This window comes from Lygodium microphyllum, chromosome 11 (genome assembly GCF_053477565.2).
Source record: "Lygodium microphyllum isolate KBCC chromosome 11, Lygodium_microphyllum_v1.1.10, whole genome shotgun sequence".
Taxonomy (NCBI): domain Eukaryota; kingdom Viridiplantae; phylum Streptophyta; class Polypodiopsida; order Schizaeales; family Lygodiaceae; genus Lygodium; species Lygodium microphyllum.
Window position 1 is genome coordinate 122883564 of NC_141145.1, and position 144179 is coordinate 123027742.

A 144179-nucleotide genomic window follows, 5' to 3' on the forward strand; every position below is an offset into this window, starting at 1 on the left:
AAATGAGGAGAAGACAAATATGGCAAGCAAAACTCACTGCAAAAACACATAGCCTCATGAGCCCTACGATGCAATTTTGATGAGCTGGTGGCGCTAAACAAGGATATGCAAAAAGAAAATGAAAAAAACTGAGCTACCACAGAGCAACTAGTAGCACTAGAAGAAGGGAGAAGCTGATGACAGCTAAAGCACATAGCAATTCTGGAACAAAGGCTAAACTTGGAGCTTGAAGGACAGCGACACTAGAAATGAGAGATCGAAGAACAAGAGAAACGGTTAAGGGCATTAGCCTATAGGCACAACAAAATCTTGCAAGACATGAGGAAAAAAGCAAATGACTGGGTAAACAAAAGTGAAAAAGTAGTGAGTGCTTAGCACACCAACTATCCCTTGTAGAAGGCGACAAAGTGCTAGCAAAATATAGGGCAAAGGCTACATAGGTGACCTTGGATGCCCAACAATGCACCTTCCTCCACACTCTCTTGGACGCCACACAATCTGAGGAAGAGCGGGCCATTGAGTCCTTAAAGAAGAAGCTAACAACCACCCGCAGGGCTCTAAGGCATGGGCTATACATCCAAACACAAATTGCAGAGCCCACAAAAGCAGAACCACCACAACGTAGGATAGAAAAAGGCAAGGGCCAACTGCCACAGATGCAAAACTAAGTTTTGAAAGGGGAGACCAAGTAGCGACTCCTTAGAGGGAGGTTTTTATGATAAGGATGCCCCCACCACTCTTGTTGACCTCCAATGCCGGCCAAGATATCTATTCTATGGCTAAATCAATGTGGGGAAAAAGAAAAGCATGAAGGTCATAGTGGTTCTCAAGTTAGCAACGTCTGGGGGCTTCGATCGGCCGATTTCGTCTCTAACCCCCTAGCCCATTTTAATTCCCCATATCATGCTTAGGGCACATCAAGGTGGGCAAGACATACCTAAGGAGGTAACACTTTCCTATGGTTAGACCTGTCACCCTAAGCTACACACACCACACCTCCCTTATGCACAAATTAGGTCCTCAAGTGTGTGGAACAACACCTAGGTTTGTAGACCCAGCTCCCAATTTCATTAGCATGAGCACAATGCACCACATAGTAAGATAGACACTCCCCCTAGGTGTAGCACACTTCTTCTCTTTTTAGGTAATGCCAAATGCTGCAAGCCACCAACATCGAAGGCTTCCACAATCCACTCAACATACCCTCAGCCTCCAAGAATGCAATCATTGCCAACCCTCTCAACCAGCAACAATCCACGCAAGGCCCCATCACCAACTAGACAACCACCATTCCAAGAACCGAGCCCTCATCACCGAAGACCCGCAAGTCCCATGGGACTGGCACTCGTCTAGGAGGGTGGTAATGTTAACCCTAGCTTGAGACAAAGGAAAAGGAAGTAAAACACAAATGCAATGGAAGAACAACCAGGACAGAGAACAAGCAAGGCGCAAGGGTGGCCTCAAAAATCAAGTCAATGACAAAAAGTGCATTTTTAAATGCAAGGCACCCTAAAAACTATTATATAAGAGTGCCAAGCTCCCTCTTGTGCAAAATGTAAAAGGTAGGTGAGCATAGGCTAAACAATAGGGAAAGTAGAATGCAAATGAAAAAGAGGACCTTGCCACAATGGCTGGTCATGTAAAAAAGAGATGGGTGCCCAAGGGATTTTAGAGCATGTACATAAACTCCACAATGGCTGGTCATGTAAAAAAGGGATGGGTGCCCAAGGGATTTTAGAGCATGTACATAAACTCCAAAAAGTGAATGAGAGCTCATTCTTTGGGTGTGTTGCAAAGTGGACTCTTCTTCTTCTCTTCTTTTTCTTGCTTGCTTGTGAGTGCTTGAGGGAGGGAGTGTGAGTGAGTGAGGGAGTGAGTGTGGGAGGGTGAGGGATCTTGGAGGTGAAGCCCTTCACCATCTCCTCTCTTCTTCTTCTCTTCTCTTCTCTTCTCTCGTCTCGTGCGTGGATATGGAGGATGGATCTTGGAGGAAGAGGCTTAAGGATATTTGAGCTTGTATCATGAATCGTGGAGCTATCGGAGTGCTTGAGAGAGGAAGCAACTCAATTGGACATCAAAGTAAGCTCACTACACTTGTAGAGAGGGATAGCACCTCGACTATGTGAGAGGTAGTCATTAGTGCTCATTGGATCAAATGCTTGAAGGAATAAGCGATTCGTGGGTCTTGGCAGTTGAGCGAGAGCTTCCTTTACAAAGAGATAAAGGTAGCCCAACTCAATCATAATCTCATCAACAACAACTACAACTGTCAATGACACTGGCTAGAACTACACTTGCCCATCAATGCATTTTACACTCTTTGGTACTTACCTCTCTCAAAGAGAGGATTGGAGAGAGAGAAATAGGAGAGAAAAGTTTGTAGAAGAGAGAGGAGTGCACAAGAGAGAAAGAGAATGATGAGCAGAGAGAATGACTAGAAAAGGAGAGAGAATGATAGAAAAAGAAGAGAAGGCATAGAAGCTATGAACAAGGAGGTGAGTAAGAGATAGTAATGTATTAATGTTCCAAAAGATGTGAAAATTTACATGTCTCTCCCTTTTATACCTATGTTAGTGTGACAAGGTACTATTATTATTTCTACACTAAACATCTATTCTTCCCAACTTCTAACAATACATATTGTCCCAAAGGTTTTTTGCCCATAAAGACAAACTTACAAAAGTTGGAAAGGATAGATTAAACAGAGTACTACTCTGTTTTCAATTATACAAAGTAGAGAAAAGAATGAAAAATTGAAGAAATATGGACTAACATTAAGAAATGAAAGTAAGCCTCATCTATATACATGATCTTGAGTTCTTCAAAATAATTTGGAGCCTTAAAGTCTTCAAGAAATAGACTCAAAATGAAGAAGATAGCTTGATGTAAGAACAAACCCTACTGAACCAAATCTAGCATAACTTCTAGTAGAAGTATTTAAACAAAGCGTGCCACATGTCAAAACATAACTCTTAAAGAGTACTTTGACCCTATGTAGGTGGTATAATTCTGAAAATTTGACACAATAAGAATTTTTCTAAAATATACTATTGTCCCAACCCTATCTACACCATAACTTGCTCCATAGTAATTATGATTCAGCCCAGCAATGTGTCTTGTAGGTAAGGAAACTCATCTAATATAGATTCAAAGCCTCAAAGAAGCTTCTTCAAATGGTAAACCTCTCCATCTAATCAAATATTCAATGATAGAGCAAGAGCAAAGCTTATTTTCATATTAGCCTATGATAGCCTCAAGAATGTATTGAATAAGACCTTCTTTATCTATAGGTGGCAGCTTATCAACTGTATCAATAGGAGCACCATAGAAAGGCTTGAACTGACTAACATGGAATATATTATGAATCTTAATGGAAGAGGGTAGTTCCAATATATATGCCAAGTCTCTAATGCACTTCAGAATCCTGTAGGGTCCATAAAACCTATGAGAAATCTTGTTACTAGATCCATCCTTCAAGGTAGAGTAATGAGACCTGGGCACTTTCAACAAAACTAATTCTCATTCTTGGAACTCTAAGGGTCACCTCTTCTTATCTGCATACATCTTCATCTGATCTTGGGCCTTCTTAAGATTCATCTTACGCTGCTAAAGAAGGGTCTACATTCTTTCCAATTTCTCTTTCCCATGATGATTGATTTTCTCATTGAAAATGACTGTGGGTAAGGGCACATTATAACCATACATAGCCTCAAAGGGTGAAACTCCAATACTAGCATGAGTGGAGTTATTGTAGGCAAACTCAACCAAGTGCAACCAAGAATCCCATGAATGCTCTTCATCATGACATAAATGGCGAAGGTAAGTCTCCAACCACTTGTATACCCTTTCTATCTATCCATCAGTTTATGGATGATAGGCTATAGAAGAAGCCAAATTAATACCCATGGATGTGAATAGCGTTTGCCAAAAGTTACTCATGAACTTTGACTCTCTATTATGAACAATCACATGTGTAATCTACGTAATCCAAAAATCTACTCCATAAACTGACTACCCGCCTATGAATCAATAAACTAGGTCTTAGTTGGAATGAAATGGGTTGCCTTGGTGAGTCTATCCACCACCACATATATACTATTCCATCCCTTTTTGGTAATAGGGAAGCCAATAATGAAGTCCATTGTAATGTGCATCCATTTTCCCATAGGAATAGGAAATGGCTGCAACAAACCACCTAGCTTATGGGTATTGTCCTTATTCTGCAAACAAGGCATAACACAATATCTCCCAATTCTCATTTTTTGAATACTAAAAAGGTGGCACCTAGATAACATGCCCATAAGTTTCTCAAAACCATATGATCTGACCTATCATTGGAAAGTGCTTGAAAAATGGAATCTATTGAGCTACAGAGCGCTTGATTTGGAGTTATAGTATTCAAGTTATGACAAATCCAAATATTTGACCACATGTCCCAAACTTATGAAAAATTCCCATTTTTTCCAATATGGTATTGTATGCAATTCATGACAAAATCGTTAACATCTTTCTACAGTCCTTTCCAATAAAAGATTTTGTTGATCTTATCATAGGTTTTAAAAACTCCAAGGTGTCCAGCTAAAGCTGAAAAATGCAACTCCTCCATAATTTTTTGTGTAAAAGAAGAAGTAAAGGGAATAACAGTCTTGTCATTTAACTGGATTAGACCATTTTTAAGTTGATAATGTGAGTTTTCGTCTTGGGTCAAAAGGAACAATACCACTTGGATCAAAAGTAAAGGTGTTGATAGGATCATAAAAGTGTTCTTGCCCAAATTCTTCCTCAACATCCTCATTTTCAGTGGTAATTACAAATGCAGTGACCTCATTAGTGTCATCCTCTAAATCTTCAAAGACTAATATACTATGAACCTTAGCTTTTGTGTTTTTTTATATACACTTTTTTGCATGATCAACCGTATACTTTTCTCCACATTTAAAGCATATTTCTTTTTATTTTCTTTCTTTGTGGAGGTCCATAGAAATAGATTTTGGATTCACATTGGCTGAAGTAGATCTAAACTTGTTTAATATCCACTCTTGGACTATTTGTTGTCCTGAAATTTCCTTGACATTTTGAAGCATTGAACGATGAAAAAGTTGGCACTCTTAAACTCCCACTTGGTGCATGATTGCTGCCATAAACATAACCCACTTGTCCCTAATCTTAAACAGTCCTTGGCTATCCATAACTAGGTTGAAATGAAGACTCCATTCTAGACTTTCTTCCATAATGTTCTGCAAGCTCAATAGCTTTAAAAGATTGGTAGGGTTTTTTGCTATAACATCAGCTAATAAAGAAGGTTCTAAACCATACATATACTTGTGAATTTTTGCTTCATATCACTAATGCTCTCTACATAGATGGAAATTGGTTTATATAATCCCATACACTTAGGCCTCTTGCTCTAATCTATACCATCTCCATGCCAATTTTTCCTTTTCAAGAGGAGAAACAAAGAATTTAGCCATAAGTATATTGAATGTATCCCAATTCTCTACAAGTATGTTCATTTTCTTGATGTATCTCCACCAAGTATGCATAAATCCTTCCAAATGTAGAAATGCAAAATGAATCTTCATATCATCAGTTCTAGAAAATATATCTAAATAGGATTCTAATTTTGAAATCCATTCCTCTATATCAGATGGTGAAGATGACTGCCTATTGTACTTTGCTAAAATGATTTTATCATTTAACTCCCTTTCATGAAATATTTGCTATCCCAGAATGGACTGCTCATGGGGTTAGTAGGCATTGAACCTCCAAAATAAGATGTTACTCTTCCGATAGATGGCTAAGAACTAGTGTGAAACCTTCTCGATGGTAAAGGACCTCTAGGGGATTGGGGATTCAACCCATAAGCTTGGGAATTAGCATTATTCATACTATCCAAATAGTCGTCATACCTTTGTGAAGTCTCACCCACTTCATATTGACTATTGGGAATGCCCCTTCATCCGATGATACCATGACCTTGGCCATTTTGGTTAGGTGGTTGAAGTGGGACTGAGAGATCACTATTTGAATGAGCTTTCTCCTTAGCTTCCTTGGTTTTCATATACATTTGCATCCATTGGGAGAATTTAGCCATTATTTGAGCATTGGATTCTAGTAATTTGTCAATTGAAGCCTTCATTTGAGTAGTGGAATCCACCAACTTCTCAATGGAAGACTTCATTTGATCAGTAGACAATACCATCTGTTCAACTCTAGATAATAGCTCCATATGCCTTTAAGCATGCCTACTCTCATGTTCACACATGGTACTATTAAGTGCACTAATTTCTCCTTGCATTTGAGATGTATTTTTTAGCATATAATTTCTAATTTTTTGAGCATATTCCTCTTGGGCCTTACTCTTTCCCTTATGACCTACCATAGTAGGGTAGTGCTGCAATAGCCTCCCTTGTCAAAAAATTGGCTATAACTTGAGCTACAAAGCTTCAATTTCTAAATTTTTTGATTCAAAATGGAGCCAATGATGTATAGCACATTATAAAAGATTTAGGATGACATATAATTTTGCAATTCAATTCCCTTATATAACTTAAATGAACCTACAATATTCAAGCATACAGCTCAAAATAAGATTAGTGTCAAAATCTTGAATGAGTGTCAAAGTTTGGAACTTGGTTTTTTGTCCTTAAGAGGTCCCTTGGGTGAAAATTTTAGGGTAAATTCAGTTACCGTTGTTGTTATCTTCCATTCATCTCATTGTCCTTGTCCTCAAGAGGTGCCTTGGACAAAAAATGTAAGACAAATATTGACAATGCAATTGAGTTTGTAGCTCCATCAAATGGAAATTTTTCCTAGACTTATGTAGGCACAAGGGAAAAATTAAAGAGATGGTAAGAAATTTGACCACAAACAATTTAATTAAAAATTTTAATGGACTTAGATTAGATGATGTTTATTGCATCACTTAGATTTAATGATGATTATTGCATCACTCTTTTGTGCACATTTTTGTATTATTGTCATGGAGAATATAAATGTCTTCAACTCAGTGTGCTTGTATTGATCATAGAGTAACTAAACATATGAATGCAGCTCAACTACTTGTTGGCTAAATTTTCAATGTTTTTCTCAATATCTTTTGTCTCTAACAACAATGTATATGTGAATGCAAGCCACTATGAATCTCCTTATGGTTTATTTCACCTTAAATCGAAAAAGGATATGCTTTATTTGATCTATCATATAAAGTATATGTTAATTTCAAATATAAAAATAAATCCAATAATACTTGGTGAGACAACATTGATTATGATTACATGGATGTGCGTCCAACAATAGCAAATGCTAGAAGATATGATGGCACAACCTTAGATACAGTAAGTGCCATCATAAGAACACATGAGCAAATTACCTCAACTGAAGAAGATTACCTTGTGTTGGATACTAAGTTTGAAGCACTATGGCATGATTTACTTGGATCAAAGCTCCAGCTTCCTACCTAGGATTTTATGTATCCCTCTATCCAAAAAAGTGCCTCATTGACATATGAGAAAACCAAGGTGCAAGATGATCTAGAAAATGTGAGATTTCTAACTATCATACATTTTTATGTGACGAAACTTGACCATAGAGTACATCAAGTCCTAGGGAGTCCATCTATGAAATCTCAACAAAAAATTATGCATGTGAAGTGGCCCCATATACCAAACTTCTAACACGGTATCTATATGCATCATTTTTTTCTAGGATTTCACAAATGGACTCCTAGAGATCCTATGCACCCTTTGGTTGAGTTTTGTTGCATGTTGATAACTTTAGATCAGTTAGTAATCATATTGTTTGATTTGATCATCTCATTCAAGATATACTATATATAGATGAACTTTGCCTTGAGGCAAGGACGGTCTTGGCATGTGGATTGATGGAAGTATTCAGCTCTAAAGAAGTACATTGATAAACTTGTAGCCAACTTGGTGGTCTTCCACAAGCAGTGCTCACCACAAGGAGAGGAAGCAACAACATGTAGTATATATACTTGCATCATGCGCACATGATAACATAACTCATATCTATACATATTACTACTTTTGATGCACATGTACATTAAACAAAAAATAAGCATCGTGTGTTTCAAGAAACAAAATTAAAAAACTTAACTTAAACTAATTGAATTGACTACACATCACATGAGATAAAAATATATCTATATTCCAATGTTACATAGTATACAAAATATTTTGGATTTTTAAATATGATGGTGATGTAGCACTCCTAGAAAAATGTATGGATTCCCCTTGCTATGTCGAAGCTAAACAATAAAATTCATGTCTTTATATGTGATTGTGACACGCTTTGCATGGATGGCTACTAGCTATGAATCATCAAATAGGTCAATGAGAAATCCTTTTGCAACAACTGTTTGCAAGGCCTCCATGGCTACAACAATCCACTTGCATGGCAATGGGCTATCAACCACTCATCCCCAAAATATAACCAATCCTTTTAGTCACATGTCCTGCAATAGTTCTTGAGCAACCTTCTAGAGGGATTTTTTTGGGATGAAAAGCTTATACTCGCACTAGATTTTCCATATCTATTGAAGGGAAATAGTCCCTAGTCTCCATCTCCTCTTCTTTTATGGTGGTCTTTGTGGTCGAGGAGGAGCACCTGTTGTTGCACCAGATGAAGATCCACCTTGTGCTCCAAGTGGGCTATGGCGTCTAGGCCAAAATGGCAAGTGGCATGCTTAGTGGGTGCCATGCAATCTTCACAAGGGTGGGATGGAGGAGAGACAGAAGTTAGAGATGTGAGAATGGAGGAAGTAATGAAAGCAAGATGTGAAAATAAGAAGAAAAATAAACTTTTAACCCATTTAAACCTAAAAATCGGATTAATGTAGCTGCATATGCATGGTCCATTGTGTGATTATAAATCCATAACCTTTTATCGGAATGTGACAACACTTCACATGTGCACCCATTAGATGTCCAAGAGCCCAATATATTTGTTTTGGCCAAACATAATATGTGGAGACCCCTTGTCTGAAGTTTGGTATCTGGATCCACTTTTCTTGCAGAAAAGTGGCTCCATACGCTAGACTTTGGACAAGGGGTCTCCTAGCTTTTTTTGCCAAAAATTAATCTTGGGCTCTTAGCTACATAACGAATGTGTGTATAAAGTTTAGTTGCATTGCGATATAATTTGGTATTTTTCAAAGTAACTTTGCACCAAAATTATGGATGGATCGACAAATCAACAAATGAATGTTGCGATTACTTGCCCTTAGAAACTTCACACAACATACAATATACATAGCTATTGAGAGAAAAATGTATGTATTGAGAAATGAACTTTTTTACATATTTTTCCTATTGAAATTGATATTGCTAGCAAAAAAAACAACAAAGATGTACATTGAAGTTGAGAGTGAAGGATGAGAGAAAAAACATAATTCATATTTTTTAGTATAATGGTTTTGTACTAGAGCATAATCACATGTCCAATGTTGTACAAGGAGAACACTATTCCCAAAAAGATAACATTACAAACTATATTCATTCCATTGGAATGAACACATCCCTCACTACATAAAGACTTCTTACACGTTGGAAGTCCTTGGGAGTTATAGTGATGCACTTCACATGTATTGCACAATGCTAAGCATCAATCATCAAGTCTACCAAAAACACCTCTCTGTAGCATATTGCATAGCATGAAGACATTCTTTTGTGAAGTGATCCGATCTATCTAACCATGTGCCAAAAGCCACCTCCAACTTTCTATGCAGTAGAGGTCTTGCACAATCTTGCAAAGACGTCTTGAGAAACTTGCCTTCAAAATGATGAGATCAAAATATCACTAATACTTCCTAATTTCTCTTAGGGCCACTATACCTTGCTTCCACTTGCACTTCTTGTAAGGATGCTAAGGAGGACTCCTCTCAATCAGGGCAGCTTAAGGAAGTTGGGTTAGGTTGAGAAGTGAGTGATCCATTCATAGGCTAAGTGTCGTTGTCCAAGACTTTATCTGACCTAATAGATACTCCATGTTAAAGTTGAATATGATATGGGGCTCTAAGGGGAAGATTCTTCACGGTACCTTACACCTAGCCATCTTTCCTACATAGCAAGAGATTTGAAATCTCAATGAATAAGATAGAAAGTGAAACCCTCTTTAGTGCTTAAACTTTAATATTGATTCACGTAGACACACTCTCTTTCTCTCTTAAATGATGAATTACCTTCACACTGAATACATTCTTCATCTTACTATCTTAGCTCTTTTTGAACCCATTTGCTACTTTCTCAAAGCCTTGTTTCTAGCCACTTTGCATGGTTTTCTTTGGCATGAGGCATCATAATTCACTCTTTTAGTGACACAAAATGATTCTTTCATCTATAGCCGATTCATCAGCACTTTTATTTACTCTCTTCTACGAGAGTTGAGCTTCATCCGCTAGTATGATCATGTACTGCCAAGATAGCAATTGGATCACTGAATTGTTGCCATTCACCCCTCCACCATGATTGATTTTTCTTTGGTATACACCACACACTATCCAATAATATTTTTTCATTCCTCCTTGCATGGAGAACCAAACTCTAAAGCTTCCCTTTTTTTTTGCAAAGTATGGCCCATGCATCTCAAGGATATGCTACAAAGGCACATATCACACATGAGTAAAAATATACTCAATAAGTTACACAATTCGTATACTTTTAAAATATTGACTTAATATGCACCACGTAATGTGTGATAAAACTTTTACCCCACACTTCCCACATGTTTTTGTAGAAGTTATGTACGGCATCGATAAACTTGTTCTTATCTCCATTGTCAAACACCATCTTTTGAAGAAAGGGAGCCAATTTATTGAGACTAATCCAAACCTTGGCATTGGCCAACCTTGTTTTATTACTTCAATCAAGAACTGCATAATGCAACTTTTTTCATGATAATTTTGTGGCCTATGAGTTGTAATATTTCCTTTCTCATTGATGGGTGTTGAAAGAAATTTCCTAGTCTTCACTCCTCCATAGCAATGATTTTTTGGTAAGTTACCATTTTTTCCTAATCTCTTCTTATATTTTGCAATAGATACTTTGATGCTTATATAGCCTAATTTCTTATAGTGCTTGCTCCACATTCCTACACATTACAATGTCTTCATCTTTTGATTGCCTCATATAAGCAAAGAAAATATACTCATATCCAATTTTCTCTATGATTCGTACAAAAGCATGCAATGAACAAATATAAATACAATCCAATGGAATATGGAAGAAGGCCTTCCAAGTGGGATCTTCTTTATCATGCACCAGTGCAACACTTATTGACATCTTCTTTTTGTCCATTCCTTCCACCCTCTCTCTCAAGTAATATATAGGCATGGATACTTTGTATTTGAATCACTGGATATTCCACATATGTATTTTAAAATTTTCAAGTCTCCTGCAATATGACATTTCACCAAGTATTGACCATACCCTTCAACTAAGAGAATGGATGATGTTTGTAATGCTTGTGTGCACAAAGAACAACTATAGCACCTCAACTATTCCCTTAGGAACCTCAAATGCAATGAGCCACCACACATGGTACTCTAATTGAGCACTAAAGTTCCCTAGGTTGTTGTTTTTGAATTGTAAAGCTCTGCTCATCAAAGCTACACTAACTCTTTCAAGTATTTACTCCCTTGACAACCTCACTTTCATCTAATTTTATGAAAAACTACATTTTACCATTACATTCCTCAGCAGATATATTGTAGTCCATTACCATTGCTATCTACACCTTGTATAGATCTAGACAATAATTGTTGAGTTCAATAAACTTCACCTCATATGCATTTTTGGTGCCAAACTTTAGTGTTTTCATGCCTTGAACATACACCTATCAAATCCAAAACCTTTAATTTAAGTTATCGTTGTATCTCTATTAACTTTGAAGGTCTAGGAAGAGGCATGATTCTATTTCTCTTCAGTACTACATGACCAAACCCAACTTTTACACCCTTGAATATTTTTGAGTAAGGCGTCATACTAACACTAGCCCTATCACAAATGGATTGTGTATCCATAGCTAAGTACTTGTTTGACATATCTTTCAATGTGAACCTAATCATCTTCACAAATGGATTGTGTATCCATAGCTAACAACTTGTTTGACACATCTTTCAATGTGGACTCAATCACCTTCTCCTTCATAACCTTGAACTTTGGATTGCTCAAAGTGTTTTTTAATGTATTCACCTTTAACAATCTTCTAATAGATGATCCAAGCTCACCCTCACCTAGATTTTCATTCTAAGCTTCTGTGCATGCTTTAATACATCACTTCCACTAGCTACTATTCATAATTAACTCATTGATTGGCTTTTTCTTTTGTTTTCACTCCTAATTTAGCTTGCTATTGATCTTTCTAGGTTCATCTAATTGTGCCTTTACCTCCTTGTATGAGATACAAATGTCATGGATAGTATCATGCTTTGTGACAATCTCATTACTTTATTGAATTATAGTCTCATTGAGTTGCACCACTTTTCCTATGAGCTATTCTATATGAACTTGATGTACAATGATCACATCATGATAATTTTCTAGGATTTCTTAGTAGCTTGTAAACACTTGAATGCCTGATCATTGAGTTACTTAGTGCAATTGAGCAACCCACCATTATCCTCACACACATACTTCAAAAATCTTGTAACTTTTGAGAAAGTTAAGGGTTTATTAGTTAGGGGATCAATTGGGTAGATTCCCCCATCAACCCACAAGTCCACGTACTTCAATCCCATTTGCCTATAACTCTATAGAACCTGAGGATTATCACTAGTATGCTAGGTCATTTTAAACAATGGGACATATTCAACCTCTATCTCAATATGTAGTTGTTTCTTTCATCTATTCATTTTACTTATTACTTATGCCCCAATTGTTGCGAATATATGAATTGATTACATAGAGATATTAATGAGAATACGAGGTTTAGTATCTAGAGAGTTAGAGTGGGGAGAAGCCAAACAACATACTTATATGTTAACATGAATAGGGCTATTAACTTTACAATGATAAAATATAGAGGCACAATAGAGACATTGAGATAGACACATAAAGTCATAAATAGAAATAGTTAGTTTGGTGTCTATATGGAGATAGGTTCGAGGGGATGCATAGAGATACTAATAGAAATGGACATCCAGACTTGATTGTCTCAAGAGATAGAGTAGAGATGTACACAAAGGTATCAAGGGGGAGGAGATAGCTTTGTGTAGTGGGAGAGGATAGATAGAAAGGCATAGATAGATTACATACAATGGCTATGGATGAGTGATTATGAGTAGGAGAGGTGTAAGTAGTTCTATGTGTTAATGGTTACAGAATCAAAGAGAAAAGGCCACAATAGAGCCATGAGAGAGTAAAGAAATGTGAAAATTTTGCTTAAAGAGTAGGGGTATCCAAGAGTTCTCATATTTTAGAAAATTCAAATTTATATCTAAAAGCATCTCCCAAAAATGAAAAAATTGAACGACATGTTTGTTTTTAAACCAAAATGTAGAATATAAAAAATCTCCAAAATATCTTCAAAGGAACTTCAAAATCTTCTTTTTTTCCATTTTCAATTGAAATACCAATTACGTCATATCTATTAATCATTTTGCATTGAAACTCGAGCACCAAACTCGCATAACTAACTCCCTTTTGAATATAAAATTTGATTGAAAAAATATTCTTGAATGAGGAGAGAAAAGGAAATGGAGTAAATCCTTTGTGGATAATTTAAAAATGCGAAAAGAGATTGCAAAATTGGAGAGAGAATATGATTATTTTACTATTCTTCTCTCCTCTTTTTCTTGTTTTAAGGAGGAGAGACCAAGTTCAATTTTTTTCTAATGCAATAAAGAGTTAGCACTACAAAAGTATCTAGGAGGTTACTCTGGAGATGTATATTGCAAGTAGAATGACTATTTGATTACATAGATATTTTTAAATTTTGAGTGGACAATGCACCAATATGATAAAGCCAATGCAACAAAACCAAAGGAAGGATACTATAGCTAAGGTAATGGGAGCTGACTATGTAACTTTGCAAAGTAAACATTTATAGAAAAACATTTTTCTAAAGCCATGGATCGTCTAGAAAAGATGATTCACCAAAACCAATATCAATTATATTATTTGCTACTAGAAAAGCATTCTTCTTTCCATTATTGAGCATACTTCCATAGCATACAAAATTCTCTCTTATTCTTCTCTAACTTAAATATATTCATTTTGTAGGAAAAGGTTTGCACATATGTGAATTCTAACATTAGGCAATACTAGATAGTGAGTTCAAGTGTGCCCATGTTGATGTAAAAATATTGCATATGCATCAGAAATTCATTTGTGACCTCATCTTGTGGACAAACATCTAACCTATTTTGCAAGATTCTTTGTTATTAGCAATACTAAAATGTATTTCCAAGATGGTCAGGTCATGCCAATTTGTTAACCCTCATATTGCAATGGAGCAAGAATACCAAGAAGTGAATGTTTCTACAAATTATGTACAATTATTATTTTGATTATGTGACATATAGCAATTCTCTTGTTTAAATATGTTTGCTAGTGGAAAATGAGAGCATGCGCACTCCCACGCAAATTGTAGTTATTGTTTCAAGAAACCAAGTGAGCTTCATCTAAATACTTAAGTGCATGAAAATGTGGGTGGCCAAGAGGCCGAAGCGTTGGATGCCCTAAAGGGTAGAAAACCCTAAATTTTTTGTCTAAAAGAGAAGAGATAATATGAAAGGCTATTCATTGTGTGCAAACTTGTGGTCTCCATACTTGAATTATATTTTCTTTCAAGGGAGGAAGTGAGATTGAGGGAGAGAGTGAGTATAAGAGTGAGGGACATTGAGTGAGAAGCTTTTTCACCTTTCTCTTCCCCTTAATCTATTTTCTTAGGGCAACTAAGTGGTAGTAAGAGTGGAAGAGGTAGGGAGTGTGAGGAAGCAAGAGATATGGCACATTAAGTTTTCTTCATCTCCTTGGGCTATTTCTAATGGTTTGTGCAAGTGTGCCAACATCGCAAGTGAGAAGATAAGCAAATAGTGTACATGTGGATCTTGGAGCAACAATTGTAAATGTGTTATGACTACAACATGATAAGTATTGGTAAGCATACTCACTACAACTACCTCAATAAATCTACCATTGATAGGTTAGTTCATTGTGTATCACACATATGCGAATAGACTAGGTGAGAGATAGTCATGACTTCATGAGTCAAACGCTTCAAACAATGAGTGTGTCCATCGTCCCATATTTTGTGTATAAACACTAATTTTTGGTTCCACTTCTAAGACAAGCATACATCAACTACAAAGTCATTAATACATTTTTGTTTTGGAATAGGAGAAGATGTTCATGCAATGAGTCTGAGATGTAGGTAAATAATATTTTAGGTTTATTCATTTTTCTTCCTTTTTTTGGATAGTTCACATGAGAATGCATAAACTTCACTTTTTATAATTTGATTTTAATTTCACGTCGGAGTTGACAAACTATGACATGATGAATAATTGATAAGCACAACAAAGTAAATGCATTTTCTTATATTTTTCTTTTGAGAACATAGTAAAAATGAATGGGGCATCATTGAGGCATGAATGCTTGAAAAGTGTTCTTTGAAATCTCAAACTTCCTTTTTAAGGAGAGAAAATAATCAATAAAAATTGGTCATTAGCTGCACGTGTGTAAAGGATAAATAAAAAATGTATCACATTCAAATCACGTGTTATAATGAGTTATGGCTTGCTCAAAATTGTGTATACAATTTTATGTGCGAAGAGAGTAAATAGTCACACTCTGTTCTTAGGGAAAATGAGACAGGGGTAAACCACAAGTTGGGGGAGGAGAAGAATCCATGCGCATGAATAGGGAGGAGGCCCTTCATTTTCCTATTCATGTCACCATATTGCTATGAAGCCCCATGTCACCATTACTGTCTAGAGCATGCCATCCTCACCAACACCTCTACCTTGGGGGCCTTGCACCAGCCATCATGCAACAACTTGAAGCTTGCCAATGCATCCACCTTGGAACCCAAGTGGCCAAAGTCACTACCCTATCCTTTTTCCCCTCACAAGCATTTCTTGGTGCTAATGCCTAGCTATTGAGATCCACTAAGGCCAACACCTTCACAATTTCCAACCTAAATGGGGTACTCTACTAGTGTCCCCTTCATGCCACCTCTTAACATAAAGCAATTCACTACAAACTATAGACAACAAAAGAGTGGCTTACTCCTAATTGTCCTAGTTCATAGTAGAAGCTCATTGCACCCTGCACAATTTGGTCACCTAACATCAACACTTTGTTTTTTATCAACATCATTATCAATTTGGTGTGCCTGACATGTCAACATCCTTGTTGGGTACTCACCACCTGCTAAATACAACCTATTGATAGCAATCATCAACATCATCTAATTACCATACATAGCCACTACTAATCATCACCATAGAGAATCTCTCCGTTCCCTACAAGAGGTCATGCAATTAGAAGTTTTCTATATCCTAAAGGCATTTGCTTGAGTTGAACTGAGCCATAAGGAGGAGTGGAGGAGGAGTGAAGCCACCAACAAAAGGGGGAAGAACCACTAAGCAAGAGGAGGAGCCATTCAGATTCGGAGCTAAGGAGCCGTTGCAACCGTCATAGCAACAAGCAAGTTATAACTTATGGTTAATTGATTATTAGCATTGAAAAGGATGCTATGTCTATCATCATTAAATCCAAGAGGGGAGAGTGGGGAAGGAAGTGGAGCATTGAATGGGAAGGTTACATCAAGAAGTGGTTATTACCAGGAATTAGTTGCTATAAGGAGCGGAGAGTGGGGAAGGAAGTGGAGCATTGAATGGGAAGGTTACATCAAGAAGTGGTTATTACCAGGAATAAGTTGCTATTAGTTGTCCTTTTTGGATTATCCTTACCATTAAAATATAGAAAGAATTTTTTTGTAACCGAAACCTATCCACATGAAACTATCAATGTAAACTAGTTGATGGGTACTTATCACAACAAGACCTTGTCGATGAAAAACTATCAAACTAAGATCTCAACATGAACTTGTCAACCTAAAACCATCAGTGTGAATTTTGTCAAGCTGAATTTATCAAACTAAACTGTCAATGTGAACTTACCGATGTGAGCATATCAACCTATATTTGTCAACGTACTCTTGTCAATATGAACTTTTCAATGTACCTTTGTCAACAAGAACAAGAATTGGAACTTCTCAATGAGAATTTATTGCAAATTAAAATTATAAATGTGAACTCATCTCGATATAAACTTGTCAACAAGAGACTATCAACCCAGATCTATCAACTTAAACTTGTCAAGCTAAACCCAGCCCTTAAAAATATACTAAAGAATAACCCAAAGGCCATCTTGTGAATATTCAAAGAATTTCTTCAATAGCACTAGTAGAAATAGACAAGGTTGCACCATACATTATTTGATTATCATGTCGATTTAGTTGCATCCTTGATGAAAGTCAACAAGCCAAAAGAAGAGGATGTGAATCCATGTGAAGAAAGTTTGATTGTTGAGGAAAGCAAAGATGATGAGGATGATGAATCTAAGGAATATGACTCAAATCTAAAACCATAGAATAAATCATGTGGCAAATCCTAAATCCAAAAATATATATGGACTTCTTGTGGGTGCAAGATTTGTCAAAGTGAAGTCAAAGTTGGAACAATTGGAATATTTGAAGGTGCTTGATCACAAGTGAATAGGATTTCAATCCTTAGACCTTATTTTGGATCCTTATGTCTTCAAGATGGTAGAAGCACAAAAAAAAAAACTTACTTGAAGAATTAGATAACCATTCATAGTTGGATAAAAGCACAAATTTTGATCGAGAGATTGCACTGCTAACTCCAGCCAAGCAATCAAGCATAAGATTACTAGTACACTTGAGGTGAAAAAAGCTTAAGAGAACCCAAAAAAATAGAGACTTCAATGAGACAATCATAAAAGTCCATAGATCTCCCAAAGAGATTCACTTCAAAAAAAGGGACCATTTGATCATTCTCTTGGGAGCTAAACACAAAGGGAAATCCAACAAACCGATTGAGAGACTCACAAGGATCAAGGAGGTGAATCTTACAAAGGAAGAAAAACCTCCTAAACTCTCATATATTTCTGATGGCCTTGCTTAAGAAGATGAGAAAAAACTCATTGCACTTTTTAAGGATTTTTGAGACATGTTTGCATGGATTCTAACCCAAAACTAGTACTTCAAGGGGTTCAATAAGAGACATGTTGTCTACACCACTCAAAGAATATGAGAGCTTTTCCAAGTGTTTATCCTAGTTGGTATGGACACACAAGTCATCAAAAATAATTCTAACCATTTCTTGAGCATGTCTTTGAAAATTTCATATATGATATGTTGGAAGGTACAAGGGATATTAATCATCCCAAAGGGCATGACTATATAGGCAAATACTCTCCATCCCATTGTAAATGCCATTTTTTGTGCTTGTTGTCCGGGTGGACTTGTACTTGGTTATATTCTAAAAATCCATCCAATAAGTAGTATGCTTCCTTTCCTACCACTCTCTCAAGCATGTGTTCATTGTAAGGCAAAGGATAGTTGTCTATATTTGTCATTGCATAGACTTTTTGTAATTTATGCACACTCGGATCTTTCCATTCTTTTTTAGTACAATCATAATGGGTGATACCTAGTCCATGTGCTAAATTTCATAAATGAGTCTAGCACTCAACAACCTATCAATTTCTTCCTTTATAGCAAGAGCATGATTAGGATTCATGGTGTAAGGCCTTTGCTTGACCAATGTTGCCTTAGGAACCATAGGGATTTTATGAGTTACTATACTCAAATCATTGCCTTTTAACTCTTCCATAGACCATGCAAACACATCTAAGAATACATCCAATAGGCAAATAAGTTTGTTCTTCTCCTCAGTCAAGTCATCTCCTATGAACACAAGTCAAGACTTGTCCCCTTCCTTTGCCAAGTTGACTTCCTTGACCTTGGCAAGTCCCTTGATGGGTTCATTGGCTTGGCCTTTCCATTTGGCTCCCACTAGCACCACTATTTGATCTCTCTTTTTAATTTTATGAAGTGTCTTGGTAGATCATGTATTTTCTTCTATCATTTAGCTTGTGAGTTCTTGGGGTGCTTCTTTCTATCTATCTTCAACCATCTATAGCTTAGGTGGACTATGTTAGAAGATAGGCATAGGAACCCACTGTAAGCAAGGGTGCATAAGGGCAGATGGGTGTGAAGAGCCTTAGGGGTAGGGGAATCCCTAACCCGGCATAGGAACCCACTGTAAGCAAGGATGCATAAGGGCAAATGGGTGTGAATAGCCTTAGGGGCAGGGGAAACCATAATCCTAGCTTGGCAGAGGCTATATAAATAACCTATGGGTCACTATCAAATGTGGGAGAGTGTACCCAAGTTGTACTTATAAGCAACTTAGTAAACAAGATGTTGTTCTTGTACTTTGAGATCTCTCCTTCCTCTTGTGCACACATTCCAATGTTGCAACTCTGATTTGTCGCATGGTATCAGAGCCTTCTCTGATCTCTTCAACTTCCTATACCCTCAGCCTCACTAACTACACAAGAAAATCTCCATCTCTCTCATTTTTTACCTTCAAGCTCCATAGCCAACCAAACCCCCTAACCTTGGAGGAGCTGGTGTGGGCAATAGAAGTAGTTTTAGCCTTTGATTTCTTCTAGATATTTTCTCCTTAGCTCAAGGCCACTCAACATGGCACAACAAAGGCTGAGATTAGTCGATGTGGTGGACGACATTGCATAAATCACATATCTAGCGTAGTTTTCATAAGCCACTTGATTCGAGCTGAAGCACGTCTGATACAAGGTGCAATCATGGCGGCTACCTTAGGGCTATTGTAGCCCCTATATAGGACTATACTCACCTAAGAGGGTTTGTCATGATTCATCTCCTACAGCTTGCAATGATCAAAACCCTAACTGTGGGTCTCTGGCAGGCATAGCCAGGAGCTTCAAGCTTCATCCATTTTCAAATTTTTTCAATGTTTGGTCATCAACAGTGATTTTAATCACTGAGTTAACTCTTCCAGAGTGAGTTATGAACTTGGGAACTTCATTTTAGTGGTTTCTCTACTCAAAGAGTCATCATGAAGACCGACATTTATCATCTCTAGCAACATGAGCTACAAATGAGTGCTTGTAAGCACTAAGGCACATTGCCTAATCATCATTGCTGCTAATAATTATATAATCTGAATGGTTTTCATTAGGAAAATAAGACAACTAAGTACCCTACATCAAGTTGTAAGGCTATGTGTACAACTATAAACACATAGACCATCATACAATAGAAGTGTATTGCATATCTTGAGTGATTTCTTCTTCAGTATATTGGTCAATAAAATTAGAGGGATGAGTGTCATTGTACTCTCCTCAGAATCATCAGCAACAAGCATTGAAATCAGAGACTGTCCTTGTCCTACACAAGGGTCATCCATTGAACCATACCACAAAGAGGAGCCCGAAGTCTAGTCTAGGTTCAACTCATTGAAGCCTAAAAAGACCATTAAACCTCAGAAGAAGATTGCCCCTAAGAAAGGACCACCAAAGTCATATTTCTAAATATTACATATGTACGATTTTCAGCCCTTCTCCTCATTACAACTTTGAATTGCTTCCGCATTTGGCTCCTAGTGATGCTCATGAGCATGGTCATAGGTGGGGGAGGACAAATACTAGACCTACCCCACTAGGTTATCGGTACTTGTTTTGATGGAGTAAACCACTAGTTCCATATCCATGAATGATTAGAGGAAGGGACTAATTGCATGTATACACGAGTTGTGCAAACAATTTTTTAGGCACAATGCATTGGATCACTAGAAAAAGGTATCAAAGGGTAGCAAGGACTATGTAATAGCATCCTTGCATGAGGAGTTTCCACTACCTTCTACAACCAATCATTTCTCCACAAGATGGATAATGGAGCAAATACATTCCTACATGTCCCACAGATGGTCAAATACATAGAAGGTAATAAAGAGTGGTGTAGAGAAGCTCAAGTGGCTAGATTAGGAGGGTTGGAGGAGGCTTAGAGAGAAGGCCGCAAAATCTCCATGGAAATGGCAATAGTGAGAAGCATCAAGGATATGACTAGAGGTAGGAGTCGTATATCACCTTGAAAGTAGTGGCCACAGCACTTACCTTGAAAGTATATGACTAGAGGTAGGAGTCGTAGATCACCTTGAAAGTAGTGGCCATAGCACTTACCTTGACAATTTTGTAAGTTCTCTATTAGTTATGTTAACTTTCTTATTTTATGTGTCACTCATTGTAATAACCTAACCATACTATTTTTTCTTTTTTGTTGCAATACTCCATTACAAATCGTGATCCTATATGCTTGAAGATGTGATATGTGAAAATACATGATCTGACTACACTTACAAATAAGCTATATGCACATGGTGGTCCAATATGTTGTGTCTCTTTTAGTGTACCAAATTTTTAGTTCTTATGATGCATCATCTGCCCTGCCATCCTTTTTTTTTGTCTATAACTGTTGCTATTTACATTGCAAATTTACTTGCAACTATTTCTATTAGCATATCTATTTTTACTATAACCATTTCTATTTCCTTTGCTATATACATCAATATAAGTGTCACTATACGGGTCACTATTTGTGTTGCTATATAGTGATGAAAATAGTGATGCTATTACCAAGATGCATATAGAGAAGATGATTCTCTAGTGATGATAATAGTGATGATAATAGCAATGATGACATGGGAAATTTTTCCCATTACTTCAAACATGGTATTGGATCTATAAATTGTAGTGTTTCAATTTGATATTAAGGTGCCTCTAAAGAAAAATAAATATGCTTCTTTAAAGTGATATCAAAGCCTAGCTTTGGTCCAACCAAGATGTCAGTTTCAAGTAACTGTGTGATTCAAAGCATTGAAGAAGAGTTGCAATAGTTAAAGATTTAGTAATTGTTTAGTTATACTCCATAATTGTGACTAGTCAGGCTTCACTATAGCAACCTTTTGAACCTTATGGAGAAGATCTCTAGGAAAATGGAAAAGATATGACAAGTTTACATGTCATGCCCACTTTGCAAGCTATTTGTGAAAAAAAAGGGACAAAATAAAGCTCACTGAACCTGTTATAAAGATTATTTTCTTCTCTACTTTTTTAAGTGGGACTTCTTTCTTACCTTTTCAAGATTTTCCATTGAGCTTCCATGGTGAAATCACTCATATATTTCAATATATCGCTCAAGGACCTTAAAGCATTCATCTATCAGCTTCCTATCAAGTATCACTTTGTCGGGATTGAGCCATCCACATGGATAATAACTATTGGCATAATTTTCATTGTCTTGTAGACCTCATGTTAGTAGCAAAATGTTCATCGTCCTCCATGAATGCAAGCTTATGAAACTCTAATGCTTGGCTCCTACTATGGAGAGTTATTTAAATAACTTTTGAAGGTTTCTTTTCATTTTCTTAACATTCTTCAATTTTCATAGGTCCTAAAAATTGATAGCAAGGAGGACAACCATGATTCTTGGCTCAAAGCTCTCAAATTCTCAATGATTCCTTCAATTTTTGCTCTTATCTCTACTCTACACCACTCAAGGCAAGCAATTATGCTAAGATTTAGCATTCCCCTCTTATCTTGAGCCACATTCTTCTATCAAGTTCTATGGAAAGCAAGATATCTCAAAGATCTTCATAAATCTTAAAGATTATTGAAGAAAGTTCTGAATCTTCATCCAAGGATTCCACTAAAATTGCCATACTTTAAGCATTTAGCAAGATTCAAAGCTTGGAAGCATTCTTGGAGTCTTGAAGCTAAAATGACATTGATTTGGGGATTTTATTTCCAAAATCTCAATTTCTTGATCTTAAGCAATGACATGCCTTGAAGACTATGAAGGAGGGAGCCATATTAACCCATTTAATCCTTTATTTCATGTGTTTTGATTATAATCAATGCATCAAGTCTACTACAAGCTTATGAAGATGTATTACTTGATCTCTCCTTCTTAACTTGCTAAGCCTTGATCCACTTGCTAAGGAGGTTCAACAAATGATTCTTTCAATGGATTAGAGTTATTCCATTTGTTATAATGCATGCTTCATTCAAATCAATAGACTCTTTACTTCTTTCAAGGTTCTTTTCAATGCAATCTTGTCTAGAAATTTCTCTATTGCTGAGCCATTTACTCTAGTCCATAACCTTGATTGGTTGTGTGCTTGAGAATTGATAAAAATAAAATCCATTCTAAGAAAGGTAAGTGGAAATTTAGTAAGTCATTGATCACCCACAATAACCTCTCTTCCCCATCCATTTAATCTCTTCATTCTATTCCTATTTCATCTCATGAAAGGTTGAAATTCTATTCGCAATAAATGCATGCCATCCATGCTTGATTAGCTTAGCTTTGAGGTGCCATGCTAATTTCCCAATGAAAGGAGGACAATAGCAAGATGACCCTCCCCTACTATTGAAAACTCCAAAGGGATGCACAACTAGGCTTGGGGTGGGACTTTCTACACCCTCGATAGTCTTCAGTCCATTTAGGGAGCATTCATTGCCGATATATCCCTTGCCATGAGTACCTAAGTAGAGAATGAAGTTATTAGTTGAGATCAATTTCAAAGAAAACACAAGTTTATTATAGGGTCAAATAATGAAATAAACATAGTACTTTAGTTCTGTAAGGATTTACAAGTACTATAGGGATTACTATAAGCTATTTTTGGCATTATTTTGCTTTCCACAAGTTATTCTCAGTTCAAATAGGTGCCCATATGGTCTTGATAGGTGCCTACACTAACTCTTAGATGTTTATAGTTGTTAAACAAGGATTAGAAATCATTATAGGTGTCAAATAGGGTCCAAACAAGTTTATGGACGTTGTATCCTCTATTTAAAATAAGAAAGTTTATCATTTGGACACCCATATCAAAATTTATAGCTAAAATAATGATATTGCATCACACAAATAACATTTTAACACCTATGGCCAAGAATAAGAAAAATGATCAAATGATGGATGCTATTAATGAGGATATGCATGCATATTATAATGGGAAAAATCCTTTTAATGATGTCATGAACCATGAGAATGTATCATAGTATGATTTGATTTGATTTTGACTCGAGGTTCAAGGATTTTGACTCAAAGGACTATTGTTTTGCAATTGCACAAAATGGACAAGGATTCTAAATTTGACCAAGCAATAGCAAAATTGATGGAGATAATTAAGAATTGGGATGGAAGATTACCAAATGTTCCACCTACTAATTATCCAAGGCTTCGTGAAAACTATAAAGCACATCCATCATTTATGCATCATGGCTATGCGTATAGTCATGGTGGGCAACAACATCCATACTAAGAGTAGCACATGCATTTGGTGATCATGTATGCATCATGGCTATGTTTATAGTCATGGGAAAAAACATGCATACTATGGGTAGCAGCATGCATTCAATGATTATGCAAATCCTTATTATAGGCAACAGCATATAATGAAGCTTATGTATAATTGTATTGAATATGGATAGCATGTTGGTCATTATACTTATGGCAATCAGTCATATCATGAGCAACAACTACATTATGGTATCAATTCCTTGATCATTTTTCTTTTGGACATTCATTTAACCATAATTCTTTGGGGAAGTATGATATGTATGATCAACATTATTGTGGAAAACATGATATATATGTTCATGGTGTATATGATGAAAAGGGATAACCTTCTTATTTGATCTATATCTCAATGATGAACATCACTTGTATATATTTGGAAAGCATCATTATGAGAGGACATATCCAAAACATTGAACAAGATATCTACTTGCTATGTAAACTGCACGTCTATTGTTGAAGCAAACAATGACTACAAGTCGGGTGACTATGTTGGAGAAACTTTAGCCAAGGTTACTCAAAGTAGATACCTAACTAGTGACAAGATAAGATAATTGCATGCTCAAGGATTATGTTACAAATGTGCCAAAATAATATCTTCCAACTATAAAAACAAATTCAAGGCTAAGAATGCAAGAATAACTTTGGTCATTAAGAGAATGTGGATGAGTATGATGAGTCCCATGAAGATAATGTACTTCAAGTTGAAGCAACTACAATTAAAGAAAGTCCAGATTAGCCTATGGAAGAGGCTTATGCAAATCATGAGTTTAATGAAGAAGATCATGAGAAGATTAATTATTAAGGTTTGGTAGCCAATGAAGATACATACTAGTATATTGAAGAACGCGATATGTTTTCATTTTATTCTCATGACTCTATATTTCCATTCGATCCGAGTGCATATGACTTGTGGATCAGGGTGTTTATGCATATGATCTTGATATTGGGGTTGATGAGACTCACAATTTGGTAGATGTGTTTTCCATTGATCCAAATGGTATTGGAGATATACATGTTTCCATGGAAGACCTCTATGATGAAGATAATGGTTTTCCATTTAACACAGGTGGTTGTTCTCTTCAAACACATTTACTCCATGAATATAGACATGTCTCCATTTGCAAAACTTACATGCCATTACATGCAGCCATCCTTATGAAGATATGAAGTTCTATTTCAAACAATAAGATTACTTGAGCTACAAAAAAGGAAGTAGCTTGTTGTATAAAAATTTTGTAGTGAAAGTAATTCCTCGAGCTCTATCAATATTGGACATTTATGAAATGAATAGCTGAATAGCTTGATGACACAAGACATCATGTATGTTTTGGAGACTCTGCATGGAAGATCACTCATGGAAAACTTGTGATTGCGAGAGGTGCCAAGGCTAGCAGCCTCTATCCCTTGATTGTATCAGCTCCTTCCCTTGATCATGTTTTGTCTGTGGGTTCTATCCCACATGTACCTCTTTGGCATGCCCGTTTGGGCCATATGTCTTTGAAGGGAATGAATATGCTTTCTGGTTTGCAATACTTACTGCCCCTTGATTATGCATGTTTTGATTCATGTGAGCATTGTCTTTATGGCTGGCAGACTACGTCTACGCATAAGAAGTCTGGTAGGCCACGCATGAGTGAGCCCTTGGCATTGGTACATTCGGATGTCTATGGGCCCATGCCTTGTCAGTCTATGGGTGGTGCAAAGTATTTTGTTACATTCATAGATGATTTTTCATGGAAATTTTAGGCTTATCCCATTAAGCTGAAATCCAATGTCTTAATTGTGTTTCAGAGATGGCTTGCATTGGTTGTATAGGCTAAAATGCCTAAGGACAGATCATGGGGGTGAGTATGTCTCACGTGCTTTTGAGCAGTTATGTGATGAGAGGGGTATTAAGCGTCAGTTGACCACCCCCCCCCCAAAGAATGGTTTGGCTAAGCGGATGAATAGAACCATCTAGGAGCGTGTACGTAGTATGCTTAGCCACGCAGGCCTACCATAAAGATTTTGGGCTAAGGCAATTAGTACAGCCGTGCATGTCATAAACAGATCACCTTCTAGTGGTTTGGATTTCCAGGTTGCAGAGGAGGTATGGACTGAAAAACCTCCCTCTTATGTGCATCTCCGTGTCTTTAGATGTGAGGCATTTTGCCATGTGCCCAGGGACAAGAGAAGTAAGCTGGATCCTAAGAGTGTCAAATGCATTTTCCTTGGTTATGGGGATGCAGGCGAGATGGATTACCGTCTCTGGGATCCCCAAGTGCGGAAAGTCATCCACAATCATGATGTAGTCTTCCATGAAGACAAGATGCATCAGCAGCTTGAGAGAGTTGTTGAGATCCGCAGGGTCATATTTCAGGAGGAGCCGAGAGCTCCCGCACAGCTAGTTGAATAGCCTATAGCTACAATAGATGCTCATGGTCAGGGTGTTGGACAGGCAGCTGGGTAGGTAGCAGAGCCTGCCGTGAGACGGTCTACTAGAGACTGACATCCACCTGATAGATTTCAGCCCTCGATGCATTATGTCTTGGTTACAAATGCAGGAGAGCCTTTCACTTATGATGAGGCTATGTACAGGGGTGATAGTCACTACTGGGAGAGAGCTATGCAGTCTGAGATAGACTCCTTGCATAAGAATGGCACTTGGGATTTGGTTTCCTTGCCTACGGGCAAGAAGGCTTTGCCATGGAAGTGGGTGTACAAGCTGAAAAGTACCCCTGGACACCCCAAGCGGAGATACAAGGCTAGATTGGTAGCAAAGGGTTTTAAGCAGGAGCATGGTGTGGACTTTGATGAGGTCTTTTCTCCTGTGGTTAAGATGACCACCCTGTGCTTAGTCTTGGCTTTGGTTGCTCAGCTTGACTTGGATTTATACCAGATGGATGTCAAGACAGCTTTCTTACATGGGGACTTGCATGATGAGATTTATATGGAGCAGCCTAAGGGCTTTGCAGAACCTAGCAAGGAGCACCTAGTGTGAAAATTGAAGAAAAGTCTTTATGGCTTGAAACAGGCACCTAAGGAGTGGTATCATAAGTTTGATGCCTTTATGTAGTCACAGGGCTACAGCAAGAGTGCTATGGATCCGTGACTTTACAAGAAGAAAGCCCGTGATGGTTCTTTATTGATTTTGGTCCTCTATGTGGATGATATGCTGATAGCAAGGAAAGCTCATGATGAGCTAGATGCTCTTAAGGCTCAACTCAAGAAGAGCTTTGAGCTAAAAGATCTGGACACACCGCTCACATAGTTGGTATGCGCATTAGACGCGACAGGCATCAAGGACTCTTCTACTTGTCACAGAGTACATTCATAAAGTCCTTGAGTGCTTTTGTATGCAAGACATAAAGCCTATTGGCTGTCCATTGCCTTCTTATGTGAAGGTATCACAGGCTGATTGTCCAGATAAGCAGAGGGCCGAGATGGCCAAGATTCCCTATGCATCCGCAGTGGGTAGTCTTATGTATGCCATGATAGCCACTCGTCCAGATATTGCCTTTGCAGTTGGTGTTGTGGCACGCTATATGGCTACACCTGGCAAGAAGCATTGGGATGCCGTGAAGGGTATCATGAGGTACCTGAAGGGCACTACAGATATGTGCATATGGTATGGCAGCCAGGATACAGGAGTCATGGGGTACACTGACTCTGATTATGCAGGATATACAGATAGTAGGAAGTCCACTTCCAGCTATGTATTCACATATGCTAGAGGTGCTGTTTCTTAGATGTCCAGGGTGCAGAAATGCACGGTCCTTTCTACTACAGAGGCCGAGTATGTTGCAGCCACACTGAGGCTTGCAAGGAGGCCATTTGGTTGGGTCGTTTGGTTGCTGACCTTGGTATTGATGCTCTCCCTATACTACATTCGGATTCTATGAGTGCTATTCAATTAGCCAAGAATCCGGTCTTCCATGCAAAGACGAAACACATTGAGGTGAGGTGTCACTTCATACGTGGGGTTGTTGAGGACAAGTTTGTTGAACTTGTCAAGATCTCGACTGACCAGAATCCTACATATCTGCTCACGAAAAGCCTCTCTATAGAGAACTTTTCCTTTCTCAAGAGGTTGATGGGTGTGGGATGAGATGACCTCTTTCCTCATCCTATTGTATATGTGTACATGTTGTACTGTCTTTTTCTTTTTCTTTTCACTCCTCACTAGGGCAGATTCGCCTTTAAGTGGGAGGTTGTTGGGGGTAAAGGCACCTCCGCCTAGCCGCCCATGTATTACTACACCGACAGTCACCGCCACTACACACCACAGGTGGCGGGCGCCTATCACCGTCACTTTATTCTTTATTCTTTTAGTGATAGTTTGAATAAGGTCACACATTGTGACTATTGGAGTTCCCATTTCTTATCTCTCTCCCTTTCTTGTTCTTGCTCCCCCACCATAGCTCTCAAGTGCAAGCTTCGATCCTTCTCACCTTTCACTCATATGCTAAGCTTAGATGCTACCCTCCTCTTTGCCTTCACTAAATCAATGATCTACATCACCATTATGGAAACAAAGAAATGACTTAAGGCAATGAGCATGTGTACATCAATGTATTCATACATGTCACATGGCATTGCCAAAACCCTAATCCTTCCCCTCAAATGCCTAGCCCAATAACCTAAATCCCATTTTTTTAATTTTATTTCTGATTATTTTTTATGAAGTTGCAAGTCCTACTATCCCTTTTCGCTTTAAAAACTAATTGTCCCCCGAACTTTATTCCATATTCTAAAGTTCTAATGTGATCCCTCAAACGTAATCCTCATCCAACTACCCTCATCCTTTAAACATAATGTCCATGCCCAAAGCCCTAATTGATGTCTCATACTGAATAAATATCAGAGAGACAAATAGCTAATAGCCCCCTTGCCAATCCAACAAAAGTTTTCCACAGATAAATTATTAAGGCAAAGGTAATGTGTTCATCAATATATTCATACATGTCACATTTTGCCTCAAAAACCCTAACCCTTCTCTCCCAAATACTAAGCCCAAAAATTTAATCCTATTTTCTACTAATTCTTTTATGGTTGGGATACTACAATCGTATTTAAAAGTTGATTTTTTCATTCATCTCTTTGTATGGTTTCTAGAGCACGTTTATTCATGTAAAGCCAAATGAGACATACATTAAGACATGAAGTACCCTAAATATTACAAATATCAGTGTCATAGTTGTATGGTACTAAAGGTACAATATGGTGTGGTACGATAAAATACAAGGCCAAATGGTACCTTATGATTTTATAAGGTATGATACAATATTAGTATGAAAAGATTTTATCGTGATTTTTTAAAATCATAAATTGTTAAATAATAGAACACATATTTAAACTAAAAATAGCCATTTCATTACAAAATAAGATGAATACATAAGGGTGGCCATTGCGATTGTATGGGCTATACACAACATGTGATACAACCACAATCTAGTACATACATGGTCCATGGATGATACATTATACTGGCATCATGCATATGGATACAATGATAGTAGTTACAAAAAAGAGATACACATCAATCTATGATGACGCATCACTATCATCATCAGAACCATCTGAGTGATCATCAAGAGAGTCTAAAGATGACTCCTTAACATTATCAAAACCATTTGAGTGCTCATCAAGAGAGTTTGAAGATGACTCCTCGACATTGGATGATGAGACACACTCATACTCATCCTCACTGATGAGGTTACCATCATCATCAAATGACGGCTCTCTAGGTAGCGGTTGTATAGACAAGGGGGGATGTTAGCATGAGGCATGATATGTGAGCTACTAGAGCCCTACCTTACATATGTTTGCAAGCCACTCGAACCATCCCTTCTCAATATTGAAGGGTGCCGAATAACCATGCCCCTATTACCACCTACTCAAACTCCTTGCCCACGAGCATGCTCACTGCTAGTGTCATAAGTGATCCTCATGGCTAAGGGCTGAAGAGTCTCCAATGTGTATCCAAAGTTTTGCCACCAAAATAAATTCTTCACAAGTGACTCTCTCCTCCAAGAAGTGGGAGAAGCAAAATCAACATGCCCTCTCTGATAACATCCTAGCTCCTCCAGCACTACATTATGGTCATCCACATGGACCACACGAGTCAAATAAGAAAGTTGGTCTGAACGGAGCTCTCTATCATCCATGACTACCAATGACTTGTAGGCTAGATGTACCAATGTGGCAAAAGCATGGATCATCTTATGCATCCATGCCCATCTCCTCTTTGTTATCTCTAGGACATGTACACATTGTGTCTCTATGATCACTATATAAGCACGTGCCTCCACCAATGCAGCTCTAAAGAAGTGAATGAGAAGGCCCATGGTGGACACCTCACAATCACTCATGCATAACACCCTATAAAAGGGAGTCATGACAATGACAACGGCACGGACTTTTTACCAAAACTGCTCATTAAGACATATGTGCTACCATTTGAGAAGTTTTAACGTCTCAAAAATGCCTTGTAAGCAATCCTAGAGAGAGAAAATATTTTTTAAAATAAAATTATTTTTAAAATTTTTAAAAAGGTTGTATTTTGGTAAGTAAATATATCAAAAATCATTAATAAGTCATCATCATAATATTTTTATAATCACACCAAACCTAGAAATCTAGGCTACCATAAAGGTAACAAAGATTATCATAATGAAGATCTTACTCATTCTCATTAAAGTGAAAACTAATATTCAATTTGAATTTGTTCAATGTTTGATTACCTCCCTTCATTCTCATTCTCATTCTCATTCTTTCTTCCCTCCACTCTTATTCTCCTCTTTCTTCCCCCTCCTTACTAGTTTCTTCTTCATTTTTCTTCTTGTATTTAATTCACATAGTTCTTAATTCAATTTGAATTTGTTCAATATTTGATTACCTCCCTCCATTCTCATTCTCTTCTTTCTTCCCCCTCCTTACTAGTTTATTCTTCATTTTCCTTCTTGTTTTTAATTCACATAGTTTTTCAATCCAATCTTCTAATCACATGCTTAGTTATAGATCAATCTCATCACATGATCTCTATAGCTCTAGTAAAAGACCTCTCAATCATCTTCATATTGAGTTGAATAGTGAGTATGAACTAATAAGGAAGAGAACAAAACCCATTACTATCACTACAAAGTCTATGAAAAAGATACTCAGGTTTGAAGGAAAGAAGAATCTTGAGCTTTGGTTAGATGGCAAGCTATATCTCAAAGATCCTAGTAAAAATAGCACTTTGCCTTTCTATAATAGCTCTTCATTGATGAGGTTCATTGGTGATGGTTATAATGGATTTCTAGGTTATACACTTAACTTGGCTATACAGAAAAGGATATCCTTGTTGAGATATCGAGCTCCACTCGTGATATGCCAGGGTTACCGTTGTGCATTTATGTCACCGACGTGTCAGTTGTTGCAGATGCGGTTGGTACACCGCCCATGAATAATAGCTACATGACAGCTATCCTTATCTACTCTAGTTCGTGGCTCCGTTAGTATGCCACCTTAGTTAGTTGAGTTTGGTTTGAGACCCATATATAGGGTTCTTCTATTTCTTTGTACTTGAGTTCTTTTGGCTTACACAACTAAGAAGAGGAAAATTGTTTTCAGCCTCCACCCTTGTGTGTATTCCCCCATTGTGCAAGCAAGAAAGCTACAAGTGAGACTCCTTCCTTCTCTCCCACAATCTTGACATGGTATCAGAGCCTGTTCGTGGTAAGGAGCTCAAGGAAGCAAGCCAAGCTCGCGGTGTTCTGGTAAGAGGACCAATGATGCTTTCATTCTTCTATTTTGGGAGCAAGTCTTTGTAGGTAGCACAGCCGAAAAGTGCAAGAGTGCATTGTCTCGGGTTGAGACGCCCTTCGCTGTGAAGCAAGAGGGCAGTATATGCTGCAGGGTAGGGCTTTAGCCCTTGGTGACCCTGTTTTTTTTATTTGAGACCATTTCGGGGCCTGTTTTGGAGGCGGAAGTTTTCTGCACGCACTCAGGAAAAGGCCCAGTTTTATGCTGTGCGACCACTGTTCTACAAGTCGGTGAAAAGTTACTGTAGAAATTGCATCGTATGCCTGTGTGCACAGACATTGGGAGTTACAGAATCATCCTTGGTTCCTGTTTATGCAAAATCATCACTAGGAAGTGACTGTGTGGTCAAATACCACTTTCGCCAGTTTTGCAGATTTACCCTTGTGAGGGTGAAGCTGCGTTTTTTGCAGTGACAGAATTTTTTGCAGTGTTCTGTAATGGCATCTGATTCTCTTTCACAGATTGTCACTGAAAAGCTTGACAAGAATAACTTCCAAGCATGGAAGTTTAGAATGACGAATTTCCTTATGGGAAAAGGATATTGGGAATTTGTTGCAGGAAATGAAGAAGAACCAGAAGGCAAGATTAGTAGTCAAGGTGTATGCACAAACATATGGCATTGACTATGAAGAAACATTCAGTCCGGTTGCAAGGATGGCAATCGTAAGAGCAATCATTGCTATGGCTGCATCAAAGGGATGGTCTTTACATCAGATGGATGTAAAGAATGCCTTCTTGCATGGTGATTTGCAAGAAGAGGTCTATATGGAGCAACCACCAGGTTATGTGCATGTTGTTCATCCTGAGTTTGTTTGCAGGTTGAAGAAAGCCTTGTATGGCTTGAAGCAAGCACCTAGAGCATGGTCTGACAAGATAGGACAGTATCTTGTCACTATTGGCTTTCAAATTTCCAAGGCAGATTTCTCACTTTATGTGAGAAAAACAGAGAAAGGTATTATGCTACTTGTCATTTATGTTGATGATTTGATTATGACAAGTGACAGTGATGAAGATATAGCAGAAGTTTGAGATGAAGGATTTGGGAGAGCTGCGTTATTTCTTGGGCATTGAAGTGATTAGATCACCAAGTGGGATACAGCTCTTGCAGAGGCAGTATGGATTGGACATGTTGTCCAAATATGGGATGATAGGCTGTAAGCCTATTTCAGTTCTGGAGCAGAATGTGAAGCTGAGCACAGATGCATGTGAGCTTCTGGAAGACCCTACTATGTACAAATGCATAGTAGGAAGTTTGATTTATGTGACTATTACCAGGCCAAATTTGAGCTATGTTGTTGGATTGGTTAGTCAGTTTATGCAGGATCCAAGGAAACCGCATTTGGATGCGGCTAGACGCATACTCAGGTATGTAAAGTCCACATTGCAGTATGGACTACTTTATGAGACTGGGGTTCAGATACAGTTGCATGGATACACTGATGTTGATTGGGCTGGTAGTATTTCTAATAGATGATCTACCAGTGGATATGTGTTCTCTTTTGGGAGTGCTGCAGTCACTTGGAGCAGCAAGAAACAGCCTACAGTTGCCTTGTCGAGCACAGAGGCTGAGTACAGGGGTGCAGCAATGGCTGCATGTGAGGTAGCTTGGTTGCATAAGCTACTTTATGATATGCATCAGTCTACAGATGGGCCAGTTGTCATTTATTGTGACAACATGAGCAGTATACACTTGGCAAATAACCCAGTCTATCATGCTAGAACAAAGCACATTGAGGTGCATTATCACTATGTGCGGGAGACGGTTTTACTAGGTCTTATTGATCTAGTTTATGTCAGCACAGAGGATCAAGTAGCTAACATATTCACGAAGGCATTGGACGCAGAGAAGCTGCGCAAGTTCAGAGACCTGCTTGGTGTGCAGGAATTGGGATTGAGCTCGAGGGGGAGTGTTGAGATATCGAGCTCCACTCGTGATATGCCAGGGTGACCGTTGTGCATTTATGTCACCGACGTGTCAGTTTGCAGATGCGGTTGGTACACCGCCCATGAATAATAGCTACATGATAGCTATCCTTATCTACTCTAGTTCGTGGCTCAGTTAGTATGCCACCTTAGTTAGTTGAGTTTGGTTTGAGACCCATATATAGGGTTCTTCTATTTCTTTGTACTTGAGTTCTTTTGGCTTACACAACTAAGAAGAGGAAAATTGTTTTCAGCCTCCACCCTTGTGTGTATTCCCCCATTGTGCAAGCAAGAAAGCTACAAGTGAGACTCCTTCCTTCTCTCCCACAATCTTAACAATCCTGAGATTAGAGAACCATCTGTTATCAAAGCATAACTATGAGTTATTTGCAAAAGCTAGAGGGCTATTAACAAAGGATTCATTCATTGCAAAAATATATCAAATCTTGTCAAAATGAAAGCAAAGTATTTTAGGTCTTCCAAATAGACAAAGAGCTCTAAAAAATATTAAGTGTCTCAAGTGAGGAGGAGGTGGTTGTAGTAAAAAAATCCAAGCAACAAGATACATTTTTTTCACTTTAAAAATGTTAAATATGGCTTTGTTTATAATCAATTGTATTAATTTTTTATGTTTATTTTTTAAGTCTATTTTTTAACTAAATGTAAATGAAAGAGATTCTTTAAAAGCACCTCAATTTTATTATTATATTCTTCATTCAATAGTTTCAAAAGATATTTTGGAGAAAAATAAATTTAAAAATGTAAAGAAACAATACTTGGAGTCATTTATAAAAAATCATTCTTGGATGCTGAGTTAGTGCAGAAGACAGTAGATAGTATTGGTATTAATCGAGATGCTTATATGTACATTTTCTAGCTTTTACAATCAAATATAAAGCAAGGACAGGTACACAATTGCATACTTCCAAGGCCAATCTGTGCTGTCAAATAGAGAGTAAATAACAAAGTGATGGAGAATCTAGGTGAGCCTTTCCATATCAAAGCTAACTTCAAGGGCAAGAAAAAGGAAGTTGTATTCAATGAATTAAAAAATGTTTTCCTTGACTTGCTCACCCTACAATATTTAATGATCCTATTCTATGACTTGTCACTAGAAGAGGCACAAGGAGTAGCTAGATTTGTGGTTAAACTTGATAAAAGTGAGATTCTGAAATGCACAAAATTAAAGAGGATCTCTATTATCTTAATAAATATATCACTATCATCGGGTCATTATAATCACTCAATGTCACTTATTATTCAATTGAAATACATCTGGTGATTAAGAACATTCAAAGTAAATACAGAGGATTTTGATATATTGTATTGGGTTTTTCATTTGACACCAATACCTGATGTTATTAAGAGACAATAAGCAAGAGAAGAGCTATTTGTTAAAGGAATTGGGGTCTATAAGATTGAGTAGCACATAGCTGATGACTTAAAGACACTCAAATGTATGTACAATATGTCAAAGGGAGCCAACTCCAAATCTCTTTGCCTATATTGCATGTTCCCAGCCATAGAGTTAAACTCAAGCAACTAGAATAGAGCTCCCTCTAGGCACAACAAGGATCCACAATTTAAGCCAAGTCTTAGATATTCCTTTAGTGAATGCCCATATATATACACTTTATATACTTTGTAGGATAATTGAAAATCTTGTTCATCTTTATATAGGGCTTGCATGGAAGCTAAAGCCATTATCAGCTAGAATAGATGCTACAACAAAGATTGAAAAAGTCTTGTCAATTGGTTTGCATGGTGGTAATGTTATTATTGAACGCAATCTTCAAAAGTCTAAGGATGGCATTTGTATCCCCAAAAATCCATCTATTGGTGGAGTGAAGGCTAGAGGTTCCTAGGCTTCCATAGGAGACTTGGTAAGATAAACTCTAAGAATGGTGACTCAACTATTAGATACAATCTGTGGAAATCCCTAATAATGCAGTTAAGAATCGTGTTGATAATGGACAAGCTCAGAATAGAAAAGCCAAGATTTGGAAAACACTAGATAGTGTATTCTTTTATTGTGATTAAATTGAATAGAATGATGATCTTAAAGACTTCAAAAACCAATTGAACCTTTTTAAAAAGGTAATGATAGAAGCTTGGGGTGATCGACACTTTACTCACTATATGGTAAGAAGTTTACATATGTATGTCTCTTTATTGCCTAACTCATATAAGAATTTTTTATTAACTTTTTTTATTTGTTAACTATGTAATATATTTTATATAACCATGTATCTATATTTTATCAAGAAATATGGATCTCTATGTATCTAGTCAGCCCCAAGTATGGAAAAATCACAAGAATGAAATACTTTAGATACAAAAGACATTGGTAGAATATACAAAGCAAATAGTTTATTAGAGGTTTTCCAATGGTTCTATAGAAAAATTTGGCATAAATTCAAAGACAACCACATCATATAATACATCATCTTTGGCAAGGACTATACAAACTATCACCCAAAGAAGAAAATATGAATATTTAAACTCTTGTGCAAGGTAAAGATCATGCTTCAGGTTGAAAGCTTGGAGGGAGAGGCAGTACCTGTATCTTCGACTGTCTGCTTGACCCTATCCAAGGGGGTTGTTAGCTGCGCCGGGTACGTGGACCGAACCCGCTGCGAGAGGTCTCTCCGTGGGTGCTACTTAGAGCAGGAGGATGTCGTATCAATGCCAAACAACCCGATTCTTGAGCTAGCAAAAGAAGAGGCATATCATGACCCAGTCTATCAAAAAATACTAAGGGAGATCCCCATCAAGGATCAAGACCCGAAGCTAAAGACGAAGTATCAAGAATGCAAAAGAGTCTCTACTTTCAAGCAACTCACTAGAGTCGTTAGAGGAATCTTTTGTTTCATCCCACTCAATAAGCCCTCTACATTTCAAAAACTCTTGTTTTCTATAGCCTAGAAGGAACTTCGAATTATTGGCATCTCTTACATGAAAAAGCAAATAAGAGCCAAGAACTCCAAAGTATCATGTCCTAGATCCACTATATCTGAACATGAAGCCAAAAACTCTTATAACTTCTTCTTACTCCACCAAAATTATTTTATTTAATCCTCTATTGAAATTTTGGAATCCAATCACCTTGGAGATAGCTTTCAAAGCCATCATTGTGGCGGGCTTTGAGAGCTTGACAACTTGCTATGATAAATTGCAACTATTTGATTATTTAAGCTTTCAATGTTGAACAAGGCCTTGACTTTTGCCAAGCTTCAATAGCCTTGAGCCCTTAGCTCTTTCGAGAAAGTTGTCTAAATCTTCAATTTCTATTTGCACAATAGTGTAAGATGTCAATAGATAAATATCCTATAATATTTGTCTATAATGCATAACAAACTCTAATATAAACCTCAATGGATATCTTAAAATTATCTTCCATACCTTAGGATTTTCATCTTCTTTAAGAAGACTCATCATAAAGATTTATTGAACTTTTTTGTTTCTCCTCTGATGGAGACTTCAATTTCTCTTCATAACCCATGTCATCAATACCAAGTCTCTATTGAGCCTGTGAGAACTTTTCTTCTATAGGTAGCCCCTCCTTTTCATATTCCACAATCCAATTAATACATAAATGCAAGGCTATAGAGTTGTCTTGAAAATTCTCTCTCAACATCAAGACTTGCTAGCAATTCATGTTTATAACCTATAAAATTCTTATCATTTTGGCCCCATTCTACAAAGAATGCTAAACAATAATCTTCTCTAAGATCAAAAAGGTGTTGAATATCATTTAGCAATACATATCTATTTTTATTGATGAGATAACTGAGAAATGTTGGGACACAATCAAGAGGATCTTCTTCAATCTCTACTCTCAACTCTGTCTCTTTTTTTTGTAATATTCTCACTTTTAAACAAAGCAACATCAAATCCCTGTAATAGTTCGTTCTCAACATCCTCTTGAAACATTTTCATTTTCTCTTCAACCTCTTTATCTTTACTTCCAATATCATTTGTGTTCTTCTCTTGTATTGTATCTAATGCCAGGACTCATATTCCATAGTGGATTCCGTGAGGTTTTGCAATGGATTCCGTAAAATTATATTTGTTGTTGGGGCTCATACGCAAGGTGGATTCCTTGTGCGAAAAGTCAAATGGGGATGCCTATCCTTTTCAGGTGTCTTGTTAATTTAATGTGCAAGTGGGTGATTCCATAGCGGGTGATTCTACAAAATACATATTTAAATTAATGGATGTTTATCATTTTAGATTGCGCACTCGTAATAAATTAAGGTTAGGACTGAGTTCTAACCAATTTATTTATTTTGTAGCTGAAGACTACTAGGTATTCACTTTTATTAGTTTAATTTTATTATTTTCTAACAATTGTGAATGCTTCAATTAATGTGTAGAGTAGGCAACGGTGGCATTGGGAAGCACTAGGCGATAGTGTGTATTTAAGCTATTTAGAAGAAATTATCATTTTTTATAGGCGCGCATCTTAGGCGTGGCGCCAATATTTATTTTGACGCGCTTATTTATTGAAGCGCTTGACATTTATTTATTATTTTGTATACGCATGGGTACACGATTTAAATATTTGTTATCGGACATTATATTTGGGCACAGCCCCGACTCTTTGGGCGCCCAACCACTTTAATTCTTTAGGACAAAAGTAAACACAAAAGCTAAAGCGTGCTATTGTAAATTGGGCTATTTTTTGAGCTTGGAGATAAATAATATATCAAATACATGCTTTGCGGAGTGCTCACATAAGGCATGGGGAGAGATTGTACCCAATTAGCCTTTTGCTTCATGTCGTATAAGTCTTCTCTCTTGTTTCTTGTGCAAAAGTAGAGTTCTTTTGTTCTTGGGGACTTGTCGGCGCTCGCTGTACACGCATACAGCATCCGATCTATGCACCAGTGGTATCAGAGCGAAGATGAGATTGAGGGCCTCCAATCATACCATCTCGTGCAAAGGCGGAGCTCTTGAAATGATCAAGCTCTACAGTTAGTCTCGTGGCAATCCGTCAATATGAGCATGTTCCTAGCAGTGAAGAACCCCTTGCTACGCTGTTGGATCACAAAGGACGGAGGACCACCTCTAAAGATCTTTTGTAAGTCTCTTTGTTACATAGAGAAGAGAAGATTAAGCTTGAGTTAAAAGCTTAATAAGATTTATTTAAAAAGCTTAGCCTCTTAAATTTTTTGAAACACTGCGTGAGGACGTTTTCGATGGCGACGATTCAAAGCTTAAAGGCTTTAAGCTTCTCTAAAGCTTAAAACAATTATCTTCTTTAAATCTTCTCATAGCAGCATTTCCCACAGAAACAATCACGAACTTGTCTTCAACCTTCTGCAAGCCCCTATTCACACCTGTGGACTAACAGAGTTCAATTCCAGTAAACAGATTGCTACACACAGACTGCACGCACAAATATCCTTTTGGAAGACGACCATGATATCAAATTCAGCATCCGCAAAGAAGAAATACTACAAAAAGCCATTTTTTTTTTTAAGAAATAAGCCTTGTAAACCCGACTTTGAGCTACAATCATCCTGCTAACAAGATTTTGAGTGTGTGAGGTCTTTTGGAAATTTGCAGGATGTCCGATCAAACCATGGAAGATTTTATGGCCGAAGGTGATCTATTGGAACCAACAATGGAGCAAAAACTGGATTTGATTATGATGCAGCTTCAAGAGGAACGAAGAGCATGTCAAACTTTGCAAGCTCAATTGGCCAATCTGCAAATGATCTAACACCGACTAAGATGGACTGCAATCTGAAGATCTTATACGACGTATGATTGATGCGACACTTGAAGCGCAATCTGTTCGGAAAGAAACAAAGATAAGTAAAAGAAATTTCAAATTTCGTACTTTCAATGGGTCACACGATGGAAAGACTGTACTTGCTTTTATCAGTCAATTTGATGATCATTTCCATGAAGAATACTATGCTAAGAAAGACAAAATTAAGTGTCACTAATCATCTAGTGGACAGAGCATCCCTATGGTGGACTGTTGTCCACAAAACCATTGATTGTCCTACTACTTGGGAAACTTTCCAAAAGAAATTTTTGCAAAATTTCCTTCCACCCCAATTCCACGAAAAAGCAATCAAACAATGGGATCTTCTGCAAAACAGAGGGATCGTGAGTCTATTTCACAATATACCGAGCGTTTTTGGAATGCTTTATTGCAACTTCGAATGCTCAAAGCTGTACCTAAGGCAACCCATAAACGCAAGTTTATGTCTGGCTTACTTGGACATTTTTATGAGGAGGTGAACATGTTCAAGCCAACGACTCTTCAAGATGCAATTTCCTTGGCCCATGACATTGAAGACAAAATTCGAGGATGAGAAAAGCGACCACAACAATTTCAAACTAATGGTAAATTTGGTTCAAAACAATTCAATTTAGATTTTTGAAGATTCAATCAAAACCGTTTCCTTCCATCTTCATTCCGTAAATCTTGGACACGACCCCCTGCTTTACCATCAAATACAAATCCAAACCCTAAGCCATCTTTACAATCAAATTTCAACATTCCTAAACTTCCAGCTATTACCAATAATGTGTCTAAAGCCAAACCCATAGTCTGTTACAAATGTCATCAGCCTAGACATCTAGCAGCGAATTGTCAATCCAAAAAGCCAACTGTTCATATCAACTATTTGGGAGCGACATAAGATGAAGAACATGAAGAAATATCAGATTTCACAGAAGACGATGACCATATTGGTACTACTTCAGATACTTTACCAAGTATGCCAAATTCCCATTCTTTATTAACAATGAAATGTCTTGTACATGGTAAGGAAAAGACTATTTTACATGATGATGGGAGCATACATGACTTTATTTCTGCAAAATTGGTCAAAGAATTGAATTTACATATTGTTTCTACTCGTTATCGCATCAAGGCTGCATTCTTAGGCACTAGATGCAATGGAACACAAGAAGTGCATGACTTAGAAATTAAAATTAGTGACTAAGTTGAATGTAGAAATTTCTTAGTTGTGCCTTTACAATCTAGTGATATTATTTTAAGAATGCCTTGGTGTCATCAGTACAATCCCAATATAGATTATTCCACACATTCAATGAAGATTCATTCTAATGGGAAACAAATCACATTGCATAGTATGCACACTTTCGATAATTTTCTATTGCTTAGTCATACACAATCTAAACGTGCATTACGAAAAGATAGCAAATCCTACTTAATATGGGTGAATGAAATTGAAGCTAAAGAAAATTAAATGCATCCTAAGCACACACAATTTCTTTCACAATTTCAAGATTGTTTTGCTGCTATCTTACCACCTATACGTCCCAAAGATCACAAAATAGATCTAATTCCTGGATCACAACCACCATGTAAAGCACCGTATAGACATAACCAAATTGAACAAAAAGAAATTCAAGTCCAAGTTGAAGAATTGTTAACCCGAGGACTCATTAGACCTAGTAGTTCTGCATTTGGTACACCTAAGTCCTATTAGTAAAGAAGAAAAACAATACCTATAAGATGTGCATTGATTATCATACCCTAAATAAGATCACTGTTAAGAGTAGATATTCGATTCCTAGGGTAGATGATCTTATGGACAAACTACAAGGATCTGCAATATTTAGCAAGATAGATCTTAAATATGGATACCATCAAGTACAATTGGACACATCTGATATTTTCAAAATTGCATTTAGAACACAATTTGGACACTATGAATTCCTCGTTATGCCTTTTGGTTTAACTAATGCACTAGCCACATTCAGTCGTATGATGAATCGCATATTTTTGAAGCATCAGCATTGTGTCATTGTTTTCTTTAATGACATATCGGTTTTTAGTAAGAATGAAAACGAGCATTATGAACATTTACCTTTGGTTTTCAAATTATTGAAAGAGAATCAATTATATGCTAATCCTGAAAAGAGTAAATTTTTCCAAACACAAATTGAATACCCAGGACATATTGTTTCATCTGAAGGTATTAAAGTTGACCCTAAAAAGATGGAAGCAATTTTGAATTGGCCCATACCTAAAATTGTGCACGAATTACGTTCTTTCTTAGGTCTTGCTAACTTTTACAGAAAATTTGTGAAAATTTTTCCATTACTTACATTACCTTTGACAAAATTATTAAAGGCATTATGTATCATTGGTCCGACAATCAACAAAAGTCCTTTGATTTACTGAAACATGCTTTAACTCATGCTCCTGTATTGCAATTACATGACTTCAATAAACCATTTTTCCTAGTAGTCATTGACGCTAGTGGATCTGGAATAGGAGCAGTCCTTGTGCAAGATTCCCATCCCATAGCCTACTCTAGCTACAAACTTAAACCCTCTGAACTTAAGTATTCTACCTATGATAAGAAATTGCTAGCTGTAGTACAAGCTTTACGTCAATAGAAATACTATTTAATGGGATCTGAATTCATGATCAAAACTGACCAATAAAGCATTAAACATCTCCTTATTAGTGAACCACAAATATCTGACTAACACATTAAATGGGCTCCTTTTATTCAAAGTTTTCATCCACTCATACAATATCAACCCGGAAAAGAGAATGTTGTTTCTAATGCTTTAAGTAGAAGACCAACTATTCATAATATCTTTGTGATATCTTTTGACTTTCTTCTCCCTATGAAAGATCCCTACGACCAAGACTCTAATTTTCAAGATGATTGAAATAAATTAGTTGCAAATAACTAGATTTCCATTGATTAATTGTCTTACGCTGATGGATTTATATTCTATGAAAAAAGATTATGTGTAACTGTTCCATTTCGATCATTTGTCTTGCATGGAATTCATTGTCCCCCATACCAAGGCCATAGAGGAATTATTTCTACTTTGTGTACACTGATTGAATATTTTTATTGGCCACACATGGAATCTGATGTATCTAACTTTGTATCTAAATGTTTAATTTGCCAAAGAGTTAAACGACACCATGGTAAACATTATGGTTTATTAATGCCTTTACCAATTCCAGAACAACCATGGAAACAGATCTCAATGGATTTTATCACTAGTTTGCCTAACACTAAAAATAATCATGATATGATTTGGACTATTGTTGATAGGTTTAGCAAACAAACATATTTCATTCCGTGCGAGAAAACGTTAACTGCATCTCAAGCTGTTGAATTGTTCTTGAAAACTATTTTCACTCATCATGTTTTGTCAAAAGTTATTATTTCTGTCCACAATTCTAGATTCTGCAATAATTTTTGGATTATTTTGTTTGCTAATTTAGCAACAAAGATTGATTTTTCATCTGCAGTTCATCCTGAAACAAATAGGCAAACAAAAGCTACTAACAGTACAATTTTAGATCTTTTGTGTGCATACACAATTTCAAAACCACAAATATGGGATACACATTTACATTTACTTCAGTTTGCATACAATAACATACCACATACAGCTATACAGAAAGCACCATTTGAAATTATTTATGGATATAGATTACCTACACCTATTGTCAAACAAAGTTCAAGCTGCTGATGATATTGTTAACATGCGTGTTACTATTTTTTATGAAGTTAAAGATATGATTGGGAAAGCCCAGGAATCATACACAAAACAAGCCAACAAGAAAAGAAAAGCTATGAATTTCAAAGTTGATGATTATGTTTGGTTACGTATTGAAAAGTGAAGATTACAAAGTGTTGACAAACACCCTGTTGTAAAGTTAGCCCCTAGATTTTATGGACCTTTCAAGATCATTCACAAAATCAATGACAATGCATTTAAACTAGAATTACCACAACACTGAAAAATCCACAACACTTTTCATATTAGTTTATTACAACTTTTAGAGGCCAATTACATGTACATCTTGTCTATGAAAACCCTCCTTTGCTAGAAGAAAAAATTGAAATCCTTGAACCTAAAAGTATTCTAGATACTGACTTTATGACCACTAGAACTGGCCATAGATATTCTAGATATTTGGTTAAGTTTAAAAATCATCCTATTGAAGAGGCCCAATGGATGCACGCTCGAGACCTAAGTGCTTACCCCTCACTATTGGCTCCACATTGAGCTAATAGCAATTGAGGACAATTGCTATCCCACCCCGGGGGTATGATGCCAGGAGGCATATTCCACGGTGGATTTTGTGAGGTTTTGCGGTGGATTCTATAAAATTATATTTGTTTCTGGGGCTCATACACAAGGTGGATTCCTTGTGCGAAAAGTCGATGGGGACACCTATCCTTTTCGGGCATCTTGTTAATTTAATGTGCAAGTGGGTGATTCCATAACGGGTGATTTCATAAAATAAATATTTAAATTAATGGGTGTTTATGAGTTTAGAGTGCACACTCGTAATAAATTAAGGTTAGAATTGAGTTCTAACCAATTTATTTATTTTGTAGCTGAAGATTACTAGGTATTCACTTTTGTCGGTTTAATTTTATTATTTTTTAACAATTGTGAATGCTTCAGTTGATATGTAGAGCAAGCACCGGTTGCCTTGGGAAGCACTGGGTAATAGCATGTATTCAAGCCATTTAGAAGAAATTATCATTTTTTATGGACGTGCATCTTAGATGTGGTGCCAATATTTATTTTGATGCGCTTATTTATTGAAGCGCCTGACATTTATTTATTATTTTGTATGTGCAATGGACGCACGATTTAAATATTTGTTATTAGACATTGTATTTGGGCACAGCCCGACTCTTTGGGCGCCCAATCGCTTTAATTCTTTAGTGGGACAAAAGAAAACACAAAAGCTAAAGTGTGCTAATTGTAAATTGGGCTATTTTTGGAGGTTGGAGATGAATAATATATCAAATACATGCTTTGTGGAGCGCTCACACAAGGCATGGGGGGAGATTGTACCCAATTAGTCTTTTGCTTCATGTCGTGCAAGTCTTCTATCTTGTTTTTTATGCAAAAGTAGAGTTCTTTTGTTCTTGGGGACCTTCCGGCGCTTGCTACACACGCATATAGCATCCGATCTATGCACCAGTATCTAAAGAAGAATTGTCCATATACTAAAGATATACAAGAAATCCAACATCCTTGTGGGCAATAAGACATTGATGATGATCCTAATCAAAAGCGCAATCTGCTTTCCACTTCTTGAATTCCTCATCAATGAGGCTAAACCTTGTTTGCAAAGTTGTTCTACCTGCATTGGTAGCTTCCACTGCATCACTGTAATGGATAAATCCCTCAATCTCTAGGCCATGCACATGTCTATCATAACACTCCCTATAATCATTCAATTTGTCTTCAAGATCCTTCAAGAGCTCTTGCAAATCAAAGAGAACATTGAGCATATCTCTAATGTAGTTTAATCTAGATGAATTCATCTAGATTAAACTACATTAGAGATATGCTCAATGTTCTCTTTGATTTGCTTTCATGTTTCATCCGACATTCGTAATTTATGAGTTGACTTATGAAATGTGATTACAGAGGTCAGATGAGCTTTTTGGAGTCTTATCACATTTCATGGGACAAAATATACATTTCAACAATGGGAAAAATTAACACAAAGTAAAGATGAACTCCTTCTTGTACATCTTTAAATTAAATTATTCAATTATTTATATTTCTTCCGCTAAAATTAAAAATAAATCACAATGCCTATGCATAAGGGACCAATAGAAGTTTGTTACCTTAGAAATGTATTGCTTTGTGAGCATGAACCAGTTTGGTTAAGAGTAGGTGTATTCTTGGCTTACAATGCGCAAGGTGTATGGTTGTGGGAGATGAAAAAAATTGCATAGAAGAAGAGTATGTAAACAACAGTCTGAATTGGCTTCACAACATGTACTTATTTATAAATGGTCACATTGGAACTCGCTCAAAAGGTACCGTGCACTAACTAGAAAATGCTATATTCAAACTAGAAAAAGAAGGCTCAAAAATCTTCTCTTTCACCTAAAAAATAATGTCATTAAAGGGCCATAACATTTGAAAAGACCAGTGACACATGGAATAAGTTCCGAGGTAACAAAGGTTTCACACCACACGTGTGGAGGAGTAAATTGCTCATTATACTTTGAGGAAATGTCCTTTTTAAAATAATTTTCGAACCACAAAGTGAATTTTCAAACCACTAATCTCCTTTCTTGCTTTGACTTCACCAGCACAAGAGACAAAGTCATCACAAGGCAAAAAATTTCAATACCCAGCACACAATGTAAGATTTCATCACCCACAAAGTTCCATAATGCACTTAGGCTAGCTAAAATACATGTTTGAGTGGTTTGATGAAGCATTTTCTATAGTCATGGGCTAAACAGAAGACGTTTTCTTTATAATAATGTAGTTTTCTCTTTGACATATCTTGGCTAGTTGTTATTTTTCTATAGTGATGTAATTTTCTTTGACAGATCTTGGCTAGTTCTATATCATTTTCTGTTTACGAATTTTCTTCAAAATAAAATCAAAAATTATTTTTCAATATATGAAACGTGAAAACGGTGGCTGTCTCTCATGGATAGGTCTTCATTTTATATTTCATTTGTCAGATGATGCAAGTATATTGCCATGCACTTTGAAGCAAAGCACTAGTGTCATTCAAGTATCTCATGATACTCTATATTGCCTTCTAATACTTTTTGCTAGAGTTTGTCATATACATGCTAACCACTTCCATTGCATAGGTAATGTAAAGACATGTAGCAACTATGGCATACATCAAGCTAACAACTATGGATGAATAAATTCCTTGGCTATATCAACATTTTATTTGTTATCCTAATTTTGAGTTTTTTGTTTTTTTTAGAGATTTCACATGGTTAGAACTAAGTCTACTGCAAAAAAGCAAAAAGTTGATCCTAGAGGCCTTGCTTTAAAGATCCATTAGTCCTCCAAGCCTTCTAAACTTCTAAGGAAATCAAAGCCAATGAGAAATTTTTTACGTCATGTTAGATGCCTAAAGGAGATTAGAAGTGCAATGAAAGCTATTGATAATACAATTCCAAAACTGCCCTTTCAAAGGCTTGTTAGAGAAATTTGTGACAAGCATAGTCTTGATAGTTTTAGATAGATAAGAATAGCTCTCAATTGCATCTAGGACACTACATCAAATTTTTTTATTAAGTTTTTTCAAGATTCCTATATATGTGCTGCTCACGCACATTGGTTTACGCTTATGGATAAAGACATCATAATTCTTAAGAGGTTGAGATACAAATTTTCAAAGATCCTTGAGTCAATCTCCCTTCTTGATGTGAGAAGACTTTCAATATTTTAATTGTGTCTCCATATAGAAAAAAGAAAAGTGATCTAGGTCCTAAGATTAAAAATGTCACCCATGAAAAAGACATTAGACAACATGAGAAAGAGAAAAGTGCCACAAAAGAGCAGACAAATAAATGGAGAGAATATAAAAGGAAGAAAACAGAAGAAAAGGAAGCAGAGTAACTACCATCTTTTGAAAAAGAGCTATCTACCCTTGCCTTGAAAGGGTTGATTCTAAGGGCTTCAATGACTCTTGCTTTTTACCTAGTGATATTAACAAAAGATTTGATATATTATTTTTTTACTCTAACTGTGTTCAGATCCTCAAGAATAAAATGAGAGAAGTAAATGACTCTATTGTTCTTGTTGGGATGAGGTATAATATATTTAAATTTATTTTTACTTACTATATTTTTTTTAGCAATAGATTTTTCATGTTTATGCTTTCTATCTCCATTCCTTTGCTAGGTGTGTAATGCATGAGCTACCCTTTGATATACAACAAAAAATTAAGGTTCTTAATACATCTATCTCATACTATATAAGAAGTGAGCTTGATGCAAGTGCATTTGATCATTGGTTCAATCCAATCGACTTTGACACTCTGGAGCTCTTTTTAATTCCATACAATGAAAAGTAAGTAACTTGATATTCTATTAGATTTTATAACATTTTATTTTGCTAAATTATTAAAGTATGATTGTTTTCAATTCTCATTCGAACCTAATTGGAATAGACTGTGTGGGATAATCAATGTTTCCTCTCGATTCTTTGAAAGGAAGCCATGGAAATGCTAAGTTATAAGTTATATAATCTAGGGTCTCCTATATTTTTTATTTTTTTTTTACAAATACTCTAAATATTTTGATCTTTTTTTACAAGTACTCTAAATTTTATTATCTTTTTTATACAAAGCTGTAAAAAATTTGATTAAAGTGCTAAAGAAAAAGTCTCCCATATCTTTTGATTTACTTGCAACAATGCAATATAGACAAGTTGTAGTAAGCTCTTTAATAATATGGTTGAAATATAATAAGAAAATGTACTCTATAAACTACCATAAATAAGTTTTATAGTTTTGCTTTATATTGTTGGTTGTAGTGTCCTCATTAGGATGATAGTCACTCTTGTGGGCTGGAAAGTAATTGCAAATGTCAAAAGATTGGTTAAGTTTATTTATCTCAATGACGATAAACTTATAAAGGTCATATGAAAGATACTAAACTTTAAGATAGAGGTTCATTGCAAAATAGTCCATTGTAAAAAATAACAATGAATTAAAAATATTTTCTTGTAAATGTATAATAATTTTCAAGGAATTACTATACAAGTAAGCATATTTGATATATAATAGCAAAGATCATAAAGATAGGTGAAGTTATACCTTCAACACCTAAGGCAACCAAAGCATCAAGGAAAAGGAAATGACTCCTAGAAAGAATGTCCCTTCTCCTAAGAAAATCCTCGAAAAAAGTAGCTTTGCCTCATTGCTTGTAAGCCCTTGTGTGTATAAGTCGTGAAAATAACTGATAAAAATTTGACACAAAATTTATACATGTATTTGATATTAATAGTAAAGATATCTTTTCTTTAATATCTTTACATTGTATATTCTTCTCTCCTCGATATTTACAAAAAATATATTACAAATATTTGTTAATCAAGAAGTAAAATCAAATATACACTTAAGTGAACATAATATAATATAAAAACTTGTTTGTTATTATGTTAAAACACAAAAAAGCATGATAGTTTAATATCTTTATTTTGTAAATCCATCCTCACTTGATGTAACATACATGATGATTTAACCTTTAGTATTACAATAATTTTCTCATTGAACCAAACATTAAGATCTACTATAGGATCTTTGCTAAAATTATCAAGATTTTGATCTAAAGCAACCAAACTACCACCAACATAATGCCATCTACTATAATAAAAGCTAAGGATAAAATTTTGAGTAACAACTATATATTTATAAGCTATAGAGTCTTGATCTATCTTATATATAATTTTTCATTGTCTTAGTATCATATCCTTCATCAACAAATTATATGACATGATCATATGTTAGTCTCTTCAATGAAAGCATAGCCTTTGATCTTCTTATCTCAGCATTAGAAATGAAATTAATAAATATGTTAATAGATATAAACAAAATAACTTTGCTTAGTCTACTTGAGATATTAGGATTAAATACTCTCTATATCTCAAAAAAGATTTTACATCTATAGCTCTCAGTAGTAGTTGGACCTGACAAAGACCACTCAAAGCTTGAAAAATCTTACAAAGGAAAAGAAGATATTGATCCCCACCATTGGCTATGCTACATGGGAACAATATAAAAATGGTCATAAAAAATATTTCATTCTCTGTAAGCTTTGTCTTCTTTCTACATTTATATATTTTTTCTCTAATCGAACAACGTATAACATCAATAATGGACTTGATCAATCGTCATTCCTCAATATTAAAGGGATAGACATCTACAAAATAAACAAATGTTATAATGAAAAATTTTAAACCAAGTTCAAAAAAATGTATTAAGAATTAAATTCTTACAATTTGATCAATGCATTGGAAGATTTGAACTTTCAAGTTTTAAATATAGCTCTCTATGCATAAATACATGTTGCACTATTATCTCTTTTATGCTATTCTTATTACTCCAAGCTTGAAATCTCAAATTCTACCCTTCCAAGCAGAAACAAATGAGCTCTTATATCTTCATCTTTTCCCACGTTTTACCTGATACATAGTGATCCAACTGCCTTTGCTAATGATAGTAAAAATCCATCTTTCATTTATTTAGAATGAGTTAAACACTTATATGGATGTGATTTGGGAGCTTAGACGCCTTGTTGGTCGAATTTCAATATCCATGGTATAGAGAGAGAGAGAGAGAGAGAGAGAGAGAGAGAGAGGACTAAGCTACCACAAAGAAGAAAAATACAAGAGAGAAAAGAAAGGAGAGAAAAAAATGAGTGCCAAGCTTTTTACTAATTTGAATTTAGATCATTAGTAATTAATCCAAATATATCATTAAATAAAAGTGATCGAGATTATATGTCATTAATGCAAAGAATATCATAATTATGAATATAAGAGACCAAAAATAGATATTGATAATACAAATTAGTAATAGTGTTATGTATATATATTTTTGTAAAATGATTTTTTGCTCTTTTTTAAATGAAAGTTATGTTATGGAGACTTTGCTCCTATTGATTTAGAGCACTCTCTATCTCCTAAAAAACATTTACAAGACCTTAAAACTCCCCTAATGATGGCTTTGGCATTCTCTGTCTCATGCTCATCCGCCTCATTCCATAGAGTGAACACCACTGTTTGGCATAAGGTGTTGGCATAAGGTGGACCGCACCTCATAAGGGCACTTCGGCAATAACCACATGTAAGTGAACCAAGTTGAAGAGGGCTTCTTCAACTCAAGTGTGCTATGCTCACGATACATTGCAAGCACCTCTACCTTTACGATGAAGGTGACAACTAATATAGCTTTACGGACCATCATCTTCACCCACTTAAGCTTTCCAATGTCCTCCATCAGTAAGTCCAAACAATGACTTGTATATGAAGTCCACATAATCGTGGGAAACTCAACCTCAAGCAAAAGACCCATACACTAACAATTCAATGCATTGTCAATAACAACTTACACCACATTCAAGAGGCCCACCTATAACCACAAATTACAAGTAATAATACTTAGAGATTAAAGAGAGAGAGAATTAAACCTTTGAAGTTTCAACTTTCAAGATTCAAGAATGAATAGAGATGGGGATTGGGGCTCAGGGAAAAAGAGAAAATCGAGATAGATATTAGAGAGAATAGAAAGATAGTTATGCATAAATCATAATGAGAAAAAGTGAAACAAATTTAAAAGACAATGTATACCTCGATAATAGCTTGTCGAATATGACGATAGATGAATATGCCTATCACTTTCCTCCCCCTCTTATCGGTATCTACAGCCCGCAAACAAGTGGACATGAGACGAGTATGTTGATGATACCTCGTTTCTTACAATCACTCTATCCATCAATGAGAACGAAGCAACCATATTTTATCCATGTTGCCCGAATACGATCAAGGGCTCTATGAATCCTTTTCTTCTCTTCATCAATCTTTTTCATCCTCATGTCATATGTGACACTGGTCCACCATCCTTCACTTGAACCCACATTGGCAATGACTTTTACCATCTTCTATTACTCCAACTTTAGGATATTGAATGCAAGATTACACTCAATCACTGTGAGTGCAATTTCAATGTCTATAAGTCACTGCCTTTCTCTAAGAGAGACAATCGATCCACGCACATGACTGGGAGCTTGAGAGAGAGAGGATTGTCTCTCCAATGCCACATGAGCCTCCACATTGTCTTTTACCATAACTGAATGTGAATGTGGAGTCCCCACTACCAATGGTGGAGACCTAACTCATATTGGTTGAAGACACGTCCACATCCGATCATCCACAATGTTTTGAGAGATTTTCTTATATGAAGCAACTTGCCCCCCTATCTTGGAAAGATATTGGAGGTGAGTTACACCACTTGTATAGTGCTTCCCACAATACTTGCATGTCAATGGTAGGAGTTGGACTTCTTTGTGACCCTCTCCACATGGATCGTGCACAAATGAAAGGCCTCGTGCTTCTCACAAGTCATGATGCCAATGACGAATGGAAAGACCCAAGTAAATGGATGAGAGGAAGAGCGAGATGCGTGAGTCTTGACCCTTGAAACTTGAAAGTGAATTGAAAGAGAGGGAGAAGATTGGGATAAACTTTAAAGTTGAAAGAGCGAGAGAGAGATGGGATGAAAGAAGCTTAGGCTTTGAGCCTCGATAGGATATGGAAAAGAGGAGTGAGTGAGAGTGGCTTGAGCTTCACGAATCACAAATCAATTCAAGATTCAAGAGAGGTAGATGAGAATGGCAAATGCTTGTTGAATTGGTGTGGAAGCATGGAGGAGAGAGACACCTTTTGTGGATAAGGGAAGTGTCAAACAATCAAAGAAAGAGTGGTCAAGAGTCAAACATGGATGCTAGCTAGATGGATTCGAAGGGGGGCTAGGGGAGGAGTGCATAGCTAGACACGAGGGTGAGCTAAGGTATCCAAGGATTCCCAAACACCCCCCCTCCCCCCCAAAACAAGAGCCGTGCAAGACACACGTGCAAGTAAAACACGGGGAGACGCGGGTGAACGCGATAGTCGCAGTAGCCAAAGAAGGCCTATTTTATTGTATGAAACCGTATAGATACTTATGGTACCGTATGATGTACAAAGGCAACTATGATCAGTGCTTTAAACTTCCATGCAAAGCACCAAGAGAATACCGATGTAAAGCACCAGAGCAATGCTGAGAGAGTGTAATGGAAAGAGATGAAAACTAGGGAGCATTGGACAATTACCATCTAGGCTTAGGAGCTTGTGAGCATTAGGTGACACTTAGTGCTTGGTATGCTTGTATTCCTTGCAAATTTCCATATAAAATTGGATTAGAAGTTGGGCAATACAAAACTTTGTCATCAAGTTTTTCCATTCCAAGAAATATGAGACATGGAATCTTATACCAAACATATATTTTAGCTTATGTTTTAGTTTGTATGTCTTTCAATTACAATATATAATAGATAGATTTGACATCTTCTCAAAATGTAAAACCCTTTCTCAAATTTTGCTTTTCAAAGCCCTTGTAGAAAAGGAGTGGACCATAAATTGTGTACTATACGCAAGGTTCTAGTTGGATGCAACCTTAATCAAAGTCGATGCTAGATAGAGCTGCTCTATCTAACGCCACCTGCTGACTCCTATCTGAGAAACATTTGGTAAAATTAATTGCAAACTACCTCATGTCTTTGAGTGGACATATGATTGCTGCTTAATCCCTACCTTGCCATCTTGAGAAAGGGATGGGCAAACAAAGTTTAAGTAGTGGTTATTATAGTCGTGTCACATGACTCCAGTTACTGAAGTGGGTTAACTGTACGGAAAGACGCTCCAAATCCAGCTGCCATGTTTGATGTGATAATGAGGAATCGTGAACTTTTTACAACACTAATGCACAGCTTCTATAGGTTTTGGAGGAGGGACAAGCCTTTCAGCTGGACAAAAAGGAGAAGGATCAACAGCCGGCTCTTCATCCAGCAGCATGTTTACCACTATCTCTGCAGTCCCTAAGGCCTGCAAGAAACATATGACATTTGTTCATCAAGGCTGATGATGCCCTTCCTACAAAACATTGGTAAAAAGTTTTTTAACTCCAGAGAGAAAGAGACAGAGAGTATACCAAAGAGAGGCCTTCGCCTTCATGCCCAGTTGCTAACAGAATACCTTCCAAACCTGGAATTTTACCAATCATTGGTCGACCATCTGGAACTGTACATGAGGATGTAGCAATGGTTTGTGAATTAGTATGTTTCATATGTCCCAATAAGCAAAGCACAAATAGCACAATCGTACCGTAAGGTCGATGGCCAACTCGAACTGTGCCTTCTCTTAATGCCTCAGCCAAATGGGTGCTTCCCAAAACAGGTAAGAACTTGGTAACCCTTTTCAGAATGGATTCCATGACATCATACTGCAGATTAAAATCAAATCCTGCAAACTGCCTGCTACTACCTTTTGTCAGCATTAGCACGTCGCCAACATGCAAAAAACACAGAGAGAAACATCAAAAATCTACCCCTCACATTTAAAGCAAAAAGATAACAAAGGAGCATAAACTGTCTATAAAAGAAAAGAACTGTAAGAGAAAAACGCCATCATGCACAACAGATTTCGATGCGGAAGTTCCACAATTACCAAAAACTCTTCAAAATACCGTTAAATGCCTGAAAATTAAGAATTCCATGGTGAATGTTCACTATGGTTCCATTTCACGCACCGTTCTTATGCACAAAGATTTGAATTGTTGTTACAATGCATATACAATCTGTTCCTTGGGAAAGTTCAGTGAAGTAATGCACCATGTACTCATGAATATACATCAATAGCTAACCAATTGATTTTCTGTTTTTGCAGTTCTATGTATTAGAGAGGTAATAGATACATCGCAGCTGTGAAAACCAGCAGATTAAACAGAACTAGCAAAATTTGAAATACAAGGCCTTAGCTGAACCATCCTTCCCAACAACAGATAAGCCTGAAATCCAAGAGAAACCTTGCAAAAAGGGTCATTGGGATTGACCATAACCCAGGGGATATTCTTGAACACCACTTGATTTCTAGCATCCCAAAGAGCCATCAAAACCAACCGTCTGATATATTCCAAAAAAGAACAAAGGCTGCATTTATTGCTCTACTTCCAAGTAACTCTATCATGAAAACCAGTAGCCACAGACCAAGCTTGTATTTTCTTCCAAATCACCCTTACACTTCTGCACTCCCCTAAAAGATGAAAAATCCTCTTCCTTCAAGTGACAATCGGGACAAAAAGGTGGGACAGGGACCCATTTACTAAGTCTATCTCTAGTAGGAAGCTTCCTCACAACCACTTTCCAAAAGAAGAAACTGACCCTAGCAAAGAGAGTAGCCTCCACACTTTGACAGTTACTTTTTCCATTGCAGCCAAACACCAATGAGCTTCTTCTTCTGAACTCACTCACAACAATGAGCCAGCTGCTATTGTTGTTGCAAGATGTCAGCTTCACCTTAGGCAGAGTATCCTTTACAGAGTAGTACTTGCGAAGAAACCAATGCAAGGATGCTCAACAACTTTAGCCATTGAAGTCTTGCACTATGTATTCTAGAGTCCTCTTGTGCCTCTAGAGGACTCTCAACCTCTTGCAGGACATGATAAGAGCAACTGTAACAGAACCTTCCCTACCTCCTTTGCTTGCTCTTAACCATACTCTTACAAACTCGCAGAATGGCTGCAACTTTCCCATCCCAATTGAGGATAGGGTCTCCAAAACCAAAATTAGCAGAGCTGTACATCAGCACCAGAATGTGGCACATATTGACTGAAAATGGCGGGCTGAGATGAGGAGCACAGAGGTGCTGAAATCCAGATGATCCAGATGAGCAAGTGGCAGTCCCAAGGCAGCCATTAATAGGTGTAATACTCCAAAGTAATTGGGTTCTGATGGCTAGAGAAAGAGGGTCCAGAATTTGAGGTGAATTTGGAGTCTCTATAGGTAACTATGCTTTTTGGCAATCCATGAAGCGTAAGTATGCCTTCAATAAAGATTTGTGCAACCAAAGGATTTGTAGTAGTCTTGACCGGAATCAAGTGACCAACCTTAGTTAACCTATCTACAACTACCACGACAGAATTATACCCATTGGCAGTCGTGGGAAATATGACTACAAAGTCCATGCTTATAGATTCTTATTTCATTTGCAAAATATCGAGAGGCTGAAGCTCTCCAAGCATATCGACTCTTTTTGCCTTGACCCTTTTGTTGAGCTAACATAAACATTACATGCTGAATTAGCCACTTAAACAGCCCCAAAAATGCTTAATTAATGAAAACCCTAAAATGGTGCGAAGTTCAAGAGAGTTTTAAAACGGTGCACGGTACAAGGTCCCGAAACTTTCTATAAATAGGTAGGCTCCCCTCCATTCAGCCCAATATCGATTTTGCAAGTTTCAAGTCCTCCAGCTTAACTACCCACATCCCATTCGTGAAGGACATCTCAGCCAAAGCTGCCCTTTGCTGTCTACATCAATCTGGTGCCTATTTCCAGCCTCCCCTTCGCAGTCTACACCCCCTAGAGCTGTCACATGCTCTCCTCTACACCTCAAGTGGCTGCACATCAGCCTAGTGACCAACTGCTTTGCGTTTACTGCTGATTTCAGCTTGGCAACTATTCACATTGCTGCATTTGGCCCTTCCAGCTGCCACCCTACACTCACACATCATCAAAAGGCTGCATTTGGTCTTCCCAGCTGCTGCCTAACAGTCCACGTCATCATCAAAATCTGCATTTTCTGTTTTCTCTATCCTTTGCATATCCAACATCGATCTCGCACCACACACTACTATGTTTGCTGTTGTCTAACTTCTAGAGGCTGCCTTGTTGCGTTTTGGGATCCGTCAAGAGTACGACACACTCTTCCGCTCAAAACCTCTACCTTGGTCGAGACACAAGTTCGGGGTATAGTTTTCATTCTTGCATGGTTTGTTTGCTGCATGAGCATTGTATATTTAGTATTCAATCATTTATTCAGATATCCACTGTGTTCATTGTCTCTAAGTTACCCTAACCCTGATTGTGTTCTGTTGAATTTATGTTTTGTCATACGCTTTCATTTATGTTTCCGTGTTAGGATATTTCTTCACACCTTTGACAAGTTTGATACTAGATCACATACCGTAATATATCTCCCTTCATACTTGGCCAATAATAATTCTTAACAAACAACATTAAGAGTCTTTGCATATCTGAGATGTCTAGCTATGGGGCTATCTTGTGCTTCCCACAAGAGTTTGGCCTTAACATCCTAACTCTTTGGAATACAAAGGTGATCTCGGTAGTAAAGATATCCATTGATTGGGAAGGTCACATCCACTAATGTGAGAATAATAATGAAAGTACAATCCCTAAGGTACTATAGTAATACACCCACCGACGAGTATTCACGCTCAAAAACAATCCTTCTCCAACTAAAAGGTGAAAAGTGCCCATGGATAAGGGAGCATTCACACCAAATCTAAGGAGGAACACAATAAAAGATTCAACAACACACACACACACACACACAGTCACAATGAACAAGTGGACAACAAGAGAGGAGAGAGTTGCTAGAAGGTCACATCCACTAATGTGAGAATGATAATGGTAAGTACAATCCCTAAGGTACTAAAGTATGACACCCACTAATGGCGAGTGTTCACACAGGGACAAAACCCTTCTCCAACTAGAAGGTAAAAAGTGTGGCAGTAAGCCTAAAGCCTTGCGAAAGGCCTCACACTTCTCTCTAGAGAGAGCTTTTGTAAACACATTTGCCAAGTTTTCCTGTGAAGGGACATAAACCAAGTCAATCTCCCTTGCATGGAGCCTCTCTCTGACATAATGATAATGCACCTCAATGTGCTTAGTGCAAGCATGATACTTTGGCTTTCTTCCAACTACCATGGCACTCTAACTATCAGTTAGGTAGGAGTGAAATTGTCCCACAATAAGATTGATCAAAAAGTCTTTGAACTATACACATTCCAATGTAGCTGTAAATGTTTCCCTATATTCAGCTTCACAAACTGGATGTGGCCACTGTAGACTACTTATTGCTCAACCAAGTATTACATGAATGATCAAGCATGAAACAATTACCACAAGTGATACTCGTGTGTCAAAACCACCAGCCCAATCCCTCTCTATAAATGCATGCAAGCAAAGAGAAGTGCATCTAGGATAGAAGAGGCCCAATATCACCTTCAAAATACCAAAAGACACGTTTGATTGCTTATCAATGCGTAGTACCAAGACTATGCATGAAGCATGCCAACTAAGAGCCTCCAAACTAAATATCCGGCCATGTATTACATAAATATAATAGGCATCCAATAGCTTGCTGTTAGAGAGAAGCATCAAACGAATATCCTCTATCCTAAGTGTAAACCTGTGGCCTATCTCAATTGCAATAGAGATAAGCATTCAGTCTTCCATACGAAAACACTCAAGGAGCTGCCCAATGTACTTAGAATGCCACAAAATAATGCCCCCCTCAACTGCAACAAACTATATGCCAAGATAGTAGTGTAAGTAACCAAAATCTCAAACATCAAATGCATGTTGCAATTCAGCATTTTTAAGGTTCCAATTTGTGTTTCATGACATCTAGTTAATAGCATACCATTCACATAAAGAATGACAATCAAGAGATTATTTCCATCTTTACAAATGAAAAGTATGCTTTTAATGTCTGAATTATTGAAGCCAAGAGCAATCAAATATACATGCATTTTCTCATACCATGCCCTAGGTGCCTATTTCAAACCATATAGAGCCCTAAGCAAACACCGCAATTTACTCTCCGAGCCTTTCTCAACAAAGCCAAGAGGTTGAGTGACATAAACCTCCTCACCAAGATCACCATTTAAAAAAGTAGTCTTCACATCCAACTGATACACATATCAATTTAAATGGACAACCATAGCAATAACATTGCAAAATGTGGCCATACATGAAGTGGATGCACACATCTCACGGTAGTCAATCCCATATTGATATGCATACTCGAATGGTGGTCATACATGAAGTGGGGAGTAAACCATAGAAACAAGGAATGGTTGGAACGGCCAGTAGAAAGGGTCTAACAAGTTCCAAACCCTCTGAGAAGGAGAAACGGCCAAGGAATGTTCCTTGCCGTTCCCAAGGCCATTGCCTGCCATTCCTTGTTTTAAACGACTTTTCCAAGCTTGTTGACCAAAAATTTGACATTTTTTCCAGTTTTTTCTTTTTTCTTGTGTCACACTCCTACCACATGTTCACCCATCTCCATTCCCTAGTATGCACACACACACACGCACACACACACACACTCTCTCTCTCTCTCTCTCCGTGGTTGAAGATTCAAAGTGTCAAGACAACCCACAAGCCAACCAAGAGTCCATGCAAAGTTCAAATTTGATGCATTATCAACTCTTGCAAATCACAATCAAATCCTCAATTCCAAGGTAATCATCCATTTATATTGTCTAATTTCAAGGGAAATTGGGATAACTGGGGCAATTCAGGACAATTTGGAGCTATGGGGATAATCAAGTCAATTTTGGGACACTTGGAACAGTTTGGAGCATTGAGGGGTATTGGGGCAATTAGAGGGACATTCTTTGGGTAATTTTGGGTCATGCAAGGCATATTTGGGGCACTTAAGACATGTGCCGTTCCCCCCGTTCCAATTACCCAACCTTGGGCGTTCCCCCCGTTCCAAGGGGTCCCATTCCCATTCTCATTCCCCGTTCCAAGTAACTATGGAGTAAATATCTGAAGGTATTCAATCTCATATTGTTGGGTATACCCTTTGGCAATGAGACATGCCTCGTAGGCATCAATGGTACCATCAGATCCGCCCCCCAATTTCTAAGCCCACTTTGTACCTATAGCATGCTTACCAAGAGCCAAGTCACATAACTTCCATGCGTCATTTTTGTGTATTATATATAGAATCCAACTCTAACACCATGGCTAACATCCAACGCTCACTTTGAACAGAATCATCAAAAGAAATGGGCTCTTTCTTACATGTAGCAACAAGTGCCTGTGCAACAAGATGAGATTGAGCATGCCTAGTGGCTACCTTAGCTTTGCCAAGAAAAGGAACATGTTGTTTGTTATCCCACAACGTGTCTAACAGCCATCTAGGAACATTTTTGTTTCTTGAATGGCAACCCTTTCACGATCAATAACATCCTCAGCAATATCCTAATCAATGGGTTGAATTTCGAGCTATTGATTTTCAGGCCATAATGGCTGATTTTGTTGCTGTACCCCATCAATAGGTGGCTGGAAATGACCATTTTCAGGTGCACTATGCTGAAACTAAGACAGTAAGCTGTCAAACGTATCCATCGTTCCAACAAGTGGCTAATTTTTGAATCAATGAAGGCTGACCTATTTAACTTGTATTGCAATTGGATGAAGTACACTAAGATTGCTCCAATCTCCTTCACTTTCCAATGCCTCTTGCTGTCATAAACAACCAACAAGTCTTCTTATCAGTTTGCCCCCTTGATTCACCCTTCAATTGACCCTTGGCTGGTCAAATCTAATCCAAGTCCAATTGGGATGGCTGGCTTCTTGAAATCTCTAGCAATTCCTCGAATTCCAACTTCTAATTTCAAGTATTGAGCCTTCAATTTCTTGCACAGGACCCGAGGTAGCTGCTAAACCCTAATTCCTACTATAAATTAGGATTTACGACAACAAATGTTTTGCTATCCACCTTCTATGGCTGAGATCTATTGTAAATGGCTGAGAAAGGTTGAGGGAATGACTGTAGATGAGAGAGAAATTTCTGCTTTGTATCACGAGAAAAGCGTTGTAGCTACTGCCAACACTCCCAGGACTACACTAGATGTGGTCACCTACAGCTAACACTGGCTGGAATGTTGTTGCTAATTGTAGATTGGGCCAAGGAACCAATTGCTAGCAGCCAAAAGCCCTCCCCCTATTGTCACCTAGCCTTGGGCCGGTCCTGCATGGTTGAAAGTCAAACCAGCAGCACATCCCTAGTCTCTCACAGCTTCCTTTGCCTCCAAAATGGTTGGAATGATCTTCCAACAGCCTCCCACAACCTTTCCCTCAATTGATGGGAAAGTTTGCCACTTGGCAACTTTCTAAATGGATTTTCTATGAGAATTTTCCAATTCTACGGACGTTAATACGTTGTGTCACCACTTCTAGAGTTAGTTCTAGAGTTAAATGAACTCTAGTTAAGTTAGGCATAGGTCTAACTTACTTAAGACCTATTGTACTTTCATTCTATCATTCTAGCATCTTTTGAGTGTGGAACTACTACCCACTCTTGCTCATTGTCTTGTACTCACTTTCTCTCTTCCTCCATTTCCAACATTTGGTATCAGAGCAGCTTCTATGCGCGGATCTTAAACAACCATAGTCAACAAGTGCTGCTCTGCCAAGTTCTTGCTGCAGCTAGCCAACGTTCAACAGCCCGAGCAAGAGAAGTTGTTGTTTTGGAGCAGGTGCTACCGTTGTTTTCAGCCTACATGCAATCCCATATGTAGTCTTACACTTAACTCTACACACATAGCCTCTCTCAGCCCTACTCGTAATATTCTCAACCTTGCTCGCCATTTTCTCAGCCCTACCCACCATTTTTTGCCGATCTAAGAAAAAACGCAAAAACCCTAATTTTCCAAATTTTTGTAATTTCTCATCCGTCTTTCTCGTCTCATATCTAATTTCAAAAAAAAATCAATTTCTCACACTCCATGTCAAGAAATTTGGGGATTTTTAGTCAACTTTTCCAATTTCTAAAATTTCTTCGAGGAAAGTTGAGGCTTTTGTGCATATCTTCTCATCTTCCTCTTGTTGCTCTTGCAAAGCAATCAACCTATCATCATCTTTTTCTTTGTTGATTATTTCCAATGTCACCTCCATCTTCTCATAAGCCCTATCCTTTATCTTTGTCACAAGTCTCAAGTTAGTATGTATGTAGACCAACTTCTCTATATGTGAGGGCTTCAACTTATTTCTTTCTCTTTGTGTGTATAAGTGAAAAATTGCTCCAATTCCTTTCTCAAGGGGATGCACAACTCCCTTGGAAATAGAACCCGAAAAGCAAGTTGTTGCAATTTGAGATGCTAGCACCAAAAGCTTCCAACCATGCATCACTTTTCCTCCTGTGCAATTGCATGTGAACAGGAACCACACTCAAACCTATATACATAAAGCTCATCCATGATCACACCTTGTAGATCCAAATCATACTTTGTGTACCGTTGCACTACCTCCATCCATCCATTATTCACCTCTTTATCACTCTCTTGGTTTTTTCCTTGCCATAGAGGATGCAAAATATAGACTGTTGCATGCAATGGTGAATGCATCATCTTCCAATGATCAATGCAAAACTTTTAATTTCATTGAATCTTGCAGAATCCACATCATTCAAAGACTCCATCTTCTCTACCATGCGATCTGTAAGCGCTCATAAATCAGTCCCATCATGGCATCTTCTCTATCAGCCACAATATTTTTAAGATGGGGCCACAAATTTCCACAATCAGCCTTGCATTCTCCCAAAACATGGGTCCCAAAATTATGGCTGCAATCTCCTGGCCTTTAATTGTACGGGCAACTTTAAGCCTTTGCCATTTTGGGCCTAGAACCATTCTTCGCAAGTCATTATACACTCGGGGATCCAACAAATTAGACAACACAATATACATGTATACAAATCTGGTGGTAGCAGCCTTCAAAAGCTATGCAAATCTGGTGGTAGCAGCCTTCAAAAGCTCCTTTTGACTATACTTTCCAAACAAAGAAAGAATGGTTGGTCTTTTTGTGATGAAGCTCACAATTTTTGTGCCTTGCTCCAAGACTAGTCCAATCCGGTGAATTTTGCCAATGTCTTCAAACAGCAAGTCCAAACAATGGCAAGTACGTCTATTAAAAAAGATGAAAGGCCATTCTTGCTCAATTAAGTTACCAGCAACAATGCAATTAGATGTATTATCCATGCATACCTGAACCACATTCTTTGGCTCCACATCCAAAATTATATCTTTCAAAACACTAAAAATATATTCTCTTAATTTGTAGTGGCGACTAGTATCAATAGACTTTAGAAAGATAGTGCCATGGATGTAAGTAGCCATGACATCAATAATAGCTCTACGCCTATTATCTAACCATCCATCGCATGCAATAGTACATCCATACTTTTTCCATTTCTCCCACACACCATATAAATCCTTGTCAATGCATTTCACTTCTTCCAACAACTCTCTTTCTGTCAAAAGTGGTGCAAAAATGAAAGCATAGACAAATGCTGAAATAAACTACTAAACACAAGACAAAAGAGAAAGAAAATAGAAGAACACTGCAAAGGAAGAGAACTTAGTAATGTGCTCAGGAAATGGAATCCATATACCAAACACAAGAATGGCACATACAACAATGAATCACTGGCTGTGTGGGCACCGGCACTAGCTCCTCTCTCCAACAAGAAAACCACCTGAAGAATGATGATGACTAAATGGGAGGAGGAGCCACATTATAAATAGGCCCAAAAAATGCCAATTATGGCAACTGGTCGACCAGCATTTAATGCTGGCCAATTGGCATTAAATGCCACATGCCACACAAAAAATCACTCAAATAATGACTAGTGCACATAACCCAACTGGCATGCATAGACTCACACATGAGCTGACAATCCTGCTAACACCCTCTCTCAAATTATGGGTGAACTGACACAATACAATGATACAATTATAATGACTCATCACAGTCCATACAACATAGAACCACCAGAGTAGAACCATGGATACCCAAGCATTGGATGATCAGGCCACCACCAAGGTGCCTCGAAGAGAATCTAATGTCGATGTTGACTATATCAAGGCTTGAAAATAGAGAAGAATCACAACAGATCTCTGTGTCTATCAATAATGTCTCACGAGAGCATACAAGACCATCCTAGCAAAAATGCATCTGAACATATGTGACCGTGGATTCTTCACCTTTGGCCAAGACCCCCAAAGAGTTTCCTCATGTAAGCTCAAACTAGGAGCCAATCCCGCTCTCTGTCAAATAACCAGCTTATCATGAACCTGGATGTCAATCCCAGCTCCATGAATTGAACTTGTCAAACTTTGGTCAATGCATCAAGGATGTCCCTCTCTAAAACCTATGCACCTATGTAACCGGCCTGTTCACTGAAAGGGCGGTAGTGTATAACCAAAATATATAAATGCTTTCACCCAATTCACAGTCGCCCACTTTACCTGAACTTAAAGACACAGAATCAAGAAGAAATATAGGAAGCTAGAATGCTCCTGTTGCCACACAGACACCCTGTTGGCCCCTAAGTCAGGCGCCCCTTGTGGTATTTCTTTATTTTTAGATAGAGAGAAAGTACAATGGGCTGTCTTTCACCTATTCTGGGTGAAAATTAGGTAGCATAACAGTACAATTACTGACCCAAAACAAGTTGACCAGGAGGGGAAACTCTACCCAAGTCTGAAACTTCTGGTTGGAGTGCAGAATTGACCGTTTCAGCCCGCTATAATTACTGGTTCAAACCTGTTTTGAAACCTGTTTTCAGCTCATACTGTTCCCTGTACTGTTCAGCCCATTGTAATTACTGGTCCGTACCTGTTTTGAAACCTGTTTTCAGCTCACATTGTTCCCTGTACTGTTCTCCAACTTCTGTGCCAAATGCCCCTTGATTCTAACATCAATTGGGCTCTGAAATAACCTCTAAACAGTCCAAAATCAGTACTGACTTGGTGTTGTTTCAGACACTTGCTTGGTGAGGTTACCACCCTCACTTGTTCCTGCTTGGTGCCAGCAAACAACTGATCTTGTTCCTAGAGAAAGGAGGCTCTTGCCTCATGCGAAAACAACATATTCCCACACAATTATACATGAATCAGAAGAAAGGCCCTCAACTGAGGCATATCCATAAATATCAGGGGAAGAGAAAGAGAAAGTAGGGAGCAAGCTCAACCCTCTGTGCATCCTAGACAAGGTAGGCCAGCTCTCAATAGCTCTCCATCTGCAGCTATCCATCTTCCCTTTCACAAATGAGCCCCCAATACCCAAAAAAACTGCACGCCAGCCCCTCTTTAAAGAGGTAAGTGCACAAATTTGTGCCAAATGGCAGCACTGAAAGGTATTTCCCGTTCTAGCCTTCCGGTCTAAAATTCTCCATCCTCGGTGCAAAATTTGACCTCGGCACAGACCAGAAGATTAATCCTCATGCAAAAACGAAAATAATGACGCGAACAGATTCTAGGGTCCAAAAATAGTAACTTCCTAAATTTTAGGAATTGCTTCCATTGCATCCCCACTAGTCTTCTAACCATCTTTGCAAACTATGGCTACATCCAAATTTATAATGTAGCTCAACTGAAAGTGAATTTTCACTGATGACCCCACATGGACTAATCTCTTGGACATTTGTCCATCTTCACTTTGAACTAGTCTCTTCCGAGCTAGTTCTTCAGCACACTTGTCCATACACACTTTCACAAGTCTCTTCCAGGCTTGTCAATCTACAGTGCCATCAGTTTCTTCCAGACTTGTACTGGACCTTAGCTGTCCAGTCTTGACTCACTAGACATTCCTGTCCGTTTCACATACTGGCCATGCAACTCAGGCGTTTAGATTTTAAGAGGGATCCTTCCAAAACGAAAAACCAAATAAAGTATGCAATAGAGAAATCAACAAAAAAGGTAATAGTTGTCACAGTCTTGTGACATACCTCCCTCCACAAGACTGTGACAACCTGTATACCTATATAGATGAGGCTCAGCTACCCCATCTCACCACCCTCTCACACTCCCTCTCTAGCACTAGAGAGTCGTAAGGAATGACCACATCACCTGGACTAAAAAGCATCAAAGGAAGGGGCAGTCAAGCCCTTCCCTCAATCTGAAGAAGTGGATCCCTGTTGCGCCTTGGACTTTCTCTTGGCAATAGAATCGGAGTCGGAGTCTAAGAAAGAGGATGACTCATCGAAGGAGTCTCCATTCCACTTCTTCTTCTTCTCCTTCTTTTTCTACAAGGCTGTTAACTCCTTGCAATCCTTCCGCAAGTATCCCTTCTTACCACGATGATAACAATGGGCCTTCGACTTTTTATTCCTGTCACCCATCTCGGAAGCTATAAAAATCTCACTAGAACCTCCATAATGAGACGAAAGCCTCCCTTATAGACGCAAAGATGCCTCAAGGCTCATGCTCAAGCAGTATCTAGAGCATATGTGTAAAGCTCACAGTCGTGAGAATATCTGTGTCCACAAAGCATTCGTTACTCCATCAAACTCCGAGGAGAGCTTGTAGAGTACCGTTTCCACTAGATGTCCCTCGGGAAAGGCAGATTGCATGTGTCGAAGCTAGTCCTATACCTATGTAACATGGAGTAAAAATGATTGAATGGTGTCCTTCGGCTCAAACTTCATTTGTTGAAGTTGTCCATAAAGGTCACAGCACGCATGGAGGAAGGCATCTCGTACATCATCTAAAGCTTCGACCATAGTTCTAATCATGTCCTACAGGAGGTAACTGTCAATAAAAGTTTTTTTAGGAACACACCAAAGTAATGTAGAATACACACGTACATCATCAAAATCCCATGTAAGCACAGCTTCCTTATGGTTATCCTCATCAAAATCGTTGGGAAGAGGAAAAGAACGCTAGGGCCAAGGAATAGCTCTACTGAGAATGTACCAAGTCCATTTCTGCACAAACCAAGCTTTCATCGCAACACTCCATGTAAGATAGCTAGGTCCATGTAACTTATCATCTGTAGAAGTGCACAGAGGAGCCATTGGGAGAGGATAAGAAGAGAAGATAGAGAATAGAAGGTATACAGAGGGAATACAACCAAACCAACAGCAAAGACTTCACAAAATGAGAATTCACATGTGGTGCAATCAAAAACCTGATTAGAAACGAAGGCCATCTGCTGCAAAATGAAGAAAAAACAGTCAAAATTTGCTAGAAACAGCAAAAACAGCCTGAACAAACAGGCGCCCAACCATGATTAAGAGTAGAAAATGAAAAAAACAAGCTGATGGAGCATTTAATGCAGCAAACTGATTATTGCAGGCTGAAATCCGAGCCAAGGATGAAAACGCAAGTTGCCGGTCTGAAAAATGCAGACCTAATCAACAAGGGGAGAAAAACCTGTGAAAAATAGCAGCAAGAACATTGATCCTGCAATCTAATACCATGTCAGAATTGGTGCAACAATGGAAGAATAGACAAGTGCTGAAAAAAACTGCTAAACACAAGACAGAAGAGAAAGAAAATAGAAGAACATTGCAAAAGAAGAGAACTCAGAGATGTGCTTGGGAAACGGAATCCATATACCAAACACAAGAATGACGCGTACAACAATGAGTCACTAACTGCATGGGCACCAGCACTAGCTCCTCTCTCCAACAAAAAGACTACCTGAAGAATGATGATGAGTGAATGGGAGGAGGAGGAGGAGCCACAGAATAAATAGGCCCAAAATATGCCAAATATGGCAGCTGGTCAGCCAGCAATTAATGCTAGCCAACTAGCATAAAATGCCACAAATGCCACACAAAAAATCACTAAAATAATGCCTATATAGTGACTAGTGTGCCCAACCCAACTAGCATGCACAAACTCACAGATGATCTAATAATCCTGCAAACACTTCCCCGCAATGCATTATAACTTGGGGGCTTATAGCTAGAGCCCACCTCCCCAATTGCTTCCAACATTGTCTGAAAATACACAAGCTTTACTTCAAACTCTGCGATGTCCTTTGCATAAAAGAATCTGCAGACAACCATGTTTGCATTCTTTCATGCTTGTAAAGCCCATGCCTATGCAAGATTGCAACTACTGCTAACACCAAGTCTTTGTTTTTTGGTAGAACAAACCACCTGTGAATGTGGCATACCTCCTTCATCATTTGGAGTTGTGGAAGCATCAACAAACTCATACAAATCGATAACCTCAACATCAACATTTGCACCTAGTGCACTTGCAACAAGTCCAATACGCAATCACCACACAATTTCTTTTACATCAGCAAGAGAACATTTGCATCTCTCAACCTCAAAACCTTTCAAGCCCAAAATATGTGCTCTTATGTGGGTTGGACCACCATCCCATTCATGGGCACAAAAATTGCACCTCATCGTGCACATGCCACACTGGAGTTTATTGACTACGGTCACATACTCCCATTCACATCTCTTTCTTCTTCCCATGGCTACAGCCTGCAATCACCAATGAAGTAAACTTTGAAGAAGTGTGTTTAAAGTAACCTTCAAACTTGGAGCAAAAAGTGATTGAAATTTGAGACTAGAGAAGCAGTAGTTTTAACATGCACTCCACAGTGAAAATTTGCAGCAGTTCAGCCTGTAGGAAATAGCAATTCAACAATCACTTTTGAGGAGTTAGGAGTCAAGAAAGCAGTCATTTTTTCCCAGGACAACAGTCGTTTTTGCCAAGACAACAATCCTCAATTCATTGTTGAGGAATCAACTGTCACTTTTCACAAAGGCTTCAGGACAGCAGTCGTTTTTTCCTACAAGAGTCAATTTTGCTAGATAACAAGTTGCCTGGACCCTACAAGGTTAAATCGCAGCAGCTATGGGGACGCTATGATATAATCGTAAAATTTTGGGCACTTAGGACTTTTTTTTTTTTGGCAAGACAAGTATGTTATGAATAACATACTTTCATACTTTTCATATATTTGCAAAGAATGTTATCCGAAACATACTTGGCCGACGAGACAAGTATGTCATGCATAACATACTTCATTCTTTTCAAACATTTGCAAATGTTTATTTATCCAAACATACGAGTATGAAAAAAACTATGCTCTAAGGAATACACACACTATACTTCAGCTTTGAAGTATTTGGTTATAGACTTTTGCTCATTTCTGACAACATGGCCCGTCGAGAAACAATGATCAGAGCAACATCCTTAGTATCCTCACTTAGGAGAACAAGCTTGATGGCTCCAACTACCAGTTATGGAGTTTTGTGGTCTGAAATCTTCTTGTTGTGAAGGACATGTGGAACTATGTTATAGGTAACTTGCAATGACCAGGAGGTCTCACACCTCAAAAACGTCAGCGTCACACCCAAGGATAGGTTGTTGCTATTGTTGCTGCTGCCCCTCCCCCTCCTACGAAGGATCAGAGGAAATGGGATTCAAAGGGTGCTCATGTACTTTCCTTGATAGCATTGATAATAAAAAGGGCCATCATTCCACATACTCTATCTTGCAAAACCTCAAAATCAGCATGGGACATACTTTAGCATATATTTGCTGCCCACAATGAGGCCAAGATCTCCTATCTTCACAAAGAGTTGGCAAATGTAAACATGGATGAGAGTGATAGCATGACAAATCACCTTACTCATACACAGGATTTGTGTGAGCAACTACTCAATGTTGATGAGATTATTTAGAATGCTCAATTGGTGAACATCACACTAAACTCTCTTTTAGAACCATATATTGGTTTTCACACCTCTTTGATGTTGTCATTGAGAGGGGGCAACATCCCCTTACTTTTGTGGAGTTGAAAGGCCTCTTGTTACAAGAGGAGCAAACTCGAAAGAATGTTGCTAGTCTTATGTCCGCTATGTAGAATGTGAAGCTTTGGCATGCCCATTATGGATATATAAGCTTTGGGAGTTTAATGTCCCTTCAAAGGTATCACATGGTAGATGCATTGCCTCCAATGGAGACTCCACCTCCTCATGCATAAGAGGGATATATTTTGGGCAAGATGTTCATGTTTTCCTTCAAAAAGAATGTAGTACATGCTATCCGAAAAATGCAGCTTATTCACTCTGATATTTGTAGTCCCAGGAGGACATGTGCACTTGGGGGTTATCTTGACTTTGTTATATTTATTGATGACTACTCACCGTATACGTGGGTGTATGGCCTGAAGGCCAAATCTAATATATTCATACACTTTAAACATCTTGTGGCAAAGCTTGAGGCTAAAACTGGTTTAAAAGTGCAAACACTTCACACAGATAGAGAGTGGAAGTACATGTCTCATGCATTTGAGACATATTTGTTGGATCGTGGCATTACGCATCAAGCCCCTGTTAGAATGACTCCTCACCAAAATGGAGTTGCTGAAAGGAAGAATCGCACTCTTATGCAAATGACTCATATGTTAAAAAGCAAGAGACTACCACATAAATTTTGGTTAGAAGGGTTTCAATGTGCCAATCATGTATTAAATAGGGCACCTACAAAAGGCTTTGAAGATAATCACTCCATTTGAGGCTTAGCATGATGGAAAGAAACTCAAAGTTGACTACTTTCCGATATTTGGTTGCATAGCCTACGTACATGAACCAAAAGAGCTTCGTGGAAGGCTTGATGATAAGGATGTAAAATGCATTTTTATTGGCTATAGTTTGGAAAGCAAAGGCTATCACGTGTATAACCCAAGCACAAAGAAGGCATTTGTCAATAGGAATGTCATGTTTGCTGAAAATGCAGCATTTTCTCATTACCAATTTCAAAAACCAGCCACACATGACATTGGTGATGTTTTTGAAGGCCTTTTCCTACTTTCTTTGAGGTCCATGCCTACTGTAAATGGTAGCATAGACCTATTACAACAAGTTGTTGTTGCTCCATATGTTCCCGAACAACAGGGTATTGATGAAGGTTTGCCACATGCAATGGAGACAGCAGTTCAACATGAAAGGGCTAATGTAAATGCAGCAAAAACAATCCTGAGATGGCTGTTACAAACTCTCCAGGAAATAGATGCTTGTGATGAGCATGTGTTTATGCGCTCACTATTGAATGATGATGAGCCTACTTCCTTCGACGCAAGATGTGCATTGAATGCAAGATATGCAAGAGGAGTTGACTCCATTGCCACTAACTTTACATGGGATCTTGTGGATCTACCACTTGGCAAGAAGGCCATTGCCACTAAGTGGGTTTTCAAACTCATGTAGAGGATAATAGAATTGGATAATTCTTTTGTTTTAGCAAATTTTTTTAAATTATTTCCCCTCTCCTCCAGCCGACTGTCGAGCTGGAGGAAGAGGGGAATAGCAAGAGATGCAAGCTCCTTGCTGGAGCTTGCCTAGGCAAGGAGGCATGCCCGTCGACGCGTGGGGGAGGAAGGATCCTATCCCCTCCCCCTATTTAAATCACGGCTGCTAGTGGCTATGGTAGCCTTGGGGAAGAGAAGGAAGAGAGGGCCGCCTTGAAGCTGTACGCAGTTTTGAATCCGTGAGGTAGAGAGAGAAGAGTGACGCGACGCTACGCCATCCCGACGCTCTGAATTCGTGAAGCCCTTCGTCAGCGCCATACCAACAGCCGACGGATGACTGTCTGCCCCTTTTCCCCCACGTGCAAAAGTTCCAGAAAGCTTCTAGAAGCTTCTAAGGGGCTTCATAAGTCCCCCCTTTCCCCCCAATAAAAGTTTGACCTTAAAGGTCTTAATCGCCCCCCCCCCCCCCGTGTTTTAAATCCCCCTTAGGTCCCCTTTCCCATAGCCTTTAAGGCTACCCCTTTTCCCCCCTGGAATTTCCCCCCTAAGGGCCCCCCCCTTAGCCCTTTTTCCTTCCCCCCCCCCTTGGACTTTCTCCCTTAGGACTTTATAAAGCCCCTTTTTTCCCCCAAGAAAGGGTTTTTTCCCAAAAATCCCGTGAGAGGCCTTAAGTGGTCTTTGAGGCTCTTTTTTCAACCCCCTCAAATTTCCCCTTGAAGCTCTATAAGCCCTTTTTCCACCAAAATATGTTACCTTAAAGTCTCTTCCTTCCCGGATCTTAAATCCCTTTAAGGGCCCCCTTAGGCCATGCAAAAATAACCCATCTAGCTCTCCCATACCTTGTTTTTTTCCCCCACACATAAAAAAAGAAAGAGAATGTTGAGGATCTTTTGACACCTTCCTTTCCCACTCAAAAGCCCTCTAAGGGATTCTACACCTTTTATTCCCCGTTCGTGTAGGTCTTTATAAGGCTATTAAGCCTTTCCCATGGCTTTAATGGGTCTTATTTGCGAAAGATTTTGAAATACCCCCTTTCGAAATCCCTACTTCAAGGAGGAAGCCTTCTAAAGCTACTTTCGACGGGCAGTACAAGTTATTGCAAAAGGGAGCCATAGTGGAATTTCAAAAAGGAGTTGTAAACCTGCATCCACGACAGAAGGACTGCAGTCACGATGCCTCCTAAGAAAGCCCAAGGCGCAGCCACAGGAGGATTGTCTCCTAGCATCCACGTAGACATCTCACCCCAAGCCCAGGTTTTCATTCCTAATTTTTATTTGGTATTGTTATAATTCAATCGTGCAAAGGATAATTGTTGGAAATAGGATGCATTCTTCGTCTTAAATGCTTTAGAAAAATTAGCTCACGACGGAGGAATTTATTCATTAATATTTTCAATAAAACAAGCAAAGTAAAGAGAGCATATATGCATTTCTAGTAAATAGCTTTATGCAATGCAATGAATTAAAATTAGATTAATGTCCATTGTTACAGAACGGAATTAAAATAGTATACCTCATTTAAACATGGAAGTATATACTGCATATCGCATTATTAACCCATATCCTCTTCGCAATGAATCACCATGGAAAGTGCTAGGAATCCTTAGGAAAGTGCAAGACATGAAATGATTCTTACGATGCGTAACTCTAGGCAATTATCGTTTGTCAACTACATAAGTTATCAAGTAAAAGATTGTTTGTTTAGCATGAATTTTGTTCGCAAGTTATAGGAAGATTAGTTGGAATTAACCTAACCTATGCCTAACCTTAATCGATAAGTTAAGGTTGAAAAATCAATTTACGAGTAGACAACGAGTCATGTGTTTATGAAATGTTAACGTAACTATCTTCAAGAGTTAAACAAATTAGCACAAACCTAAATACCTAAATCCCGGAGTACTCGTTTAGAATGAGTTAAATTCCAAGAAATTCACTAGGAATTAATACGTGACCTAATCGTACGTATTGCTAAAACTAAAACTTATATACCCTAAATACTTGTCCACATTCACCGAATGTAGGGACAGTGAAACGTACGTGTATTTTCCAAGGGGGGGAGAGACTTGCATTTACATGCTTATAGTGATTCAAATTAAGCTAGTGATACAAACAGTAGGCAATCTACTAGTGGATACTGTTTCTTTCTAGACTGTTCATGTATTTCATGGCTAAGCAAGAAACAGCTTATAGTGGGTAAAAGGCACCTTGCACATCAATAATGGAATCTGTTTGGTTGCACAAATTATTGGTTGATCTACATATACCTTTGGAGAGACCTACACCCATTCTTTTTGACAATCAAAGTGCTATTGCAGTAGCACATAATCTTGTGCTTCATGCTCGCACGAAACATATTGAGGTGCATTACCATTATATTAGAGAGAGATGTTATGCAAGAGAGATCAACTTAATGTATGTATCCACACAGGAAAGTGTTGCAACCATTTTCACCAAAGCATTACCTCGTGAGAAGTTTGAGGCTTTTCAAAAGTCCTTGAACTTGCTACCCTTTGGTGCTTGATCTTCCTGTACTTCTACCACATTGGCATTGCAAGGGGATGTTAGAATTTGCCAATTCTATGGATAGTGTCTAATGTTTTAGTTAGTTGGTTTATAATGTGAACACAACTACATTGATAAGTTGTGTCACCACTTCTAGAGTTAGTCCTAGAGTTAAGTGAACTCTAGTTGAGTTAGCCATAGGTCTAACTTACTTAAGACCTATTGTACTTTCACTCTATCATTCTAGCACTTACATATTTTGAGTGCGGAATTGCTGCTCACTCTTGCTCATTGTCTTGTGTTCACTCTCTTTTGCTCTCTTCCTTCATTTCCAATGTTTTTTAGCCGATTAAATTAACTTTCAAAATTAGTGGTTCTTAAAATTAATTTAATCATAAAATTTTAAAAATACCCGTCCACAATTTAATAGGCTAGGCAATTTTGACTCCCATGTTGTCTTGACCATTAATTGACCTCTATGGCAATTAATTAATTAATGCATACTTCCTAGTATCATCACTAACACTTAGTGGTCAAATAAATGTCCTAAGTGTCACAACTCTATAGAAACAGAATTTGTATCCTTTTTCATTAATTTGTCTATATAATGATTTATTGAATTTGTTTCCTTTGCATTAATTAGATATAAAGAAAAGCGCATTGGAGTTGGCCACTGATGAGTGGTCACATGTTATGGTGGACCCACACGGTGGGTTAGAAAAAAAATAGATCACACTTCCAACTATATGGCCCGATTGGGCGCCTATGACCAGAACTCACGTATATCAAGGTTAGACTCGCACACAGAAAGGATTGATGCCTTGAAGTGTGGGCTAGATCCGCCAAAACAGACAGTTACAATCAACAAGATGGCATGATCATGAAATGCTTGTACAAAGTGCATGTGTGGACTGAAAGCTTGAAATGCACATTTCTTTGCATAGGAAAGTCACATGAAGATTCTGATACCGTTTTTGCAATGTACACAAAAAAAACTTTCATATGATACCCATATTGGGAGGTCCCTAAATTTTAGGAGCCTCGAATTAGCCTAAAAATGCTAGTCCTAAAAAAATAGGGATGTCATTCTTAAAATAGTAAATTCTGTACTCTGACTGTGCCTACTAAATTTGGTTGTTTCTATTCTTGATAGTATTCAGCCCAAAAAGGAAGGCCATAGAGAAGAGACAAGTGTCAAGACACTTGTCACACAAGTTTCCAAGTGTCCCACCACTTGTTATATCTTATGACATGTGGCTAGACACTTGTCTTGTGCTACTCCACTTTCCCCTTTTGTACTAGCTCTTTCCTCTCCTATAAATAAGAGCTCGTTTTTCTTCATTCAGCATAATTTTTCTTTGTTGTAAACTCATGTATAGCACCCATAGATAGCAAGAAATTGGCCCCCATCCATCCCCATCATCATCCCCCACTTCTCCATTATCAAATTCCTCCATGTTCCCTCTTTTATCACTACTGTTTTACAGGACAGCAAGCCTGTAAATTCATTACAGCACCTCTTTCTCGAGCTCTTTCTTCCTTTTTAGCAACAAGAAATAAGCGAATATCATAATTGTTAAGCATACTACGTTGTTCGGGGCGTTTACACTGGTATCAGAGCTTTGGCTCAGTCCTCACCCCAACACTAATAGTGCTTACAATTATAAGTTTGTTTGTTTTCAGCCCTTGCATTGAGTGCTTGAGCATATTTTTCTTAGAGTCTCAATGGATAAGTGCTATCCTTCAAGCCATTTAAAGTCTTAGAGAGGAGAATCAGCAAATTCGTGAGCAACTTCTCAAACTAGAAAAAGTTGAGAATCCCAAAGAATTCAAGGAAAGAAGCCCATCTGCTTCTAGGAGACAAAGCCATACCAATGAAAGGAGCTGATCAAGAAGTCCAACTACTTCTAAGAGGCAGTCCCATTCTACTTCAAGACAAAGAAAGAGATCGCGACAAAGCTCATCCTCTTCTTCAAAGTCATCCGGCGCCTACTTTGATGGACCCTCTTCTAGTGACGAAGAGTCACACCCTTCTCGTGGAAGACCTCATCATCGTCAAAGGCATTAACATTCTTCACCCTCGTCTCCATCTTCATCCCCATCAAGCACTTCACTATCTTCAACCTCAAGATCCGGGCATGGACGAAGGTATAAGAAGAAGAAGAAGACTAAGTCACTATCTCAACTTAAAAAGAAGATCAAGTTCAGTATGTATGATGGTTTCCGAAATCCTGATCTTTTTCTGAAGTCTATTCGTCAATTTCAAATTTTGTATGGTCGTGACAAGTATAAAGAAAAAGAAAAGATTAAGTTTGTATCTTTACATTTGACCAACTTAGCCCATACTTGGTGGACGGGGTTGGAATATGATCATACTGCCTCAAAATCATGGCGATCCTTTGTTTGCATGATACAAAGCCAATTTCTTCCTGTTCATTTCAAAAGAGATATAAAAATGGACTGGGATCGGCTTTGGCAAAGGAAAAATGAGTCACTCGGTGACTATACCAAGAGATTTTGGAAGCTACTTTTGAAGGTCCGACATTTCAAGAAGATCAGCAGTTCGGAAAAGCTTAGGAAGTTTCAAGGAGGTTTGCATCGTACTGCTTTCAATCATTATCATTGTTCTAGTCTCAAGGAACTCATTGACCATACTGAGACATGGGAAATGCAGCACAATGGCAACAAATCATTCCAAAAGAATGATAAGAAGAGAGTAGCTGATGATAAGGAGTATTCAGCCCCAAATGAAGGACAAAAACAGCGGCAAAAGCAACCATCAAATCAAAAGAAGATGAAGCTCTATGCACCTCCTAATGCTCCTCAATTTCGCACCAATCTATACCCACAAGCAAAGCAACTTTCCGAAGAAGAAAAGCAGCGCTTCATAAAAGAAGAAAAGTGCTTTAAATGTGGACAAACAGGCCACATAGCGAAGCAATATCCAAACAAAGGACAAAGCAAGGTTTCTGACAACAAGCCTAAGTCACCAGTGAAAATCAATGCTATCAGTGATATAGTTACAAACACAACTCACACTCCAGAGATGCACAAATTATTAAAAGCTTGGGGACAGCTGCAAGGTAAGCAAGCACTATTCTTGATAGATATTGGAGCGAATGAAAATGTCATTTCCTTGCAATTAGCTAAAGAGCTTGGATTAAAGAATGAAGAGATGGACACTCCGACAGAAGTTCGCCAAGCTTTAAATGCCGATGAAGGTGACACAGTGAAGACTGTGACACCCTACATTGGCAAGCTCAAGTTTCAAATTCAAGGCTACAGTGACGAAGATACCTTCTATATCGGAGACCTTGATGGTTGTGATGTGATTCTTGGCATGCCCTGGAATCATAAAGTAGATTCAACCATCTTCTCTCAGAAAAAGAAGGTAGAACTCACCAACAAAGGCAAGAAGTACGAGATCCAAGCTAGAGTTTCTGGAGACACCATACCTATGGTAAGCCATATGCAAGTCTCTAGAGCAATTAAGAATTGTGTTCAATGTTGTTTGCTTTATGTCACTGATGTAAAAGATAATATGAATGCTGAAAACCAAGAGCGACTTCAGCTCTTGGAAAAGTATAAAGATTGTTTTTCGGAAGATCTTCCTTATCAGCTTCCCCCAGAAAGGCCAGAAGACCATCATATTGATATCCGGGCAATTCTCCTCCTAATATAGCACCATACCGTGTGAGCCATCCTCAACAAGAAGAAATCAGAAAGCAAGTTAAAGACCTACTCAACCATGGGCTAATTAGGCCAAGTAGCTCACCATTTTGTTCACCGGTTCTTCTTGTTCAAAAGAAAGATGGCACATTCAGAATGTGCATTGATTATCGAGCCCTCAACAAAATCACTGTGAAGAATCGATTTCCTATTCCCAGAATTGACGACATTTTGGATCGTCTAGGAGGCTCAAAGGTTTTCAGCCGCATTGATCTAAAGAGTAGTTATCATCAAATTAGGGTAATACCATAAGATGTACACAAAATTGCTTTCCGCACTTCATACGGTCTTTATGAATTCTTGGTGGTTCCTTTCGGATTAACCAATGCACCAGCCACCTTTAATCAAATGATGGAGCGCATCTTTAGAGAGCATCGACAATATATCGGTACTTTCTTTGATGATATTCTTGTCTTTAGCAAGAATGAAGAGGAGCATCATCAGCACTTGGAGATTGTTCTCAATTACTTCAACAAAATCAACTCTTGGTAAATGGTAAAAAGAGTGAATTTTTCATGCATAAAATAAATTACCTTGGGCGTGTCATCTCTTCTGAAGGGATTCACAAGGATCCTGAAAAGATCAGGATAAGCCAAGAAACGATTGCACCTCATGTACATCATGAAGATGACCTTACAAAGAAAAAGACCTCTTTCCAATGGAAGGAAAAAGAGAAGGCAGCCTTCACAAGGTTGAAAACAACTCTTACTTCTAGACCTATCCTTATCATTCCAGATTTGGTAAAACCATTTGTGGTGGAAGCAGATGCTTGCGATGATTGTATTGGTGCAATGCTAAATCAAGAAGGCCATGCCGTAACCTTTGAAAGCCGCCGTCTACATGATGTGGAGAAAAGGTATGACATTTATGAAAAGGAGCTCTTAGCAATGGTTCATGCTTTGAAGATATGGAAACATTATCTTTTAGGCAATGAATTCCTTATTAAAACTGATCATCAGAGCTTGAAGTATTTCAAGACTCAAAAGCATTTGCAAGAGAAACATGCAAGATGGGAAATTTTCTTGTCTATGTTTCATTTTCAAATTATGTACACTCCAGGGAAACAAAATATAGTTGCTGATGCACTTTCTAGAGTGCCTCGCATTGCAACTATTACAATGGCTCATCATGAAGACTTTCAAACGATGAAGAATACTTATGATGAAGATACTAATTTTGCAGCAATTTGGTCAAATTTACAGCAAGCAAGTTCTCATCCAGATTATTCCATCAAAGACGGTTACCTTCTCATGAACAATCACCTTTGTGTCACTCTTCATGTTCGACAAAAGGTGCTAAAAGAAAGTCATGAACCCCCTTATGCAAGGCATAGAGGGAGGGTAGCCACTCTAAGTGCAATTCAGCGCTACTTTTATTGGCCAACATTACGAAGAGATACACATAACTTCATTGAGGCTTGTCTAGTATGCCAAAAATCCAAGTATGATAGGCAAAAGACTCCAGGATTGTTACAACCTCTTCTAGTGCCCAAAGATCCATGGGAATCTATCGCAATGGATTTCATCTCAGGTATTCCAAGAACACCTCAAGATCATGATATGATTTGGGTTGCAAGACTTTTCATTCAACATATCTTCAGATTACATGGTATGCCTTCTGAGATCATTTCAGATAGAGACTCCAAATTCACAAGTAACTTTTAGCGTGCTTTATTTGAGAATTTGGGAACCACTTTAAAGTTCTCCTTGGCTTTTCATCCTCAAACTGACGGCCAAACAGAGGTGACGAATCTCACTCTTTTGGATATGTTGAAAGCTTATGTTAGTGAACATAAGTCACAATGGGAGAAATATCTTCCATTATTGGAGTTTGCTTACAATAATACAATGCACTCATCCACAGGGAAAGCTCCAAATGAAATAGTACAGGGTAAAGTGATTCCTTCTCCAATTATTCGCACTAAAGATAAGATTTTTGCTGCTGATGAGTTTGCTTCAGATTTAAAAACAGCAATGGATCAAGTTCGAGCCACTATCAAAGTTGCCCAAGAGCGACAAAAAAAGCAAGCAGATAAACGAAGAAGACCTTTGGCTTTTGAAAAAGGTCCATATGTCTTGCTAAAGTTTGATAAAAGCAGGCTCAAACAAAATTCATCTTTTCCAAAGCTCTCCAGTAGATACTTTGGACCCTTCAAAGTGATTGAGAAAATAAATGAAGTTTCTTATCAACTTGAGCTTCCTGCTCATTGGAAAATACACCATGCTTTTCATGTAAGTTTGCTAAAACCTTACGTAGGACCAGAACCAAAGGAACCCATTACTGAAGATCCCCCAGAAGTTGAAGAAACAGAGAAACTCTTGGAACCTCAACAGATTTTATTTCACAAGGATCAAACCACGAGAACTGGCCTTGTGACACGAAAATTCTTACTAAAATTCAAGAATCTATCCACAACATATGCACAGTGGGTAGATGAAAAATTCATGAAGGATTACCCAGACATTCTTCAGTCATATCAAGAAGCTTTTCAGCTGAGGACAGCTGAATAAAAGCCAGAGGGCCGTCACAACTCTATAGAAACAGAATTTGTATCCTTTTTCATTAATTTGTCTATATAATGATTTATTAAATTTGTTTCCTTTGCACTAATTAGATATAAAGAAAAGTGCATTGGAGCTGGCCCACTGATGAGTGGTCACAGGTTATGGTGGACCCACGCAGTGGGTTAGAGAAAATATAGATCACACTTCCACCTATATGGCCCGATTGGGCGCCTGTGACCAGAACTCACACATATCAGGATTAGACTCGCACACAAAAAGGATTGATGCCTTGAAGTGTAGGCTAGATCCGCAAGAACAGACAGTTACAATCAATAAGATGGCATGATCATGAAATGCTTGTACAAAGTGCATGTGTGGGCTGAAAGCTTGAAATGCACATTTCTTTGCATAGGAAAGTCACATGAAAATTCTGATACCGTTTTTGCGATGTACACAGAAAAAGCTTTCATATGACATCCATATTGGGGGTTCCCTAAATTTTAGGAGGTCTCTAAATTTTAGGAGCCGCGAATTAGTCTAAAAATGCTAGTTTTAAAAAATAGGGATGTCATTCTAAAAATAGTAAATTCTGTACTCTGACTGTGCTTACTAAATTTGGATATTTCTATTCTTGACAGTATTCAGCCCAAAAAGGAAGGCCATAGAGAAGAGATAAGTGTCAAGACACTTGTCACACAAGTTTCCAAGTGTCCCACCACTTGTCACATCTCATGACATGTGGCTGGACACTTGTCTTGTGCTACTCCACTTTTCCCTTTTGTACTAGCTCTTCCCTCTCCTATAAATAAGAGCTCGTTTTTCTTCATTCAGCATCATTTTTCTTTGCTGTAAACTCATGTACAGCACCCACAGATAGCCAAAAATTGGCCCCATTCATCCTCATCATCATCCCCCACTCCTCCATTATCAAATTCCTCCATATTCCCTCTTCTATCACTGCTGTTTTACAGGACAACAAGCCTGTAAATTCATTACAGCATCTCCTTCTCTAGCTCTTTCTTCCATTTTAGCAACAAGAAGCAAGCCCTATCCATGTACTGCTAATCAACGATGGAGAAAGGCTGATTTCCCCTCTTTCTTCTCTCATATTGTAAAGAAATCAGTTCTTATCATTGCATAATAGATAATGCATGTGTGTTTGTACATCTTTGCATGATCTTGTGAGAGAGAGAATTACTTCTCCTCACTCTCAGGTTGATTGTAACTGAGCTCTTCCCTAAGGGACTTGAGTTAAGCAGAAATACATTCCTTCGGGGGGGTGGGGGGGTACCCATCTTCAACCCTCAATCTTGTCTCCATTACTTTTACATTTTCATGGCTGAAATTTTGTGAGTAATTTTCATTTTCAGCTTTAAGTATCCATTCCCTTTTATATTAAGTCTCGAAAACAAGTGAATTTCATAATTGTTAAACATACTACGTTGTTCGGGGCGTTTACACTAAGCCATAACTGACACCATGCACCTAACTTATTACAACTTTTTTCTTTAACACCCACTGATATCTTGGGTCCTTCAAACGTTATTGTGACTTTACTAACTTGTAAAACACATGTGCACCTTACATTTACACATTTGATAACAACTAAATTAAATGCTAAGAAAAGCATCAAAATTTCATGTTTCCGTGACATACCTTCCCCTCTAGGACATCACCATGAAAAGGTCTCAACAAGCTCATATGGAAGGCATTATATATCAACCAATATGGAGGTGATTTCAGCCTATATGCAACATCATCGATCTTCCCTAACATCTAAAAGGACCCACAAATGCATATTCAACTTCAGATACAATCTCTATCTACCCTTCATCTTTCTCAACCTTGCCTTTTCAAAACCCAACAATTCATAATCACCCCCTTAAACTATAAAGCACGTCTATCATAATCAACTGCCTTCTTTTGCTTCTCTTGTGATCTCTAAAGTGTCTACTAATCTTTTCATAAGCCACATCCATGTTCTCAATGTAGCAATCAACCTCAAACATCTTATCTTTGGTGTATAAAATAGAAGGCACTTTCTTGCCACCTTCCACAACCTCAAGTGGAACCTTACTTGTGGAACTATGCTCTAAATTATTATACACAAAGTCAACTAAAGGCAAATACTGCTTCCATTGTGACTTATATTGTAATACACAACACCTTAAGAGATCCAAAACTATAGAGTTTGCTTCTTCAAATTGACCATCTATCCATGGATAAAAGGACAAAGAAATTTTAGTATGGTATCCATATTCTCAAATAGCCCCTTCCAAAACAAATTGGTCATCCGCGGATCTCAATTACTAGTGATCGACTCTAGCAAGCCTTGATACTTAAATATGTACTACAAGAACAATCATGCCATATGCTTAGCTTTTATTTTCTTTCTTACCGGAATGAAATGGGAATACTTACCGAACTTGCAAATGATAGTCCATATGTCATCATTCCCTATAGGTGTCCTCGAAAGATCTAAGATGAAATCCATAGTAATGCTTTGCCAAGGTCTCTCAGGTATAGGCAAGGACTGCAATAAGCCTCTTATATTTTTGCCTATCATACTTGACTTTTCGACACACTATGCACAAATAGATGAACTGCTCAACATCGTGTCTCAAATCTGGCCAATAGAAAAAATGCTCCACTTCCTTAATTGCAGCATCAATATCTTTATGTCCTACATAGGGAGGAGCATGACTCTCTATCATCACCTTTGGCCTCTGCTACTTTGTGACATCCAATCATCATGCATGATCAAAAAGTTCTCTCTCAATATTTAATGCCCATGCCTCTAATGATTGCTAAGCTAATCATAAACATTGGCAAAATTAGAATTATATTGATCCTTCATGGCATCTAACTCAGTGTGATAAACAAGACTCAATCAAAATCTAAGGCTTACAAGACAATGCATCAACCATTGTATTCTTTTTGTCATCTATATGCACAATCTGAAAATGAAGTATATATAAGAAATTTTTCTATCTCATATGCTTCTCAGACAACTTAGTCTGAGTCATAAAATAGCGCATTGTCCCATTGTCTGTCTATACAATGAAATAAGTCCCCCAAAAAATAGTGTTTTGATGTCGATAGTACATGAATTACAGCCAAAAGTTCCTTCTCATAGGCCTGCAAATTGTTCTCTACACTATGGAAAACATGGCTCTCATATGCCGCCAAATGGCCTTCCTGCATTAAAACAGCCCCAATGCTATCTCTACATGCATCGTGGTACAACAAATAACTTCTTTAGATCAGGTAGCACAGGCACACAATCTGAAATCATCTTTTCCTTTAACTTCTCAAAAGTTGAAATTTCCACTACTGTCCACTTCAATGGAACTCCCTTCTTTTGCAAAGCATACACCGGAGATACTGTTTCTGCAAAGTAACAAACATACACAAGCCCAAAAAGTTGTGAACCTTGCCTACATTCCTCAAATGTGTCCATGAATGTATTGCTTCAACCTTTGCACGATCCATACAAACACCATCGGCTAATAGGATATCCCCCAAAAAGTGGATTTCATGTAAAAAGAACTCACTTTTCTTGTCATTGATCACCAAATGATGCTTATGCAGCTCATTAAACACAATGTCCAAGCATCTTCTATGCAAAGAAGGTGCTGTAATAAACTTAGACGTCTACTATCCTATAAGACAGTAGCAAAAGAAGAGGGAAAATTCAAGTATTTGATGATTATGGAGTGGAGGATGATGAGCGAGATGGTTGGGACTAACTTTGAGCTATCTTCGGCTATTGTACATGAGTTTACATCAAGGAAAACTAATGTAAAATGAGAGGAAATGATTATAGAAGAAAGGGAGACTTAGTGCAAAGAGGGAAAGTGAAGTAGCACAAGACAAGAATCCAACCATATACCATGAGATGTGGCATATGATGGGATACTTAGAAACTTGTGTGATAAGAGTCCTAACACTTGTCTTTTCTCTATGGCCTTCGTTTTTGGGCTAAGAACTAAGAACATTAAAGAATAATGCTAGAATCATTATACAAGTCTTCTATGCAAAGATATATACATTCTATATTTTCAGCCTATATATGCACATTGTATAAACTTTTCATAATCATGCCATCTTGTTGATTGTAGCTATCTATTCTAAAGGATCCAACCAACATTTCAAGGCATTAATCATTTCTATGTACAAGTCTAATCATGATACCATAACCTATGACCACTTATCAATGGCCAATTATAATGCACTTTGCTAGATATCTAGTACTTACAAAGCAAACAAATCAATAGATAATTGATTGTGCAAATAAATAAAAAGAATACAAATTCTTTTTCTATTGTCTTGTGACACTTGGGAAACCCTTTATGCTTGTCATGTGGATCAAAATGAGAGCCTAAAGACAACTCTAATTTAGCCTTCTTGTCTTTGTTCTTCTATTTCTTGCCTTGCTTTCGCTTTTGGTTGCCACCTGAAGATGTGTCAACTACAAAAGCATGACCGATTCACCTAAACTTATCTCCCTAGATCAGCCATCCTATTCCACGAATATAGACACAAGCTCTCTTGCCACCTGATGATATCCCAAACCCTAGAGGCAAGAAACCGGTGTAGAAGAGATCATATTTTTGGAGCGGGATATGTGCCAAGGCCACAGCCACATCCTCCAAAGAGGCCACCTTTTCGAAGAATATTAGCTCATCCCAAATCTCTTTCACCTTATTGATGTAGTCCTTCATGATTGGCAAGTCAACAACAAAAAGCTGATGTAGATGCATCTTGAGGGTCATGCAATGTGCAAAGGTGTGGACCTAGTAGAGAGAAGTATTAAACAACCAAAATCCTAAACTGCAATAATATTTAATTCTGCTGCATTCATTCCAAATTTTGGTCTCCATTTTCTTTTTGCACAAGAGAAAAACTGTCTATTAATAATACCCCTTGAAACAAAATATAATATATCCCAAGGTAAAATTCCAAGGACCAAGCAGCCCTATAAGGGACTTCCATATCAAAAAAACATGCAGCAATAAGAAGTCTATTAGAAGACTTAAACGAAAAACCAATTGGGAGGCCTATAATGCCAAACCATGTGGGCCTTAATTTGTATTTATTGGCACTTACTTCACATGGTAGGACAAGTCCTCCAATATCCCCTTTAATTAGAGAATATTGTGGCCATGCTGTACTCCTCCACTCATCCTTCATCAAATCATTCTTCAGCACTCTCCACTGCTGTCCACACCCCAACATGGAGGACATCACAGCTCATGGAGCTTCTCCAAGTGTTGATATCATAGTTTGTGAACCTTCTCAAAGCAAATGCTATAGATCTTGTTGATGGACAATACGAGGGCTACAATGAATGGAAAGCTCTATCTGATGAGCAAACTAAAGTATTCCAATCTACAAAACTGAGTTGTTAAAGATTCTCCTCTACTAGTAAGGGACCTCATTCATCACTTTGATGACCTGAGGGGTGAACTTGCTGAGTCCAAAATGACGGCCGATTGCTTATATACCATGAGCTGGAGTTTGGGGCTAAGACAACTGATTGAAGTGACTAGAAGTGTTATAAAAATGACTGCCTCATATAACATATGTACAAACTGCTGCTAAATTTGAAATCTGTTGCCTCTGGTCCCAACTCTGGTTTTGGCATGGATTGCCAGCTTGGTACTGAGAATCAATGTCACTCCATGGGTGCCAAGTTACACGAATGCACCATGTGACTTGGTTTTCCCACAGATCTAGACTTCAGGATGAATCGAGATTTTAATCTGCAAATTATTGATAAATAAGAACTTGTCTATGTATGCTATAAATCTGTATATTGTCAAGGTGGTCTTGTCAAAGTCCATTGGAGCTCTGATACATCAACTTTGACCAATAACTTATCAACACAAGTAGAGCTGCCCAAGGAGGTACATCGTAATAACGATGAGTTCAAAACATCAGAACACCTGTGTATTATGCTGTATAGCTAAGTTGAACTGCTCCATCTTGATCTTCACTCGTGATATAAGCCAACTAAGGATTAAGTTACTGGTAAATGTATTGGATGGGCTATATCAGTGATGTTCTCTCTGCTAATTCACCTATGGATCAAGTACTCATTATTATTTCCTTGGGTTATGTTGATGATGTTCTCTCTACTACTTCACCTACACATTAAGCAAGCATTGATGGTTGCAGTCAAAGATCAATGGTGCAAGATAGGTGTACGGCACCAAAATCATTACCAACCAACTGCTATACCTATGGTCAAAAGACACAATGACCTACAGTGTCGGATTTGTTTTTATGCTGCTGCCATCTTAGCTGCAATTTTCTGAAGCATTTTGCTGTGCTGCTGCATTTCTGCTCCATCTGGGAATTAAATGTTTAGGTACCCCAGTTTTATGAACTATCTGTCCTCAACCAAAATCCATGATATAATTCACTTACAACATCCTAAACCTCTCACTTTATATATCATTGTTTTGACATTTACGCTTCTCATAACAGCTTTCTTAATTACAACAGGTACCCAAATTTGTGGATTGCCAATGAGCTTGCAACCTAGAGGTGCAAGTACCTAAGAGAAGTCGGCCTTCAGCATCAATTGTAGCTGTTGCTGCAACACCATATAGATCGGAAGAATCAGCTAGCTTCTCATATGCAAACTCCATCAAACCATGTTTCAATGAGACTTGAGAAAGCCCTTCAAATACAAGCAAATGGCCCTGCCAATGGGCAAAAGTTATCTGTGAGAAGGCCACTTGGTAGAGCATTAAAAATAATACTGTTAAGCATTCTCAGCTGACCTAGAAAAAAAGAGACATATATGCTAACCAATGAAAGATGGAAATGAACACATTGCTATACCATGCTGTTACAAACTTCTTTCTCTATGAGAAAACCAGCCAGCCGGCCGTAGGTAGGCAAAGGCACATCGATTATCTAAGTAGACAGGTTGTACTTGCTGAGTTTATGTTTACTATCTAAAGGCTGGTTTCAATGACACACAAAGTTTGGTTGACTTGTCTGAAGACAAAAGGCCATTGGTACCAATCGAAAGTACCACTTGAACAGGAAAGCGAATGGTACCATTGATCACTCCAAGGCTCTACTTACTGCAAAGTATATGCTGAGCAGAAGGGATTTGATCATGACCAGAGCTTTGCAGCTACTTCATGTATGACCACCATTCAGGGTCTTGTTGCATCGGCTGCACATTATGGCCAGGATGTACATTGATTGGATATCAAGCCTACTTTGATTACAAACATTTTGTAACTGGTTTTGTTGGTGAGGGACCCATGATTTGCTACTCACTCAATCTTCTTCAAATCGCATTTGCGCTCTACTTCTGAAATTTGAAACTTGGAATTGCTACACTACTATGAGCATTCAGTTTAGTAACAAAGGATGGCATTGTTATGCAGCAAATAAAATACATCTGGAATTTGATGAAAAGATTTTGTTTTGATGCATATTCTCATCCAGAATCTGGTTTATGACTTACTCTTCAAGATCTAGGTGAATTAGTTGATCCATTATAACCAGGTTGTGGAGTTCTTCTCTATGTTTGTCACACTACACCAAGTGTGCAGTTTAGTGTCATACAATAGCCCATGTTCAAACCATTCATAAGTTGTAAAGCAGACAGACCTTTTGCTGCTTGCATGGTGTGAAGATATGCTAGGGTTTGCACTGACGAAACACGGCATGTATGACCAAGACTAAAACACCAAGACTCAGACAGAGACAAGAAAAACTCAAACCCTAAATGCGAAACACAAAATGCAAAAACCCAAAACTCAAACATAGAGACGAACACAGAGAAAAGAAACTCCGAAGTAAATGAATGTAAGAGTGTACAAAATGCCCAAGGGCAGAGCAATGCAATATTGGAGAGTGACATCCACCAGATACAAATCCCAAGTGCAATAACCACAAGTCGGAAATGAGAGAGTGCCAAGGCAAAGAACTATCAGACAAGAATAGGAGAGGTGTTTGCTGATGTAGAAGACCTGTTGAACAGCAAAAACGCAGCTACTGCAGCAGTCGCCTAGTACAAGAGATGGCAACAGCCTGTCGCCTAACACCATATGCTGAAAACGCAAGCTGATCACGTGTTGTGATGACATGGTGCATGGAGACCTCTAAACAACACGGCAATGGCTGAAAACAAGCTACCTAGGGCTGGATAGTGATGGGTTGCAGTTGGTGATAGGCTAGATAGTAGATGTAGATGTCTGATGGCTAATGGCTGAAATCTAGACGATAGAATGAGAAACCTGAACAAAAGGATTAGGCTAAATGGTGGGCAATTGTCTATTTATAGATATTGAAGAATGCCCCAAAACTTAGGGTTTTGGGAGACCACTAAAACTCTCTCGAACCGTGCACCAAATTTGTGTTTTTCATTAATTAAGTGTATTTTGGGGTTGTTTAAAAATGCTAATCAGCTGTAATGCGTGTTTAAGCTAAACACCCCCTCTTAGGCACAGAACTAAGCCTAAAAGGAAAGGCTTGCAATGTTTACCCCAAGGCATCCCACCCCAAAGCAACCAAGGCATCAAACAAAGGGTGCACGTCAACTGCCTAGTGGCCTACCAAGACTACAAAGATGATGGTTATCTTACCAAGGGAGTCCAAGTAGTCACCCCAAAGAGGATAGGGCATCAGACAAAGGGTGCTTGTGTCAACTGCCCAATGGCCTACCAAGCCGAACAAAGACGGATGGAATCACATTGAACCTTTTTTTTTTGTGAAAAGTTAATTTTAGGGGTAGTGGCCGATTAAGTAACAGTGACCCAAAAGACGGAAGTAGGGATGATACACTCAAAAGACGGAAATAGGGATGGTACACCCAACACATCACAAAACACTACAAGCTTACCTAACTACTCAAGGATGTCGATGACAAGGGAAAGGTGATGAAGTATCACGTGAAGAAGAATGGTGATGTAATCCACCAATGGAAACAACTTAGGACATGTCCAATGGTGCTCTACACAATGGGATACATAGTATGCTATATGCTAGAGAATGCTCATGCAACAGGTGCCACTTAGACAATGTCCCTCCTGGAAAAATTGTTCACTCGCCCAAGTGCCCTAGAATAAAGATGATGAAATCATGCAATGAATAGGGGAAGGTACAACACAAGAAGGATAGGAACTCCCTCTCAACCTGAATGTCAATGCCAAAGAAGGAAGAGGAGCCTAAGGATGTCAATCTTCATGTGGCACCAAGAACCATGTGAATGAAAATGATGACACATCCTTACTGAAAGAGCAAGGATAAAAGTCATCACCATGATAACATCAAGAGAGATGTTGCATAATCTACCGCGGGAGGGGAAGCCCCCATGCCAGTAGAAGAGCAAAACTCTAGTAGATGAAACTATGAAAGAAACAGCGCGCATCTCCTCTCTCCAACTCAGAAAGGACTAATATAAGCCTACATGTTAGCCCTATATTGTAAGATAAAACCCTGCAAAAGAGAGAGAAAATCTACAAGCATAAAGGTGAGTAGTGAGATTATTCAAAAACAAAACTGAAAATAAAAGAAAGCAAAGCTAAGTGCAATACAATGAGTGCGTAAGTATACAGCGGAAGTCTAAAAAGGAAAAGGCTAAGTGTGTCGCCACCATTACATATGGCAAGGCAAGGAAGTGGTCCTAGAAGGTGTAGTGGATGCCCTAGAAATGGATATATAAAGTGCAATTGGTGAGCCACTAGCAAACCAATCAACCAATCTTTCAAGAGTAGCGAAAAAGATAGGCTATTGAGGTTGTCCACGTGCCATATATCCAATAGCTGTTGGGGCAAATGGAGTAGATGGCACAATAGCGGGAGACATAGCTTCACTAGACTGGCAACCGGAGTGGAGGCACTTGCAACAATCTACTATGGTTTTCTAGAAGGAAGACCTTGGGCCTTGGAATGACACTTCTAATCCACATGGCCCAACCATTGACAATATGTACAAAATCTATATTTCTAAGGAATTTCTTGCCAAAGGAGTTGTGTTTCTTTGGTTCCGTCAAAGAAAGTGATGCCACCCTTGTTTTGGCTTACCTTCCAATCTTGCGAGTTTTTGCCACTGTTGATTTTCCCTCCCGAAGAAGAGACAATCACCCTCGCCCCTTTGAATGGATATGTGTGGAGAACTTCTTATGCACTTGATCGTATAGCCTCATGTAATGCAAGAACTGACACTCCAACTCATAGGTTAGTAATCTAGGTAGTGAGATAATGTGCTACATAAAATGTAAGTATTTGACAAACAACTTATTCAAGAAGAACGTAACCTAATCATCATCTCTCACAAGACTGTGACAACTATTACCTTTTTGTTGATTTCTTTATTACATATTTTATTTGGTTTTTCTTTTTCGAAGGATCCCTCTTGAAATCTAAATGCCTGAGTTGCATGGCCAGTATGTGAAACCGACACGAATGTCTAGTGAGTCAAGACTGGACAGTTAAGGTCCAGTACAAGTTTGGAAGAGACTGATGGCACTGTAGATTGACAAGCCTGGAAGAGACTTGTGAAAGTGTATATGGACAAGTGTGTTGAAAAACTAGCCTGGAAGAGACTAGTTCAAAGTGAAGATGGACAAATCTGCAAGAGATTAGTCCATGTGGGGTCATCAGTGAAAATTCACTTTCAGTTGAGCTACATTACAGATTTGGATATAGCCTTAGTTTGCAAAGATGGTCAGAAGACTAGTGGGATGCAATGGAAGCAACTCCTAAAATTTAGGGAGTTACTATTTTTAAACCTCAGAATCTGTTCGCGTCATTATCTTCGTTTTTGCACGAGGATCAATCCTCTAGTCTCTACCGAGGTCAAATTCTGCACCAAGAATGGAGAATTTTAGACCGGAAGGCTAGAATGGGAAATATCTTCCAGTGCTGCCACTTGGCACAAAGTTGTGCACTTACCTCTTTAAAGAGGGCTGGCGTGCAGTTTTTTGATAGGGATAGGGGCTCATTTGTGAAAAACAGTTGCAGATGGAGCGCTCTTGAGAGCTGGCCTACCCTGTCTATGATGCACAAAGGCTGAGCTTGCTTCCTACTCTCTCTCTCTCTCCCTGACAGTATGGTTATGCTGCAAAATCAAGGGCCTTTCTTCTGATTCAGGTACAGCTGTGTGGAATATGCTGTTTTTGCATGAGGCAAGAGCCTTTTTTCTCCAGGAACAAGAGCAGTTGTTTGCTGCCCACAAGCAGGAACAGGTGAGGGTGGTAACCTCACCAAGCAAGTGTCTTATACAGCACTAAACCAGTACTGATTTTGGACTGTTCAGAGGTTAATTTAGAGCCCAATTGATGTCAGAATCAAGGGGCACTTGGCCCAGATGATGCAAGACAGTGCAGGGATCAATATAAGCTGAAAACAGGTTTCAGAACAGGTCTGAACCAATAATTATAGTGGGCCGAACAGTACATGGAACAGTATGAGTTGTAAACAGGTCTCAGAACAGGTCTGAACCAGTAATTACAGCAGACTGAAATGGTCAATTCTGCACTCCAACCAGAAGTTTCAGACTTGGGCAGAGTTTCTCCTCCTGGTCAACTTGATTTGGGTCAGTAATTGTACTGTTTTGCTGTCAAATTTCACCCAGAATAGGTGAAAGACAGCCCATTGTACCTTCTCTTTTTAAAAATAAAGAAATACTGCAAGGGGCGCCTAACTTAGGGGCCAACAGGGTGTCTATGTGGCAACAGGAGCATTCTAGCTTCCTGTATTTCTTCTTGATTCTGTGTCTTTAAGTTCAGGTAATGTGGGCGACTGTTAATTGGGTGAAAGCATTTATATATTTTGGTTGTACACTACCGCCCTTCCCAGTGAACAGGCCGGTTACATGGTTCCATTGCCGGGATCGAATCACTTTTTCCTTAAAGAGTGAGCCAGGGTTTGTTTGGGTGTAAGACATAGAATTGTGCATTATGGCTGATAGAAAGGAAGACACTAGAGAGGAAGCGTCTTCATCACAAGAGATCCCTGTTGTTCATGAAGTGGGAGAGTCCTCTAGACATCCACAGTTTGTTACTCCTCCTGTTATGGTTGAGCCACAAGTTCATACAGCTTCTTCTGTGGATGAAGACATTTTCAAGACTCAGTTAGTTGCTGCTATGAGTATGTTTACTCAAGTGATGCAGAATCCAAGGTTTTTGGCATTTTTGCAGCCTTCCCTTCCTTTACAGCAAGTTGGGCAATCTGCAAAGGTTTCGGATCCAATAGAGGTCCAGGATAAGGGTAAGCATGCTGCAGATTCAGTGGAAACACCAAGGCAGCTTGCAGAGTCAATGGAGACTCCAAGATTGGTTCCGACTATCCAGGAACAGGTGGCGGAAATGCTAGTTACACAGGCATTGCCAATTCAGCTCGCCACTTTACAGCAGCCAAATGTTGGCCTAAATGGACAACGAAACAGTTTTCACGCTTTACCCCAGGTTTTCCCACCGACCTCTGTACATCCTGGGTACTTTGGAGGTGGATCTGTATTTCAGAGTATGGCTGGTTATGCACCTAGAAACCAGATTTATGTACCAGGAATAGTGTTTGGGGGTACACAGGGTTTTATACCAAACCCCATGTATGGCAATATAGGCATGCACCTTGGATTTCAGGGAGTTCAGGGCAGTTTTGGCATGCCACATGGCACTTTTGGTATGGCTGGTTATCAAAATCAGCAAGCAAGTATTGTGTCTACAAGCCCTGTAGTCAGTGGTGGTCAGGCAACTCCAATGCCACTTGTTAGTGTTCCTATGTTACAGGCATATCCTACGGATCCTTTGATGGCTCATGAGAAGCCAAAGCCATACAAGGAAGGTGGTGCAGCCGTATAGTTTGACATCTTTCGAGGATTCAAAGATAGGACTAAGGCTCTTTCTTTCTTACAACAGCTTAATGCCACATTTGCAGGAGGGAACTTTACAGAGCCTTCTAAGGTTCAAAAAGCTGCCACTTTTCTTAAGGACAATTCTAGTCAATGGTGGAGTACACTGTTGATGCAAGGACAGGCTCCTGCTACTTGGACTTATTTTAAGCAAGTATTTGCTTCTGCTTGGTTGACCAATGAATTTGAGATTGATGTTATGTCAGCTTGGCACAATTTGGATGCATCTAAATGCAAGGATCTGGAAGACTATAACAAGAAGTTTTGGGAGGCTTTACTTCCAGTCACTTCTTACAGGGTTGTGCCATTGACCGAGCAGATAGAGAAATATTGTTGTGGGCTGCCCAAGGAACTTCGGAATTATTGTACAAACACAAAGGTTGTTGGGTATTTGACTCACGCCTCACTTACGCCTACGCTCATATGGGAGTGTCGGTGATCAGCACGACACTGGGGCACTTTTTACTCTCGGTAGGAGAGGTTTTTTCCCCCAAACTCATAGTCTTATTTTCGTATGTACTTATGTGCTTATGTTTCACATTTATGGGCACTTACCGTGTTCGGGTGTGAACACCCCCTACAACCCTAAGGTTTAAGGGTTGTACTTTGTACTTTCATGTTACACTCTTTCAGTCTATTGGATTGGGTGTCGTGCTTCACTCTGTCTCTCTCACTCTCACACTCTCTACTGCACTCTCAGCTGCACCTCGATCCTATCACTCCCTCGCAAAGGTCACCACTTTGACTCACTTAATTGAGAATGCTACTACAGGAAATGTATTATTGTTGGGACAATCAAGTGGTTTTGGGGGCAGCACTAAACAGGACAAATCTGAAAAATTTTCAGCAAAGAAGCCATTTGGTAAACAGGTTTACCAAAATTCTCAAAGCACGGGTAAACCTTGGCAGTTCAAGAAGAAATCAACCAAGTCCTTTGGACAGCAGTCAAAGGACCAAAAGAAACCTTTTGTGCGCAAGTCTCTTGAAGAGAGAAAGGCTTTAATGGCTGAGAGGAAGTGCTTTATCTATGAGAAGACTGGTCATATTGCATCTAACTGTTCGGACAAGAATAAGAGATCAGCTGATGATGATAAAGAGGACAGGAAAGGAAAGAAGCCCAAACCTTCAGCACGTTTAGTGCCAGATATGCTGGGAGACATGCCACACTCGAATGCTAATGAGCTTTGCAGAGCATGGGGTAAAGTTAGGGATCAACATGTACTTATTTTCTTTGATCCTGGAGCTAAGGCAAACTTTATCTCACCAAAGTTGGCTTCTACTTTGGGCATCAGAGCAGATGAGATAGGCTACACAGCAGAGGCAGGGTTGGCATGTCCTGGTTACTCAGAGTCTGTGACACCCATTCTTGGAAAGCTGTCTTCATGTACAATCTTATGTTGATGCAGAAGAATTTTATATCATGCCACTTGAAGGCTGTGATGTCTTGTTGGGAATGCCATGGATGTTCAGAAAGCATGGTGTGTTGGATGCCTTTAACAAGACACTAACTTTGGAACATAGGAGAAAGACTCATGTGCTTGATGTGAAGCTTAAAGGAGAGTCTGTACCTGTTGTATCGGCTTCTGCCACTACATATGTAATAAAGAATCATCTTTCTGCGTACTTGATTTTTGCACGTGATGTCAAGGATAATGATGAGTCAAATTTATCTATGTTAGATAGAGACAGGTCTGCTTTCTTGTCTCAGTTTAGTGATTGTTTTTCTGACTCATTACCATCACAGTTGCCACCAGAGAGGTCTGAGGATCATGTAATAGATTTGGTGCCATGCAGTAGCCCACCAAATAGACCTCCGTATAGGGTTAATGCAACCCAACAGAAAGAGATATTGAGCCAAGTGAATGAGCTATTGGAAAAAGGGCTGATTCAGCCAAGTTCATCTCCCTTTTGCTCACCAGTGCTCTTAGTGCAGAAGAAGGATGGCTCTTGGCGCATATGCATAGATTATCGAGCACTGAACAAGAGTACCATCAAGAACAGGTTCCCCATTCCAAGGATTGACGACATCCTTGACCATTTGGAAGGAGCATCAATTTTCAGCAGGATAGATTTGAAGAGTGGATACCATCAGATCAGGATTAAGCAAGAGGATGTGCATAAGACTGCATTTAGGACCATGTTTGGTCTCTATAAGTTCTTGGTAATGCCATTTGGACTTACTAATGCTCCTACTACGTTTAATCGAATGATGGACAAGATTTTTCATCCATACATGCAGTTTGTTGGTACATTCTTTGATAACATGATTGTCTTTTCAAAGAATGAACAAGAGCATAGAGAGCACTTGAAAGCAGTCTTTGATGAGCTTCGCAGTAATAGGTTGCTTATCAATGGCAAGAAGAGTGAGTTCTTCTTGGAAGAAATCCAGTTCTTGGGACACATAGTGTCAAAGGATGGTGTCCGAATGGATCCTGCTAAGGTTGAAGCAATTAGAACATGGCCAGATTTGAAGGCTGTCCATGATGTTACAAGCTTCTTGGGTTTGTGTTCTTACTACAGGAGGTTCATCCGCAATTTTACAGAGATTGCTTCACCTTTACATGCCTTACAGAAGAAAGGAGTCTCTTTCCAGTGGACACAAAAAGAGACTTCAGCTTTTAATCTTCTTAAAGAAAAGATGACTTCTAGTCCAGTGATCATTCTGCCAGATCTTAGGAAGTCATTTGTTGTCCAGTGTGATCCCTGTGGCAATAGCATTGGTGCAGTGTTAATGCAAGATGGCCAGGTAGTGGCTTATGAAAGTAGAATCTTGCGAGGGCCAGAAAAGACTATGCAGGTCTATGAGAAAGAATTGCTGGCTGTGATTCATGCGCTTTCTTGTTGGAAACACTACCTACTTGGGGAAGATTTTGTTGTCCAGACAGATCATCAGACATTGCATTATTTCTTAACTCAGACTAAGCTGTCAGAAAAGCATATGCGTTGGGCAAACTTTTTGTCAATGTTCCATTTTCAGATTGTGCATGTGGAAGGCAAAAAGAATATTGTGGCTGATGCTTTGTCAGGGAAGCCACAAATTTCAGCTGTGTCAATTCCTTATCATCATGAGCTTGATGATATGAAGGAACAGTATGCTGATGATGAAGATTTTGCAAGGATCTTTGATCAGCTTGTCAATGGACAATATCATGAGCATTATCTTCTCAAGGATGGTTTCATGTTGATGCATGGTAGACTATGTGTGACTATGCCATTGAGACGGAAAGTTATGACAGAGAGTCATTCTCCACCGTATACAGGGCATTGTGGTATTGATGCAACAGTCAAAGCAGTAGAGACATTCTTTTATTGGCCTACTTTGAGAAGAGACGTGGATGCTTTTGTGCGGCAGTGCTTCATTTGCCAAAAGGTCAAGTTTGACAGGCAAAAAGCACCAGGGCTTTTACAGCCATTGCCTATTCTAGATAACCCATGGAAAAGCATAGCTATGGATTTTATCTTTGATCTTCCAAGGACACAGACAGGAAATGATGGGATATGGACTATTATTTGCAAGTTTAGCAAACAGGCTCATTTCATTCTTGTCAGGAAGAAGATAAAACCAGATCAGATGGCACGTTTGTTTATGTGCAATGTTTTCAAGTATTATGGTATGCCACAGTCTATTGTCAGTGACCGTGATCCACGGATGACAAGTCTATTCTGGAGAGGCATATTTGAGAACATGGGCACAATGCTTAAGTTCTCATCATCATTTCATCCACAGACTGATGGACAATCAGAAGAGGCAAATTCTACTGTCTTGGATCTGCTTAAGCGCTATGTGTCAGAACACAAGTCAAAGTGAGAGCAGTATTTGCCTTTGGTCGAGTATGCATACAATAATATTGTGCATTCATCAACAGGCAAAGCCCCTTTTGAAATTGTTGAAGGTGGTAAAAAGGTTCCTCCCATTTTGCATATAAAGGATAAGATCTTTCAAGCAGATCAATATGTGTAGAGTATGGATGAAATGTATCAGAAAGTTAAGCATGCCCTTGAAAGAACTCAGGCAAAGCAAAAGAAAGCTGTTGATCCATCATCGTCGTGAATTGTTGTTTTTGCTTGGTGATTGGGTACTGTTGCGGTTTGAAAAGGCACGCTTAAAGAAGCGGAAAGGCAAGGAAAGTCTTTTCACTAAGCTTAGTATGCCATACTATGGGCCTTTTCAAGTAACAGAAAAGATTAGTGATGTCAATTATAGGCTGAAATTGCCTGACAATTGGAAGATTCATAATGCTTTCCATGTAAGTCTTCTTAGACCCTATGTGGGTGATGTGCCAGAAGATATGCCAACTGAGAAACAACCCGAAGTTGAGGAACTTGATGAAATTCTTGTTCTAGAACAGGTACTAGCACACAAGGAAAGGAAAGTGAAAGGCAAGATTGCTAGAAGGTATTTGGTTAAGTTCAAGAACTATCCAGCTATAGATACTAAGTGGATGGACGAAGATGAACTTGCATAGTCACCTAATTTGTTGGAACTTTACCTTGAAGCATTTCGCTTGCAACCTACCTTGACCCCTTGTATCTCTAAGCTGAAATAGATTGTCAAAGTGACAATTGCTTAAGAAAGAAAATATATACAGAAACAGATTTTGTACAGATTAACACTTATTGTGTCCATATGGTTTTCTCAGTGCTAAAGAAGTAAGTATTGCTTGCAAGAATACAGTTTTTACTTCTATTGAATTGAATACATGTTGTAACAATGGTTACTCGATCGGGCATGTATTCTGTGAATTGACTCAATGGGGATATCATTTTGATGTACCGGCCACTAGATCTCTAGTCAGGGTGATGTGGAGTCATCAAATGAGAATCTGCCACTATGGGGATATCATTGTGGTGTACCGGCCACTATATCTGGAAACAGTGATGTGGAGTTACATGATGATAGTCTACCATGTTTCACAGTTAGAACATACATGTGTTAAAAGTGTGTTCAGTTCACAATGTTGACTGATAGCATGTATGTGTTGTACATGTTCTGCCAAGTGTAAGTTCACTGGGTTAGCTGGAAGCATGTATGACATTCATGCAAACGAGGACGTTTACGATTTCGAGAGGGAGGTATGGCACAAGACTGTGACAACTATTACCTTTTTGTTGATTTCTTTATTACATATTTTATTTGGTTTTTCTTTTTTGAAGGATCCCTCTTGAAATCTAAATGCCTGAGTTGCATGGCCAGTATGTGAAACCGACAGGAATGTCTAGTGAGTCAAGACTGGACAGTTAAGGTCCAATACAAGTCTGGAAGAGACTGATGGCACTGTAGATTGACAAGCCTGGAAGAGACTTGTGAAAGTGTATATGGACAAGTGTGTTGAAAAACTAGCCTGGAAGAGACTAGTTCAAAGTGAAGATGGACAAATCTGCAAGAGATTAGTCCATGTGGGGTCATCAATGAAAATTCACTTTCAGTTGACCTACATTACAGATTTGGATGTAGCCTTAGTTTGCAAAGATGGTCAGAAGACTAGTGGGATGCAATGGAAGCAACTCCTAAAATTTAGGGAGTTACTATTTTTGGACCTCAAAATCTGTTCACGTCATTATCTTCGTTTTTGCACGAGGATCGATCCTCTAGTCTCTGCCGAGTCAAATTCTGCACCGAGAATGGAGAATTTTAGACCGGAAGGCTGGAATGGGAAATACCTTCCAATGCTGCCACTTGGCACAAAGTTGTGCACTTACCTCTTTAAAGAGGGCTGGCGTGCAGTTTTTTGATGGATAGGGGCCCATTTATGAAAAACAGTTGGAGATGGAGAGCTCTTGAGAGCTGGTCTACCCTGTCTATGATGCACAAAAGGCTGAGCTTGCTTCCTACTCTCTCTCTCTCTCTCTCTCTCTCTCTCTCCCTGACAGTATGGTTATGCTGCAGAATCAAGGGCCTTTCTTCTGATTCAGGTACAGCTGTGTGGAATATGCTGTTTTTGCATGAGGCAAGAGCCTTTTTTCTCCAGGAACAAGAGCAATTGTTTGCTGCCCACAAGCAGGAACAGGTGAGGGTGGTAACCTCACCAAGCAAGTGTCTTATACAGCACTAAACCAGTACTGATTTTGGACTGTTCAGAGGTTAATTCAAAGCCCAATTGATGTCAGAATCAAGGGGCACTTGACCCAGATGATGCAAGACAGTGCAGGGATCAATATAAGCTGAAAACAGGTTTCAGAACAGGTCTGAACCAGTAATTACAGTGGGCTGAATAGTACAGGGAACAGTATGGGTTGTAAACAGGTCCCAGAACAGGTCTGAACCAGTAATTACAGCAGACTAAAATGGTCAATTCTGCACTCCAACCAGAAGTTTCAGACTTGGGCAGAGTTTCCCCTCCTGGTCAACTTGATTTGGGTCAGTAATTGTACTGTTTTGCTGTCAAATTTCACCCAGAATAGGTGAAAGACAGCCCATTGTACCTTCTCTTTTTAAAAATAAAGAAATACTGCAAGGGGCGCCTAACTTAGGGGCCAACAGGGTGTCTATGTGGCAACAGGAGCATTCTAGCTTCCTGTATTTCTTCTTGATTCTGTGTCTTTAAGTTCAGGTAATGTGGGTGACTGTTAATTGGGTGAAAGCATTTATATATTTTGGTTGTACACTACCGCCCTTCCCAGTGAACAGGCCGGTTACATCGTCTGACTTCGAGGAGCTAGTAGTAGCAAACTTGACTAGTAAACGCCAATACTTAACCAACCTGACTTTCAGATCATCCCCTTTCTTAATGGAAAACTCTCGAAGCTCAAAATCAAGATTAATATGTGGAGTGCAATCTCGTGTTGCATAGTGGTCAATGAGATGACTACAACACTTAAATGTGAGGGGAAAGTGCTGTAATTGAGAGTGGAACTCATGAAGCAACTCCTACATTAACTCAACATTGGTTGTGGCATTATGGGCTTTCCATTGACTGATGTAATCAAGGTGAGCTAATCAAGGATCCGACATTCAATACTAATAACGAGGTCCCAAAGTCCTTGAGATTCAAGCACTTGTTGTATGAAGTTCAACCATGTGGTGAAATTCAATCCGTTAAAATGAGTATTATTCATGAAGGCATTCTTGGCTATTACAATAGGAGTAGTGCTAGGAGATGAAGGTGTATAATGGGGATAGGATGGATAGGGAGGATAGGGAGGTGGAGCGGAGTGGAGTACACTTGGAAAGTAATCCCAGAGTGCCCACCATACATACGAGAAATGTGCATAGCGGATTCAAATGTGGGTAAGGGCGGATTGGATATGGGCATGGTAACCGCCTATGGAGCCCATGGTGGAGAGATAGGGACACAGGGAGCAATGGATGAAAATCTCTGCATAGGAGTGACCCAAGGAGTGTGTGATGACAATCCATAAGCAAAGGATGGATATCGTTGCATCTGAACGGTCATGTGGAAGGTTTGTGAGTGTCCGAGGAGGGTAGTAAGGGGAATATCCATCTCAACTGTCCCAAAGTAGAAGAAAGAGGCCAAATGGGAATAGATGGAAAATACAGTGTTAAAAGGGTAGCGTTCCCCCTAACAATGCACCAAGAGGTGGAGTGAATGGAGGGTAAATAGATGGTGGGATGGAGAAAGAGAGAGTGTTAGGAGCCAAGATGGAAGATCCAAACCCTAGTGTGCTTTAAGCAAAAGTGTAATGCAATCCAAGATTTTAGAATGAAGATGTGAGTACATCAAAATGTAGAGAAGATAGTGGCGGGATGGAAGGGAGTTGAGAAGTGTGGTTTACTTCCTCAAGTGAAACAGATGGCAGAGATATACCTAACAAAGGGTACCTATTTCAAGAGTCTCCTATATTAAAGTTGACATACTAAAAATCATTTGGATCCTGCACAACAAAAGAAGAAACGAAAAAGGGTTTTGGCTCACACGTCTTAAAAGTGTTATATGAACCTGACACAAGGCATGGTTGTGATGAAGGAGATGGATCGCCAAACATGCCAAATGTCGTGGTTCCTCCAGGATTAGAGAGATGGCCAATCTTACCAATCGACAGATTGAGTAGTAGCACTCGTTGGAGGAGTGTTAACCAAACTGTACATGATGTGCAAGCACTCCTCAACCTCATCATTTGCAAGATGACCAAAACGAGAAGAAGAAGATGGTAAACATAAAGGTATGTCTACCTCCTCCTCCAGACCATAATGCCTTCTCAAAGCCTCCAATGATAGAGAAGCCTAATAGGGCGTCATATAATCCGAAGAATAAGATACCTAAGACATTATGAGTTAGAATTGAGTCGCGTGTAAGCCTCGCACAAAGACAAGCCTCCCCAATCACCGCAAGATACTCTTTAGAAGAGCACCAACTCTGATACCATGTGAAGATATGCTAGAGTTTGCACTAAGGAAACATAGCATGTATGACCAAGAACTGAAACACAAAGACTGAGATAGAGACAAGCAAAACTCACCTTAAACACAAAATGCAAAATACAAAAACTTAAAACTCAAACATAGAGACAAACACAGAGAAAATAAACTCTGAAGTGAATGAATGTAAGAGTGTACAGAATGCCCAAGGACAAAGCAATGTAGTATCGAAGAGCAACGTCCAACGAAGACGAATCCCAAGTGCACTAACCATAAGCTGGAGATGAGAGAGTACCGAGGCAAAGAACTATCAAGCAATAATAGAAGAGGTGTTTGTTGATGTAGAAGGCATGCTCAATTGCGAAAATGCAAGTAGTACAACAGTCGCCTAGTAGGAGAGATAGCAACAATCTGTCGCCTAACACCAGATGCTGAAAACGCAAGCTGATCAGGTGCTATGATGACGCACCAAATGGAGACCTCCAAATAGCAAGGTGATGGCTGAAAACAGGCCGCCTAGAGGTGGATAGTGATGGGCTGCAGTCAATGATGACTGGACAGCAGATAATAGATGGTTGATGGCTGAAATCTGCACGGTAGAGTGAGAAACCTACATAAAAGGATTAGGCTGAATGGTGGGCAGCTCATATATTTATAGATGTTGAAGAGTGCCCCAAAAATAAGGGTTTTGGGAGACCCCTGAAACTCTCTTGAACCGCGTACCAAATTTGTGTTTTTCATTAAGTGTGTTTTGGGGCTGTTTAAAAATGCTTGTAAAGAGTGTTTTAGCTCAATTGGCACATAAGATATCTATCCATGTGGTGTTGATCAACAACTACATGCTTTTTGTGGTTTTGACAAGGCAAATTGTTGTGATACCACATCTTCCACTAATGGGTAAAAAGACCAATTGGAAAAAGATTACTACATGGTTACAAATCTGTCAAGACTAGAATCCACATGATCCTAACATCTACCTACACATTTCATTCTCTTTGACCAGCTCAAAATTGCATTTTTCTACTTAATACATTTAGTGGCAGCAATGTGCGTACTTTCCCCTCCCCTCTTTTTCTCACTGTTCCACATTAAGGCTGTTCTTGCAATAGTTATTCCAATAAACCGTATGATCAATTGACATCATGTACTACTCCATTTCTTTTCTTTCCATGTGTACATGCACCAGTATCAATGATACTATACATTTATACTCAACTACATACTTTTCGTGGCTTTGTAGGTAAGACATAAGGCAAGGATGCCCTTTTAAAGGCATCCTCCATTAGTAATCCACTCCATGCACCAGCAGCCATAACTAATGTTTCCTTGCAATAAACTGACCGCCTTGCAGTCTGCACACCTACAATATGAGGGTACTGATCTGACCTGATGCAGCAACAATAAAACATTGTCATTTTTGTGGAATGCAGGAAAAATACATAATTCAAGAAAGGAACTTACCAAAGAAAATCGACAGCAGGATCATAAAACAGTTCTTGAAACCGACCGGAGGCACAATACTTTCGGTTTTCCTGAATGAATTATTTTTAGCGAAATTTCTTCAAAAAGTAGATTACAAAGACACACACTTGCAACTTACCCCTGCTATGAAAGAAGCAGCTAAATGTGCATCAATTTGACAATCACCAAGTGTGAGAATTGCAGAACCCTCAGGCCCCACTTTCAGCTGAGGTTCAACTTCAGATACTGCAGTTGAGTCCAGATATTCTGCATGCACTCCCTCTTTATGCAATGCCTCTACTCTTGCCCGTAAAGCACAAGCTTGTTCCGAAGTTGACCCAAACAGCAAGCTGCCTGTCTAAACAAATGCTTTCTTTCAGCTGAAATAAGGTGGAAATTTGCAATTGCAACAGGCTGAGGAAATTATCACTTTGCAGTATGATTTACACCTGTCTTTTTATAGCCAATTGCAGCTGAAGGATCTAACCCTGATGATTGCAGCCCCTCTGCAAATTCCTCCCACAATTGCTTGCTTCTCTTAGACAAAGGCCAACTAACACCTGATGGCGGTTTGTGTCCAAGCCATATGTAACCTTGTCCTGAAGATGTTTGGACAAAGAAAGTTAGAAGTGGCACAGTGTTTTTGCAAAATAAAAACAATGATCAAACCTTCCAGAGCTATTTAAGCACACAATGAAAAACTGTTAGAGCAGAACCACAAACAAGAAAAAGCAGAAAACAGTTGATATTGTAGTCATGGATCACCAAATCAACAGACACATATATGGAAACACCATCTAATGTATGTGCCTACATGCCTTCACATGCTCCTAGACACATGTACCAACATATACCAACATGCATAATTTAGAGAGGAATATGTATGCACCCAGCATACATATTAAAGCAGGTATCCAAAACCCTCCAGATATTAGCAGAAAAGTATTCTGGGAAACCTACCACCTTAAGGTGCATCCAAAGCATATGTGGGGTCTTCAGCAAACTGATATACGGTGGGCATAGACGTTTAGCAAACATGAAAATAAACTGTTAATAAAATCAAGATTTTTCATTCAATAATGTATGCTGGAGGCATTTCCAACTGAGAAACATTGACCCTCCTATGCTTTTGGGGTGTTTGAAAACAAAGGTATCCAATTTTCCTTTAGGAATTCTAAGTAGGTGTTTTCAGCAAGCACAATGAAGGCTCAGGCTCTGGATGGATTGTGGCAGCCTCCCTTGGCCTTTTATTAGATTTCTAGAGTCCTGTATTTTACCTTTCAGTTTTGACTTTTGACAGTTCAGCTTTTCTGGCATTTTTCCTAGCTTTCCTGGTTGTTTTCAGCTTTTCATAAAATTTCAGTTAGATATACAACTATGTTCAAATGCTTTCTAAACCAGAAGACCCTAGTGATATCAAATGTGAAAAGTAAGCATAGATTCGGGGTTTTAGAGCTGAGATGCTTCTTGCCAGATCTTAGATATCTGCTTTTGAAGGTATTGAAAGTGTGCCTTTGATCAGAAGTAGAATTGACCTACATCTAATTTCATTAAAGGTCAAATTTGAATGGACTGAAATTTAGCAGCTATTCAACATAGAAAGCCAGTTTAGTCACAAATTTGGGTCTATGCCTCATTCATGATTAAGGTTTTTTACTTGCTGATCACATCCCTCCATAGAGATGTATCCAAATCAGTAACCCAAGACAAAGAAGATAATACAAGAAGTAATCCACAGCAAATAATGATTCCATATGCTTAAGAGCATGAATCACCTCTACTCCTCTTATGGACTCCTGAATTCTTTTCAGTTGTTTGTAGCTTCCAGCTCTATAAAAGCCACATTATATTCTTGATTCATGACTACACCAATGCATTTTTCAAAACTAGGCCTGTACTTAAGAAGTTAGTTCAATATTTTAAACCCTTGATCTCCTTGCCAATCTGTTTGAACTTAAGATTCTTCTTGTGATAATGAAAAATGATAATGAGCACCAATGTTGTCCTCAAACCAGTTACCAAGGTATCACCCTACAGTAACTTTGGTGTTCTGTTGTACAGTGTGTTGAGGTTGTTTATGACAGCAATTATGGGCCCTTTTTTTGTCTTGGTCCATTTTTGCCTGAGCAGCCCAGCCCATTTTCTAGTCGACCACTTATATTGTCGAACCAAGTTCCTTTTTTAGCCTAGTTTGTAGGCTGCCTCTATACAGTTCATGTAGTTCTCAGCTCATCATCATCATTCCTCCTCCTACCTTCACACTCTACGCTTGTCTATTATCCACTCCTCTACATCTCAATTTCCGTTCACCTTTTCCTGTCATTGTCAACTTGTGGAAAAATTCCCATGTTGTTCTTTGTCTCTAAAGACTTCTCCATCAGCTTCATTTTCATCATTGAACCTGCCTGCTCCATCATTTCCATCATTGTACCAAAAAATGATCTCATGCAATCATAGTGGCTTTGGAAATGCGAGTCAAAAGACTAAAGGTCTGAAATGGTGCATTGATTGTGGTTAAGCAAGTTTTGGGGGTATGGCAAGTGAAGAACCAAGCTTGAGGCAAAGGCGCAATAGGATAAGAAGGCTTGTGAACAGGTTAGAGGCTTGGAGTTTAAGGCACGTGGACCAAAAGGAAATGCAATGGCATATGAAGCAGCCCAAGAGATGATTTACATTACGTTTGTGGCTAAAGTTGATATTCCTATATATTTGGGAAGAGAATCTTTGGCATTAGAAGAAGAATTCTTATAAGCAAATATTGTTCCTAGAGAGAGAAGTTGATGTATTTACCTTCATCAGCAAAGCATGGAAATATCTAATGGTAAATGATACTTGTTCATAAAAGGTGCCGATGTGGTTCTAAGAAGAATCCCTCGGAGGCGAATTTTTGTAAAGTTATTTGAGATAGTCATGAAGGAGTTTGCAAAGGAGACTTGTGCATTTAAGATCACCCTTCAAAAGATTTGCAGAAAGAATATGTATGGCCAGTCTCACAAAGGATGTGAATCACTAGTGTACAGAGGGTTTTCAAGGATGAGTTAAAGGATTCAATTTTAACCTGCAATATCTTTGAAAAAATGGGACATTGATACTATGGGACTATTACGCATTATAGCAAGGAAGAAGGTGCATATTTTCACAGGAGTGAATTATTTTTCTAGATGAGCAAAAGCAAGAGCAGCGGTTAGTACCACTGAGAAGGATGTGAGAAATTTTATCTATGAAGATACATGCTGTAAATTTGGAGTGGGTACATCATTTGAAAATAGAACATATACAAAAAAACTTCCCACCTTGCACGTTTCTCTTGTAAATGCTTTTGAGTCTTGAAATACTTCAAGCTTTGATAATCAAGTATGAACCACAATTAAGAGCTCCTTTTCATAAATGTCATACCTTTTTTCCACATCATTTAGACAACGGTTTTCAACGACTACAACAAGGCCGCTTTAATTGAGAACTATACCAATACAATCACAACACGCATATGCTTTCTAGAACGATAAGAACATGTCGAAAAGTGAAGGTTGTCTTCAACTTATGAAGGCTTCCTTCTCTTTCTACCTCCATTGAAAGGAGCTTTTCTTCTTTGTAAGGTCATGAACAAGAGAAACCATATGTGCAAATTGCTTGATAAAGCAATGATAGTAGAAGCATAAGTCAAAAAAAGATCACACTTCATGTACATCACAGAGATCATGCCAATCTTGAATCATCTTGATCTTCTTAGGCTCCATTTGAATCCCTTCAAAAGAGATGGCATGTCCAAGATGTTAGCAGATATGTCGACTCATGTGTGAGTCTGTGCATGAAGAGGCTGAGCACATTATTTGAGATATTTTAGGCATTTTTTTATGGTCTTCATTTTGGTCATATTTAGCATTTATTGCTGGCCGACCTGATCATATTGAGGACGTATTTTGGTCCTATGTATTCACACTCCTCACTCAGTCATTCATCTACCATCACAAGTGTGGAGACTTTGTGGAGAGAGGAGCCAATGCTAGTGCCCACGCAGCTAGTGGCTCACTGTTGTATACAACAGTTTCATGTTGGATATATGGATTCCATTTCCCGAGCATACATCCGAGTTCTCATCTATATTGTGTTCTTTAGTGTTCTTTCTTTCCCTTCCTCTTTTGTCTTGTGTTTCAGCAGTTTATTACAGCATATGTTTAAACTTTACACTTCCATTGCTGCTCCACTTCTAACATAGTATCAGATTTCAAGTTCTATGCTACTACTGTGTTTTCTTTGCTGATTTCAGGACTGTTCTGACCATTGCTGATTAGGCGACTGCTGCTCCAACCAGGCGAGCTATTTTTCCTGCATTTTTGCTGACATAACATCTGTACAGCCTGTGCCAGTCCCTCTCCTGCCTACATGTTAGTTCCAACTCGCGTTTTGTGTCTTTGCATCTCCTCCTACCTAGGAGGCAACTGCACTATCAGGCCGTTTTTGCTGTTTCAAGCAGTTCTGGCTGATTTTTTTACTTTTCACAGCAGATTTCTTTTTGTTTTGGTCAAATTTTGGTGAATACTGCATGTGAACTCTCATTTTCTGCAATATGTACTTGTGGTTTGGCTGTGTTCCCTCTCCAAATATCTTATTTTCTCTAATTCTCTTCCAAATCCTCTACAAATGGCTCCTCCATGCACGTCCATTGATGATAAGTTACATGGACCTAATTATATTGCATGGGGTGCTATGATAAAGGCTTGGTTTATACAGAAGCAATTATGGTCCATGGTTTGTGAAGCTATTGAACGTCCTCAACGGCATTCTCCTGTTCCAGCAGATTTTGATAAAGACAACCATGAGGAAGCGGTGCTTACATGGGATTTGGACGATGCATGTGCTTACTTGGCCTTGCTTCGGTGTATTTCCAAAGAAGTCCTACCAGCAATTACCTCGTACAGGACATCTTCTAAAGTACAGACGCAGTTGCAGATAATGTACGCAGCACCTCCCACCATAAGAGCAATTACTCTTTATAGACAACTTCAATAAATTCAATTCAAGGCCAAGGATACTATCTAGTCTTTTCTACTTCATGTGACCCAAATCCAAGACCAGCTTCGGCAAATGCAGTCTACTCTTCTAGAGGCTCATCTTATTGGACTTGTACTCTCTAAACTCCCTCCAGTGTTTGATGGAGTGGCGAATGCTTTCAGGGTACAGACTTCATCAACTCCTGTCAATTTTACACATATGACCTCAATGCTGCTTGAGCATGAGGCATCATTGCAGTTACAAGAAAGACTTTCGTCACATTCTAGTGAGACTCTTGCAGCTTCAGAGAGGGTTCGAAGAAGAAGTCAAAGACCCAAAGTTACCACTGTGGAAAGAAAGATTATTTATGGGAGGACTGCAAAGAGTTAGCGGCTTCAAGGAAGAAAAAGAAGAAGAAGACGACATGGGATGTGGACTCCTCCGACGAGTCATCATCTGCCTCCGACTTAAGACTCTGATTCTTTGACCGAGGAGAAGTCCAAGGCGCTGAAAGAATCAGCTTTTTCGGACCATGGGAAGGGATTGATAGCCCCTTCCTCAGCTCCTTTCTGGTGGTGGTGATGACGATATCCCTCACGACACTAATGTGCCAGAGAGGGAGTATGAGGGGGTGGTAAGATGGGGCCGCCACGCCTCATCTATACATCTATACAGATGCACCGGATCCAGAGAGGGACTTCCCTGACGTATTGATTGAAGTCTAGCATGTTCAAATCCTAGAGCTAGGATTGACATTCAGGTTCATGATGGATTGTTTATTTGACAGAAAGCAAGCTTGGCTCCTAGTCTTGAGATCACATGAGGGGACACTTTGGCAATCTACAGGCATCCATGGTCACATATGTTCCAAAGGCTTTTTTGACAAGATGGTCATGTATGCTACTAAGAGACAATGGGACAAACACAGAGATATATTATGATCTTCTCTATTTTCACGAGCTAGTATGATCGACCTAGACATCATGTTCTCTCTACGGCACCTTGGTGGTGGCTTGATCGCTCACTGCTTAGGTATCCATGGTTCAACCTGGTGGTTCTTTGTTGTATGGTTTATGATTCATTCTCATTGTACCATTGTACTGTATCAGATCACCCATGATTTAAGAGAGAGTGTTAGCAGATATGTCAGCTCATGTGTGAGTCTATGCATGTAGAGACTAGACACGTTATTTGAGATATTTTAGGTATTTTTTATGGTATTCATTTTGGTCATATTTAGCATTTATTATTGGCCGACCAGCATTAAATGTTGGTCAACCTAATCATATTAAGGACATATTTTGTCCTATATATTCAGGCTCCTCCTCCTCACTCAATCATTCATTTGCCATCACAAATGTGGAGACTCCAAGGAGAGAGGAGCTATTGTTCGTGCCCACATAGCTATGACTCACTGTTGTATGCGATTGGTCTCATGTTGGATATATGGATTCCATTTTCCGAGCATACATATGAGTTCTCATTTGTATTGTGTTCTTTAGTATTCTTTCTTTCCCTTTCTCTTTTGTCTTTTGTTTCAGCAGTTTATTACAGCATATGTTTACGCTTCCATTGCTGCTCCACTTCTGACACAAAATAATTTATTTTATGCATGAATGATTCAATATCGAGAGTTCATTTTATCAAAGTAGTTGTCGAACAATCTCCAAGTGTTGATAATGCTCCTTTCCATTCTTGCTAAGCACAAGAATATCATCAATGAAAGTACTAATATATTATTGATGATCTCTAAAGATGCACTCCATTCTATTGAAGGTGGCTAGTGCATTGGTTAATCCAAAAGGAAAATTCATAAAGATCAAATGAGATGCAAAAAGTAGATTTCTGTACATTTTGTGGTATTACCTTGAGCTAATGATAACTTATAGTGCATTTGTGATGGCAACATTTTTCACAACAAAACAAACACTTTGGCAATAGAAAGAGTCTGAATCCTATTAAAAATGTTCTTAGGCTATGGGTATAAGATTAACCAAAGTTCTTGACATTTAACGCAGTCTTAGATGGTCATTTTAATGGTCAAAAAGTAACTTTTAATGTTTTGGCCGACTTTGTCATCTATCATTCTTGGTGTGAATCATGGAGATTATACTAGTGGAATTCAGTTGCCACATTCTCTTCTCCTTTTGTTTGTGTCGAGTTACAAGGAGTAGCAAGCAAGTCTACCCACATTGATGCATGCAAGATTGAGGCGAGCTGAAGAGTCCGTGGCTTGATCACTTAATCGAGGTAAAGACTATGCATAGGTGAATCAAGATAGAGGGAAGAGTTGTTCCAAATAGGACAATTAGGTGACTTCATGGATTCAAAGTGCTAGACAAAGCTTGGCTCATGGAGCCAACGATTGTATAAATCTCTATTTCACTATTGTTATAGAAATTTGAGGATCTATTCCCCCTTTCTTAGATACTCTTTTTTTCTTTTGAGTTGTGCACTAGAGCTATGAGACCTACGGCTAGTATCAAGGTCTACTCTCGAACACAAGTAGCAATGGCTGGATTAAAATATTCAAATTTAAAAAAATTCGTTGCTTCTCTTTAGCACGTTACAGGGATTTTTTCTTTTCTAACCATAGATACATTGTACAATGCATTGTATACACATCTTGTGATGCAAGTGGAGATAGCACAAGCAACAACAAAGGCAGCATACTTAAAGGTGGCATCGCTTCACCAAGTGCTCACTATTCTCCAAATTCAGATAACTTTATCTTATTTGATAATCTCCTAGTTTTAAGGAGAAGTTGTCAACATGGGACAAAGTATGGAGTGTAGGTTGGAGCAATTGGAGTAGTCGATGGTTCAAGATTCTGCAAGTACTAAACTCTATAGGCTCACACTGTAATGTGCTTCTTGAACCCCTTACAAGAGAGCAATTAAGGTAAGAAGAGAAACTCATCTTCAAGAGCTTTCGAACAGTTAGATGTACCAAAGGAAGAGCCAGTGTAGCAACATGTTGTTCCAAATATGGGTAATAAGCATAAATAAATGATATCAATGGAACAATCAATACAAATGCAAGGCCAACTTGAAAGTGTAAATCCAATGGTTTTCTAATGACAAGGTAATATGGATCACCCATGATACTTTGATTGATGGCTCTATTTTCCAACCAATGGCTAATAATGCTTTAACCATGGGGATACAAGGATTAAATATATTTGGTATGCAACCACCTATGCATGGTATGCAAGGCCCAATGTATCCAAGTATAGTAAGTGAAATGAAAAATCCAATGTATAGTAATGTTAGCATAATACCGGATCATAGAGTGGCAAGTTCAGCAATACATATTTGCAACCCACTTTGTTTGGGACTCATGGTATTAATGTTGTTCATGCAAATGCTTTATATAATTGCAGCCAATGTTTCATTTTTAACAACAAAGTAAAAGTTCCAAGGATATGTGTGATCCAAAAGGAAAAAGACCTAGACTCTAGGGAAGGTTTTGGGCTATGAAGAGTTAGAGGTAGAGTTTCTATGAGCTTCTTGGTGAAGTTTCAATATTGTTTTACCTACTAAGGATGCAAATGCATGGAGGAGGATGACCTAGCAGATGATCCTTAGTGATACACTTTACCTTGATGTGATTCAATTAGAGCCAATTTCAGATTGAACCATTCAAGTTTAATAGAGTCTAAAAGGTCCAAAGTATTGATTGATGCTCAAGGGGAAGATTGTACTCCACTCCCCTAGTGATGGACAACTCAATTACGTAGCAGATCTTGAATATACTTGGTTTGTATCCAAGGTATTGTATGCGGACAATATTTCTACCTTTGGGATTACTATTCAATGTACTAGTCACTGTGGTTTGGTATACAAATGTGCATGGTTTGCATCTAGAGTCTAAAACTATACATTTACAAGGCTGCTGACATGTATGGAATACATGAAATGTACATTTGGATCTAATGTACATTTACAAGGCATGTATGGGATACATGGATGGTATGCAATGTACATTTGCATGTGATGCAAGAAAAGTGTATTTGCATGAGTTACATATGGTTTGCAGCTGATGTATGCTTAACATGAGTATCATGTGGTACATCATTCCTATGAGGTTTCCTATGAGGTGTTGTCTATGCTCAATTCACGCATTACAATACCTTGGTGGTCAACACCAATGCTCCACCAAGGTCAAAACGATGTTGGGTTCAAGCATGTGGATACATCTCTTAATGTTGCCATCACGGTCTTGCAGCCCTCATTTGAGGGCCTTAGCTACTTTAGAGAGAGGTGGCATATAGAAGAAGGACAGTGTTGCTTCTACAACAAGAAGGGGCATTTTCTTGCAATAAGCTAACAATGTTGCGGAAATAAACAAAGGAGGAAAAAACAGTAAGGATTCTTCATCATTCTCGAATCTCTGTACAGATTCTAGCCATGTGGCGAAGGTCTTAGTGGCCTTGAAATCGTTCTTCAACCCTACTAGTGCTGTCATCCCTTGCAAATTTCCAATGCTAGAGTGGGTGTGTGAGCAGGTGGTGGTGGTGGAGCAAGTTAGCCTCATCTATATGTGCGTATTGGTGGAATCTGAGAGTGGCTTTCTAGAGGCACCAACAAAGTCTGGCAGATTCAAATCATGGAGGCTGTTTGACTTTCAGGATCATGATGGGAGGTTCTCTGATGCATCAAAATGGTACAGAGCTTATCTAATGCAGAAACCCACTGCTGAGGTGCACTGCAGAGTTTTGAGAACAGTTTCCCACTGATAGTGCCACTATATCTGTCAGCTTGCTGGTTTTGTGGTAGATCTGAAACTGCCTCAAGCAAGATACTTCTTTCGTGCAATTTTCACCCATAGCTTGTGGCGAGTAGAATGCTTACAATAGCCATTATTCAAGCTACTTACACGTTGGCGATACGGCAGAGGGACACCAAAACCTCTCAAAGTAGCTAATTACCTTGTCAAAGTTCCCTGCCTGAGGAAAAGTGTTACAATCAATACTACAGATTTATCGGCCAAGGAGATGAAGGATGAGAGTATAGGTGACGAATTTGAATCCTTGAAAACCCACATAGGTGTATGAGTGGCTGTACTAACCAGCACCGGTGGCGCCGGCACAGGGTCGAGCAGCATCAACTACTGCTACTGAGAAATGTGTCCTCGATAAGAGTAGATTGGCAATTGAGAGGCCGATTATACCAGCACCGATGATGACGACATCGAACTGCAGCTTCTCGGAATCTGAAGAGGGCCTAGCAGAAGGCTGTGCAGCAATAATTGGGCGGTACCTTGCTTTGTTGCCTGTCGAAACATGATGCACAAGATGTCTCGGCTGATTCGACGCATGGCCGAGGCAAGCAAGGCGGTTTTTGCCACAGATTAGGCCCTCAGGATGACACAGTTGTAACATATGCCGTTTATTGGTCCAGGAAGAAGAAGAAGAAGAATGTCTGCAGATGGGGCTTGGTGTATGGCAGGCAAGCGAAGCACCATCGCCATATAACAGGATGGACGGCATGTTGCTCTGAAATCAAAGAAGCTTTCAGATGATTCTTCTTCGATTTCTGAATCCTAAGACGCACCGCGGGTCCTGCTTGCGCTAGGGTTTGTCTGGCGGAATGGCGGATGCATGGTGGACTTGTGCTTTACTTTCTTAATCACACGAAAAACAAGATGAAAGAAACTATTCTTCGACATCTCCCAACTTCCCCAGTTCGGAGTCATATACAGACATTTGCATAGGCCAAGAGCCGGCCACACGTAGGCAAACGACCATAACCCTTCTGGCCAAGTTGCAAGTGACAGCCACACCCGAGTTCACCGCCGGTAACACTGCAGCTACCAGTGCGAGGCGGCCATTTTCTCTCTCTCTCTCTCTCTCTCTCTGTGGGTCCTCCACCCCACCCACTCTCTCTCCCTCTCTTAGCTCTCTCAGCAGCTTCGTTCCAGGGAATTTTCTCGCTCATCTTAAAACGTCAATCCCTCCCTCTCTCTCTCTCTCTCTCTCTCTCTGCCAGACCTGACAACGCCCACCAAATCCTTTGACATTCTCTGTCACACAGATGCTCTAGCCTCTCTCTCTCCCAATGTGGGTTTTTTTAAAGGTTGCAGAGCCCTTCGAGAGGCATTTTGACCTTCAAGAGAAGGCAAATATTTTTAAAACCTTGTTATGTAAGGGCAAGTAAAAACAATTTCCTTTCCTAGAGAGAACATGATTTTACAAACCTTGCTATAGAAAGGTAGTTATGGCATGTTTGCTTGGCCAACATTGCAAGCAGGGTTGATTGTGAGAGAGATTCTTCCAAAATGAATCATATCAAGTCTAATGATTGCAATAGATTGTCACTGGAGAGCTTGAATCAACTCATGTTCCTTTCATACAATGGTGTTAAGGACCCTATAGATGTTGATTGGGATGCCATCTATGCAATATGGGATGGATTAAAAGCTCATCGCAATGTTAATGTGGTAGCAACGGAGTTGATATAAGAAAGTATAAGTAATGGTGTGCTTTAATTGTATTGCTATTTCATTTGAGACTATGGATGATTGTAGAGCTATTTTGTTGCCTTTCTAGATTATCTTAATTGATTGAGCTTTAGCCTCAACCTAGCATTGCATTTTTTTTTGGTAATAGCATTATGATTTTTTGAATACTTAAATAATTACTCATATGTTGTACTAGGTTTTAAATATTCCATCATCATATCACGTCAGTATTAAATTTTTATAAATTAATGGACACGAAAAACCAACAAGATGGCTTACATAAATGTCATAGTTATTTTTTTTTCAAATACTATTTTATTAGTTAGCAATGTAAATTTTAGAATACATGTCTATCGAAAGTCAATTTTTTGAAAAAACCCTTCCACAAGAAACATGAGCCATTCAAAGGAAAAAATCTAGGGGACTTTCAAAAGTAAACATTGTGAGTCCCAATCCACCTTGACCTATTCATAATTGCACCTCCATGCCATGATTAAACAACATAGACCTATCAGTATTTCAGAAATATACTCCGGTGCAATTTAAGCTTCTTGCAATGGAAAACATGGACAGTTTTCATCCCACGGGCTTTTGGAAACTCACTCGTTGATGAAAGCCTTAAAGTTAGTGCCTCTTGACATGCTCTCATCTAGGGCTCTATGGAGAGTAAAGTGGCAATCGCTTTTCTTTGGCTCACATCTAGGGCTCACATCTAGCATAAGATGCATAGATGTCTCCAAGCATTTTGAATGCGAATGGTCTCTGGTCTCTAAAACAGTCACCAAGTTTGTATCATCTTTGGGAAGAAAAGGCCGCCACTTGAAATAATAGCGTGAAACTGAATCCAAGCTAGGAGAAGTCAAAAAAGGATTCAGAGCTTTGCATGGATTTTCTAACTATTGTGGTACCATTGATGTCACAGTTAAAGCTTGATTTGCCTCCATTGGAAAGTGGAGCAATTTGGTTCAATCGTTATGGCTACTATATTATGATAGTGCAAGGGATTATGGACATTGATATGTATTATTTCCACGTCAACATTAGATGGTCTGGGTCTACATATGACATGCAAATGCTGCAAAACTTAATATTCTTCAAGATCTACCATGGTAAAAAAGGATTGATAGGCTCTCTCTTAGGAGTTTGCAGAGCTACACATCAAAGAGTTCCTTGTCATCAATGATGGTGGATGCCCTCTTTTGCTATTGTGTATCACCCTCTTTCAAAGGAATGAGTGAACCAGTGAATATAGGTGCAGCTTCAACTATACGTAGTCATCAACCAAGATTGTGGTTGAGTAGGCTTTCAATAAACTCAAACATCCTTGGCTTTATCAAGGTAAAACTATCCAAAACCTTGACCTACATTCATTGCCAAAGACTGCAAGTGCATGTTGTATTTTACACAACATTCTTATTAACCATGAGAAGAAAGATGCATAGGTCATAGATCAATTAGATTTGAATGATCCTTTAGTCAACAATGCTCGTTCTTGTACTACTTTGACTAAGATGATGAGGTTTTCATGGCTTCTCAACATAGGGAGGGAGGGAGAGTTTGTAAGAAATGATTTCATGGAATACACAAACGCTATGAGGGAAGGCAACAATGTGTGACATACTTTTTTATAGTTTCCTTTGTTGCAACCTCTTTAATTTCCCCAGCAGCAAATCAAGCTTTGTTTGTTTGCCAAATTATTTGGCTCACATAATGTAGTGCATGAATATCATCATTTTATCAATTTTTAATTGTAGATCTATTTTGCCTCATGTTGGCTATGCCTCCAATGATATGCACACATTTTCCAACAAATGTTGATTGAAACATGTATGCTTGTGTGTTTTCTTCAAACCATGGCATGTCCTTACCTTTCTGCAAAATTGTAACAACAAGATCAATTGATATCAACATGATAAATCTCTCCTTTTTATTTTCAAAAAATCTTTGCATTGAGTTCAATCTTTCAAATGGTTACATTTCTCTCTCCAATAAAGTAATGTATGTCATCCTTTCAAACCAATTCTCAACTTAGGGTCTCCACACTACATGTCATTGCATTAAGGTTAAGTGTATCTCCCATATTTAAGCACTAAATCTTGGTCTTATATAAGCTCTAATTTTAGCAATCAAAAAGGTATGAAATGGTAGCAACAAAAAATTACCATATTACATTCAAAGAGTCAAAGTGCTATTGCTTTTTACAAAGAAAATAAAGAATACTCTCTTGTTCTACTTGAGTTATATAGTTCAATACATCTATTTTCTACATTCTTTGAAATTTGATAAACTATGCATTATGCATAGAGTTTCAAAGTTCAAACCCAAGGGCTTAAAACAAATGTTAATTGATTCCATAATGTGCCTTACAGTGCACAGGAAGAGAGCTTCCTACTAGGAGGTATTGTAACAAAGTGGAAAAAGCACTTATTTTTAGAGAGCATATGTGAGAAATACTCTAGCCACACTACACGAGTATATGCTATATAATATGCTTTTTTTTAGTGATTGATTGAATAATAGAAATCCTCTTCATCTCCTACCTTCTTGTCTTCAACTTCCATGGCTTCCTTTTCTTTCTGTATTTCTCTTTCTATTTCTAGCCTTTATCTCTCCTCATTCAAACTTTCTCTCTTGTCTCCGTCTTCTTTCTTACAAGTGGTATCAAAGCCTAGACTTTTGATCTACTGGATTTCTCATGTTTCTCCATATCTATGTGCTTAGTTTGACTTTAGCAAATCCAAGGTGGCAAGTACATTAGACACATGGTTAGGCACTTGTAAGCCTTTTACATGCAATACTGACCATCTTTGAGGCTTTGACAAGATTTCTAGACAAGTTTGGCATCATCATGGCCAAAATAGCAAGTCATGGACCGAGTTTCAATCATTTTGACAAGCATTTTGGATAAAGAAAGCTATTTGGGGTTAGTAGAGCTATAAGTTGTCACTACTCTTGAAAGTCTAGATTTATTTTTCCCTTTCCTCAAGCTTTCATTGAGAAGCCAATCAAAATCTCTTTTTCTCTTTCAAACCTTGGCATACATTAAGCATTTGGCACTTAGATTTGCTTCTTCATTCCATTTTCTTCAACATTATATCCCTTTGTATCAAAGAGAGATTAGTCCACAATAAGAAACAACACCAAAATTTGCAGTGCAATTTTTGGACTAATCTTGGCTATTTTTCTCAATATCAATGCTACAAAGTATCTCTACAGTGCTTCTTTTGGTCTTTGGCAAGGGACATCTCTAAGAATCATTAACATTTGAGCATTCTTCTTCCTCTTCAAGATCTTGCAAACCCTAGACATGGCACCCATGAAAGCTTGGTTACAAGCTTCAAATCTTCAATGATTTCTTAAACTAAACACTTCATGTTAGCCCGAGGATCCATCTACATCAAGGTTTTTTGAAGAAATCAAATATATTGAGCAAAAATGGCAAGATTTCATCCATGGGATCTCTTATGGACTCAAGATTTAAAGAAAATGGTTATAATGAATCAATTTCTTGCCTTTGATGCTTGAATTAGATTTTTGGATCCAATACCCAAACCAAAGCCTCAATTGATTAACTATTTGAATCTAGCACTCAAATCATGTCTCAATTTGCTCAATAGATACAATTCCAAATGGGAGAAAAGGAGAATAAGAGAAGGCTTAACATCCAAGTAACGATACTGAAGAAAGAAGCTCAAGTGAGAGCACGGATAAGCGAAAGCACTGGAGATGTGAGCTATGGTAGATGGAGCAAGAGAGCAAGAGAGAGAGACTCAAGATTTGGGAACTTCAACAATCACAATGTATAACCAATCTCCCTTATTCTATTATTCATCATTATGAAAGAATAAAGAATGAAGTGATAGTGATGGGCATTTGCCACCTGTAGTGTCTAGGTATGCAAGTACTGTCAATGTAGTGACTACACTGACATCGTAGACATAGCTGCCTTTATCCCCAACAACCTTCCACTTAAAGGCAAATGTGCCTCTAGTGAGAAGAAAACAAGAAAAAAGTGGCAAAGTACAAATGTACATAAAGTAAAATAGGACGAGGAAAGATGTCATCTCATCCAACGCCCATCACCTGCCCTAAGGAAGAAAAAATGCTATGCTGAGAGACTTTTAGTGAGCAAATTTATAGGATTTTGGTCCGTTGAGATCTTGATAAGCTCAATGACTTGTCCTCAATGACCTCTAATAAAGTGGTAATGCACCTCAATGTACTTTGTCTTTGCATGAAAACTGGATTCTTAACCAACTAAATAACATTCATGGAATTCTAATGCAGTGCAGGGACCACATCAGTAATATAAAGATTTGTGGCCAAATGGCCTAACTAGAGAGTCTCCTTACAAGCTTAAATGGTTGCAACATACTTTGTATCTATAATAGATAGGGCCATGTATTTTTGCACCCTAAACATCCAAGAAATAGTACATCGCATAAAGGTGAAGACATATCTTCCTATTGTATGTACGTCCTACATAATCAAAGTCAATGTACCCAATGGCTCCTATATCTTGGCTACCATAGCATATATACATATCTGTAGTGCCCTTAAGGTACCTCATGATGCCCTTCACAGCATCCCAATGCTCTTGGCCAAGTGTAGCCATATAGCGTGCCACAACTCCCACTACAAATGTTGTGTCAAGACGAGTGGCTATCATGGTATACATCAAATTATCCACTATGGATATATAAGGGATCTTAAGGTACCTCATGATGCCCTTCACAGCATCCCAATGCTCTTGGCCAAGTGTAGCCATATAGCTACCACAACTCCCACTACAAATGTTGTGTCAAGACGAGTGGCTATCATGGTATACATCAAATTATCCACTATGGATATATAAGGGATCTTAGTTATCTCAGCCTTCTACTCATCAAAATGGCTATCATGGTATGCATCAAACTATCCACCACTATGGATGTACAAGGAATCTTGGCTATCTTTGCCTTTTGCTAATCAAAATGTGGACAATTGGTATGACTAGCCTTCACATTATCACAAATCATGTAATGGGGGGACTTACTTGAGATGTTACACCAAACACACACCATACACACAAGAGGAAGCTCACCTTAGAACATAAGAAGAGAGATAGAAGCCAAAACATTTTTTTTGTTTGTTTTTTTTTACACACAATACAATATACACAAAGTAACTAAGTCAAACAATGCAGTATCTCCCTTTCTCACATAAAGAGAGTTATCAATATAAAAAACATAAAAGCCAATGTTGACAATATACTCTTTGACATTGTTAGACTATGCTTTGGTGTTTGCTTTGGCCTAAAGAGCACCCTTTTTAACCTGCACACATATGTGGGATGCTCTAAATCCTTATAACCTAGTGGTTGCTCCATATACACCTCTTCTTGTAGTTCACCATGCAAGAAGGCATCCTTTCTATCCATTTTCTGCAAACTCCAACCTTTGGTTTGCTGCCAAAGTAATCACACATCTAATAATTGCCATCCTAGCAATAGGAATAAATGTCTCTTCATAATCTATGCCATATGTTTAAGTAAAGCCTTTTGCAATCAACCTAGTCTTATACTTGCTAAATAAAATCATTTGCATTATGCTTGATTTTGTAAATCCACTTATAGCCAATACCTTTCTTTCCCTCAGGCAATGGTACTAGATCCCATCTCCTCATCCATTGCTATATCCCAAAATGAGCATGACCAGCAAAATCCTCAAAGCAAGTGGGCTCAACATCCTCAACCACCTTTACCATATAAGCATAATGGTGAGTTGCATAACCTTCAAAACTAAATCTTTTAACAGGGTAGCCAACCTTACTAGACTTGCATACCATTGGATCACTTAATGGAGCCTTTACATTACCATATGCTCTCTGTAGACTTAGTGTCTTGTTGAATGAATACCAAGCTCATCATCCAAACTCTCTAAAAAACTAAAATATCTATCAAACCCCAAATGACTAGCAAATGCATCATTACCAATTGACACTTTCTTATTCCCTTTGTCTTTATCTACAACACTAGTAGATGCACTTGAAGATAAAAGACAACTCTTTAGTCTCCCAAACAAAGGGCTAACACTAGATGTAATACCAAATGATATTTCTACTCCACTAAGGCTCCACTATTCTTGCTTTTCTTTCTACACATAACTATCATGATGATGATCATCATCAAGTGCATCACCTCTAGATATATACCAACTACTCATCTCATAAAAAATAATATCCGTGCTCACTTTAAACTCACCTATGATAGGGCTAATACAATGATATCCTTTCTGCTCTAAAGAGTATCTAATAAAAATACATTTTTTAGCCTTTGGATCAAGCTTTTTTCATAGGTCATCTGGCACATGAACATATGCAATACAACCAAATAGTTTCAAGTGTGATGCATTGGGCTTCTTACCTATAAAGCATTCTTCAAGGGTCACCCCATGAACTGAAACTGTGGGAGTTATGTTCATAATATAGATAGCAGTATGAACAGCTTCAAACAAAAAAAGTTAAGGCTTTTTTTTTGCCGTCAATGCCTATGCAACTTTTGTAATATGTCTATTTTTCCTTTATGTAATCTCATTTTGTTGTAGGATATACCTACAAGTAAATTATCTCTTTATCCCATGAGATCTCAAGATTGAACTCATCATTAGAAATGTGCTCTCCCCCTCCATTTGACCTCAAGCACTTAACTTTCTAGTATGTTTTTGTTTCAATAGTAGCTTTCAAAGTTTTAAAGTGCTCAAATACATCACTCTTCTCCTTCATGAAATACACCCACAACTTTCTTGAAGAATCATCAATAAACGTGACCAAATATTTATTGTCACAAAGATATATGTTTTGTGTAGGTTTCCAAACATGTGTATGCACAACATTAAGTATATTCCTACTCACATCTCTATTATGCGAAAAAGGTTGTCTCGCGTACTTACCAAACTAACATGCTTCATACACTTTATGAAATTCTGTAACTCTAAAAACAAGTAATCGTGTAGCCAATCCTTTGAACTACATTAATTTTAGTCTTTCCACATTTGCATGTTCAATATATTTGTGCTATATTTCAATATATGCAACTACTACTTTGCCTTTAGTATACATAGCAACATTCATAACAATAATTTTAGCATCTAAAGTGAACATGTGGATAACTCTACTTCCTTTTGCGATCAACCTACACTTATAATTAAAATCTTCCACAAAATTAATAACCTTTTTGCATTAAATCAAACATATTGGCCTTACTCTACCATTTGGCCAAGAGACATCAAATTATTTGTGATGGATGGCACATGTAATACATTTGATACACTCGTTATTCGATCATCATATAAGGACAAGGAAACTTTGTCGATGTGTAAACTTGGGCGGTATGAATCATCACCAGTTTGTACATGACTTGGATTTTGTAAATCCTAGATCTCTCCAATCCTTTCAAAATGGTTGGTTATATGATAAGATGCATATGAATCGACATGCCATACATCATCATGTGTCCCCTTTCTTGTAATAGCATTCATCATATGCTACATAACAAATAGACACTTACTTTTGTCTTTATTTTGTCAGGAAAACAATGCATAGTTTCCTTATTGCAATTTAGCACTATAGATATTATTTTTCTTAGCATAACATTGGGCTGCAATATGATATGTTTTAGTAAAATAATGGCAAACAATATCAGAATTGCTAGAACCTCTACTTTTCCATTCACCTCTTCCTCTAGAACTCCCCTTGTCTCTAAAGTTTCCAAGGCCTCTTGAAATTTGTATTTTACCAAAGTGTTGATTTAACATGTTTTGCTGGTTATCACTAGCACATCCCATACCATGATATCTTGAAGAGGATCTACCACATCCCCTTCCTAAACTTGAGTAAAATTCTTGGACATGTTTGCCACTTCTTTCAGATGATTCATCCTACATATTGATTTCTTCAGTGATCATGAGAGAGACCAACTAACTCATAAGAAACTAGAAATTGCTTTTGTATATACACGTAAGTGATAAATGATTTTTAGGTCTTCTGATTATTAAAGCCATCCAAAGTAGATGAAACCAAATCATCATCATCAAGCATTACATCAATAGTTTCTAAGGCATCTACAATGCTTATCACCTTCAAAACATACTCATTTACAAACATATTTCCTTTCTTCGAGGTATTTAACTCTTGCTTGAGTTGAATCTTTCATATCGTTGTATTTACTGAAAACATGTTCTTAAAAATTGTCCAAGCTATGTGTGAAGTTTTGTACTTTTCTTCACTTGAAATAAAATCATAGAGGCATTCTCTAATAAGAAAGTTTATCAACACAAAACTTTCATGATAGATAATTGTTATTGTTTAACTTCTCAATGATGGGGTTCCCATTGTTCTTTACCATTATCACAAAATTGATATGAAATGGTAAGCAACTCTTCTATAACCTTTCACAACAAGTGCATAACAATAGACTAAGTAATCTTCTTCACTGAAATAATACACGTAATTTGTAACCTATTAGAATATAAAACTTGTGTTTTTTTGCATACAAACACCTCAGAACTTACAAATTCAAAATTTGTAACTTATGCACCCACTTTTGGTTGACACGATCAAAATCACAATCTTATGGGTCTAAAATGGGGCCTAAAACGGCCTTAGATTGGCTAAAAAAGCAACGACACAAGCCTTAAAGGGATGATTTGCAATATATATAGTGCTCAGTTGCCTTGCTTTCGATGCCTCCACAGGCACTATCCAAGAGAGAGAGAGAGAGAGAGAGAGAGAGTGTGTGTGTGTGTATATGTGTAGAAGAATGGGAGAGTTTCTTACCCATTTCTTGCTTGCTCAAATCCTTGCTTCTTCTCCTTCACTTCAACTTTCAAAACTAGCCTCTCTTAGTGGCATTGTTGTGATACCATGCATCAATTTGCATGGTGGGGGTACTTGATTGAGCTGCTACACCAAACACACATACGTATACACAATAAAATGCCCACTCAAGAACACAAGAAGAGAGATGGAGGTCAAAATGTTTTTTTGCTCATTTTTTCTTATTCTTTTGTACACACAATACAACATACACAAAGTATATATAAGATATAGTATAAAGGAAAGTGGCCTATTGAGTCAGATAATGTATAATTGACTATACTAATCAACTGGCACTATAACTATGCTAGTCATAGGTAGTATAAGAAATCAAATATAATAAGTGATAATAAGTAAATGGCCATGTGAGAAACATAATGACTACTGATGTGCTAAGTGTAGATATACAGACCCATTTAATTAGATAGTCCATCATCAATATCTGCACGTATTGAGCTTAGTATCTCAACACACATGAGAAGGCAAAGGATAGCTAATAAGCCTAACATTCTACATACAAAACCGCTCAAGGACCTTTTGAATGTACTTTTATTGTGATAAGTAAAGGAGCTCCTTAGAGAGATCATATGTAATGCATATCCCAAGAATATGTAAAGCATGTTCCATATCTTTCATCTCAAAGCTTTTCTTGAGCTAACTTTTCAAGAAATCTAGCTCATTATGAGCATTCCCAGCAATCAACATAGCATATACATAGAATCCCAAAATTATAAGGTTGCCATCAAATACCTTCTTTGTATATAAATACGTATTCATATCACTACGAGTATATCCCTTACAAATGTATAAAAGCATCAAACTTTGTTGGGGGTAAATGTACTTATGCTTAGCCACTTGTATATTACTACACTAACAATACATGTACACTTGTACATTGTAGGTGGTGGGTGTCCATCACTATCACTTCATTCTTTATTATTTCAATGACATTTGAATAAAGGGAAGGCTAGTCCAGGAGAGAAAAAAGAAAAGATAGTATAACATGTACACATGTACAACATGATAAGGAAAAAGACGTCATCTCATCCAATGCCCATCAATCTCCTGAGGAAGGCAAAGCGCTCAGTAGTAGTGAGGCTCTTTGTGAGTAAGTCTGTAGGATTTTGCTCAATTGGAATTTTGACAAGGTCAACAAACCTGTGCTCAATGACCTCGCGAATGAAGTGATACCTCACCTCAATATGTTTTGTCTTCGCATGGAAGACAAGATTCTTGGCCAACTGAATGGCACTCATAGAATCCGAATGCAGTGTAGGCATAACATAAGTCATACCAAGGTCTGCAATCAAACAGCCTAACCAGATAGCCTCCTTGCAAGCCTCTATGGCTACAATATACTCGGCCTCTGTAGTAGGAAGAGCCGCACACTTCTGCACCTTGGACATCCAAGATATACCCCCTTCAGCATAGCTAGAAGTAGACTTCCTACTATCTGTGTGCCCTGCATAATTGGAGTCAGTGTACCCTATGACTCCTATATCATGGCTGCCATAACAAAGACACATCTTTATTGTGCCCTTCAAGTACCTCGTGATATCCTTCATGGCATCCCAATGTTTTTTGCCAGCTGTAGCCATATAACGTGTCACAACCTCAACTGCAAAAGCTATATTTGGACGAGTGGCTATCATGGCATATATAAGGCTGCGCACGGCTGATGCATAGGGAATCTTGGCCATCTCGGCCCTCTGCTCATCTGTCTGCGGACAACGGCTTATGAAACCTTCACATGAGAAGGTAATGGACAATCAATAGGCTTAATATCTTGCATATGGAAGCGCTCAAGTACTTTGTTAACCCTCAAACGAATAAAGATGGAAAATTCGAAAAGGTTGAAGCAAAAGACAAGGCCAAGGCAAAAGTGAAACGGAAGACGAATGTGCGCCAATAAAAATATGGAAACATAAGAAGTGAAGAAAAGTCCTAAATAAAGAAAAAAAGGTGCACAAGAAAAAGCGCAAGTCAATAGTTTTGTAAAAAAGAGCAAGGCGCACCATGATTTATTTTAAGAGTGACATGCTCTCACCCGTGTAATTTGTAAAGGTAGATGGGCAGTAGGAAGGAAGCTAGGAGGACAATGAGAAAAAGGGACTAGGCCATGGTCCACCATGTAAAAAAAAGGGGATAAGGGGATGACCGCCCAAAAGGGATTTAGAGTTTTGTATATAAAGTTGAAAAGTGAATGAGAAGCTCATTCTTGTGTGTGGCCAAAAGTGACTCTCTTCCTCTTCTTCTTCTTCTTCTTCTTCTTGTTTGCTTGAGCTTGTGCTTGAGAGAGGGAGTGAGTGTGTGAGGGTGAGGGACCGGGGAGGAGAAGCTCTCCATCTTCTCCTCTCTTCTCCTCTTCTCTTCTATTCTCTTGTCTTGCTCATAGCGATGGAGCTTGGAGGGTGGAACTTGAGGATGGAGCTTGCTTAAAGCTTGCACTTGGATCGTGGAGCTGCCGGAGTGCGTGGGAGAGGAGGTAACTTGATCAACATGGAGGTAAGCTCACTACACCCATAGATATGGATGGCGTGTGGCGCGCCATGATTTATTTTAAGAGCGTCGGCGTGCAATTTGTAAAGGTAGATAGGTGGTAGGAAGGAAGCTAGGAAGATAGAAGGACAATGGGAAAAAGGGCCTAGGTCGTTGCTCGCCATGTAAAAAAGGGGATAAGGGGATGACCGCCCAAAAGGGATTTAGGGTTTTGTATATGTAGTTGAAAAGTGAATGAGAAGCTCATTCTTGTGTATGGCCAAAAGTGGCTCTCCTCCTCCTCCTCCTCCTCCTCTTCTTCTTCTTCTTCTTCTTCTTCTTACTTGCTTGAGCTTGTGCTTGAGAGAGGGAGTGTGAGAGTGTGAGGGAGTGAGTGTGTGAGGGTGAGGGACCAGGGAGGAGAAGCTCTCCATCTTCTCCTCTCTTCTCCTCTTCTCTTCTCTTCTCTTGTCTTGCTCGCGGCGATGGAGCTTGGAGCATGGAGCTTGAGGATGGAGCTTGCTTGAAGCTTGCACTTGGATCGTGGAGCCAGTGGAGTGCGCGGGAGAGGAGGTAACTCGATTGACATGGAGGTAAGCTCACTACACCCATAAATATGGATGGCACGTCAGCTATGTGAGAGGTAGCCATTAGTACTCGACTTGGAACGCTTGAAACAATAAGTGGTACATGGGTCTTGGCGATTGAGCGAGAGCTCCCACATTTTGGTTCCATTGCCGAGACCAGCGAATTCAAGCCTTGAGCGCTTGCGCGCTTTGAATCGAGTATTGAAGTAGGATTTTCCCCAAACCGGTGCTTGAGGTAGATAGGTAGGAAGTAAGGGAGTTTGAAGAGGTATTCGATCTCCTTAGCAAGTAGATTTTTGTTGTTTTGGACTTGGAAAAGTATGATGGAGTAGTGTAGATATTTTCCTTATGATTTTTTCTTGCATTTAGGAAGGATAGGAGCAAAACATTGGAGCAAACAGTAGGGTTTTCTGTTGCTGTATAACAGGCTAAAACAGGGAAAAGAAGGGCTAAAAATGGAATTTTAGCTTAAATGTTAATAAGGGAGGCAAGACTAAGGTGAGTACAAGCTTGGGTAGGGTGATAAGGGGCCAGGAGTGGCAAGAAAGGCCACATTGTGCATTGTAGGGTTTGAGGAGAGCAAGAGAGAGGGAGAAAGCTTCGTCGTGTAGATCCGCTTCGATCTAGCCATCCAGGAGTTATTTGCCCAGCCCAGGTAATTTCACACCTACATGAGTAGGTTGGATCTGGAGGTGCTCAGTAGGTAGGAAGCCCTCAATCGCTCAGCGTGACGAATTCTTTGAAGTCTGGCAAAAATCGTGTCGCGCTCGACCCGTTTGAGTGACGATGATTTTGGGCCAAGTCCCAGAATCGGCCATCGGCCCACTACCGCTCCATCCAAATTGACCATTCAGACCAACTTTGAAATTCGGCCCTCGGCCCTGCTGACTCGGCCCAACCCCACTCGGACAAGTTGACATTCTACCCGGTCGAATTCACCATTCAGCCCCCTCGGCCCTCGAACGGGCCGAATCGAGCAGTCGGCCCCTGCAATTCGGACTTGTTGGACCAAATTTATATTTTTCAAATTTTAACCTGTAGACAGTGAAACTGACCGAAAGACCATATAGAGCCGAAACGATATCATAGATCGATTCACTATGCTGAAACTTAGAGCAAGTAGCTCAAAATTTGGCTATAAATGGTCCTTCAAATCACGTATGGCATTTACTGTAATGGCCCTACGGGCTGGGGGGACTGCCCCCCCTCCCCTGGACCACCGCAGAGGGGCCTCTGCCCCCTCCGCACCTCCCTCGAGTGGGTTGGAGAGAAAACGCACGCCATGATAGGTCCTCCAAATTAGACCCTAGTGTGATAATGGCTCTACACGAGTATGGATTCTCACTTGCAAAAGAGCAACCAAAAGCCCATACCCAAACAAAGACAAACAGAGACCCTAGAACCTCAATGGGCTAGTCTAGCCAACAAGGGCAAAAATGCCACATTGCAAAAACACGTACGTGTTGTGTTCGGATTGCATCTAGTCAAAAAATGGAAAGCAACAACATCAAGCTACAACATCAAGAATAACTAGACATAACAGTCCTGACGATAGATGCTCCTTGAATAGCACTGCATAGACGATCCAAGACATTAGTGGAGAATCCACATCTGGTCGTGCAGTTGGGGACTCAAGGGCATTGGTCAGAAGGCTTAAATTTACAAGCCAAGACCTGAAGATGAAGACATAGTACCACCTGCTTATCTTAGGGTCAAACTCACTACGAAAAGAGAGTACACTGTTGATGCTTTAATTGATGAAGGAGCAGATTTTAATATCTTGACCTATAAAGCATGGACCCTACTAGGCCAACCAGAGCTCACACCGACTAATGCAACTCTTAGCCCTTACGGGGGACACCCACAAGCACTCATAGGGAAGTGCAAAATCCTTGCAACAATCAAAACTGAAAGCTTGCCTATCCTATTTCATGTTCCTCCAAATAGTGCTAATTACAGGAAGGAAACCCTCCTAGGAAGATCCTTCAAAAGGGCGACCAAGTGTGAGGCTGACTATCAGCACAGAGGATACACCTGACACTACCGGGAGTGAGGATAGTCACAACCTTTAGCAAGGTTAACCTCATCGAACCTCGAGGGAAAGGCAAGGAAGGTGCTAACATAACAGTCATGCCTACTAACGAGAGCAAGGACTTGTTGGAAGAGTTAATACAAGCACAGGTCGAACAACGAGAACCAGTGAGTGAGGCCATGCTTGAAATAAGGAGATTGGGAACTAATGGCAAGGACAGGCTTTGAACTTATAAATATCATAGAAGACCCCAAAAGAAGCCTAAGCCTTATAGACGAAGGCATCGATGGAGAACCAATACAATGCTGAAATGGATATCCAAAGCATTGCTACGTGCTCAAGGATATTATGCAGGTAACCTATGGATTTGGGTACCAAAACCCCCTGCTAAACCACCTCTATCAGCTGAAGGCCAAATTGCATCAAAAGCAACAAAGCACAGGAGGAAATCTAAGAGAAACTCTAGGTCTCGGGGCAAGAAACCAAACATGAGTGTTTGAAAGAAAGAGCCTCAGCATAGCATGCTTAATAAATAGATGTCAGATGTAACCATTGAGTATGCACAAAGACCACTAGTGCTCAAGGAGCTTTTGACTTCCCAAGAGGATAATGAGAGCCAGAGGCACAACGTTGCTCGTAAGAAGGCTGATTGCTCAACAAAGTAAATGGCACAATCATCTAACAGCCTTGAGTAAATCGTTTAGCCAGTGTCAAGTCCACCTAAGAGTCCCATATATCCTACACCCTCTTTTCCTAAATGGACACATGAAGCACAATAGTAGTCATCAAGTGCAGTTGCTCAATCCCAATCTCTATCTCCATCTAAGCTTCCAAATGTCCAAGAGGTGGGACATGACACCATCCGTAGCTCTCAGCCCAAGGATATGCCTGTGCAACCTAATGTGACTAGATCAACTCATGCTCGATCTACACAGGTGAATGCTCAAAGGGCAACAAAAGACACGACCACTTCTGATTGCCCTAGGGACTTAACACCGCAATCCACCAAGAGTAGCCAGCCCACTAGACTAGCCGCTACTACTTCCAATCAGGGATCACAGCAGTCACCTAGGGAGGAGGTGCCGCAACCAGCATCCTTGACAACTCCAGCACTTCCAAAGTACCTAAAGCCTAGGCTTGAGGAGAAACCTCTCGGAGACATGGCCAAGGAGATGGCGCATCTAACCAATCAACCTAGCAAGGCTGTCTAACAGGGTGCAACTACATCCCGTGAGGATACACCAGAGAAGGGGAAAGTTGAGGCCCAACTAAGCATATCAACAACTGACCTAATTGAGGGTTCTGAGTCGTTAAGTTATGCACCTTCATTGACCAAGAAAAAGAGAACAAAACAACAAAAACAACAGCAGTTATAGGTGGTTGTGGACCCCAAGAACATTGAGACCAAGAGCGCTGGAGAGCTGAGAAACAAAGCATCGAGTCCATCAACCAATGAACCCATTGATGTCTTTCCTAATAGCGGCGAAACCTCATACACATCCGTATTCTCTGAAAAATCAAAGCAGTCGTTACCATCAACGGTTGCTTTCAACACTCGATCCACTAACAACAGAACTTGCATTGACCAATCAAGACTGGATACAACACTATAACAATAGGGTGACAAATTTATACCAGTCACATCCAAGGAGAACCATGTCGCAATAACAAACCCTCAGAGAAACATGGAAACCCCGAGAGCATAAGCAATCCTAGCATTGGCCAATCTTGCTCATCTAGGCCTAAGTCCCCCAGCTACGCTAAAGCCTAGGCAAACTCCTAGAACCTTGCATGAGATAGCAACCGAGCAAGCCCTCGTTGAACATAGAAATGTCGTAGAATGCTTAACTAAGTTGGATGCTAAGCTCAAAGTGTTTGCATGTGTCTATGTCCTGGCAGACATGGGTGTATTCTCTAAGGAGCAGCTTGAAGAATACTTGTCATTTCCCCTATCCTTGGAAGTGTAAGAACATCTTGATGAGCACTATGACAGGCTCCTACATAAACGCATGCGACTCACCTTTGACGAGGAAGCGACGAATTACGCTTAACTGTAACATCCAATGATGTGCTCTACCAACCAACTCTCTTAGAGATAGAGAAACTAAAGCGACAATCAGATGGTCGAAGTCAATTTGAAAAATGTTGGTTTGAAAACCGCATTGCAATGGCCGAACTAAGAGCCCAAATTATGACAGTCTCAAAGGAGCGATTGGCCAAATGGCAGTCTCAAAGAGACCCAACCTATGTGGCACCAACTTCCTTTCAAGTGCTGACTGCCATTCAGGGTACGGACTTAGCTGGAACTAGCCAAGAGAACTCTCTGGCTAATAAGGTTCTCACTGAGGAGAAGTTACATGTTGCTAGTAGACTCAGACAAGGTGCCTTGCTACTCGATGTTGCAAAGTATCTATCGTTATTGAGTAAGCTGCCACAATTACTAGATGCATGTGCCACACTCCAATACAATCCGGAGTTCTACAATTGGTTTTTATCCTCGTAAAGTGACATGGATTCATAAATATGTACATAAATGAACAATGAATTTAGTGACCCTCTATAGATAATATCAACACACACAAGCAATGATAGTTAAGCGCAAGGAGAAGAGTTGGGTTTGACAGGCTGAGCTCCTCAGGTTCTCTCTTAGAAGTCGTGTGACCATTCCCGCCTCTAGATGGAGGACATGGAACCCTCATTACCACCATAGGAAGCCCTGACCAACATCTCTAATGGTGTAGACGGGGTATCGTCCCTTTCTATACACCTTTCCCCCTTTCCGGTCTATCCTTCCAAGAATGAGCCCTGCCCCACTCCATGACAACCAATCCACGCAACTTAGCATAAGCCAAGATCTACTAATGGTGGCTGGAGACAAAATGAACATCACCATGGGGGGCATCCCTCTACAACAAACACTGCATGCCTCACCTCTCCCCTCCTCGTCATATGCGCTTGATAACCCACTATATAATCCCTTCCATGCGAATAGTTTTATCCTACCTTAGGGCCTAATCCTTGGTTCGCATTTTGTAGGTCCCCCTACGCTAGCAGTCATGGACCACATAGTGTAGCTGGCATGCAAGGAAGCTCTCCACTATCGAAAAGAGCATAAGGCACTAGTACCCCCACCAGAACGCTATGTGCCTCCTCTAAAGAGGTACATGCCGAAAAGAGGCCCCAAACGACATCACCCAAGATGTAGGCCAAAAACCCCCCAAGCCAAGAGGATGAGGGCTCAAGGGAGCACATGGGGTGTGGCAACACCAGCCATGCAGGCTCCCACTAGATGCTCAAGCACCAGGTGCTCGAAAGAGGAGAGGGCAGCTCGAGACAAGCAAGAATTTGATGCATTGTTTAAAAGCATTCTGGAAACAGTCGCAGCCAGGGACTACACCATCCAGGTCCTGACCAACATCTTCCCTACCCAGTCTCACAGGAGCCCCTCACCGGCACAGCCTCAGTCGCTCGACCACTCGGACTCGCCCCACCTCGTGCAAATAGAGTAGCCCCTATGATATATAAGCAGCTTAACAAAGGCCATCCTGGCATAACTTTTTGTCTTTAAATGGTTAAAGGGGCAAGCTCCCCAGCTATATACACTTTCCTTACCTATTGCTAATATATGCCACGTTTTTAGCAAGCATTGGAATATGCATCATAATCAGCATCATAGGATCTTGATAAAGTAATATCTTGACATGATTGCATCTGTTTGTTGTACTTGATGCATGCGACTTGCATATACTCTTATGAAGTGACAAGTGGATGTAGGACGACACAAGTCTTCGTGCGACCATGTTCAATGCCCAAGTCACCGCAAGACCACCAACCTCACAAAGACCCGCGGCAAAGCCACGCTGCCGAAAGCAAAAGTCACCCTTGCAAGTGCCCACGTCGCATGGCCCAAAGCATGATCTTAACCACTTCCTCTTTCTGGGTTGCACTCTACGCTGGGTACTCACGGTAGCCGTTACCCCAATTGTACCAACGTCGCACATTCCAAAGAGGGTTGCAATGTCTTAAGTGTATCTCCCCATCTCAACGACTGCTTCTCTAACAACGAGGCTAGGGCACAATCATCACTATAATATCCATTTCTTGAAGTTTCGAAGCTCGACATCTCCTAACCCATTGAAAGACTGATAGCCTCAACATATTGCAATGGTTGTTCTCAGGTAAGTCTTTTTTTTTAATAAGAAAAAAAAGAAAAAAGAAAAGAAAAGAAGCACCCATGATCACGACACAGCACCTAGGGGTCCTCAAATTAGGTACGTCTAGTGACCTTGGTCGGCTAGCTCCGTCCCTAGTCCCCTCGCCCTTTCGCATCACCCACAATTGTTCAGGGCACATCAAGGGTAGGACATACCCCGAGAGCTTGTCTCGCCTATAGTTAGACCTGTTACCCTGACCCATTCGCACGATTCCCTCTTGCACTCTACCTTAATACCATTGCAAACAACTGTGGTAAGCACCGCAAGAATGGCCATGAAAAGTACACCGTGCTCATCAAGCAAGTCCAATAGCTCCTAGCTCTACTGAAAGTGCGGTGTCCCTATGTTTAATTATGCTGCGTCATGCAGCCACAATGCAAAGGATGTCTCACACACCTTCATGTGTACTTCTTCTCAACATGGACAACTTTGCTTCATTCACACATTGTTACAAGAAACCAGCTCGTGGTCTTCTAACTACGTAATATCTAAGTATGCACGAGTACTCACATAATATCTACATCAAAATATATACACAGTTTGGGTCCTCAAGTGCAGGACAATACTCTCAACTTGCTTAGAGTTCGACCTGTCTCCCAAACTAATTGAACTATATCTTGTGCACAATAGAGAAGACTAGCACTACCCCTAGGGAGAGGCCACCTATGAGAGGTTTTCAATTGCAGGTATTGAAGACTTCAACGAAAGTGTTGTTCTCTCTTCATCGATACCCAACTCTGAATTCTTATCCTTTATCATCCTACAAGCCCGCCAAGAATCATCACATGCAGAATCCCCAACAAACCAACACTTGTGCTGGCCATCAGTGCAATCCCCAACAAAGAACATCCCTACCACCAACTCCAACAACCCTACCACCAGCCACCTAGGCCACCAACGTGGCCCCAATGACCTTCTTCCACACCACCACCAACACTCCTCCCCGCCAACCACCGATGTCCCTTCCACCCAAATCTTCAGTGCAAGTCAAAGCTTGCTACCTATGATGGTGAGTGCCATTGGACTGACACTCATCTAGGAGGGGGGTAATGTTGACCCTCAAATGAACAAAGATGGAAAATCCAAAAAAGCTGAAGCAGAAGACAAGGCCAAGGCGAAAGTGAAATGGAAGACGAAGGTGCGCCAAGAAAAATATGGAAACACAAGAAGTACAGAAAAGTCCTAAATAAGGAAAAAAAGGCGCACAAGAAAAAGCGAAAGTCAATACTTTTGTAAAAAAGTGCAAGGCGCACCATGATTTATTTTAAGAGTGCCGGGCTCTCACCCGTGCAATTTGTAAAGGTAGATGGACGGTAGGAAGGAAGCTAGGAAGATAGGAGGAAAATGGAAAAAAGGGCCTAGACCATGAACCGCCATGTAAAAAAGGGGATAAGGGGATGACGGCCCAAAAGGGATTTAGGGTTTTGTATATAAAATTGAAAAGTGAATGAAAAGCTCATTCTTGTGTGTGGCCAAAAGTGGCTCTCCTTTTCTTCTTCTTCTTCTTCTTATTCTTCTTGCTTGCTTGAGCTTGTGCTTGAGAGAGGGAGTGTGAGAGTGTGAGGGAGTGAGTGTGTGAGGGTGAGGGATCGGGGAGGAGAAGCTCTCCATCTTCTCCCCTCTTCTCCTCCTCTCTTCTCTTCTCTTGTCTTGCTTGCGAGATGGAGCTTGGAGCGTGGAGCTTGAGGATGGAGCTTGCTTGAAGCTTGCACTTGGATCGTGGAGCTAGTGGAGTGCATGGGAGAGGAGGTAACTCAATCGGCATGGAGGTAAGCTCACTACACCTGTAGATATGGATGGCGCGTTGGCTATGTGAGAGGTAGCCATTAGTGCTTGACTTGGAACGCTTGAAACAATAAGCGGTCTGTGGGTCTTGGTGGTTGAGCGAGAGCTCCCACAAACTTTATGAATGTACTCCTTCTACGAAAGATAGAGTAGTCCCTGAGATCTATCGCGCGTAATGTGCATACCAAGTATATGAGAGGCATACACCAGATCTTTCATCTCAAAGCTCTTTTTGAGCTAAGCCTTAAAAGCATCTAGCTCCTCATGAGTTGTCCCTGCTAAAAGCATGTCATCCACATAGAGTACCGAAATCAATAAAGAATCGTCACGAGTTTTATTCTGTATAAGCACTGATCCATAGCACTGCGGCTGTAGCCCTATGATTGCATGAATGCATCAAACTTATGGTACCATTTCCTAGGTGCCTGCTTTAAGCCATACAGACTCTTCTTTAGCTTGTACACTAGTTGTTCCCTGCCAGGGTCTGCAAAGCCCTTAGGCTGCTCCATGTAAATCTCATCATGCAAGTCTCCATGTAAAAAAGCCATCTTGACATCCATCTAGTACAAGTCCAGGTCAAGCTATACAACCAAGGCCAAGACTAAGCGTAGGGTGGTCATCTTGACCACAGGAGAAAAGACTTCATCAAAGTCAACACCATGCTCCTGCTTAAAACCCTTAGCAACCAATCGAGCCTTGTATGCCGGTTCGGGTGTCCAAGGGTACTTTTCAGCTTGTACACCAACTTGCATGGCAAAGCCTTTTTACTCTGAGGCAAGGAAACTAAATCCCAAGTTTGATTCTTATGCAATGAGTCAATCTCATACTGCATAGCCCTCTCCCAAGAGTGACAATCACCCCTCCGCATAGCCCCATCATAAGTGAGAGGATCTCCTGCATCTATAACCAGTACATAATCCATAGAGGGCGCAAAACAATCAGGAGGTTGTCTATCTCTAGTAGAATGCCTCAACCTAGGCTCTGGTGCCTAACCGACATCCTGTCTAACATCAGCATGTCTAACATCTAGGCCATGAGCATCAGTTGATACTGCACGCTGTCTAGCTGGCACAGTGGAGCGGACTGAACGGGAGTAGGTGGCTCCTCCTCAAAGATAACTCTGCATACCTCAACCACTTTCTCAGGCTGCATATGCATCTTAACCTCATGAAAAATGACATCATGGCTGCAGATCACTTTTTGCGCTTGCAGATCCCATAGATGGTAACCCATCTCTCCTGCATCTCCATAGCCAATGAAAACACATTTGATACTCTTAGGTTCACGTTTGTCCTTGGGCACATGGTAGAATGGCTCACATCCAAAGACACACAAATGATCATAAGAGGGGGGCTTGCTTGCCCATACCTCCTCTGCAACCAAAAAGTTAATGCCACTGCTAGGTGACCTATTAATGAGATGCACTGTAGTAGTAATTGCCTCAGCCCAAAAGTGCTATGGTAAGCCAGCCTGGCTAAGCATGCTACAAACCCTTTCCTGAATGGTCCTATTCATGCGTTCAGCCATACCATTCTTGGGTGGGGTGTAAGGGGGGTCAATTGACGCTTAATATCCCGCTCATCACAAAACTGCTCAAAAGCACATGATACATACTCACCCCGATTATCTAACCTTAGGCATTTTAGCCTTTTCCCAGGCCTTTTCCCAGACTGGTTCTCTGCCAATGCAAGCCAACACTGAAATGTGTCTAAGACATCGGATTTTCTCTTTATGGGATAAGCCCAAATCTTACGTGAGTAATCATCTATGAAAGTAACAAAGTACTTTGCCCCACCAAGTGACTGACAGGGCATAGACCCACATACATCTGAGTGCACAAGAGCTAAGGGCTCACCCATGCGTTTCTTACCAGACTTTTTATGCGTATTTCTAGTCTGCCTGCCATACAAACAATGATCACAAGAATCAAAATGCGAAGAGTCAAAAGGTGGAAGATACTGCAAAGCACGGAGCATTTTCATTACTTTAAGAGACATATGCAACGAACGAGCATGCCAAAGGGATACATGGGGAATAGAACCCACATACAAAACATAATCCAATGTAACTCCTGATATAAGTAAGGGATAGAGGCTACCAGACTTGGCACCTCTTGCAAGTACAAGCCTGCCACGAGTAATCTTCCATGTAGAGTCTCCAAAAGACACAAAATACCCTGCATAATCAAGCTGTCTAGCTGACATAAGGCTGCGAGTCAACGCAGGTACATGGTGTACATCATGGAAAACAAAAGAACTGCCAGAAGGAAACTGTAGCCTAATATCTCCAATGCCCATAATGTCAAGAGACCTGTCGTCATCAAGACGCACAGAACCAGACATGGTACGATAGGTATGAAACCAATCTCTATAAGATGTCACATGAAAGGACACAACTGAATCCAAGAGCCAGCACTGCGCATACATACAATCTATTTGAGAAGTCTGTAAGGTATTGCATGAAGAAGCTGCAAGTATGTCATCATTATCTGAATTAGCGGCCTGCATGACATTAACCTCTTCTATCTTCACACTGGACTTTGCAGGTACAATACTGCGCTCAGAAGACTTTTCTTGCACTTTTTCTTTTCCCTTTTCCTTGCGCTTATCATCGTGCATTTTATGGCACTATGGCCTAATATGTCTTGCTTTCCCACAATAATGACACGTAAGATCAAACTTCCATCCACAGGACTTACTGCGACCACGTGACTTGGACCTGGACTTCTGAGAGTCCCTACCCTTATGATTATTATCATGTCTGCCTCCTCTAACAGTCAATGCATGTGAAGAGTGGGAAGCATAATTGTTTCTCCTATTGATTTCCTCAGTCAATAAAGCACTCTCAACATCCTTGATTTCAGCCCATCAAGCTTGTTCATGCATATGGTAGTACGGAAGACATCCCATGATTCAGGCAAGGTGCCAAGCAGAAACAATGGGTGCAAGTTGTCTTTGAACTCGATACCTTGTGACAAGAGACTCTTCATGATAGCATGAAACTGACTGAAATGAGATGAAAGGGAGGTCCCCTCCTTCATGCGAAGGTCCATTAACTGCTTCAGCTAATACATATGTGACATGGGACACTGTGCATAGAGCTCCTGAATCTTCTCCCATAAATCCCATGCACTGTGATTTTCATCTTCAACAACATTATGATGGACCTCTTCTGAGAGTGACAAAATAATGGTAGACTTGCATAGCTCATCAACTTCCATCCAAACATCATCATCCATATCCTCAGGTTTAACACCCTTGAAATGCAAGGGTTTAATCTGCAACTTCTACACCAAAGCCTGCTATATTTGGGACTTCCAATTCCCATAGTTGGTACCATCCAACTTGGCAATGTTAAAGAGAGATGTGTCTTTCAAATGGCCAACCATATTGTCCCAAATCAAAGCAAAAAAGAAAAATTACAGGTTGTTGTAATTAGCAGAAAATTCACTAAAACCACTGCTAAAACTGGCTGAAAGGGTGGATTTTACCAAGAGAAGCACATGTCTACCAATATGACCAAGATAATATCAAATAGTAAGCATTACCCTCATAGAAGTGCTCAAAATCTGTAGATTTTAGCTTGCTGTAATAAATGACAGCAATATGTAAAACTATCCCAAAATGAAGCAATCACTGATACATATGTCACTACAACTGCTAGGTAGCAAGATACATCCAACAGTGAGTTTCCAGGGGCAAGAAGGTACCAAGAACTATCAAACCAATAACCTATTAGGCAAGAGACATCTCATAGGTCTAGAAGTCATGCATACAATGGGTCTCAGGGTAAGAGAGGAGACCAAGCACAAGCACAACTAATAGAGCAAGAAGCTCAATACATAACCATCCAAGATGCATACAAAACTGACAAATCTGTGAAGAGATAGGTGCCTACCCCAATAGGCGTATCAAATCAGCCCACTATAGACAAACTGTAGACATGAAGCTCTCAAGAGAGCAAATGCATGTAATTGTCCCACAAGCTCAAGCTCATATGCAAATAAGACTCTGTGTACATCCGAATATACCAAGAGGCTCCCACTGGAAGTGAAGTTAGATGCAAAGAGAGTAAGAAATGCTCTAATACATCGAATACATAGCATCAGACATGCAAATCCCAGTAGGGTACATCCGGAGCATAAATCCCAACCCATAAAGCATAAGCCTAAAAGCATTCAAAGAGCATGTAACTGACAATCAAATGTTATGCCCAGTAGATCCAAAATGCTCAAATGCATCTGAAGACAAAGCTCCAAGTAACTGTCAAGCATGGGCAAACTAGGTGGCATCCATATCAGACCAAAGCATAAATGCAAGAAGCCTAAATGTCAAGCATTGACAATAGGCATAGACCGGTCCAAAGCATGCCAACCAAAGCCAAATGCCAATGAAGAATGACCAAGTCAGAGCTTAATCCAAGCTCAAAAACAATCCGAAACCAAGAAGAAGCGTTTGACAACCTCCAAATAAATCAGTATGATTATTCAAACCTCCAGTAAGCACCCTGTATCCATGAACCAATGCATACACCAAGTAAATGAGCTTCAGCCCACTATATTACATCAAGCAATTTACTGTTAAATGAAGCTCAAACGGTGCTCAAATCTGCTCCAAATCAGTCCCAAAGCATAGACATAGCATCCTATAACATCCGGGCATCAATAGGCATCAAACGGACAATGCCAAGAAGCATTAAATAGTAAATGTCAAGTGCTACCCTGTTTTGACAGTCCTGGGACTGTGTATACATCAAAGGGCTGAAGGGGGAAGCACTCGAATCGATCACCAGGAATCAAGCACTAATGCCAAGGAGTTAAGCAATGCTCGGGAAGGTTGCCAAGAGTGCCAAGAAGCTGAGGAGGAGCATGGAAATGTCGGGGAGAAGATGTTTACTGCAGCACAAAGGATCGGAAAATGGAGCAGATGTGTGGAACAAATGGAAGAAAGAGATAACTGAAAGGGCACAGAACAAAGGAAGGAAAAGGTGCCCTGGATGGAGGTCGACCCTGAAATTTTGAATGACGATCTCTCCAAAAGGCTTCAGTGTTGCCTCGAGAAAAGAAAAGAGTAAAAGCGCACCATTAAATGTGAAGGCGCTCCCAAATTCCTTGTAAAAAGAGTGCCGGGCTCACTCCTCTGCAAATTGTATGCATTAGTTGGGAATGGGATAAGTTAGAACGGTGGGAAATAGGAAAAGAGGGCCTAGGCTAATGGCCATGTAAAAAGTGGGGATGACCGCCCAAAAATTAGGGCATGTATATAAAGTTCAAAAGTGAATGAGAAGCTCATTCTTGTGTGTGGCCAAAGCTTCTTCTTCTTCTTCTCTTATTTCTTGCCTTCTTGCTTGTGCTTGAGTGAGGGATTGAGGGAGTGAGTGTGTGAGAGTGAGGGATCGTGGAGAAGAAGCTCACCATCTTCTCTCTTCATCTTCTCTTCTTCTCTTCTCTTCTCTTTTCTCGTGCGGCTATGGAGGATGGAGCTTGACAGAGAGGGCTTGAGGTTGCTTGGGCTTGCCACAAGGATCATGGAGTTACGGGAGTGCAAGAGAGAGGAGGGAACTCGATCAAGCATCAAGGTAAGCTCACTACACCCGTAAGGTAGGCATTGCGCGTCGGCTATGTGAGAGGTAGCCATGGCCGCTCGGCTTAAAACGCTTGATCAATAAGCGGTCCGTAGGTCTCGAGGTAGAGCTCCGTAGCTCCCCTCCATTTTGGTTCCGTTGCCGGGACCGATGCAATCGAACCTTGAGTGCCGCACGCATCAAATCAAGCATAGAAGTAGGGTTTGCAACCTGAACCAATGCTCGAGATAGTTAGGAGATTTAGGAGGTTTCGATCCATGGAGCAAGTAAGTATTTTGATTTGTTGTTGAATATTAGAGTAGGACCATCCATCTCCATCTCTGGTTTTGATTTTGGATTGCATTAGGTTAAGATTAGGATAGGAAAAAGAAGGAAAACAGAAGGGTTTTGCTATTGCTGGAAATAGGGAAATAGGGGCACAAATTTAGATTTTTGGCTGGAAGAGTATGAGGGATTAATTTCTGAGGTTACAACAAGTTGGGAAGGGGCAATAAGAGGCCCAGGGAATCAGGAAGGACCACATTTGACATCCTGCCTTCTAAGAAGAGAGTGAGCTTGAGAGCCAGGGAGAGAGTGAGAGAAAGAGAGAGTTGTGGGGAGATCGTTGAAGCGCCAATCGATTCAAGCGCCGCATTGCTTTAAGGTATGCCTGGCAGTTTCTTCTATTGCTTTGCACCTATTTGGAAGGCACTACACAATGCCCTGAAGTAGGTGTTGACCTTGAGGCATTGCACGCAATCCACGGGCCGTCGTCCGCACCGTCGGACCAGGCCATTCGAGTCCTAGAATAGGACCGCTCGATTTCTAGAGTCGAACAATCCGACTCCGAAGATCGGACCACTTTTTCGATCCGAGTCCTAGAATCGAACCAGCCTAAAAATCAGACCACCCCCGTCTGAGTGTTATAATCGGATCTGGTGTCAAAATCGGACCACGTGTCCTAGTCCCGGATTTGGACCACTCGACCCATTGCAGTGGTTGGATCTCCCCTGTTAGAGTAGGGAAATCGGACCAAAGTAGAATTTGACTATTGTTCCTAGTATGAAACTCGGACTAGCCCATCCGATTCACAGGATTGGACTAGCCTGTCTAATTCCCAGAATCAGACAAGCTTGTCCCATTCCCAGAATCGGACCAATTCACTAGAACTTTAAATATAAGGTTTTTAAACCTGCCCCACAATCCTAGCCACCTTGTTCACATCTCTAATCCCCCAAGAAACCCAGTTTAGCCCTTAGATTCCAGAGGCCAGACAGGATAACCGAGGATTCACCCTGAATAGCTAGACACTAAGCATACCAAATTTGAAATTTGACTTGATGTTCGGCGACCAACCAACCAACCAACCCTGAAGCAAAATAGAGAATGCAGTAGGGACTTTCAGTAAAACCTTAGATCGGCCAGAACCTACGCTTAGAGCCATATCAGGCTACGAATGTGAGGAAAAGAGTGGAATTTGCATTGAGCATTTCTTACATCCGCACCTCACTTTTGATTTTATCACCAAACTAGAAAAGAAAAAGCTTGTTTTCGCACTGAGCACAAGAAATCACGAAGCAGGACTTGTGAATAAGATTGATGACTGCTTCCAATAACAAGGAACTCATCAGGAGATATAATAACATCAAGGAACCCACTATTAGGAGAAGATCCCAAAACATAGTTGGGTGCCTGAGAGCCCCATCAGTAGGGCCTTAAAGAGGACACGAAGATCCAGAAGGCGACAACATAGAGGATCGAATGCTGTCGAAGCTACTCAAATTGATCGACGACCTTGTGGAGCTAGAAGTGGAAGCAATGGAGAGGACCAACTGGACTTGGGGGAATTCCCAGCCCTAGTGTAGGAGTTAGTCAATGAGTACAACTTGTTGACTAGGGGCATGCTAGTAGAGGAAGTGGTAGCAAACCTAGAAGAGGAAAGAAAGGCAATTAGAAAGGCACTAGAGAGCATAATTGCCTATAACCACAAGCAAAAGTCTAGGAAACTCCAACAAGATGTAGACATGTACGAGGCCCGTGTGTGCTAGCCATGGCTGGTGCAGCCAAAGCGGGACCAAATGCAGAGAGAGAGCGAGCAGCAGAGACTGACTTATCATTGAGTGAACTTGTAGCCAGGCAGCTCATGGACAACACGTCCGCTGAGCAGAGCGCAACAGCCTTAGCCACAGCATTACTCTCGAGATTAGGGGTCACATAAGGGGCAAAGGGGCAATCTAAGATCCGTGTTGTAGCAAAGCAGCTAGACAAGTATGAACCTAGCAATGACCCATATAGCTTTGTGGAGCAATTTGAACAAGTTTGTGAAGCAAACGGTCTCACAGACCTTGCACAACGGTCTCAAGCTTTCGGGCTGTGTTTAGGTGATAAGGGGAGAATTTGGTACACTAGTCTAGATGCAGCTGAGCGACGAACTTTGCCCATCTTAAAGACCATTTTATCAAGAGATTCTTTGAGGCAGGGTACTCTGACAATCTCATTGTCCGGTTGATGAATGTCAATCAGAGGGAAAAGGAAGACATAAGAGACTACGTTACTCATGTGCGTGGCCTCTTCAAGAGGATCCCTGCCAATGAGCGACCTAACGAGAAGGCTGTGCCTACCGTGTTTATAAATGGAATTTGAAGCGAGGAGCTCTACAAGGCTTTGGCTACTAACTCCACTCTACACAAAGACATGTTAGCTAGAGTTTTTGAAGAGGCAATAAGGGTGGACGATCAGCTTAGGGAGCGAAGCATGAGGAACGACAGTCGGGACAATACAAGCCAGAGAGCTCTAGAGCGGACAACAGCTTTGGGAGAGAGAGAGAAATCTAGCATACGGGAAAAGAGAAAAGGTGTTGACCAAGGCCATGAGCTAGCTAAGATAAGAATGGAGCTTGCACGATTGCAAGAACAGATGAGGAAGCCTGTGCGGTCGCATGTGTAGTGTATACACTGTGGCGAAAACCACCTCCTAGTCGAGTGCTAAGATCCTAAATCTAGGCCGTGCTCGAACTATGGTAGGTTTGGTCATGACGCATTGCATTGTAGATTGCCAAGGAGATTCCCATATGCGCAGCAATACAACCCTCCATACTTAGCAAACAGGGCACCTAACCTCTTTGGTAGGGGAGCCCAGCTGGCGCTTCCAGCACCAAATGATGCAAGACCGGCCATTCCTAGGCTAGAGATGAACCCAACAGGCATACCCAGATCACTAGGGCCCTATGTAACCCAACCACTGAGTGACACTCCTGTTCACTATGTGAAAGAACCTAGTGAAGAGGAAACCTATGTGAACCTATACATCGCCTATGATGAGGAAGGCAATCCAGTCCTGATGGACTATCGACCAGTGCTGGTAATGGCGCTAAGTAGAGGAAGAGGCAAAGGCTTTGGAGGACCAAGCCAAGATCTAATCTCATACTGGACTTGCGGTCATCCAGGCCATATTTCATCACGCTGCCCGGAAAGGGAACAAGCAAACAAGGACAAAGCTGGCCTTCCATGCACCGAGTGTGGAATCACACACCTATTTCCTGACTGTCCTAGACGAAAGCCATCAACTAGTTCTGCCAACGTGCCCTTCATACCCTTGGGGCTGCTCGGTGTGGAGACCTTTGGCAGTGAGGATATGCCCATCCCACCGCATGTCATGATGCGAGCACAGACAAAACAAACAGGCATCTCATTGCCTGGGCCAAGTAACCTAGATGCAGCCTCGTTGGGAAAGAAAAGCCGAAGGAGAAGAAGAAAGAGAATAGACGCAAAGATTACCCTTAAGACTGAGGAAGCTACAACTCTAGTGATAGGAAGGAGGGTCACTGATGTAGAGGCAGAGACCTCAGCTCCTAAGATAGCAGAACTAGGGAGTGCCAAGGTAGGGGAATACCCCCACCCCAGATGGCAACTCGAGGCTATAGCCAAAGTGAAGGAGTGGGTAAAGGACGCCCAAGAACACCTTAAAGATGTAGAACCCATACTAGAAGATCGAATGGAAGGCCTCTTTAGTATGAGTACACCCATTTCACCATCGCGACTTTAATCGGGGAACGCACCCACACCACGTGAGATGCCACAAAGACAAGACCAAGAAGAAGCTTGTCAACAAGCTAACCAAGACATATGGCCAAATAATGATGACCAAGGAGGAAGTCAACCACCCAGCAACCTCGTCACCACTTTAGTAACCACCCTAGTAACCGTGAGCCTAGGAGATTTCCTTCGGCAGCACCCTCCCTTATGGCAATAATTAAGGAATTGGGTGGAGGGAAAAGGGGAGCATACTGCCACCGCTGACTTGCAAGAGCAGGACATAGTCACACAGATTCCAAGCCTAACGCTACACTCAGCTCCAAGGTCATTACACGTCAATGCTTTCTAGGAAGGCATAGAGATGCATGATGTCTTACCTATCTCAGCCTTGGGGGACGCAACATGAAAATGAATCGTAGACACAGACACTGGGGTCAGTGTCTTGAGCCACGCAGTTCTACAGGCCTGGCAAAACCCACCTGTGGAAACGGCTAGATTCAATGTTACATTGGCCAATGGAATGAAGGTTAGACCATTCGGGGTCCTAAAGAACTGGCCAATGAAGGTCCCAGGAGTGTAGTTTTCCATGAACTTCATTGTCATGAAGGGAGTGGACTATGACATACTGCTAGGCTTGGATGAGAAACACGTGAGTTATTGAAGATTGGGGGAACAATCTCATCTTCTTGGGGAATAGAACAGAAGCGGTGAGGGTTGAGATGGACACCTGGAAGACTACCCCAGCCGACCTCGATGCTATCTAGACCATGCTAAAAGGTGATTCACAAGCAAGCAAACCCTATGGGTCATTGACTAAGTACATCCCTTGCCCTGAGGATGAGCGGGATTGGATGCATGTCTTGGCAACTGTTGACCTACCGTTCTTAGATGAACAAGAGCTGTATAGGCAAGCTGCTAAATCGCCAAGCATGCCAGCAAAGGAGCCCATCGTGCCACTCTGCATGATGGCAGGAAGCTCACGTGATCCAGGGAAACTAGTCTCATTCCATATTCCCACCAACAAGCTCAAGCTTCAGAAAATCATAGAGTGCCTGACCGATAAACTAAAGGGCAACATGGCTGCTAATCTAAAACCCCTAAGTGATCTCTTGGCTAGGCTTGAGTGGAAATGGACCAAAATTCACGATCTTAACATGTTATACAATTGGGCTTTAGTCACCAACGAAGAGGAGATTGGAGAGGAAAACCTG

The 144179-nt window shown here is 39.5% G+C and overlaps 1 protein-coding gene and 1 pseudogene across 1 annotated transcript; both read right to left on the bottom strand.

Moving 5' to 3' along the window:
* Window positions 1-53041: 53041 nt before the first annotated feature.
* On the bottom strand, window positions 53042-112982 carry LOC148029320 (FAD-dependent oxidoreductase family protein). Its single transcript, XM_087688097.1, has 9 exons — window positions 112032-112982; window positions 102419-102568; window positions 102109-102323; window positions 101970-102040; window positions 101732-101894; window positions 85869-86016; window positions 53857-54015; window positions 53684-53772; window positions 53042-53577 (listed from the first exon to the last, which is right to left on the bottom strand). Exons 1-9 carry the CDS (start codon window positions 112450-112452, stop codon window positions 53452-53454), a joined length of 1542 nt encoding a protein of 513 aa, XP_087544223.1. The 5' UTR covers window positions 112453-112982; the 3' UTR covers window positions 53042-53451.
* Window positions 61318-68026, bottom strand: LOC148029321 (uncharacterized; annotated as a pseudogene).
* Window positions 112983-144179: the final 31197 nt, after the last annotated feature.

Coding starts and splice junctions, on each gene's coding strand:
- LOC148029320 (XM_087688097.1), bottom strand. CDS start 112,452: ATGCCGTCCATCCTGTTATATGGCGATGGTGCTTCGCTTGCCTGCCAT. Junction 102,569..112,031: donor TGCCGGCGCCACCGGTGCTG/GTTAGTACAGCC, acceptor AAACATCTTCAG/GACAAGGTTACATATGGCTT. Junction 102,041..102,108: donor CTGCTTCTTTCATAGCAGGG/GTAAGTTGCAAG, acceptor TAATTCATTCAG/GAAAACCGAAAGTATTGTGC.